This window comes from Crinia signifera, chromosome 2 (assembly GCF_055691185.1).
Source record: "Crinia signifera chromosome 2, ASM5569118v1, whole genome shotgun sequence".
In the NCBI taxonomy this organism is placed as follows: Eukaryota; Metazoa; Chordata; class Amphibia; order Anura; family Myobatrachidae; genus Crinia; species Crinia signifera.
Window position 1 is genome coordinate 323472456 of NC_139218.1, and position 144179 is coordinate 323616634.

At 45.0% G+C, this 144179-nt stretch overlaps 2 protein-coding genes across 2 annotated transcripts; one reads left to right on the top strand and one right to left on the bottom strand.

Moving 5' to 3' along the window:
* The first annotated feature begins 7766 nt into the window (after window positions 1–7766).
* Window positions 7767–14276, top strand: SPRYD4 (SPRY domain containing 4). Its single transcript, XM_083169225.1, has 2 exons — window positions 7767–7924; window positions 13091–14276. Exons 1-2 carry the CDS (start codon window positions 7813–7815, stop codon window positions 13627–13629), a joined length of 651 nt encoding a protein of 216 aa, XP_083025351.1. The 5' UTR covers window positions 7767–7812; the 3' UTR covers window positions 13630–14276.
* A 7081-nt stretch (window positions 14277–21357) lies between these two features.
* Window positions 21358–111547, bottom strand: GLS2 (glutaminase 2). Its single transcript, XM_083169227.1, has 18 exons — window positions 110885–111547; window positions 84974–85061; window positions 79604–79725; window positions 76225–76354; window positions 68895–68974; window positions 65688–65851; window positions 53550–53608; window positions 51515–51547; window positions 43065–43123; window positions 36476–36542; window positions 34616–34666; window positions 34127–34303; window positions 33135–33266; window positions 29160–29252; window positions 26109–26170; window positions 25462–25538; window positions 25299–25362; window positions 21358–22996 (listed from the first exon to the last, which is right to left on the bottom strand). Exons 1-18 carry the CDS (start codon window positions 111058–111060, stop codon window positions 22840–22842), a joined length of 1791 nt encoding a protein of 596 aa, XP_083025353.1. The 5' UTR covers window positions 111061–111547; the 3' UTR covers window positions 21358–22839.
* Between the last annotated feature and the right edge of the window lie 32632 nt (window positions 111548–144179).

A 144179-nucleotide genomic window follows, 5' to 3' on the forward strand; every position in this document is an offset into this window, starting at 1 on the left:
ACAATTCCTAGTCATAGTTATCAACAAGACAACAGGGGCCCACCAAATAGACAGAACAGGGCGCCCCAATACGGTCAAAGGAAACCCTTCAGACCACCACAGGGCCCACCCCAAATACACCATAGGGCCCCTCCTTACAATAGGGATAATAACACTGGCGCAATACACAAACAGACAACCTGTTACAATTGTGGCCAAGATACACACTGGGCTAGGGAATGCCCATTCCCACCCCAAAGACCACAACAACCATACCGACCTCCACAAGGCCCACACAGGTCTCAACAATCACCTTTCACACAAGGGCCACCCAGACCATCCCGTGGCCCCACACCGGTCCAAGACCATGTACGTTTTAGGGTTGACTGGTCCGACCCCACCCTGTGACGGGGCCCGGAGGAGGGTATCCTATCTTTTGTCCAATTTACCACCCACTGGGAAGATGCACCCCTTGTCACATTATATGTGAATGGGAAGAAACTACCTTTTCTGGTAGACAGCGGTGCCACAACCAGTGTCCTGTGTTCCTTACACTATGATGGTGAATTACAAAAGACTACTCCTTCAATGGGAATCAACGGGATACCCACTGACACTTACCTGACTGACGAACTGACCATACAATCTGAAAACGGACGTTATCTAGGTGAACATCAATTCAGGGTCATCGCAGAATGCCCTGTCAATTTATTGGGAAGGGACCTTTTCAATAAATTCCGCATCTCCATCACACCTTCACCCAAGGGAAGTGGACTTCACGTCACTTCACCACACTTTTTAATGTCCCAAGACTCACTAAACACTTCAATTGACAAAATCAACGCAGGAATCTGGGCCAACGGTCCCTATGACACAGGCTTCATACCCTGTACGCCATACAAAGCCAAACTCAAACCAGATTCAAGCCACGTGTACAGTAAACAGTACCCATTATCACCAGAGAAGATTGAAGGTCTTAGACCAATGATACAGGAGTTCTTAGAACAAGGCATACTGAGATATGTGATCTCACCATACTGCACACCCATCAACCCGATCGCTAAGGCTGATGGAAGCATTAGATTCGTACAGGACTTGAGGAAAGTAAATGACCTCATAGTACCAATTGCACCAATAGTGCCAGACATTAACACACTCATTTCATCAATCCCTGCAGACGCAGCATTTTTCTCAGTTGTCGATCTGAAGAATGCGTTTTTCAGTATCCCGATTGACGCAGAGACCCAATTACTCTTTGCTTTTTCTTTTGAAGGTAAACAACTCACCTGGTGTCGTTTACCACAAGGCTATATTGACTCCCCTGTAGTCTATAGCATAGTCCTCCAAGCCACATTGGCTCCATGGCACCCCCCCCATAGTTCTGTCCTGCTACAGTATGCAGACGATCTGCTACTCTGTAGTCCAACTGAGGAGGCCAGCCGGGAGGATGGTATATCACTGTTAAACTGGTTATGTGAATGTGGACACAAGGTGTCCAAAACAAAAATGCAATGGTGTCAAAAGCATGTCAATTACTTGGGTTTTGTGCTCTCTGAGGGAGAAAGGAAAATCAGCCCACAACGCATACAGTCTGTACTGGGCCTGGTCACCCCAGCTACCCAGAAGGATATGCTGTCTTTCTTGGGTATGGTAAATTACTGCAGACAGTGGATTTCTGATTGTTCCTATTACGATAATATCTTGAGACAATGCACACTCAAAGACAAACCCAAAGTCATACAATGGTCAAATGAAATGTTTTCTGCATATGAAAAGCTCAAAGCAATGTTAGTTAAAAGCCCCGCGCTTGGTCTCCCCAACTATGTTTTGCCATTTCACCTGTTTGCAAGGGACACCTGTAAAACTATGGCGGGTGTGCTCACTCAAGTTCATGGAGGCAAAATGCGACCTGTCGCATTCTTTTCAAAGGTAATGCCGGTCACTGTACAAGGAATGCCTGCTTGTCTTCGAGCACTGGCTGCCTGTGCAATGGTTGTTGAAATGGCTGCCGCACTCACTTTAGGACACAGTACCGTTCTTCATACTACACATAACGTACTGTCCATCCTCAAAGGCTTACATACACAACACATGTCAGCCCAAAGACTCAGTGGTTACGAGGTACTCCTACTAGGTAACCCATCACTCATTATCAAGTACGCAACAAATTCAGAGGGACCGGTGCCCATACTCAATGCCCTTTTAGGCTTAAAAGGACCTGACGACGAGGCACCTCCTCCACATGACTGTTCTCTGACAATTGACTAAGAAACTTCACCCAGAAGTGACATGTCGACTGTGCCCATACCTGACGCCGACATAATTTTTGTTGACGGATCTTGCAGTCGACCAAATGACAACACGTACCAGGCAGGCTACGCAGTAGTTAAACTTCCTCAAACTGTCCTTGAAGCAAAAGCAGTTCCTCTACAATCAGCACAAGCTGCTGAACTAATTGCTCTCACAAGAGCATGCCACCTATACACTGCAAAGCCTGTCACTATTTACACAGACTCCAAATATGCCTATGGCGTTGTCCACGACCATGGTATGATTTGGCAGCGCCGAGGCTTCACAGGCGCTGATGGAAAAGGCATATCACATGCCCAATTAATCACTGATCTCCTACATGCAATCACACTGCCTTCACACATTGCCATCCTCCACTGCAAAGCACACACCGGAGGAAAGGACGATATTTCGCGGGGCAATGCCCTTGCTGACACTGCTGCAAAACAGGCTGCTACCACATCCACATACAATCTCACACTGGCCGTAATCTCGCCACCGTCATTAGATGACACATACTTACTTACGGAATTACAGGCGGCTGCCTCTAACTCTGATTTATCAGATTGGACATATCCAATTCTGCAGAAGAATCCACGGACTGGATTAATCTGCAAAGAGGGGAAACCGTGTATCCCCCAAACAAGTGCTTCACTGTTCATAGCACACTACCACGGAGTAGGTCACCACAGTAAAGTCACGACAACACTGCTCCTCACCAATGATTTTTACATCACAAATGCAAAAGAACTTGTAAACCAATATGTTAACAGATGTATTGTGTGTCTTAGAAATAATCCAAACAACCCCAACAAAGCAAGACACCAGCATCTTGAATACCCAACCACCCCGTTTACTCACCTGCAAATAGATTTTACCCATATACCAGGTACAGGAAAACAAGAATACGCTTTGGTCATAGTTGATATGTTCTCGCGATGGCCAGAAGCATTCCCAACAAAGTCCGAAGACGCAAAAACAGTTGCCCGCATTCTCACGCAGGAGATCATTCCGCGATGGGGATGCCCACTACAAATCAATAGTGATAAAGGGTCAGCCTTTACTGCAAAAGTCACCGAAGCTCTAGTTAAAGCCTTGCAAATCCAATGGAAATTTCACATTCCCTATCATCCCCAGAGCTCAGGTATCGTGGAACGAATGAATAGGACTTTAAAGGATAAATTGAGAAAAGCAACAGGCGGCACCTTCAGCAAATGGAAGACAGTCCTTCCTATCATACTGGCTGAAATTAGAATGACGCCACAAAAGACTCTAGGTTACTCCCCCTTCGAAGTGCTAATGGGCAGACCCTTCCCCACGCCCTGGGCGAAGAAACCATTGGTCATAGCAGAGGGGGACTTAGAAGTAATAAGAGAGGAATACATAAGATCCCTAATACAGAAACTAGATGAGATTGAACAAAATGTTATCTTTAAAAATCCTTCTCATCCACAGATACACACTCACCCATTCAGGGTTGGAGACAAGGTCGTTGTGAAGATCCTGCCAAGGAACAAGAACCCCGGAGACTTCGCATACGGACCAGAGACAGAAGTGGTCGCTGTCACAAGAACGGCTGTTCTTACAGACGAGGGACCAACGTGGATCCACGCATCCAGAGTAAAGAAAATCCCAACTTCAGCTGCTATCGACACAGAGGTCGACACCGATCCAGAGATTGACACAGTCCGGACCAGCGAGGTGCTAACGAGGGTAGACAACCCTGACCTCCACCTTGGAGAAGAACTGCCGGTTGGAGACACCGAGGACGAGGATTTACAAACTCCTGAAGCCGAGGGGGACTTTGAAAGAAATGATTCCCCCCACTTTAGCCCTAGTGACTTTGCTAGGTCTTGCAGTATATATAACCCTTATAGCTGAATTAGATATAACTCGAGATGACGAACTGTTAACCCTATGGTATAATTCATCTAATACCCATGTTGCCACATTTGTGCTTGACTATTTTCAATTCCCAAAAATAGCTAAAGAGAGAAAAAAAATCGATATAGCCATGCGATTCGATCAAGTACCACCATCCAACTTAAGGCCCGAAGTTATTTATATCTGTGTAACAAGTGATTACTGGGGACACAACTGCGATTATTGGGGGGCGGCAGCTTGGAATTCAGGGAACAAGTGGAATTACCGCCCCACCGAGGCCCTGAACAGGAAAGACAAACATAACAGGGCCCTCATAGACAGAATGACTATCTCCAAGCATACCACTATCTGCACTACCTCTAACGCAGACCGACCCCACGGGCACTGGAAACCTAAGATCCTCAAGCCCTGCCAGTTTACGATAAATATAGAAAACCCCAGCCCCCAAGACAGCGGCCTGTACGTATTTGGACTTCACTTCCCCCGAGGCCTAGTCCCTAGCCCCCGGCAAACCTTCTACTTAAAGGATATGTATAATGGTAAAAACTATGCCCCCAGTACACAGAGGGGAAGGGATGACACAGGTAAGCCTCTTATGCCACACATAGTTAAGTTCAAAGACATGTTAGCTATCAACAACCCCACTTATGAAGATACTATAGCTATGGAAACTGGATTCTCAGATGTTAATTTTTGGTTAGAATGGATGAAATATAATGCCCATAAAAGTAATAATACTGATTGTTATGTATGTGCTAAATCTAGACCTCATCTAGGTACTGTACCCCTGAATATACCAGAATCAGAGGATAAATGCTTTTTTACCTTGTACACTGATAGTAAGACATTAGATAATGAATGTGAGTCATGGAAAAGGAACTACCCCATTTTGTCTAAACACACCAACCCAGGTAACGCTATCACCATCTACCCAGGTAATTACACTTGTTATTACTCAAATATCACCAATGGAGCTGATTTGAAAGTATTTCCTGAAGGATTCTGTGCCACTCGCAGATTCTTTGCCCTACCCATTATGAAAAAGTCCCTTGGTGATATTTATTTTATCTGTGGTGATATGAAAATTAGAACCAGACTCGAAAACGCATGGAAAGGAGAATGTGCCCTGGCTAAAGTCATTATGCCTATCCACATTCTACCCTCCAGCATTGAAATACCCGCACCTGCACCCACAACAAAACCATTAAACATTATTAGAAGTAAAAGAGAAACACCTAAGGAAAGTTTTGATCCCCATGTATACATAGATACTATTGGTGTCCCAAGAGGGGTCCCAGATGAGTTCAAAGCACGAAACGAAGTTGCTGCCGGCTTTGAATCACTGATACCCATTGTGACAATCAATAAAAATGTAGCATGGATAAATTATATGTATTATAATCAGCAGAGATTTGTTAATGATACCCGAGATGCTTTGAAAGGTATAGCTGAACAATTAGAGGCCACCTCCCAGATGACATTCCAAAATCGAATGGCCTTAGATATGATTCTTGCTGAAAAAGGAGGAACTTGTGTGTATATTAATAAAGTAGCAGGATGCTGTACGTACATACCTGACAACACAGGTCCCAACGGTAAAATCACTTTAGCTATTAAAAAGTTAGAAGATCTATCCATCGAACTCAAGAAGAACTCAGGTGTCACCGACCCCTGGAGTGCTTGGTTTGGATGGATGAACAATTGGAAACATGCCTTAGCTCAGCTAGGCATTTTCCTACTTGTAGTACTGATATTATTTATGATTATTGCTTATTGTGTTTTCCCCCTGTGCAAGAAGATTGGGGCAAAATACCTAGACAATGCTACACCTGTTATGTATACTGATTTGTCTGCCAAAACCCCTTCCCCAGAAGATTACGCTGCTTATGTCACACAGCAACGCCAGAAGAGGGAAGCCGTTTATAAGAATCAGATAGTCTGAGAGACTATGATTCTAAGAGGGGATTGAAGGGTTAATCAGCCATCTTGTCTTAATGTACTTCTTGAGTTTCATTTCTCCTTTACATTCTTAAGTGTGTCCCTGAGTTTCGTTTCTCCTACACACTCTGTAAGTTTCATTTCCTGCATGTCACGTGTTGCTTCTTCCCCATCCTTTCTCAGTTTACTGTGTGTGGTGTATTTTCCAGATAACTGTATGTTTTGTGATTTGTCCAAAATTGCTGTATTGTACACTATGCCCCTATATGGTAACTTGTACTCACCCCTCTCTAGACACTGTACTTCCCCCCCACCTCTATGCCAGCCTATTAGCTTGTCGAGCCTACACTCTATGTAATGTTATAAATATGTTGCACACCCCCATTAAAGATCAGAGTTGTACCTTGCATTACGTGGTCTCCAATTATTGATCAGTTCTATGCAGGGTCCTTCTCTCACGGAATTCTAAGGAGTGATTACATTGAGGTCTATCAGGTAAGGGGGAGATAAGAATATATTCCCCAAGACATTGCACATCGCATGAGATGTGAGATGCGATCTCAGTAGTTCATATGGTAAAACACCTAAAACAGCACCACTCTCCACGCACCCCGAAGCGTGGCGAGCGCAGCGAGCCCTGCGAGGGGCGGCGGAACGCGTCCTCCGACCTATTCATACCCCACTATCCACGTCAACGTGGAGTTGATATTATATAGTGTGGCAAACGAAGCGTGGCGAGCGTAGTGAGCCCCGCGAGGGTACACGGATTACTTTACATGTATTCCACGTCCACTCGCCATGCTTTGGGCTCAGTGGCTCGCTGCGCTCGCCACACTATATAAAGTCAACTCCACGCTGGCGTGGATAGTGGGGGTATGAAAAGGTTGGAGGACGCGTTCCGCTGTGCTCGCCATGCTTCGGGGTGATGTGGAGAATGGTGGTGTTTTAGGTTTTTTACCATATGAACTACTGAGATCGCATCTCACATCTCATCTCACATCTCACGTCACAAAAAAAAGCCATGCGATGCGATTTCACTCAGGGTGGAGTGTATGTAGGAAATCTGGTCACCCTGCTAGGAAACAAGTACCAAAACAATAATCCCTTTAATCATTGTATTAAGATGTAACTTTCCTCTATTTCAGTTTTGAAACTGCCTTGTACAAGAAGTTATGTTTCAAAAGTGTCTCCTCATAAAGGGGCATGCATATGGTCTGCCTATAACCTGTAGCATTGTTTTCACTACCCTTCTAGGTGTATCCCCCACCTCTTCTTACTATAAAGGATGATGTGATCTGTCTTGTGTGTGAACTTGAGCTATATCTTAAAGCTGGAAACGATACTGCATAGGGATTATACTGCCTGGCTATAATATTATAGACATGTATGCATGCACTGTGGCATCATGCTGCCTCTCTGTACACACGTGTGCAGCAATTGGGAGCATTGCAAACAAGCTCCCTGTCTCCCCCTCTACATGCAGCAGATGGCAGAAAAAACTAGGTGATAGCAAATGTTAAACAACAGTTCTCTCAGTATTACATGTATGGGCTGCAGTTGGATAATTAGAGGGCACATTCCCCAGCTATTGGGTAACAAGCCCGTATCATCATCCGATCACACTAGGAAGTAGTTTATTAGGTCACTTAGATAAAGACAAATCCTTTAAATGTAGAACACACACACGTCACATGACACAGAGAGAAACTAGAAGTCCGCCCCATGTCCAAGATGGCGTCGCCCATGAGGGCACTGTATTTGGGGAGCCGTTCTCTGGGGCATCTGCGGGTCACAGGCTTGCTGAGGAACCACGTTCCCGTCACCTCCAGGAGGGGTAAGAACAAGTCCGGCTGTGAGTCCAGGCGCCGGGGATTTCATGCATAAAGAGGCGGGCGCGCTAGAGCCCTCCCCAGCCGCAGCAAGCCGGGCAGTGTGCTGTCACCTATAGCAGCTCCCGGAAAGGTATCCCTCCGCCCTGCCCTGTACAGCAGCGGCGTCCTCAGGCGCCCGACCCAGCAGCAGCAGCAGCTGCTCTAGCTGCTCTGTCTTGTCACACCTGGCCCTGACCTTGCCGTATACAGTATTACTGTCGTGTTCATAAAAGCCCAGCTGTTCAATAATAAGAGAATAATCGTTACATTGTTAAATGGTTGCACTTTACAATTAGAAACAACAGTGGTAACACAAACTGGGTAATAACAGACTGACATAGAGGTAGGAGGATCCTGCTTGCAATCTGGCCACTTTCTGATGGATTTATTCTGTTCCCAGTGTTTAATTGGGACAGGTATTTTCCAGTGTGTGCGGATGTCTGAAAGTTCCGTTAAACAAGCTTGCAATAACAGACTTGTAACTAACTGGATCAACCTTAAATATTTTTCACCTTTAAGTCAGTGGCGTAACTACTGTAAGGCAGCCCCAGCAGCAGTGGGGTCTGTGTTGGCGCCGGCACCTGCTCGACGCACCGACATGCTGCTGCCTGCCACTGCCCACTGACTGAGCACTGGAGGTGAGTCAGCCGCAGCACGGGTGCGGCCATGGCAGAGATGACAAAAAGTTAACTAAATGCCGCATGCCAACCCCACCGCACGCATGCAAATGGATGTTTTGCATAAACATCCATTTGCAGCTTGCATGCGGGGCAAAAGTCATTTGATGATTTCTACAGCACTCAAAAATCTAAGTCACTCTCTGGTAACTCAGATTTGCGGCAGAAACCAGTTAACCTACCAGTATATTTTTGGAGTGTGTAGGAAACTGGAGTACCTGGTGGGAAACCCACACAAACACATGTAGAATATACCAACTGTATGCAGGTAGGACTGGAATTCGGTAATATTATTCATAGAAATATAAAAATAATAATGGAAGCAAGAACCATTGTGGTGGGATGTGGAAGTGGTGTTTTCTATTTAGCTTTGAAACTTGTGTTATACCCAGTAAGTAAATGTACTGAAGGCAAACCAAGCATTATTTCGCTACTGTTCTGTTACTAAACTATGGCCCTTATTCAGATCTGATCGCAGTACAAATTTGTTCTCAAAATGGGAAAAACCATGTGCACTGCAGTGGGGGGAGGCAGATGTAACATGTATAAAGAGAGTATGATTTGTGTGAGTTATTTTGTTTCTGCAGGGTAAATAGTTACTGTGCAGGGTAAATACTGGCTGCATTATTTTTACATGGCAATTTTGATTTCAGTTTCAACACACCGCACCCAATTTTTTTTTTTTTTATCATATATTTTTATTGAATTTTTAAAAAATACAAACAATATATGTAAAATAAACCAAAAACATAAACATTACATGTGTGGTGCATTATTCAGAAAATAATATACTGTACGATCAGGAATGTGTTTACAGCTTCGTAATAGTCATCAGGAATCATAGACAGTTGAATAAAGAGAATATGGGGAAACATATGGGTAAGCTTCGGGTATGGACGACAAGTCTTCCACCCCAAACATATAACTAGTATTGGTGAATTACAGGCAAGGATCTTGTAAATACAATGCAGAGGTCTGCCATAGGACCCAAATTTTACTGAATTTTCCCAGACAATCCTGTTTGGTATACATAAATCGCTCATGTGATCTAGTGGTATTGACAAGCGCAATCCACATATTAGAAGACGGAGGGGAAGGACTTATCCTGGCTCTAGCAATGCATACACGGGCCAGGGAGAGAAGATTATTAACATATATTCTATGATATTTAGGGAGTAGCTCTTCCAAATCCAAGCCAAAGATACAAATGCGAGGGTTAGAAAGCGCACACCTGTAACTCGAACATTTGCTAAGACTGTTTCCCAGAAGGAATGTACCCGCGGGCAACACCACAGCAAGTCAGCCCCGGGCCCCAGACATTTAGGACAGGCGTCAGACCCGGTACCACGCATCTGCATCAATCTGTGTGGGGTCCAATAAACTCGGAGCAGGATGTACAATTGAATCTGCTGGAACCTGGCAAACGCCGTGGCACCTCTAGGGGAACCCAGCATATGAGACCAGTCCTCATCCTCAATGGGCCCCATATCCACTGCCCATCTAGCTCGCAAAGTACCCAGTTGATCCGCGCCAGAGAAGGTGACGAGAGGAGAGTATAGAGCAGAAACCCTCCTCCGGTCTGGCACCTTACGGATCATCGCGCGGACTGAACATTCTACAAGTTCAGGAACACTCCCCCTCCACTGCGCAGCTATCGCGTGTCTAAGTTGGAGATATTTATAGAAATAGTGGCGTGGGATAGCAAACATAGACACCAATTGTTCAAAGGAGTATAGTATCCCATCCTGGAAAAGATGACCAATCTCAGAGACCCCAAAAGGCGTCCAGTCCGGACCAGCCCTTAGTTTGTGAAGTTCAGGAAAGTCCTTATTCTTCCAGATAGGGGAACAGGAGTCTAGCACTGGGTTGCCCAATATGACCCCCACCGCCAACCATACTCTGCGAGCCTGCTGCAGAAGGGGGGGGGAGCGTGACCAAGGGCGTTCGTGCTAATAAAAATTGCAAAGGCGAGAAAAGTAGACCCACCTTACTTAAGAAAGCAATAGGTAAGTTCCCATATTCCGCAGGCGCGACCCATTCCACTAACTGTGCCAATTGGGCCACTAAGTAGTATAATCACAGATCAGGGAGCATCAGACCACTGTCATATCGGGACCTGCATAACGTTTTTGCCGCTATCCGTGAACGGATAGCGTTCGGACCCCAAATAAAGGAGACAATGTATCGGGTGATAAATTTAAATTGGGAGATTGGGATGTACACAGGGGAATTTTGAAGAATATTTAAAAATATTTAAAAAATATTTAAAAAATAAGGTTCACTCTACCAGTTACCGATAGAGGAAGCGTTTGCCAAACACAAGTTTTTTTGCTTAATGAGTCAATCTGTGGGGACAAATTCAGAGTGATAAAGTCAGAAGGGGAATGGGAGACCTGTTTACCCAAATATTTAAATTGTGTACACCAGCGAAGAGGATAATTATATAGTGAGGGTTGCTGTGTAGTAGAGAGCAAAGGAAATACAACTGACTTTTCCCAAATAATTCCTACCCCAGAGAAACTGGCATATTCCGTCATCAGGGTAAGGAGTGCTGGCAGGGAGGAAGTCATGTTAGTCAAATACAGGATCATTTCATCAGCATAAAGCCCGATTTCCCCCCCCCCCCCCCCACTGCTCCCACACCCCACCCAAATGTAACTCTTTGCACATGTTACATCTGACCCACCTGCAGTGCACATGGTTTTGCCCATTTTGAGAACAAACTTGTACTGGGATCAGATCTGAATAAGGGCCTATGGGCCTTATTCTAGTTTACTCTTTGAGGCAAATTCCTTCTCAAATGGACAAAACCATGGCCCTTATTCAGATCTGATTGCAGTACAAATTTGTTCACAAAATGGACAAAACCATGTGCCCTGCAGGTGGAGAAAATGTAACATGTATAGAGAGAGTTAGATTTGTGTGAGTTATTTTGTCTTGTGCAGGATAAATACAGGCTGCATTCTTTTTACACGGCAATTTAGATTTCAGTTTCAACACACCCCACCCAAATGTAACTCTCTCTGCACATGTTAAATCTGCCCCACCTGCAGTGCACATGGTTTTGCCCATTTTGAGAACAAACTTGTACTGGGATCAGATCTGAATAAGGGCCTATGGGCCTTATTCTAGTTTACTCTTTGAGGCAAATTCCTTCTCAAATGGACAAAACCATGGCCCTTATTCAGATCTGATTGCAGTACAAATTTGTTCACAAAATGGACAAAACCATGTGCCCTGCAGGTGGAGAAAATGTAACATGTATAGAGAGAGTTAGATTTGTGTGAGTTATTTTGTCTTGTGCAGGATAAATACAGGCTGCATTCTTTTTACACGGCAATTTAGATTTCAGTTTCAACACACCCCACCCAAATGTAACTCTCTCTGCACATGTTAAATCTGCCCCACCTGCAGTGCACATGGATTTGCCCATTTTGAGAACAAATTTGTACTGCGATCAGATCTGAATAAGGGCCCATGTGCACTGCAGGGGGGCAGATGTAACAGGTGCAGATAGAATTAGATTTGGGTGAGTTATTTTGTTTCGGTGCAGGGATACTAACTGACTGCTTTATTTCTACACTGCAATATAGATCTCACTTTGAAGTAAAACCCCACCCAAATCTAATTCTCTCTGCACAAGTAACATCTGCCCCACCTGCAGTGCACATGGTTTTGTCTATTTGAGAAGGAATTTGCCTCTAAAAGTGAACTAGAATAAGGCCCTATGTTCTAACCTGAAAATCTGTGCACGCAAGCCCATTTAACACTAGTCTCAAGCACCAGAGGCAGAACTATCATTGGTGCGGCAGGTGCAGTGCACAGGGGCACCTGAGGACTAAGGGGCCCACTATTGCCCTCACCCACTGTTTTTCCCTATCACCCTCTGCCTCTCTCGGACACCCACTACTGTGTTACATATTGTGAGCTTGGGGTGGAGGAGGGGGGCCCCAAAATATTTTTGCACCTGGGCTCCCCACCCACATGTTCTGCCACTGTCAAGCAGGGATGGTGGGATCCTGCTACTCTTTATTTTTACATACTTTTGTATACTTTTACATTTTGACATTATTTTTTTTATGCTTTCACCTTACAATACATTTGTCAAAAGCAGCATTATATGTACCATGTAAATGTGACATATCAATGAGCACAGAGTTGCTGATATACATAATATTAGCTTGAATCACAATAAAGAGAAATCAAATAAAAAAAAAAAATCATTATTTCTGAAATACGAATAACATTGACAATTATTTTGACATTTTTTAAATATGTATTTGTAAATGTTAATGGTAATTATTTTAGATAACTAAACTTACATTTCCTAAATAGTAGGGTCTAACATAAATAAAAATATAATACAATTGTATCCCCTTAATTGAAATATATATTTATATTGTTTTCTTTGTGAGATTCTGCTCATTTAGCCTTTTATTTACCCTATTTCAGAAATATCATTCAAGCTAGATGAGAAAACTGCTCATAGCAGCCTGGATCTGTTCAAGAAGGACACCGGGGTAATTTATCGCATGCTGGGTATTGATCCCTCAAAGATCCCCCAAAATCCTGAGCGTTTCAGAGAATGGGCTGTTGTACTTGGAGACAACCCAATGGTGAGTGGCCGCCATTACTGGGAGGTTACCGTGAAGAAATCCAATGAGTTCCGCATTGGTGTGGCAGATTTTGATATGTCTAGAGATGAGTGCATTGGAGTCAGCAACCGCTCTTGGGTCTTTGCCTACAGCCATAAAAAGTGGTATGGCATGGTAGTAAATAAAACAATCCCCATCACCAACATTGGCCATCCAAGCAAAGTGGGTCTCCTGCTGGACTATGAAAGTAGAAAGCTGAGCCTTGTGGACTCTGAGAAAGGATCCCTGATCCACACTCTCGCTGCAGACTTTCGAGGTCCCGTCGTGCCTGCATTTGCCCTGTGGAATGGAGAACTTCTTACACACTCAGGCATCGATGTCCCTGACAATCTTTAAAGCCTTCAAGTATTCTATTAAAAGTGCCTCTCCAGCCAGTATTATATTCTGGCATTAAACCGCTCGACCTTTATGTTAAATATATTCCGTGGGTGATGGTCATACAATATAAAATGAAATTAAGCTACTGCTGTGCACCGCTATATCGTCTTCGCCTTTAGGCAGTCTCCTGTGTATATCTCACACTTGGAAATCGTACATGTTTGCTTATGATTTGGTTCTAAGTTCCCTACCTTACTGGGAAAAGCGTATAGCAATACAGACACATTTCAGTGCACTTTTGAACCTTTTTTTGAGTACACCAACAAAAACACACCTAAAAAATGCAAAGTGCATAGTAGATGGTGACATATCAGAAACACAGACTGCAATTATTCTTTGTGTCATATGCTACAGCCTTATTGGCATGGATTTAATTGTAGAGGTCATTTTTCAAGTGTTTGGGTGAACAATATCATATTGACAATCGATGATCATTAAAGGAATTAAATACATGAACACTGGTTTTCTGGCTCTGCCTTGTAAAACTAAGAATTAAGGAATTGCCATGTAAGGGAACTACTGCAATACTTTTGAATTATAGAATGTTGCCAAAATAAATATTTTCTGTCTTTTAAGTGGGATAATAAATATTATGCTTGCTTATTTTTCATTCTTCTGTGACTTATTTTCTGTGCTCTTTTATTCTGGTTAATCTCTGATTTGGCCATGCACAGACTACCTATTGGCTAGTATAATAGCTTGGAGCCAGACTGCACAGTATTGTGGCCTGCTCCCTGGAGATAGGACAGCTAGCCTGCTCAAATGTCTGCAAGAAAAAGTGAGACTCCGCACAGCAATGTTTTGGATACAAGAAATGCAAACCACCTTGGCTTGGGAAAGGTGCATTGCATTTACCATCAAATGTGGGCTGATTCATTTTCAAATGTTTTTCTTGCTTTTTGTAGTTTTGCAATTACAGAGAGTCAGATTATGCCCCTTTCAGACCGCACTTTGTAAACGGTATATTGCCGTTTTTTTACCGTTTTAAAACGGTAATCTGTGCGGTCTGAAAGGTGCAGGACCACTTAACCGGTTAGAAAATACCGTTTTTTCTAACCGGTTAAAATGCAGGGTCCTACCCGTTTCAAAACCGGTATTTTAGGCTCAAAATTGGGTTCTGAAACGGTATTTAGGACCCAGCCAATGAGCTGGGTCCTAAATTCAGCCAGTGAATATTTAATGAGCGCTCATTAAATATTCACAGCACTGGAGCCGCCCCGCGCCCCCCCACGCGTGTGTCGACACCCCCTGCGCGCGTGTCGACGCCCCCCCCCCCCCCCCGTGTCGACCTACCCCCGTGCAGCCGGCACCTCCGTTGCGGATCCCGGCACTGCAGTTCTGTATGGTCGGAAGCACTTATGAAAAAAAGTCTTTCAGAAAATGGCTGCCCCATAGGAAAACCTGTTTAAAAAAACTGTCTTTCGTATGGGGGCAGCCATTTTCCAAAAGTCACTTTTCTTATAAGAAAAGTGACTTTTGGAAAATGGCTGCCCCCATACGAAAGACAGTTTTTTTAAACAGGTTTTCCTATGGGGCAGCCATTTTCTGAAAGACACTTTTTTTCATAAGTGCTTCCAACCATACAGAACTGCAGTGCCGGGATCCACAACGGAGGTACCGGCTGCACGGGGGTAGGTCGACACGGGGATGGGGGGGGGGGGAAGCTGCACGGAGGGGAGGGCTGAAGGCTGCACTGGCTTTGACCCTGTATTTGGAAAGTTTCCAAAAACGGGTCTGCCAGTGTCAAAAAATCGGCACTTAAACGGTAATATACCGTTTAAGAGCTGCGGTGTGAAAGGGGTTTTATCTGGCAGACCCGTTTTTGGAAACGTTTTCAAATACAGGGTCAAAGCCAGTTATGCGGTCTGAAAGCAGCATTAGGTAATATTGATGGATCTGTTCCTGTATCTGCAGGATATAATCCAGTTTTAAAATTTGGCATTTTATGAGTAATTTATTTTGCCGGTTGAAAATTATAATCCAACCTTAAGGTGGCCATATACTACTTGGACTTGCAGTGATGTATAGCCAGCCAATTCCCCTTGAGCTGCCTGGGAACAGGATGCAAAATATCACAAGTGGTCCTTTTTGCATGTGATATATCGCATGCAACCCCATTCCCTGCTGCCAGAAAGGGTCCCGAGTCAGAGGTTGGATGTGCAAGCAGGGCTGACCTGACTGATTTGATGCGCATGGGACTGCACATCAGATCGGATGTCAAACGCATCCCATTTGGCCACTTTTCACCCAATTTCTCGGCCCGATCCCTCGGAATTAGATGAAAAGTAGCCAAATCGTACTAGTGTATGGCCAGCTTAAGAGAAAGATGTTTATGCACAATCGATGCCCCACCCCTTTGTTAGCTCCACCACATCACTGCCCACTTCTGCCCTGCCCACAGTTCCAGAACCTATTTTCCTACAAAAATAGCACTGTTTTCAGCATACACATTAACAGGGTGCTAGCATTTATAGCAGGCATGGCCAAATTGTGGCCCTCCGGCTGTTGTGAAACTACAAGTCCCATCATGCCTTGCCACAGTTTTGCTATTAGGGAATGCTAAATCTATAGCAAGGCATGCTGGGATGTGTAGTTTCACAACAGCTGGAGGGCCACAGTTTAGCCATGCCTGATCTATAGGTTAGTCATAGGCTTCTCGTCTGATTTTGCATCTGCTATAGTGCTTCTGTACGTACAAATTCATAATGACTGATCGATTATCGGATGACTTTGCATAAGTATAGTGTTCTAAGGCGCATGCGTGAGACCGAACAGTGGCAAAAAAACAGCAATAAATCTATTTGCAATCCTCCTGCAGTTTGACTGACAGGAAGTTGTCGTTTGGAGGTGGTAACCAACCATTTTATGGGAGTGGCAGAAAAAACACAGGCATGGCCAGGAGATTTCAGGGAGGGTCTATGACCGTGGTGGCCAACCCGTGGCTCTTGAGCCTCATGCGGCTCTCTCCCTTGTAAAGTGTGGCTCCTGCTCCCACTGCTGCCCGCCGCCCACCGTCCGTCCCCCCTGCTGCCGGTTCCCTGAATCCCTTCTCTTTCTGAGGGGAGGAGAGTGCGCAGCGCGCATCTCTCCTACCCCTTACTGTGCATCCTTGTGACTGGGCCGTCTGACAATTAGAGCTCGCGGACCAGCAGCCAATCAGGAGCCGGCCAGCGAGCTTTGATTGGTGGACGGCCCAGTCACAGGGAAGTGAGGGGGAAGGAGACGCGCAGTGTGCTGTGCTCTCCTCCCCTCTGTGACATCACAGGACTGCAGGGGGACGCCAGACTGTCCTCTCCCGCCCGGCAGCAGCAGCAACAACGGTGAGTGCTACTGCTGGGAAATTTGCACTGTGGAGGCATAGCAGTTTGTGGCACTGTGGGGGCATAGCAGTTTGTGGCACTGTGGGGGCATAGCAATTTGTGGCACTTTGGGGGCATACCAGCTTTTTGGCACTGTGGGGGCATACCAACTTTCTGGCACCGTAGGGGCATACCTGGCACCGTGTGGGGGGCATATGTGTATCTGGCACTATTGGGGGCATATGTATATATGGTACTGCACTATTGGAGGCATATTTGTATCACACCCACTCAAGGGTGCACGCGCATGATGTTGGCTCTTTAGCTTGACTACCGATATTTTTGGGCTCTTTACCTCTGACCGGTTGGCCACCCCTGGTCTATGACATACGTGCCGGCCTCGATCATCCTTTCTCTGTTGCAGAGTTGTGGAAGGCTCAGAGTTATGTGCACTTGCACAGATTGGAGACAAAAAAATTAGATGGTAAGAGAGACGCAAATCAATTTGCAGATCAGCAATACATTGCAAGTAATTTGTGGACTTGCACAGGGCGGGATTTTAATCTGGGTGGTTGCTAACTGATTGCAGTCTTTTTGCATATTAAATTTGCATATGAGGTCTGTATTAGGTCCTTACTTCTGTGCACACTGGGTTATTCTTATTCACTGGGAAAGGCACAATCAATCTCTAATTGACAAAACCATGTGCACTGCAGGTGGGGCAGATGCAACAAGTGCAGAGAGAGTTAGATTTGGGTGTTTTATTATTTCTGTGCAGGGTAAATACTGGATGCTTTCTTTTTACACTGCAATATAGATATCAGTTTATAGTACACCCCCCACCCAAATCTAACTCTCTCTGCACATGTTACATCAGCCCCACCTGCAGTGCATATGGTTTTGTCCATTAGAGAGGGATTGTGCCTTTCCGAGTGAATCAGAATAACCCCCACAGTGTGTGTGTATTTGTTATCATCTCTGGATTGACTTCTATGGGGCTGATTCTCCGCGTGGGCGTGGCAGGCTACCTTCCTGCCAGTGTTAACCTGTATGCTAAAAATCCGTGTTACTGTATCTGGAAGCCTATGCTGCCTGCTGTTTTATATCATAAGTATCTGAACTTTCACCAACCCCATGCTACACGCAAAAGAACCATTAGAAACAGACATTTCATCTCTGTTCACGTGCTATGATTTGAGGAAGAAAGTCATCCTATCCCCTCCACGACATTCCCATGAGACGGAACAGTCCCGCTGCATTTGCATGGTCACCACCGATTTCAAAGAAAGTGTGCTGCACCGACTGACCGATCAATGCACTTGCAATTTCTTTCTGTGTGTATGTGCTTGATATGACGTATGCACAGTTGCTGGTTTGTTTTTGATTTTTTTTTCATTTCCACTTATGTCTGCATGGAATCAAGCCCTTACTCTATATTTACTCCCTCAATAACTTTGTTTTATAGAGAGAAAAGAAAAAAAAATAACTGCAAAAATCCAAAATTGTACAGTGATTTTTTAATACAATAGATTTATACATTATATATTTTATTAAATCCTACTGTACAAATGATCACTGTTTTGTTGTTAGAAAACACTTCTCTCGCACACTTATTTTACACAACTTCTTGGACCCTGAAGTAGTAAATGATCTGATGTGAAATGAATAGTGCCGGGCTAATCTTCCTCGCTAGACATTTGTCTGTGGATCCACTTGGTCAGTCCATCTATTGGTTACCTGTATTGTACTGTATTCAATATAAAATACTTTTACACACACACACGGCCATAACCAAATTACAGGAACGCACTCTTTGCTTATCTTGTAATATTTCCCATCCCCCTTCTCGCTCTTCACAAAATCTACTCTCATCCATCTCATTATTCCCTCCCTTTCACGACCGCAGGACTTTGTTCAGGTTGGAACTAATCTGTGTAATGTCCTCCCAAACTCTCCTCTAGTCTCCGAACCTTCAAATGTTCCGCTTAAAGCTCACCTCTTCGGACAAGCTTACCACATTCCAGAACTGCCCATAAAACCTAATAAACCTTTTAGTATCCAATTACATCCCTTCTGTACAGTCCACACATATCCTCACATATTTTCTCTGTTCTATTCTCCTGACCCCAGGCCAGAAGTACTATGTGACCAAACAGCCCACCAAGAACCTTTGCAATCTGGTGACCATTATGCATTAGATTTCCCTATAGATAGTAAGCTTGCCGGCAGGGTCTTCTTACCTCTATGTCTGTCTGTCATTGACCGTTTGTCAATGTCGACCTTGACCATGCTGACCTATTGCCTGTCTGCCAATAGTGGTTGACTTATTGACTGTTGGGTACTTGTGTACAATCACGGCTCCCACGATGTCCATCGCATAGTAAAAAATCGAATCGCATCGATCGCATGCGATCTTTAACAGAAATGCATCCAAATGCATTGAAATTAGTATCAAACATGTTCAATGGCCCCCAAATGTCATTTTATTTTTGAGGCTGTACCACCCCCACTATCAACGCGAACCCGAAGCGTGGCGAGCGCAGCGAGCCCGTGAGGGGCGGCGATACGCGTCTGACCTTTTCATACCCCCACTATCCACGTCGGCGTGGAGTTGAGAATAGAAAGTGTGGCGAGCGCACACGGATACCTTCACAGGTATACGCGTCCCCTCGCGGGCTTCACAGGTGTCCGCGTCCCCTCGCGGGCTTCACAGGTGTCCGCGTCCCCTCGCGGGGCTCGCTCGCCACGCTTCGGGCTCGCTGCGCTCGCCACACTTTCTATTCTCAACTCCACGCCGACGTGGATAGTGGGGGTATGAAAAGGTCGTAGGACGCGTACCGCCGCCCCTCGTGGGCTTGCTGCGCTCGCCACGCTTCGGGTTCGCGTTGATAGTGGGGGTGGTACAGCCTCAAAAATGACATTTGGGGGCCATTGAACATGTTTGATACTAATTTCAATGTTTTTGGATGCATTTCTGTTAAAAATTGCATGCGATCGCATGCAATTTAAAAAAAAAATGCTTTAAAAACTGCAAAAATCGCATCCCATCGCATGCCACTACATTTGGCATGCGATAGGAGCCGTGAAAGTACACAAGTACCGACTGTTCACCTAAACATTGCTGCTCCTTCCCAGAAACCTCTTTCACACACATACCCATGCCCTTCCTCAGCCACCTCCTTCACACACCTAATCCTTAGACACCTATCTCTCACACATATATGGTCATGCCCACTGCACCTCCCTCTCGCATCTGTGCTGTCAGGTAGCCAGTGTTTCCCAGTGTGGTAGTTGGTCTGCTGTGATTCTGCAGACGTAGGGGGGCATTCAATCCCGAATCCAACTGTTGGGACATTCCCAACAGTCGGCTTCACAGCCTTTTTGACACATTCCAACTGTAACTCGACAGTTTTTATTCAATGTTCTGACTGCTGAGTGTTGGAAACGCCGCGTCTTGTTGGAAACAGCCACTAAATTGTCGGACTACTAGTTTTGACCCTGTAGCTCATTTGATGATGTACAGTGTACTGTTCCAGTTCCTTCTGTTGACAACTTTCTGGCTGCCCCTAAAAAAACCCACTCTATAATGCCAAGATTACAGTCATAGAGCAGGGGCATGGCTTTGATGAGGTGATTCACCGTGAATCGTGTCATTGGCTTCCCCGGACTGCCCAGCTTTGTGGACGTCTGCAGGTGGCGTGTGGGAAGAGGGAGGTGCTGGGGACCTGCTCACTCTTCCAGGCGGCTGGGAGGGCAACCTGATTTTCCAAAGCCTCCTGAACATTCTTGGGGAATAGGCAAATGTGCTCTATTGTTTGCAGTGTGGTGGAATGTGACGGTATCCGGTTGATATATCTACAGTGTCTAGATGGACAGTCAGTTGGTCTACAACAATAGGTCGACATGGTCAAAATGTCGACAGTCTAAAGTTTGACATTCAAAAGGTCGACATGATTTTTCCACAATTTTTAAAATGTTTAGACTTTTTCATACTTCACCATCCTTATTGGCATAGTGGGAGAATATAATAGTGCGCGAGTGTAGCGAGGCACCGTGCCCGAAGCATGGTGAGCGAAGCGTTACACTAATTGATGGTTCATGTCGAAAGGTGTGGACATTGACACAAAAAATTGTGAAAAACTCATTTCGACATTTGAACGTCGAACTTTTGATTGTCGACCATTTGACCCTGTCAACTTATTGCATGTCTACCTTTTGCTGTCGACCTACTGTCTGTAGATCTATCAACCCACAACCGAATGTGACAAGTACAGTAACTGAGGTGGAGAAAAGTTGCTGCAAATCCAGGACCTTTACTCCACTATAAACTACACGTGTGGGTAAGCACAATACTGCTAGCAAGAAATTGATATCAATACAGCCAACGTAATGGTATGTTTATATATAACTTTAATAAAAATATAATGAAACAATATTGATAGCATCCCATTATGATACATGATACCATACGCCTGTTTGATGAATCGTTGATCCTGTATTTCACACAAATTAGCAAAATGACTAATTAGGTTGTACTCACATATGGCAGAGAAAACATGCCTCAAATACATATTTGCAGAATGCCCTTAATCTGATCTGTTTTCCATGAAATAATAGCACTGTACGGTGTTAATGCTCTGACTCCAAAGTGTGGGTATTGTAATTTGACTTGGTAATTTCCATTTCGGTATGCTATCGGTATAAAGGGTCACCACAAAATGATTATGAGGTCCAACCACAATAACAGGGAAGCGGAGGAAAGACCCCTATTGGTCCGTTCAGTCACACGCCTCCCAGGGTGCATGTCCCTAGATTTCCCTGAAGTTGTGCCAAATCCTTAGGATGGGGGGAATCACACAGTCACACTGCTTGAGGACCACATCCAGTCACACTAGGAGCTGTGATGCCCCCTTGGCATCCCTGCTAGCTTTTTTTATGTAGTATGCACCATATGCATTTGTTTCTGGGTGGAATAAAGAACTGTTACTATATGTCTGCTTATAATACTGTTGGTTTAAAAAGGTCTTCACATTTTCAGGGAGGGGGTATCTAATTACCCGTGATGTTGATTGTGGGTAATTGCTTCATTGGGGCTATAGCGAAATTATAAATTATATCACTCATTTTGTCCCTTCTCAACAATATTGTTTATTATATCGCTTAGTGGTTATGCTGAATATCATTAACTATGTGCGCTACCGCATGATAGGGGAGACGGGCAGGTGACATCACTGAGGGATATTGTTAATGATGTTGTTTAATATGTATGTGCTATATTGTTCACCCGGAAACTCAGACTATATCGTTAACGTGTTTCGCTCCCGATGTTTCATCGCACTTAAGTGGATACCCCTCACAGACTGCAAAGTTTCATTATTCACAAGCCCCACTCATAGGTGATTGTTAACTTAATTGGGTTTTCAAAGCCATCGATTCTCAGCAGCTTTGATTGGTGAATTTAAACAGCAATAATAACAAATGCTAACTGAAGCTAGTTTTGCTTTTATCGCTATTGCCATTTTGAATACAGTAGTCAACTCTTCCGATAATCGGCAGCTTTGAAAACTTGATTCAAAAATAAACCCATAGGGGTGTGTCTCAACGCAGCTCAGCATGCACCAACAGAACACAACTGTAGTTTACTCATTGTATGCCATCTAGTTGTGGCCGTGGAAAGTAACAATTGTACCCCCCCCCCCCCATATCTCTGACTGTATACCCACTGACAAATGCTAAACCAAAAAACACAGATTGTACTGAATGCACTGAATTACTAAATAGAGCGAATATCCCATATAAAGGGGAATGGGAACATTACAATGGTATGTATCGGTTGTAAACTTCGGAAGGGTATCTGTAATAAAGATCTCTACACCATGCTCTTCAAAATGTCCAAAGACATCTGTTCCTCTGAACTCTCTGCCACGCTGTGTCTCCTTGCATATTCTTCCTGGTATTCAGTCAGTAAGCTCACCACGTCATGCCTCTCAAACCGCACTGCCTCTTGCAAAGGGGTGTTACCCCACCTGAGGATAATATAGGATAGTAGTGTGAAATCATGTGGGCATATCATTATAATCATTGATCTATAAGATGCCGCAATGCGGTGCAGCGACAGGCAATTGGAAAATAGCCTACATAAAGCAGGGGCATACGTGGTATAAGAACTTACAACCTGCTGGGGAAAAAGGGTAAGGAAATAGTGGGCATGAGTGTGGATGTACTACTGGGAGTAGTATAGGCGGTAGTAGGGTATGCTTTGGGAACAAGGTGAGTTGTCAATGAGCATTTAAAGATGTGAAGCCATTGGGAGACTGAGCAAGTGTGCTGAGGAAGTCCTTAGCTGGGCAACATTTAGAGGTGATAATCTGGGAGGAGGTATGGCAGAGACGCATCTATGGGGATGTGAGGGATTTCCATGTTGAGATGAGGTCAGATTTAGGATTGGTGGTGTTTAGTGTTGGAATTGGATTGTTAGGGATATAGGGAGACAGAATAGGTAGTTTCATAATGGTACAGCAAGTGCGGAGAGGCAAAAGGGATGATGAGTCTTGCCAAAGTATTTAGAGCCAGATGCATCAAGCTTTGAAAAGTGATAAAGTGGAGAGTGATAAACAACCAGCCAATCAGCTCCTACCTTTCATTTTTCAAACAGCTTGTAACCTGACAGGTAGGAGCTGATTGGCTGGCTGTTTATCACTCTCCATTTTATCATTTTTTGAAGCTTGATACATCTGGCCCTGTGGATGGTTACAGGGTCAAAATTGTGAAAGAGTCAGGATGTGAGGATTACTATAGAGGGCAAAGAGTGGCAGACAGGCAGCAGGTTTGAGAAACTAAGGCAGTTGAAGTTTGGTTAATGGTCAGGGAGATTTGAGACTCTAAAAGAAGGGAAGATTATTATCTCTGTATTAACAGCAAAAATGTTATACCAGGTTGCCTACCCTCCCGGAATGGCCGGGAGTCTCCCGAAAATCGGGTCCCCCTCCCAGCCCCCCGGAAGGGTGGGCAACCCTCCCGGATTCAGGGGGGACCCCCGCTGCGCCCCCGATCGCGGCATTTAAATGACGCAATTCGCAGGGCTCAGAGGAGGGGGCGGAGCTAAAATGGCAAAATTTAGCCCTGCCCCCTCCATGGAGATTTGCGAATTCCCCTGTTTAACATCATGGGGGTGGGGCTTAGCGACGTCACGCTCAAGCCCCGCCCCCCTAGCAGCTGCTGAAACTCTACTTTCCGGGCTTCTCCCGGAGAGGAGAATATTATAGTCGGCAACCCTGTTTTATACATATTTGTATTGATTCTTCTGTCTAAATAAAATAGATTACTTCTGTATAATAGTACTCAGAATCTATATAAAAACAGGTAAACTACCTGTAAGGTTCATCCTGTTGATTGCTGTGAATCATATAGATTATAAATACTGGCTAATGATAAATACATGTAGAAGTACAATCTAATGCTACATGGATGGGAGGGCTGTGCAGTGACACCTGGTGGTCAAAAGATGTACAACAAACAGATTGTAATTTATTGTTTTGCATATCCAGGGAAGTATCTTTTGACCTGTTTTAGCTGCTCACTGTTGGACTGGGGCATGAAGGGCCCACGGGGGGAATTAACTGGAAGGGGCCCATGTTTAGGGGTGTGGCCAGATTGCAGAGGGGATGTAGCCAACCACCACATTGGTTTGCCTAATCAGAGTGCATGGGCTGGGCTCCTTGATAAATATATATTAAATACAAGTTTTTCATGGTTATGTACCAGAATAATAACAGTAATGCAATGTAGAAAATACACCATAGTCCTGTGTAGTATAAGGTAACATACTGTATTGCAAGTATTATTCAAGTGCACAGTCTGAAACCTGATCCCTAGATAAGGAGGTAGGCCCCCAGGCAGTGGGGCCCACCAGAGGGTTTCCCTGTACCCCTGTGGGCCAGTCCAATATTATGAGAGCTTGTGTGTTTGTGACAATTGTAGAGTAGTAATGGCCAGTAATGGTCCCAATTAATGGTGCCATTGGTGTTTACATTGATCGCAACAAACCATCAACTGGAAATAATGATGGCACCATCTTTGAATATCACTGCTTGTACTACACAGCGATGGCAGTGCAGACATGAAGGGAGGGAGGGAAGAAAAATTCATCATACAACATGCCATCCCCTCCATGTGGGAAGGCTGTATCAATCCCCTTTCCCATTCGCTCAAGGAGCAACTCTGGAATGGTTTCTGGAGTACACTCTGGTATGAAACTCTGGTATATTCTCAGGACCCCATGATTTTTATTAGTAATTCCCAGGTCTAAGATGAATTTGATGAGGTTACCTGTCCTTTATTAATGGGCTAACTCTGCAGTCTTCTGTGAGGAACTTGACTACTTCCAAATGTCCTAGAATAAAAAAGATGTTTTAAAAATGAGGAAAACCCCATTGCATTTTCACCATGTCCTAATTGTCTGTCCTGGCCTTTTATACCCATATTTACTTACCTTCCGCAGCAGCCACGTGTAGGGCCGTCCTAGAGTCATAATCTGTTTGCTCCATGCTCATAGAGGACAGTGCAAGCCTAGAAAAATAAGCTGAGATATATAACCTGCATAGTTATAAACCAAATTTTACAATAGAAACCACAGAAATAAGACCATACCCCAAAACCAGCTTTTACAGTACTTTGCATTCTGTAGCTACATATATAATGTCTGAGGAGCATTGTAGTTACATGATAAGCGCTAGTTTTTCCATCAGCTGATTAGGAGAGGGAGCCAATGCCATCCCATGGTTTGCTAGCAGCCCACAACCAATCGGATGTCACCAGCTATAGCGCTGAACATTGATCACCATACAATTTTGTCAACATAACCAGGATTTCCATTATAAGTTAAACTCAAACTTGCATGCTGGCAAAATAGAATACTTAATATATTCATCCCATTTTTTTTATAGCGCCAATCAATTACATGGCAAAATCAACCTGGTTTTTCAGTGTAAATTTATAAAAATAAAAATAAAAAACAGGAAAACTCTCCCAAAATCTCTCATTTTCTAATTCTCACACCTTATTACATTTGGCACAGCGTGTTATCATTAAATCAACTTCATTAAACAAATGATTTAATATGCAGAAATCTCATCTCACCTCCTTATAGCAGAGACATCTCCACTATAAGCCGCAAATAGAAGGTTCACCACACTCTTGTGCTGGAGGGAAAAATGCAGGATTGGTTATAGCGACAAACAGTGCACCTTGTCTCACAGATACAAATGGCATGATGTACGCAGATATCAAAGCATCTAGCTATATACGTTTTTATTATATGCAATATGGTCACTCATTTATATTGCATAAAAACAACAACAAATACTCTTGACTGTATTTCCACAAGTTGCACTACATGTTGTGTTTCACACATTGATATACAATATTCATGGTTTTGGCAGTGAGTATTAATTGGCAAGAAAGAAAAAATGAATTTGCTTGCTAACATTACACACGGCACTGAGATATGGGGATGGCAAGGATACTAGGAGGGTGTGGACACTGAGGGGCGAGGCTACTGGAGCCAGGAGGCTGGCACACAGGATAAACCAGGATTATGTTATATTCAGTTATGCACAGGGTATTTTGGTTTTAATATTATTGACATTTGGAATCAGTTCATGGAAGATTCTCACACGTTGGCCGTGCTCGCTAGGCAACTTCCCGGATTTCGGTAGTATCCTCTAAAAGGTGTTAATGAAAGACTTACAGTATGTGTGTCTCTATGTAATGTCCAGTAGGTCTAGATTAAAACAATATTTGTTTTTAACAATTTCCTGTACTTTCATTACAAATACATGCATGGCAGGAGGAAAACAATTTGTCCATGTAGTTTTCCTGTACTATTTGTGTGGTGAGGATGTGAAATACAAACCACATTGCTGCATAAAGTATACAGATACGTTATAAATATATGACAGGAGAATTGTAAATTGCCAGTGAGCTGCATTGTGTCTTCTAACTATATAAAGGGCATGTGAGCCTTGAGAGAGATATGTTCTGACCGCACGATATAATGATACACTACACGATGTATCTCACAACCATGGCATTCATCATTCACCTACATGGCACCATTCACTGGGCGTGCACCATGCCTGTTGGGATGACCTGCGGAAGCATGTGATCACGGGTGCACACTAGACAATATGGATGATATATTGTTCCTATATGTGTCGCTAGGATATATTGTCAAATTCCCAGCCTAAGCCTTGGAAAGAGTGTGAGAGAGAGAAAGTACCAGCCAATCAGCTTCTACCTGCTATCTATTTTAAAAGCTGTGTTTGAACAATGATGGTTGGTTGCTGATTGAATGGTACTCTCTTTCCACTTTCATTTTCCAAGACCTACAGATGGAGCGCCTCTCAGCCAGCACTGGGAATCGCCAGATTCCCTTAGCTGGGGTGGGTATGGATCACATGGTCGACCTAAAGATGGTCGACAATCATTAAGCCGACACCACTAGGTCGACATGGGTCTAGGTCTACATAGGACAAGGTCGACAGGTCATTAGGTCGACATGGTCTAGGTCAGAAGTTCTCAAACTGTGGGTCCTTACCCCAAAGTGGGTCCCGACCTTCTCAGCATGGGGTCGCGAGTCGATGTTGCGGACCATCATGCTGATGACTTTTCTAATCTGTCTGAAAAATCTGTTGAATTATCTATTATTTTATACTCCTCACATTATTTAGTGCCTCCACAATGCTGCCATGTACAGTATGTGCTTTCTGCTTACTACACATGTGATGCGAGGCCTTCTACAGTAACTTACTGGTGTCCTGTAATTATTTTTATTATCTGATGGGGTTCCAGAGCAGACATGGGGTTTTTCACTGTTTTTTGACCTGAATGTTGACACAGTCGACATGGACACCTGATTGCAATGCTTTGGGCACTATTTTATTCTCCCACCACGTCCTAGTGGATGGTAGGGCATGAAATACCACCTGTCGGCACATGTCGGCTCGAAAAACCCCATGTCGACATATTGACTGTTGACCTAGACCATGTCGACCTAATGCTTGTGTTGACTTAATGACCTGTCGACCTTGTCCCATGTCAACGTAGACCAGTGGTTCCCAAACTGTGCGCCTAGGCTCCCTGGGGTGCCCCGGAGCACTTACAGGGGTGCCTCAGGTTGGTGGTCCAGAACCAATACAAATTATTTATGGCCAATGAAACAAGCAAAATCAGTGCTTGGGGCTTCCAATTATAAAATATGCGGGAAAACAGAAGTGAATCCTGTTCCTCACCACATAACTGGACCTAAGGATGACATTTAAGCACAGCTTATTTCATTTTTTTTTTATTCTTGGTAACAAACTTTGGCCTAGGGGTGCCCTGAAAAATATTCTGATAGTCTAAGGTGCCGTGATTCAAAAAAGTTTGGGAACCTCTGACGTAGACTCATGTCAACCTTGCAGTATGTCAACCTAGTGGTGTCGACCTTATGACTGTTGACCATCTTTAGGTCGACCAACCGATTGTATCCCGCTGGCGCAGGCTGACGGGGATGCGCAAGCGTCTCACGCACGTGTCCCCATCAGCATGGTGCTGCATGGCGGAGGGGACCGCTTTCCCTGCCTGTCTCTGCTGCAGGGAGACCGGGAGTGGAGGGAGCTGGCGCGGGCTGCGGGGAGATTCAGTGGACCGGCGGCGGGCAGCGGAGTGCTCCGATGGAATGGGGCGCGTTATCCCCCCTTCCGTGGACGGATGGCGATTCTATCAACGGGAGCTACTCCATCTGTAGTACATCTGCCCCCACAACGCACTGCTTGAGGCATAGCATTCAATTCTATGGGAGCCAGCCAGCACATGTGCATTGAAGTGTATGGAAGCCGTCTTTAGAATGTAAGCTCTTACGAGCAGAGCTCTCTTCCCCAATGGGCTATTACTTCTTTGATGGCACCAAATCCTACGCTTCTTGTCACACTGATACTTATTCCAGTGTCCCCTGCTGATGCAGCTATATTTATGTCCCCCGTACTTGTCCTCTATTGTATTCAACTGGAAGTCACTGTTTTGCTGAATCATTTATGTACTCTGTACTTGGGCGCTGCGGGTCCCTTGTGGTGCCATATAAATAAAGGATAATAATAATAATGTCTGAGAGTTGGCAATGTAATGTTTATACGAGGACGTTTATAATACCTGTACTTCTTTTATCTCTTTGCGGGGATCCAGTTTTCGAGCACAATGTCGTAGGTTGTCATAATTATGGAAATTGAAGATGGAAACCAATTCCTACAAAATAAACAATGTAACATTTAGTCATCCATAGATATATGAAGATCTGTGACAAGACTCAAAATTTTCATGCTCCCAGTCACCCTACACACCAATTTCGTATTCCACATCACAACCCTTCGGTATTAAACATAAAGCCGCGTCACGGCATCAGACCCCATTTAAATCACCTTTTTGGATCATCCATACCCCACAGGGTCCCCCAATACCAACCAATATATAATCACATTTATGTGCACATAAGAATTTTTTCCCCCCTCTTTTTCTCCCCCGCCCGCCCCTGTCTTCCAGCTAAGTAATTACTAGCTTATCAGCTTCTATTATAACTTTTCTTAGCTACTCAATCCTTGTATTTTAAAACAATGATTATGTGTGAAAACTATTGGCAGCGCTGTAAATCACAGACAGAGAAAATGCTTTGTGACATTTTTCTACCTTGAGTAACAATAGCAATGGACATCACACTGTGACTCCTCACGGAATACCGTGTGATGGTGCCAAGATAGACACACAGCCCCACAGAACTATCAAAACCAGGAGACTAGTGTTAGCACCCCCCGCTTCTCATTTATAAACGACAAAATGACCAATCTCTGCGATCATGTTATTGATTTATTCTTCTTTGCGGAATTTCTGAAATAATTACTAACTTTCTTTGCAGTCAATCCTTCCTGAGTATCCTAATCAAGTACAGCAATTTATTTGATATCACACAGTGATTCTTCATTGAATACCGTGTGACAGTGCCAATATGGACGCACAGCCCTATAGAGCAAGCAAGACCGGGAGGCTAGCATTTGTGCACCCCCCAAATTACAGAAAAAATTCTATTGTATTGCGAACCTTTTTAAACACCCAATAATCCACAATGATTCTGGTTCTTTTCTCTACTAACATAATTTCCCATAGATTATTTGGTCTCAATTGGTGTTCTAATTCTCTGATGCCTACCTCTCCAGCGGGCACAGCAATAGAAACTAAACATTTCGTTTGTTTCTCTTTTCTCTGGACATCCCGTCATTCTTATTTCCTCGGATCACAGGCAGCATAGGCAAAAAACCGCATATATGCTGAATATAACAACAATGATCCTGACAAATTATATGTGTAATTAACTTAATTTTTAAATTCTCTCTTAATGTCACAATTCCATTTCTGGTATTTTTACCGCAATTAGATTGCAGGGGAGGGTGTACACTATCTGTGGTGTTCTTACCTCCTCCTAGGCTGAGGACCATTCAGCACTAATTACACAGACACAGACGCTACTTAAGGGCGTCACATCCACCTACTGCTACACAAATTGAGAAAGCCTCCGTGGCGAAACGATTGTCTGTGAAAAATACGCTGATCTACAGCATTTAGGAGACACCGGCTTACCTACCCACTGCCTCCTGTCACCCATACCCGTGCATCCCGCTGATGTAAGAGACAGGCTGTCTGACAGCATGTAGGAGACACCGGCACATCCGTGCATCCCGCTGAGGGCTTCCCCGGCTGACAGTCTCTGACCTACGGCAGGTCCTGAGCACACACAACAGACGCTGATTGACGGCGGCTCTGGGATATACGCACACGACAAGCGGCAGAGACAGCGGGGATCACGCACCTCCTGACACAGCGGCTAACCCGGCGGAGATCAAGGACTTGATCCCCGGGGTGAAATTAGAGGCATCCACTGTCTCCCTCACTCCTCCCTTCTCCCTCTCTCTTTCTCAGGTCCCCTGCACCTACTTATATTCTACATTTACCCTAAAAACTGCAAACAGCTAAACCATAGGCTGCATGCCGCCCATCCTCCACAGATACAATTATTTGCAAGTGGGGGACAGCAGCGCAATTTAGCCCTGGGCACCACAGCTGCACTTATCCCACTCATCTCTCCAAGGAAACACTCATCCTTGGGGATAAGGGAATGATTCACCCTGCACTGGCTTTATTCTAACCAGGGGAACATACCCCACTCCAGGGACAGCAGCTTTCCACATTCTCTATAATTCTCTTTTCCATTGGTGCTCTCTCCCTGCAACCCCTATAACCAGGACTCGCTCACCCGCAATACCTCAAAAGCCCCGTGGCATTACATGCTAAAGGAAGCTGACCAACTTGAGGTAAACCTGAGTACACAGAGGGGGGAGACCCCACTGAGGAAACCGGTGTACCCCCTTTTGGTCATAGGTATATAGAGCTGGGCAGCAGCAGTCCTGTGGGATAATATCAGGGAGCACAGGCTTGACTTCCCACAATACCTAGAGGGCCCATCTATTACAGATGGCAGCTGGTATGCTGAGTGGTGACGAGTAACAGATGAGGGAGACCTCACTGCGAGAACTCATCATCTCTAGCCTGCTATAGGTATATAAAGTCGGTGAACTGTCACCTTTGAGGTACCAATACTTTCTCTGATCCCCTCCAGCCTTTCTTACCTTTTCTAGCTTTTCCACTCTCTCTTTTTTCCTCCTTTCCCTACTTTTTCTATTTCTATTCCTTTTCTAAACTTACTTCCTAGGGGGAGAGGAGACAGTGCTTCCTTTGCCTATAAAAGCTATATTTTCGCTTTTTTTCTACTAATGTGTGACTGATAATTTTACTGTACTATTTGACGTACTCATTCCATCATTTGTATAAGTACATTATCTCTATACCATACAGATGTATGCTAAATGATAAGTGATAGGGATTTAACACAAGCAGTATTCTATAAAAACAGTTTTCCACATAACTCGTGATATTCATGCAAATGTGTCATAACAGAACCGACACAGGTTATCTGTAATTGAACAGTGTGTCGTCACGGTAGACATTCAGAGGGAGTAATGCCTTCTGTGTCTGGATAGATTAAAAGTATACTGCCACCTTACATCTAAGAAATTATACATTGGTGTATTGCCTTTTTCCAGTGATTATTCTGATCCCTATCTAAACTACCGATACTAGAGCTGTAAATTTGGAAGAGCATCCTATTTGGGGACTGAGACGAACCCCGTAGAAATATACAGTAAGCACTACCTACTTAAGGGACCGTTTTTCCTACGAGGAACGTATTGCCATAGGCCCCACTTACTTGAGTGCTATTTCCAATACGAGCTCATTAATCGTTTTATGTTATATGTATCTGTTTGGTTGTGTTACTGTTTTGTCTATGTCTAGTGCTTAGTTTTAATTAATAACCATTAAAGAAATTCTTTTAAATCATTTCATATACAAACGCAAGTAATGTATCACTAATTTCTCTAACAACTACCATGTTCTTGGGTTCCCTTGTGTCTTCCTTTTGTCAAACCCATAATACCATCTTGAATTGTTAAAAAAACTTTTTCATGAAAAAGAGTGCCCCGACAAAGAGAGAGTCTTTCCCTTCTTCCTCAAAATACTTCTTATACTCTCTAGGGAGCACCTCCACAACCCTTATTTAAGTGAAAGGACGCTAAAATCACTAGCCCAGAAAATTTATATTCGTACTGTGGATATCCGGTACCTTTTGCTATAACTCTAATCTACATCAACCTGTGCACTGGTCCACTCCCACGCATCCCCTTCCCTAAAAAAGTAACTCTTGGGTAATTGCCAATTGAGCCCAATGGAAAAGATCGCCCTGAGTGTTCCCCTATAGCTCTTTCTAAATATTGACAAATGCATCCTGCATTGTGATAAATGCATATAGCACATATAACTTATACAGGGAAGATGTGGGAAAGTCATACAACACTGCCCATTGTTACAGGAAGCTAACGTTATGTAAGAACGTGGGGGTTTTTGTTTACTCTAGTTTGTCTTTCCCCAATATGTTCTGTATTCACTCTCACTATCTGTGGTGATAACATTAGAAAGAAAGCTATTTCCAGATGACCAATGAGTAAAAACACAAGTATTCCTTACTTGGCAGAAATGAATCCCTCGTATGCTGTTCCCAATTCTGTCTAGAAGAGGAGACCAACAGAACACCCCCATAATGTTGGGAACCACCAGTATGATTCCTCCTGATACACCAGACTTGGCTGGCAATCCAACCTGGAAACACATAACCACAGCAAAGCATCAAATATTGAAGTCAAGTCCATATACATGTACGAAAATACATAAACTTTAAAGAGTTTGCACATCAACGTCTCTGCGAAGTACCGTAGCCGTATAGGTTAATAGAGGGAAAAAACAAGAAGCCAGCACATCCAATTTAAAGTCTTTTATATTTGAAAGAAGGTAAAATGATATATAGCTCCATGTTGGAGCTATACAGTATATCATTTTTCCTTATCTTGAATATAAAAGACCTTTCTTCAAATTGGATGCGCACAATGGGCCTGATTTAGACCAGATCACATGGCTGCAAATTAGCACAGTGAGTGATTATCGATACACTGCGCATGCGTACAGTTCACAGTACGCATGTGCGAGGCCGTCCTGTGATGAACTCGTGCAGCTAGTTCTGTTCGCTGGCCATTCACAAGATGATTGACAGGGAAGTGGGCCGGTGGGGGTGGAGCGCTGGGAGTGTCGGGAAAACGCAGGCATGCCAAGCCGGCTAAGGGGAGGGTTTCTGACACCAGCTTCAGCCGGGATGCGCCTGTTTTTGAAGGCAGCTCCGAGCTATGCAGCCACTGCAATGACTTGTGTCCTTTTTCCCTGAGGCCACGCCTTTTTCAGGAGTGCACACGTGGTCAACTGTTCAGCTGAACAGACTGTATCCTAGGGCCCCAGGCTCAGCCGAGTCATCTCCCCCACTCAGTGGTTGCTCTCCACTGGCCCTCCTGTGCTGAACTGTCAGGAATTAAGACAGGTAGAGGTGCTGGCCTCTACATAAGCTCCTACTGTATATTTCTATTAAAAAGTAGTCTATAAAAACATGAGTAAATATCGGAAACAAAACTCACGGTAAAGGCAAATTGTCCCGAGTAGTCGTACATGCCACAGGAATGCATAAGACTCAGGGTATTTCTCACTGCTTCTGCACTCAGAACCCGCTCTCCTGTGATGGGGCAGATGCCACCATTAGCCAGTGTAGCAGCTATCACGCTCCCTGAGTCACAGGTCACCTCAATGGAGCACAGCTGGACAGAAGAGGAAACAGTTATCAAAACAATTCAATTTGGCATCTGTAGCCACAATCTAGTTTAGCTTCTGTGGTCCAGATGTAATAGCCTCCAAGTTTGGTGGCTGTTTGGGATGTCGGACGAACTCAGATGTGTTTTAAAGAGGCAATTATTTACTAAGCATGGTTTTGCTTTGTAAATGATTGCCCCTTTAAAAAAAGTCTGCGTTCGGCTGGCATCCCGGCCGCACGTCCAAGAAACTCGGAGGCTATTTACATCTGGCCCCATATATTATTGTACCTGACTCTTGCTTTGTATAGTAGTACTGACCTGGAAGTAAAGATCTAGAGCAGACACCATGTCAGCATCAGGGGGGAAACACTTGATGGAGATAGGAAAGGGACAAGGTAAAAGCTATATTAATTCATTACAAAGACAAAACCACAACAGCTCGTGTGTTAGCTGAGTATAATATGTTCCTTCACATACACTGTACGGGGTATTTCAGTGACTTCTGCACCGCGGTACAGAGTACGTGGGATGCTTAGTATAAAATGCATTGGTTCTTTATCATGAGCCTAGATGTGACCCTACCTCAACACATAACAAGGTACTGTACTTATCTACTTAAAACCAGGATCATTAGGGCACCTTGAGTACCGGTATGTGGTTTGGAAACCTCTGGCCTAAGCACATTATTAAGACCATGCACCTCTCCCAAATGGCAATCACTCTAGTTTGTTAAATTAACTAAGAACAAAAATGAATAAGCGTCAGGTTTGGTCCTGTGCGAACAAGTCTGAATCAACCCCAACATTTTTCTTTCCTCCTGTTTTTTCCAGGAGGAACGGTGGTGTAAGATTTACCTATGTGTATTCTATGTCAGTGTGTGTTTTCATTTTCTGGTGCTTGTGTATGTAGTGAGTGTGCAGTGCTTGTGTATATAGTGAGTGTATAGTGCTTGTGTAGTGAGTGTGCGGTGCTTGTGTAGGTAGTGAGTGTGTGGTGCTTTTGTAGGTAGTGAGTGTGCGGTGCTTGTGTATGTAGTAAGTGTATAGTGCTTGTGTATATAGTGAGTGTGCGGTGCTTGTGTAGGTAGTGAGTGTGTGGTGGTTTTGTAGGTAGTGAGAGTGTGGTGTTTGTGTATGTAGTGAGTGTGCGGTGCTTGTGTATATAGTGAGTGTATGGTGCTTGTGTATGTATTGAGTGTGTGGTGCTTGTGTAGGTAGTGAGAGTGTGGTGCTTGTGTAGGTAGTGAGAGTGTGGCGCTGCAGACTCGGGAGGGGAAGCTTCCTGGGGATGCCTCGTTATGCCTGTCAAAACACACAGCTTCCGGCCACCACTTACACACACTGACATGAGCGCCGCAGCAGCACGGGCTCATGTCAGTGTGTGTAAGCGCGCGGCGGCTGGGAGCTACGTGTTTAAACAGGCATCCCCAGGAAGCTTCCCCTCCGAGTCTGCAGCACAAATATTCTTGTTGGGGTAGGGTAGGGGGGTGTTATGTATCAGCCGTCCACATCAATCGAGTGCCGGGCGGCTGACTGCAGGGGGTGGGGGCCCCCAGAAATATCAGTTTATGGGGCCCCAAGATTTCTGTTGCCGGCCCTGAGTGAGTGTGTTGTTCTTGTGTATATGGAGAGTGTGATATTGCAGTTTATGACTATTACTTGTATCAGTAGACAATTATTTATCTCTGAATCTTTCCACTAGAACTCTACAGCATTCTGCAGCCTTGCTGAACTCAATGTCAGCAAGTTCAGATAATGTACATTTTGTGTTAGCAAAGCATTAATAAATGAATTCAAAACATAAAAGCATTGGAATCGTGTGAAAAGTTCCCATAAGGGTATGACACCTTAAGAAGGGAACACAGTTGCATGCAATGTGTCATGGTCTTCTCTAAGAAAATATTTTCCTAGGTGAAAATGCGGTATTAGACAACTCAAAATTTATGGGTACAAAGCTGACTAAGAACCATGAATTTTCATGTTATAGTATTAGACAAACATAATAATGTTTGCAATTAGAACTACTGTACATACAAAATGAAAACACTGAAAAAAAATACTTCTTTTGAAATGCATTGTCCATTTATCAACATTATGTGGCCACTGATATACGTTAATGTAAAAATAATAGTAGGCCGTATTTATCACTAACAAGAAGCTGCTGGATGAGATATCTTACCTTTTTCTCCTTGAGGTAATACCCAATGGCATAGTTCCGATCTCCTGTCTCCTTTTCGGACTGAAACCTGCATTACATGAAACACGTATGTAGTAAGTAAATGCAAAAGAACTTTATATTTTTACAAAATAATAATAAACACATGTGAACCATGTTATAAAAGTGATTCTACAGATGACTCCATATCGGAGGAGATGGCAAACTATTACGGAAAGCATTGAAAATGCGGACATCAGAAATTTTAATATAACTGGATTGGGGATAATTTTTGATTCATCCTCCCTATTCGAAGTAACTATCTGTGAAATCTTGTATTGTTCCCAAGCAAAGATGATTGCTTCTTATTTCCCAGCACTTACATTACTATTGATAGTGTGGCAGGGACAGCATCTTTACACATGAAAGTAATGTGGAAGATCCAGTCCAGGTTTTAGAGCAGCAGCAAGAAAACTCATGTGATCAAGGTTGGACTGATTAAGCAGCACCTGTGGCTTCTTAATAAAAGTGTTTCCAGGGCAGAGGGTTATTGCTCTTGATGTTGGAATAGCTGCCCAAGTGAAAGGCCGGGTGTGGGTTAAGGTAGGGACCACTGGAGCCTTCTGAAGAGTTTGTACTTTGCTGTGACACCTGTATGCTGCAATGCTGTAACCATTCTTGCTTATGCTGATTACCTGGTAAGCTGTGTACCTGCTGTGACACCTGTATGCTGCAATGCTGTAACCATTCTTGCTTATGCTGATTACCTGGTAAGCTGTGTACCTGCTACAAAATAAAGACCAAGACTTCATCTTATCCAGTGTATGTGATTCCTGCATTAGGGCTGGGACACAAAGGGGTATTCCAGACATACCTATTCAATGTGGATGTGGATGTTTTTTCCCTCCGATGCAGGTTTGACTTTGTGTCGGTGGAAAATAGTACAAAACGGATGTTTTTCGATTAAAACACGTGGATCGGCGAATCATTTTCTGATCCACGTGTTTTTCGACAGTACCAATTTTTCTGACTAAAATCGGCACTTGGATTGAATAGGTTGAATGTCAATTCGATCTATTGGAATGTAAATTAGACTGAAAATCGGCAAAAAATGCAGATTTTCCAACTGTCGGGAAAATCTGAATGGACTGAATACTCCCCTTAAGCTACATCTAGACTAATATGAGTCCAGAAAAACAGAACATATACAAGCTACACCACCTTCTGTTTGCTTACTCAGAGAGCCAAGAGATACACCTACCAGCTGAAATCACTGGAGATTCCTGTAAGCACAGGCATCCCATCAGGAACCATCTATAATCACCCAGTACTGGAGAATTTGCAGGAACAGCTCACCTGCAGTGGTCTCCTTGAGTTAGGAGATTCTGTGGGGACATCTACAGCATACAAATCACCAAGGGAAGTAAGTTCCACCAGGGTATTCGACTGAATGAGGGATTGAAAACTCTCTTGGGACCTAAAATTATCTTGACAGTTGTCTTTATTATTTCCGTTTAAATAGAAGATACATTAAATGTTCGTGGAGATTGTTTTGTGGTTTCATGAACCTGAGATACTTTGAAACTTCAAATCCTACTTCTCAAAATGTTGATACATGTGTGACCGTCTAATTTTGTGATTGTCAAAAGGGGCAAGTAAAGAGGGCACTGGAGTTGTGGAAATCAGGCGTGACGACAAGAACATAGGTTGGACTGATAATGGACATTTCTTAATTTGTTTTACCAAATTAGAAGTACAAAGAGGTAGCCATTATTTATGACTAAAGGGCTGATCCGGAATTGCCCACAAAGTGTAGCTGTGGACAGCTGCAGAAGCCCTTACCTTATGCTAATGAGATTATCCGTTCAGCTAATGCCTCGTCTGCATGAGGAAACCACTGCTGCCCATTGATCTTATGCTAACTGCTGCATCTGCCATCATTGTCTTGCACCAGCCCATCAATGCACTTGCACCAGCCCATCCTATGTGCATCTGATACAGGCTTCGCTTCCCTGTAAGTGCAACTCAGAATTGCACACAACATTTGGTATTCGCCCACGACACTTCCATAAGTTAGTACGGTTATGTGAATATTTATGATCTCTGTGACCTTTGCAATACAGACAAATCTGTTTTTAGGGGATTTGATAGTTTATATTATACCATCCACCAATTATGCCGGACTCACATAATGATGCTGTGCCATGCAAGGCCTTATATCAGCATTGTATTATAAGATTATCACACATTACTATGAATTACTGAAGGGTTAAAAACAATGTTATACAAATTAGGTAGAGCAGTGCTTATTAAATCCAATCCTCAAAACGCGCTAATGGTGAGTACATGTAAAATCGCTGGGAATAGGGTCGCTGAGCGACCATATTGCCAGTTATAAATCGCCAGCTGCGCGCTCCCGTGTGCACTGCCTAATGGTCGCTGGTTGCAGGAGCATGCTCCTGCGACCAGCGGCTTTCCCCGGCGATCGCTGTGCCGGGAGGTCAGCGCCGGGGAGATCAGCGTTGATCTCCCCAGCCCCGTGCCGCTGCTCCCTCCATCCTCCCATCAAAGTGACAGCAGCAGCGTCTGCTGCTGCTGCGCTCCCCCTCCGCCCCGTAGCAGTGTCTCCTTTTCATCGCTGATGAAAAGGAGACACTGAGCAATATGATTGCTGGGGATATATTGCTAGCAATATATCCCCAGCAATCATATTACCCCGTGTGTACACAGCATAACAGTGCATGTTTTCCATATCTCCCTGCTGCAGCCCAGGTGTACTCATTACTAAATGATACATATTAAAAGATCCAGGGGTGGGTGTAATTACTTCAGCTTGTGATTCTGTGAGGAGACCTGGACATGCACTGTTAAGCTGGGCACATACCTGGATGACAGACCTGCAATCCGGACAATCCACCGTCCAATTTACAGATTTACCAATCTGCCTGCCCAATGGGGCTGGCAGTAACCCATTGGGATATGCGCGCCCACTTGTGACATATTGAATGGCTTCCGCGGTGGACTTATGGCACGGTTGGTCTGTAAGCAACGTTGTTTATGAACATATTGTATGGGTATGTGGCCTAGCCACAATTGTGACCATGCACCCTAGCCATGATGAGGCCATGCCCCCTTGCTGCGAGGTCATGCCTTCAAGCATGCAAACTCGCCCCTCTTCATGTCTGCTCAAACTGGAGCGGTATGTATATCCCATAGTGTGTGCCCAGCATTAGTGTGGGGATATGGTCACTAGGTCGACAAAGGGAAGGTTGACATGCATTGGGTTCAACCACTGAAGGTCAACATGCATCCAGGTCGACATGGGGTTAGATCGACAGGGATATTAGGTCGACACATGCATTAAGTTGACATGGGCTAGGTCGACAGTCAAAAGATCGACATGGGGTTTCACACCTATTTTTTGATCCGACATGTGCCAACAGGCGGTATTTCATGCTCTTCCATACACTAGGGCAGTGTTTTTCAACCACTGTGCCGTGTGCATTGAGCTGTTCTTAAGTGTGCCCCCAGATCTAGAGATGCCCAAACCAGTTTACAGCCACCACCAGTTCAACTGTTATTTACTGGTCTCTTCTTTTCATGTAAAGGGCCTATGTATTTTATTTTTGTTACTTGTGGGGACCAGTGTGATTGTTTTTTATATGGGGGGCCAATAGTTTTTTTTTTCCTGTGGGGGCCAATGTATTTTGCCCTGTGGGGATCTCATGGTGTGCCTTGGCAATTTCTGCAAGGTAAAAAGGTTGAAAATCCATACATTAGGGCACGATGGGAGAATAAAATAGTGTGCCTGAAGCATGGGGAGCGCAGACAGCCATGTGAGGGGACGCTGTGCACCTTTTTAGTGTCCATGTCAACTGTGTCAACATTCAGGATAACAAAAAACCATGTCGATCTTGCCCATGTCAACCTAATGCTTGTGTCGAACTAATGACCCTGTCAACCTAACCCCATGTCAACTTTGATGCATGTCAACCTTCAGTGGTCCACCTAATGCATGTCGACCTTCCTCTTGTCGACCCTATGATCCATATCCTTTGTGTGTCCCAAGGACTAGATTTGATGAGAACTGAGGTAGAATATAGGATCATTAATTCTACTACTTATTATAAGTTAATATATATATATATATATATATATCTTTATTAGAAAACTGGTTGTTTGAAGATTTGTGACAGGTTAATCACAACTCTTACAATGGAGATAATATAACCATGGAGATACACCGGAGATAAACAGGAGAGGAACAGGAAAACAGAACATTCTTCAGTGATTTACCTGATCCAGCAACACCAACAGTCTCAGTGGCGTAGCTACATATGTGGCAGACCCTGCGGTGGCTTGGGGGAGTGGCGCCAGCGGGGTCTGTGGTGGGCGCTGCTGGTTGAATTGACAGGCATCCCAGGCAACAGTGAGCGATGAGCTGGTCCCACCCTGTACATATCTAATGAGATGGAACCCAGTGCAGTGCATATTGAATGAGCGGGTCCCCGTCCCATGCATATGTTATGAGCGGGTCCCACTAATTACATATGCATGGAGCAGGACCAGCTCAGCGCTCACTGCTGCCTGGGTCGCCTGTCAGCTCAGCCAGCGGCACCCATAGTCCATCACCTCACCCCTTCTTGGGTGCCAGAATTTTTATTTGGCAGGGGGGAGAAAAATTTCTAGCTACTCCACTGAACAGTCTGCACACCCTAATATCACTACTCACATTTTCTCTGTAACCATTTCAGTGCGCCAGATTCCCTCTGCATTGTATATGTCCCTCTAGACTCTGCATTGTATATGTCCCTCTAGACTCTGCATTGTATATGTTCCTCTACACTTTGCATTGTATATGTCCCTCTACACTCTGCATCAGTGGCGTAACTATAAATTTTGCTCCCCCCCCCCTGCCAAAATAGTTTCTGGCGCCCCCCCCCCCCCCCCCCCCCAACAGGGGGGAATCCTAACAGGGGTCCGGTAAGTATACTTACCTCCCGCCTGCTCCCCTAACTCTCTCTTGAGGATGGCAATTTGGAGAAGGGTGGCCCTGAACACATGTTCCCAAAGAATCCCTTACTGCTCTGCAAGCAGCTGCCTCCTCTTGACCTGGGAGGCGGAGCTTCTGCCTGCCGTGCTGGGACTCCCAGGAGAGAGCAGCAGACAAGGAGGAGACGGAGCTGGCTGTCAGTGTGCAAGCCAGGACTGAGGAGCTGCTCTGTCAATCAGCGCAGTGGGTAGGGAGCGCAGCGCTGCAGATTGGCTGCATTGTGATTCTCTCCTCTCAGGTTGTAATTGCCGCGAGATCAGCTTGAGAGGAGGAGACGCTCCCCACTGCCTGCCAGCCCAGCGCGGCTCAGCTCAGACAGCCACAGTGACAGCCACAAGTCAGTGCGCTGGCGCCTGCTGGCGCTTGCTCCCCCAAGCAGCCGCGGGGGCTGCTGCATGGTAGCTACGCCACTGCTCTGCATTGTATATGTCCCTCTACACCTACATCTTTTCTTTATTTTTACACTATCTTTCTGAGCTACACTGTTGTACTGGAGCCATGGTTCCTCGGTCCTGTGCTATACCTATTCACTCTGCATGCTTTTTGCCCCCTAGCAGGGTGTGTTGTGGAATGGGCCACAGTGGAGGGCAGTTAGGGGACAAGGGTGCAGGTGGAGGGGGGAGAGGACTACTTTGCACCTTCTCTCTACCTGCTGCCTCATGCCCTGACCATCCCTGCCATGCTCACTTCTTGCCTCAGGTCTCCTTACCTGCACCTCATGGCACCTGTCTGTCACCTCCTCCTTCTAGATTGTAAGCTACTTAGAGCAGGGTCCTCTTCCCTCCTGTTCTCACAGCACTCTTCTTGCATTTCAATTACAGCGCTCTTACTCACCTACAATCTATACCTCATTCAGGGCCTCTTTACCTCACCTGTGCTCCTGTCCTGTTCTTCCCTTCCTCTACTTCATCTTCAGTCTCCTCGACAATTTTGACACCTACTTCAGAACTGATGCTGATTTTAGTTCTACCAGCTATACCCCTATTTATACTTTAATTTTTAACACACCCTGTACGTTACCTTGTAATTTGTTTTTTGTTTGCTATGTACGGCGCTGCGGACACTTTGCGGCGCCTTATAAATAAACGTACTACTACTACTTCTCACAGCACTCTTCTTGCATTTCAATTACAGCGCTCTTACTCACCTACAATCTATACCTCATTCAGGGCCAGATGCGCTGGGCTTCGGAGGTGATGGAACGGAGATTGATGGACAACCAGCCAATAAGCTCCTGCCTGACATTTTTTAAACACAGTCTGTGACATGGGAGGTAGGAGCTGATTGGCAGGTGGTTTGTCACTCTCCATTTTGTCGCTTTTGAAGCTTGGTGAATCTGGCCCTCACTTCCCTATATCTCGGCTGTATTGTGATGTTCATTGTGTTCTGCTTTAGTTCTTCTGTTGCTGTTATGTCTAGTTCTGTGTACCCTGTACTGTTCTAATGTGTTCTATATGTACGGCTCTGCGTACCACTTGTGGCACATTATAAAAATAATAATAATAATAATAACAACATATAAGCCCTCTACATTCAGACTGGTGCAGCAGCATTTCTTACGTTGAGTTGTTGAAGCCAGTGTATGTGTCGCCTGACATCCTTTTCAGAAACTGCATAATCTTGAAAGAAGAAAGAGACAAGTGAGAGAGATACTGGGCAAAACAAATAAAAATCAACTCTGTTAATAAGGGTTTAATACCAGAGAAAGCAGTCATCTGTATGATGATAATAATTGCTATTATTAAAAAAAAAAAAAATTACATAATAAAATATACACTGCCCCACCGCCCCAAAAGTGATCTGGGTACTTATGTATTATCTGGGCTCCCGATTTTTTTCATTGCATGCCACTATTTAAGGCATGCAATGCAATGCAATGCAATGCGATTTTTCATTGTAAAGACCTGATTTTTAATTGTATAATCAACCATGGGTGATTTCATACCCCTACTATCCAACTACGCATGGAGTTGATTTTATATAGTGTGGCGAGCGTAGCGAGCCACCGTGCCCAAAGCGTGGCGAGCGGACGTGGATAACTTTACATGTATTCTGCGTCCCCTCGAAGGGCTTGCTGCGCTCGGTGGCTCGCTGCGCTCGCCACACTATATAAGGTCAACTCCATGCGTAGTTGGATAGTGGGGGTATGAAATCACCCATGGTTGACTATACAATTAAAAATTGGGTCTTTACAATGAAAAATCATATTGCATTGCATTGCATTGTATGCCACTATATTGCATGCGATGCGATGCAATAATCGGACGCCCAGATAATACATAAGTACCGTGATCTGAGTACCAGTGATCATACCCTCGGCTGATTGTGGAAGGATGAACAAGGTGGTTTCCTCCACAACAACCACAATCTATACAAGACTGGTCACTATAACCTGAAATCTGCCGGCTGGGGTCCTCCTGTTACACTGGGACATAGCCCATCCTGTATATCTACTCAGCATATGGATAGTACTTTCACATCGCAAAGCCTGGCAGCCCGCCTGAGACCCGGGTCTGGCTCATTCACATTAAACCCGGGTGTCCAATTATACAGCGGGTGACCCGGGTTCAACTTATACCTGGGTCAAAATGCCAGGTCGGTTGACCTGGGTTTTAAGCTTTGGTGCTTTCACACTGCACCTCGACCTGGGCCGACACATCAGCAACCTGGCATTATCCTGGTTCTGAAATGCGGTGTGAAAGGGGTAGGAATTATTTTGGGGATCTGTGCAGCCTTATAAATCATGGTGGGTTTGTTTTACAGTGGGATAGAGTTTTAGAAATCACCAGTGGATTTATTTTTTCTAGTGAAAATAACCTTTAGTAAATACGGCCTTTTGTGTAAAAAGCCTCCTGTATATGCGCACCTGGTTCCGGTGGGGTTGAAGTGACAGAAAAGCTAACGCATAGTAAATTTACCTGCTTTGTTTTACATTTATGAAATGCATGAAACATGGGGTTACAATGTTCCTTTTTTTTATGCAAATAGCATTAAACTTGTCTATCAGGTTTATAAAAAAAGATATACTATTTAAATAAAGAGCTCTTCCAAAGAAAACAAAATAATTAATCTGGTGGAATTTTTTGTTACTTAAAAAACTAATTGTATCATTACTATTATTGCATTTGTGTACTCTCTCGGTCTCTCTCCTCTCTCTCTCTCTCTCTCTCTCTCTCTCTCTCTCTCTCTCTCTCTCTCTCTCTCTCTCTCTCTCTCCATACAAGTTACCAATTACCATGCCTCCCCCCCCCCATAATGAGGGTGCACCATATCACTAATTATATAGGATACTGTGTATGTATGCATATGTGTGTGTGTATATATATATAAACACACACACACACACACACACACACACACACACACACAGTTGAGATGTCCAGCATTCTTCTGACACGTTGCTTTTACTAAGGTTCCTGACAATGACTTCGCTGCACCACATGATGGGACCGGAGGTCTGTGGATGGAGCACTTTGGGTTCTACACTATAAAGTTATGTTTGTGATTGCTATATGTTGTATTACTTGAAAAGATGTTATAAACATGAAACATTGAAACATAAAAATGCATAGTTGTTTGGATAATTAAATTGGTTTTGAGTGTGGGAGTGCAATTTACCTGTGGATATCTGTATGTGTGTGTGTGTATATATATATATATATATATATATATATAGATATATATATAGATATATATATATATATATCTATATATATATAGATATATAGAGAGAGAGAGATCAATAGATAGACGGCGGCGCTCCCATTAAAAAACGACAAGGCTGGACGCACAGGTAACCTGTGCGTCCAGCCTTGTCGTTTTTTAATGGGAGTGTCGCCGTCTATCTATTGATCTATCTACGGGGAAGCAACTACTTGTCTCCTCTGGGAGGGCACCCAGATTCATGATTGTAAGTGGAGTGCCGACCATCACACACACGGATATATATATATATATATATAATGCACAGAAATCAGGCATCACTCCGGGGCTTACGTGAAGTAAACTTTTAATGTGAGGCGGTCAACGCCGTTTCGGGTGTTACCCCATCGTCAGGACCAAAATCTCAAAACGTTCATATAGCGATATATGAATAATAACTTCAGGCTATACCTTCATTTATACACCTGAGAGTGTTCTACGCATATTTGCCCATCTGAAAACAGTTATAAATTGGTATGTCACCTTTTATACCTTTTGACCCAACACCTGGGTGATACGGTCCATAGGTCTTACTTCTTCATTTACCCTCTCTTTCCACGTCCAAGCACAATAATCCTCTTTTCTTTCTTATGTTCCTTCCTCCCGTTTTCTACATCTTTCATTGTGCCTTTAGATTATTGGTCACATAATATAATTCATTTATGGCATTATTTTACCATATAGATCCTGGTGTGTTACCCCTGAGGAAGTCCCTAAGGGACGAAACGCGTAGGGTCTTTTTCTAGACCTATATACATCTACAGTCGAATCAGGGATCAATACTTCTATATGAAAACCACCTATTGGAGAACCTCTGTATACTGTTTTAATCAAATATATTTTATGTATATTTTTTATTACTGTTTGGAATAAATACATTATATATATTTTTTAACAAGTGTATGTATTCTGGTGAAATACAGTATAGCGCACCTCTACATATCTCTCTCTCTCTCTCATATATATATATATATATATATATATATATATATATATATATCTGTGGTGTAGCCGCGGCACTGGGGACTTCAGAAATAAACGATACAGGAAGCTTGTTCTCTGTTGACGTTTCAGCCTTTAATGACAGGCTTTTCTCAAAACAGCTTTACATAAAATACAAGCAAAGACACTCACCTCTAAATAGCGTGCAGTATCACCCAGAATTCCAAGAGCAGTGTACACTTCCGGACTTCCGACAGGCGCCGGTCTGTGACGTCATTCTCGATCCAGCAGGTTACCTAGGCAACCGTGTGCTCTACAAGCTGGAACAATAAAGTTATGTGTGAATGAAAGAAGAAAAAAATGAACTTGTTTAAATCTGTGTCCTCTAGCGGACCAATGTGAATACGACCCACGCACCTAAGGCATGGGATAGAGTGAAAAAACTATGAATGTAACTAAATAACCTAAAATAGAACTGAATGGAATAAAAAGTCGATAAAGATCCTGCTATATTGGAATCCAAACGTGACACTGCAAACTATATGAAGTGAGAAAACATGAAAAAAAAATTTTTAAACACATGCAGGATATAAATCGACTTATACATCACTCAACGGACTGACTCTGATGTTATAGTGTCAGACCACAAATACATAAACAACATACTAACATACATAAATCATGTGATGCCTAATTACATATAAACAATTATTATGTGATTATAGAGTGCATATTACTCGCTAAACCACCTATTAGGCTAGATCCTGTGTGCACCCCCAATGATGACCTCAACCTATCTGAGTGTCATAACAATATGCACTTGGGTACCACTACCCCTGCTTCTCACGCAATTAAACCACTGCAACTACCTCTGTATAACTGTAGGGTATCATTCAAAGGAAGCAGTGGAGTCCCAACTGTTCATTCAACCCCTTGGGGGCCAAACAATCTAGCTTGAAAATCCACCGCGTCTCGAGTTGAAGTAATTTTCTGCCCCTATCACCTCCCCTTACCAAAGGGGGGACGTGGTCAATAACCATGCATCGAGCTGAAGCCAAGGGGTGCTGGGCTTGGGCAAAATGCCGTGCCAGTGGCTGATCACTGGAGCCCTTCTTGAGGGCAGCCCGGATCGCCGACCGATGTGCCGCCATGCGTTCCCGGAACTGCCTCTCCGTTTTACCCACATATATCCGTGAACATGGGCAGGAGATAATGTACACTACATAACTGGAAGTACATGTTAAGTAGAATTTTATGGGAAATCTTTTTCCACTGTAAGGATGGCACACAGTAGTTCCAGCAAGCATGGAACTACATGTTGTGCAATTTGGGCATTTGAAGCAGCCTTCAAATGCCCAAATTGCACAACATGTAGTTCCATGCTTGCTGGAACTACTGTGTGCCATCCTTACAGTGGAAAAAGATTTCCCATAAAATTCTACTTAACATGTACTTCCAGTTATGTAGTGTACATTATCTCCTGCCCATGTTCACGGATATATGTGGGTAAAACGGAGAGGCAGTTCCGGGAACGCATGGCGGCACATCGGTCGGCGATCCGGGCTGCCCTCAAGAAGGGCTCCAGTGATCAGCCACTGGCACGGCATTTTGCCCAAGCCCAGCACCCCTTGGCTTCAGCTCGATGCATGGTTATTGACCACGTCCCCCCTTTGGTAAGGGGAGGTGATAGGGGCAGAAAATTACTTCAACTCGAGACGCGGTGGATTTTCAAGCTAGATTGTTTGGCCCCCAAGGGGTTGAATGAACAGTTGGGACTCCACTGCTTCCTTTGAATGATACCCTACAGTTATACAGAGGTAGTTGCAGTGGTTTAATTGCGTGAGAAGCAGGGGTAGTGGTACCCAAGTGCATATTGTTATGACACTCAGATAGGTTGAGGTCATCATTGGGGGTGCACACAGGATCTAGCCTAATAGGTGGTTTAGCGAGTAATATGCACTCTATAATCACATAATAATTGTTTATATGTAATTAGGCATCACATGATTTATGTATGTTAGTATGTTGTTTATGTATTTGTGGTCTGACACTATAACATCAGAGTCAGTCCGTTGAGTGATGTATAAGTCGATTTATATCCTGCATGTGTTTAAAAAATTTTTTTTCATGTTTTCTCACTTCATATAGTTTGCAGTGTCACGTTTGGATTCCAATATAGCAGGATCTTTATCGACTTTTTATTCCATTCAGTTCTATTTTAGGTTATTTAGTTACATTCATAGTTTTTTCACTCTATCCCATGCCTTAGGTGCGTGGGTCGTATTCACATTGGTCCGCTAGAGGACACAGATTTAAACAAGTTCATTTTTTTCTTCTTTCATTCACACATAACTTTATTGTTCCAGCTTGTAGAGCACACGGTTGCCTAGGCAACCTGCTGGATCGAGAATGACGTCACAGACCGGCGCCTGTCGGAAGTCCGGAAGTGTACACTGCTCTTGGAATTCTGGGTGATACTGCACGCTATTTAGAGGTGAGTGTCTTTGCTTGTATTTTATGTAAAGCTGTTTTGAGAAAAGCCTGTCATTAAAGGCTGAAACGTCAACAGAGAACAAGCTTCCTGTATCGTTTATTTCTGAAGTCCCCAGTGCCGCGGCTACACCACAGATATTATTGGACTTGCGGGTCCTTACCGAGGGCACGGGGCCCTAAGGAGAAAAAGTTTGGAGCTGAGTGCCGGCATCACGCTAGTTGTATATATATATATATATATCCCCTGCAGTTACCCATTGACCAAGTTTATACTGCCTTTACTCTGAGTTTTGACAGTGTAATAGTCTCCCATGCAGTTTGCGGCCAGTAATGACAAGTGTAAGGGGGCCCCCCTGTCTAAAGTGCCCCGGGCCCCCGAAGGCTTAATCTGGCACTTGCTTCTTTATTTCTTCCTCCACTTTCACTTTCACTTTGCTTTTTCACGTCCTGTATGAAAAACCTGGGTCGTGCCTGTTCACACTGGCAGACACCTGTGAAATTGGCAGGAATAAAACCTGTGTGCAATCCAGGGGCATTATACTTTGGAATTTCACTCACACAACACAGGAAATTTGTCTGTGTACTTAATCCAAACTTAAAATTGACAATCATTTAATGATACTCTTTAGTCATTTAGCTACAAATCCCATCAAATCTGTAGCAAAAAAATATATAATAATTAGCAAAATCTCTTTGAAAAATCGATGACAAAACTAAAATTATTTAAAAAAATTACTTTCTGACACCTTTCAGTTTGAATTTGAAACAATTATGAATTCTGGCATTACCACTTTTGAACACAAGGTGTCAACTTTGAGCTTTACAGGAATCATTGATCATGAAACCACAGTACATGTTGAACAGATTTTTGGTGTTCATTGGTTAATACAAACATATGTAGTGGCATGGTTGCCTACCTGATCTTCATGTATGTCTGCTCCCTTTTATGTATATTATAAAACAAACTAAAGTTCTTAATATATGTGTGTGTGTTAGGGTGACCAACTCATCCCTTTAATCCGGGACACATTTTAATTACACAGGTTCTATGGCTGGCTTTCACCTTGTTTCAGGGTTGAGCAATATATCTCCCTGTGTGTACGGGGCTCAACAGTGCAGGTTTTAGTGATATCCAGGCTTGAGCACAGGTGACTTAATTAGTTCCTGAGTGATTCTGATTAAAACATCTGTGCTGAAGCCTGGATATAACTAAAACCTGCACTGTTGGTGTGCCTTGAGGACCGTGGTTGGGAAAGCCTGCACTAGTGCATTGCAGTGCATGTTTTCCAGGTCTCCACACAGAATCACAAGTGACATAATTAGCTTCACCTGTAGATCTTTTAAAATGTGTCTTAATAATGAGTGCACCTGTTGGGTGACCTGGAAAACTTGCACTGTTGGGGGTACTTGAGGACCAGGGTTGGGAACCACTACACTAGTGCGATTGTTTCACGCTACTCTGCTGGATTGGGCTGAGAAATCGGGTGAAATTTTGGCAAATCACATGTGTTTGACATCTGAATCAATGTTCAGGCATCAGATGCTTTTTAGCTCCCATGATGTATCTCATCCAATTTGCCTTGAACTCCCCCGGTAGCTCCCCAGGAGTCCTTTTACATGCAATAAATCACATGTGATATATTGCATGTAAGAAATGGCACATTGTGGCCAAATCAGATGTGAGGACTCTGAGGGAGCTGCCGGGGAAGTCCAAGGGAAATAGTGTCCGATTTTGCTGAGCCACAAGTCAGACAAATGTATGGGGGCCTTAAATATGTACAGTGGCGTAGCTATACATTTTTCTCCCTACTGCCCCCAAAAATAATAGCGCCGATGGACTACGGGCGCCGCTGGCTGAGCTTACAGGCGACCCGGGCAGCAGTGAGCACTGAGCTGGTACCACTCGGTGCATATCTAATGAGCGGGGACCCAGCGCAGTGCATATTTAATGAACGGGTCCCCGTACCGTGCATATGTATTGAGCGGGACCCGCAGTGACTATTGTGGGTCCCTACTGCTATATCTAGGTTCAGGGTGCTGCACCCCAAAAATCAGTATAAGCAAGAAAGCCCAAAGCAGCACAGCAGCACAGCAGTGAATATACTATAGTGTTAATAAGTGTTATGCTTCTTTTACACCGCAAGGTTAATGCTCAGGCACACTTATCGCCACTGAGCTCCTGCTCTGTGCATACCTAATGAGCAGGAGCCAGTGCAGTGAATATTTAATGAGCGGGTCCCCGCCCCCTGCATATGTAAAGAGCATACCTGCTACTTTCATTTGCAGGGGGTGGGGACCCACTCATTAAATATTCACTGTACTGGCTCCCGCTCATTAGATACAGTATGCACAGAGAGGGACCAGCTCAGTGATCACTACTGCCAGGGTCCTAAATACAGTTTCAGACCCGTTCACACTGCCAAAAAACGGGTCTGAAACGGGTAGGACACTGCTTTTTACCCGTTTAAGAAATACCGGTATTAACGGGTAAAGCACCCGGGAGCTTTCACACTGCAGCTCTAAACATTTTAAAAGGCGAAAAAAACTGCAATTTACCATTTAAGAGCTGCAGTGTGAAAGGGGTATTAGTGTTAAGAAGTGTGATACAAAAGTGATGAATGGAATTAAAAAATTAAAGGAATAGTGTTAGTGAAATTAAGAGTGTTAGTAGAATATAATAGTGCACCAGCCTCACCAATCCAGGGGCACCACACCCCAACCCCATCTTAACCCCATGCAGGACCCTACAAGTGCAGAGTTGTTTGCAGTCAGTCAGGTCCTCAATCTGTGTATTTGTAAAGCACATAACTGCACAAAAACATAGGTACAATGACTTTATACAGAGTGACGGAAATGTGACATACAGTACTTACATAATCAAACTTTTCAGCCTTGGTAGAACCTTGCTAAGTAAAGAGACATAAAAACAAGTATTAGTTTCCCAGACTATATAACATTGTGTCAGTATATATTAACACAGTAACAGAGTTGTGCAGAATGCTCCTTTTGTTTAATTCTTTATGAGTTCAAAACAGGGTTTACAAGCAAAGCAGCATATAGGTTCAGGAATCCTGATGCACAGCCTGACCCTAAACCTCCCCAAACCCCCACACCCCTTGGACAAAACCTAATCTCCCCAGCCAGCAGCCAGACTTCTCCGGTGTCTAAACCTAACGCCAAAGCCCCCCCCCCCCCCCCCCTTTACTAGTGCCAAATCCTAACTTCCTCTTCCTGGGCCTGACCCTAACCTGATTCGCATACTCACCAATCGGGATGCCAGATGTCTGTATTCTGGTATCGGCATCCTGACCTTTTCGAAGATCTGGTGCCGGTGTCCTGAAGGCAGTCAGGATGCAGGTATTTCTATAGTGAATACTGGCATCCTGGCACCCGGGATGCTGACTACACCAAGTAAGGGATTATGTTGGTTTTCTAAAGCTGCCCATAGATGGTCCGTTCCCGGACCGTCCGTTCTGTACTATGAGATGCGTGCTCCTGCGCATCTCATCGTACAGTACAAAAAGTATGTGCTGCACATACTTTTTGTACTAGCTGCAAGGCATGCAATGCGATGTGTACTAAATAAGTACCAAACGGATCCATTAAATGGACCGTGTATGGGCAGCTTCACTTATTAAGTAGTAGCTCAATCCTTCTAGGGGAAAAACTAGGATGAAAGATCTCCTATTGTAAGGGCATTATGTGTAATGGTGAAAGAGGTAGAGTGATAAATAGTGTGGAAAGGACATCTAGCCCCCAGGATAGCCATGAGATGTATCTGTCGAGAGCATTAGACCCAGGTCAGTGAGGTTGCTTAGGGTGGTAATTGTTCACCAGAAGCAGGCCAATTAGCCCCGATATGCCAACGCGAGCTGCAGTTTAACGTTGACTAGTATAAAACACTGCTCTAGCACAAGCTCTTAATGGTATCCTTGGCTTTGTTAGATCTCCAACATTTTTCAAGTCTTCCTGATAGCTTTGGACACAAGTGGAGAAAAGTTTATAATTAGATCATATATGGGCCAATATACATTATTAGCCATTAAACAAACAGTGAGTGTGAAGAAAGATCTTAGACCATGGCTATAGCTTTCTGTTTTTGACACGGAGGAAACACAAGATTGTCAGAAAGTAGGATAATAAGGGAAGGAACAGCTTTCAGTATGGTACAGCTTTCAGTGCTGACATTGTTGGGTAGAATAGGACAATGGTGGATATATTCAGGGTTATATGAAATGGTAACTAAGTAAACTAAGATAAAAAACATCAATCTTAAAAAGTAGACTAAACACATGAATAGAAAGGATTATTTGCAGTTAGATCAGTATAGATTTTATTAGTAACAAATGTCAGTTTAGAATTTGTGAGTATTGTAAAGTATTCCTATTGACAAATAGTAATATATAAATGTGCCACACAGGATAAAGCTTTGCAATAAACTAAAAATTACAAATCAAGTTGGTCATTTTCCTTCAAAAAGAACTGAGGGGCAGATTTATTAAGCTCGGTGAAGTGATAAACTGTCTGGTTTTTATCACCAGCCAATCAGCTCTTACCTGTGAAGTTACAGGCTTGGTTTGAAGAATGACAGGTAGGAGCTGATTGGCCGGTGATAAAAACCAGACAGATTATCACTTCACCAAGCTTAATAAATCTGCCCCAATTATAAAAGCTAAATTCTACATTCATTAGGCTATACCATTTCCCTATATCACAATGCACAATGGGCCTATTTCTGTAGTGATCGCATAGTACTGAGAGGATTCAGCGGTGGGGGGCGGGGGAGCATCTCAGGTGCTCGGTAAGCACCTGAGACCGAGCCAACCTGAATGAGGGCCATCTAATGAACATGTGTATTGCTTTGACATTTAACATATAGAATATAGATGAGGCAGGTACCATACTTACTTTAATCAATGAACAATTGACAATTGCTCCGGCATTCACCAAGGGGTTGTGCGGTTTTCCTAATAGAACGGATACATATTCATGAACCTTGTTATTTATAATATCAGACAAATTTTTTGACTAACATTACAAAAGTTTATAAAACTAATCTTTATTAAGTACAGTCAATATTTCTATTATGTGTGTATATATATATATATATATATATATATATATATATATATATATATATATATATATATAGGCAGAGGTGTAGCCCTGGGCCATGGCACAAGGAACATGTGCATGCTATGGTGTCACCCAACCCCCCCTCCCTCACTATTAGTGGTGTCACATATCACAGCTCTCCTTAGCTAGAGTTCTCTAGGTACTACAGCTTTACTAAGCATTTGAAGTAGCCATGCTTTCAATTTTAAATAACCATTTAACTACAATTTTCTAATGGATATAAACCTCTGAGCGTCTGATGCTCCCGCCATTCTTTTAACCCTAACAGACTAAGAAACCCACCCTTGAAACCGCCCCTCCCTTTTCCCTTCACCTGGAATAATCAAACTGAGTCATTTATTTTGTCGAATTAAAGGTCACATTTATTAATCAGATTACAAATATAATCTTACTCAGGTGGCAAAGATAGCACTGCGGTCCACCAGCCCTCCAACGTAACTGAATCAAGCCGCCCGGGGAGGGGGGCCCCTTCTCACAACTGAAATCTGTACCCGCCCGGGGCCCCCCAATTGCCCCCCTCGACGCCAGGCCTTGGATCTTGCACCCCCTCTTCTGGGGTGCCTCCGTTTCCTGGCGCCAATCTTTGGCTGGCCCGCAGTACTTATGCCTCTGTTAAGACAATCTCTGCTGTATCTAGCACTGCCCAGGGTCCCCCAATTGCCCCCTCCGATGCCAGGCCTTGGATCTTGCACCCCCTCTTCTGGGGTGCCTCCGTTTCCTGGCGCCAAACTTTGGCTGGCTCGCAGTACTTCTGTTTCTGTTAAGACAATCTCTGCTGTAACTAGATGCTGTTTGGATGTTGCTCCTTCTTCGTCCAAGGGTGGGTGGGTGGGACAATCCTTACTGCGTGCCCTCTTGCTCTCTCTGATCCTCCCCCATACCTGTCCTGTCCTTAAGTATGGGTCTACTCCCATGGGGAGGCGCCTACTACCTGCTTATCTCTTTCCTTCCCCCTATACTGTTCCTGTTACCTCCCTGCCCCCATCCTGATAACAGCTACCACTTCATGGCCTTGGTAGCACAGACTTATAGTTTATTGTCTCTCCCGGCTATTCGCCCTTCGCTCCTTTTAAACCTCTGAGCGTCTGATGCTCCCGCCATTCTTTTAACCCTAACAGACTAAGAAACCCACCCTTGAAACCGCCCCTCCCTTTTCCCTTCACCTGGAATAATCAAACTGAGTCATTTATTTTGGCGAATTAAAGGTCACATTTATTAATCAGATTACAAATATAATCTTACTCGCTCAGGTGGCAAAGATAGCACTGCGGTCCACCAGCCCTCCAACGTAACTGAATCAAGCCGCCCGGGGAGGGGGGCCCCTTCTCGCAACTGAAATCTGTACCCGCCCGGGGCCCCCCAATTGCCCCCCTCGACGCCAGGCCTTGGATCTTGCACCCCCTCTTCTGGGGTGCCTCCGTTTCCTGGCGCCAATCTTTGGCTGGCCCGCAGTACTTCCGCCAACGCTAGGTTCCTAGAACCATAGCCCGCCACCTCACCGTGACCTTCCCTCGCCCTATTAATCTAGAACCTATATGTAACCATTTGCACGCTCTTCTCTGCTCCTGAACTGAAATGCTTCCCCACCGTATCTCACCCTTGGACCCTGTTCTGGGAGTCCCCATTTTCCTCCTGTAAAGAAAACAGACCGCTGGAGACCCCTGTTCCTGAAGGGTGTTGCGAATGCCTCTCTGAGCATCGCTGCCTTGACAAGCTCTTTGCATGCGCCCTTTACTGCCGCCATGAGCTGCAGCTTCTCCCTGCCGCAGGCGCTAACTAGTCTTTCACCAGCTTGTTCACGCCATCTTGACAACCTTCCATAAATGAGGTGGACATGTTAAACCTTGCAGCTGCGCATGTGGTGCCGCTTCCCTAAAGGCTCCCAACTTTCCCCTTGAGTAGGCATCCGCTCTGATGTTATCTACCCCTGGGACGTGCTTGGCGCGAAAGTTAATGTTGTGGCGCAGGCAAACCAATACCAAATACCTGATCAGGTTGATCGCTGGTGGGGAGAAGGCACTCTGCCTGTTGACTGCTTGAACCACCCCCATGTTGTCACATCAGAAGGTTATTTTCTTGTTGGCTAACCTGTTACCCCACAACTCCAACACTACTATGATCGGGAACAGCTCTAGCAGCAGCATGTTCCTGGTCAGCCCTGCTCCGACCCAGCTCTGCGGCCACTGGGATGCGCACCATTCTCCCACGAGATATGCCCCAAAACCACAAGACCCTGCTGCATCGGTGTACAGCTGCAGCCTCTTGCTCGCCACGGGCGGTGCCGGAGAGATGCGAATACCATTAAATTCCCTTAGAAATGTTTCCCACATCAACATGCCTTCTCTGATTTCTGTTGTCAGCTTAATCGCAGGCGACAGGGGGGGTCAAGAGGATCACATGTACCGGATCCCAAGCTTGTGAGGGACCCCAAGGTTTTGAGGGACTCGGGGGCTATAAGCATGGCTGTGTCAGTGCAGTGCCTAGCAATGGTTAAAAAGGCACCTGCCTGGATTCCTGGGTACTTGACTGGAACCTCCCTCCGATATTAGTGAATATTAATTCTATTTCCTTTGTAACAATAAAAAACACGTTTAATATGCATAATACTAACAATGTTCTGCTCAAGGGGGCGGGGTATTGGGCCCCCTAGATATATCAGTATACCAGGCCCCAAGATTTCTGTTGCCAGCCCTGGTCGGCAGAAGATTCTGCTCATTGGGATAACCCTGCATGTGAAATTCAGTGACCCCAGCAATGATTGGAGATGTTTTAGTGTCATCTTGTCTGCTCTGGCATGCTCCCCAATCTGCCTCATAATGCCAGCAACCATGTCCTCTGGTAACCTACACCGCCTGTCGGTGGTATCTATTTCTATTCCCAGATACGACAGTTTGTTCATAGGCCCCTCTGTTTTCTCCGTTGCTATGGGAACCCCAAAAGTGTGGAACAGCACCTACGTGGATTTTAACAAACGCTCGCATGTGTCAGTGTTCGCCTGGCCGACCCTTAGAAAGTCATCCAGATGGTGCGCAAATGTCCTGCAGCCTGTCCCCACCTCAACGCACCAGTGCAGGAACATGCTGAATTTTTCAAAAATGGCGCCATCCATGGGTAAGCATAGAGCCACATAATAACTGCCCTTGAACTTTAGTCCCATGAATCCGTGACTATGTGGGTGAAGGGGGAGGAGCCTAAATGCTGATTCGATATCTTCCCCAATTGGGCCCGTACCCCGCAGCTGCGCACTATTCTGAGCGCCTCTTGAAACGACTGGTAAGCGACGCTGCACTGTTGCTTTCTTCACTATGGCAAATGTAAGGCTCTTGCTACTTTATGCACATACAATGTATGGGGCATTGGAACCTGGTTATACCATCATTTTGCCACCACGCTAGAACTCATTCCTGTCAAGAAAGAGTCCGTTCGCATACTACGCTTTCGGCATTGCCGTAGCTCAGCGTCCGTCAGGGTCATCAGCCTGCCCGCCTCCTCCGATCATTAGGCATCTGCATGTGGAAGAAGAAGGGTTGCACTGCGAGGTGACATAAAGCATGTTAGTTTGTTCTGTGTGTAAATACGTTGCATCATGCAGTCTCCCAAACCTGAGCAATAATCCTATAATGCCACCTCCCTGCATTCTCCTTTTTCCCTTTCCTACCCTGCTTCTATCCGTATACAAGTGACAGAATAGCTACCCCCATGGAAATTTTTAACATCCCATGAAGCCCCGTTGGCATTGGACATTTTACTAAGCTGTTTACCACCCAAGTCACACAAAATGACTTTCATTTTACTGTGATTATTCTGCTTTGCTTATTCCTTTTCCGAATTTCCAGCACATTCCGCCTAATTGGCAAGCTAACGTGCACTGAGCGGTTACCTGTACTGTGCAGTTATGTGTGCACCCTTTTTTTTTTTTTTTTTATGTATAATCTGTTAAAGGGGGCCCATCTACTTTGCACCCAGCGTCAGCAGTATTACTTCCCTGCTAAGGCCAAGCATGTACCCCTTAAAAACTTAACTTACAAACTTAGTTGCTGTGAGAACTATGGTTCCACCCCTGTGCCCTAATTATATTCATTACTTCTTATACATGAATTGACTTAACAAAATTCTAACAGCAACATATTTTGTATACGTCAGCCGATTAACCCAGCGCTTTTCATGAAATAACAGTAAGTTTGGATCTGCCAAAGATATAAAAGTCTAATATGAAGTAAAATGCTTATGCACAACCGTAATTAATTCACTTATTGATCTCCTGTACTACTATTCTTATTGTACATACACGCATGTAACAATGAATTTACTCATTTGTATGTGACACCATATTATATTACTGACTGCAGCTTAATGTAACCTGTTACCATTTATCATTCCCCCAATCATCAACATCTTTATCATACTGTCTATTATACCCCTATGATGCCTTGCACGCTGAAAATTGCACCACATAATGAATTTTCTTGCCTTATTTTGCATTATATTAACTTCAAAAACAAAACCATGTGTTCCCATATTTGCATTCTGCCTATCTAAACTTATGCTTTGCCATAACCTAATAACAGTGCTGCACAATGTTATATTATGTTACTTAAAACTATGTAATTCCCCTATACATGTGATCTGAAATAACTCAGCTCTGCAAACGCTCATCTGTAATCATACATTTCATGTTTGTACGGCGCTGCACAACACTTGTGGCGCCTTATAAATAATACTATAATAATAATAACCATATTAATGTGTTATTGCACAAATTATACATTTGTTTATCATTGCTAGGCAGCCTGCTGACTCCATTGTATGTTCTGCTTAGTGGGAGGAGTAGATGAATGGATTGTATTGAAAGGATACCTCTATCATGATCTCTACATGCTATGCCATGTAAACAAGCCCTCAGTAATTTAATTAGGGGGGGGGGGGGGGGAGGTTGGACATTCTTTGCAACTTGCCTGAACATTGGGCCTAATTCTCTGCTGTTTTGCTAAAGGCTGCAGCGAGTATAATAATAAATCCCTAAGTACTCATTTTTTGGCCTTAAACTGCTAGAAGTCTGCATTGAAAAAACTTCAGCACTGAATCCCAACTGTACTGTTAGGTAATAGGTGTAAAACTCTATTAGGTGCTGTTATTCCTTAGGGGAAGTTACCCAGCATAATATAAAACATGTGGTAAAATTCTATCTGCATTAAAGATTGAATTCATAAGATTACAGAGACATTGGGAGTTTGTGACATCAGACGGTAGCAGGGTGCCGAATATGGAATTAAGTAAAAGAATAATAAGGGATACAAATGCCAATAAATATAGATACTTATAATATTTCTGCTGCTTTCTGGATGTTCTTGCTGGTGCCCGCTGCTGCTGGGAGTCGGGTAAGGAGGGGACGGGCTGCGCTCTGGCTGCGAGTGCGGCCCTGGGGATGCTCCTACCCGACTCTGTGTGTATGTCCCGGCTGCTGCTGCTTCTCTTCGGCGCTGCTGCCCGCTGCTAGAGTCCTGTCTTCTCCCTCTTTCTTCCTCTCGGCCGGCCCGTTCCACAGCTGGATGCTGCCCTCCTGGTGCCGCTCTCAGATCTCCTGCTGCTGGAGCCCTCCTTGCTTTCTTCTTCTGCTGCTCCGGTCCCTTAAATCTCGCTGGCACTTCTCTGGATCTCTTAGGACAGTCCATTGCTTCTTTTTAACTTTAAAGCTGCTGGTGAGTCTCCACAATCCTTACTGCGTGCCCTCTTGCTCTCTCTCACAATCCTTACTGCGTGCCCTCTTGCTCTCTCTGATCCTCCCCCATACCTGTCCTGTCCTTAAGTATGGGTCTACTCCCATGGGGAGGCGCCTACTACCTGCTTATCTCTTTCCTTCCACCTATACTGTTCCTGTTACCTCCCTGCCCCCATCCTGATAACAGCTACCACTTCATGGCCTTGGTAGCACAGACTTATAGTTTATTGTCTCTCCCGGCTATTCGCCGTTCGCTCCTTTTAAATTACAAAATGGGCCCATTCTTTACCCAGTGTAATTGGCCACACTCTCCACCATTCTCTAACAGCATTTCTCAACCACAGAAGTACCCCATCGCTCACAATCACTCTCTCCCTCTTTACATCACCCACTATACTTGCCCTCTATCATCAACATGCCCCCTCCACACCAACATACTTCACCTGCACGCACAATATCGCCATGCAAAACCAAGAGGATCTAAATGCTCCCACGTGCTCTATCAGTACATAAAAACCCCTCCATCCGCACACCAACAACAATCCCTCCAGCATACCAACAAGCACACCATGCTGGCATGCAGTTCTACTCTTTAATTACGTGCCCCCTATGGCAATCACTATGCATGAGTCAGTCGAAAAAGTTTATAATTTGGTATATTAAGTCTACAAAATAGTGGCGTAACTAGATATTTCTAGGCCCCATAGCAAAAGTTTGTAAGGGCCCCTATGTACCACCCAATGGTGACAAATGTATATAGCACATGTTTCTTTGACAGGGAAGGTGGGCCCCATAGCAGCGGCACTCCCTGCACCTATGGTAGTTACACCCTTGCAGCTAAATATTTATATGTAGGTGCATATTGTATTCCCCAACAGCTGTCAAAAAGACAATAAATGTGTATAGATTTTGGTATGTGCTCGAAGTTGGAGTAGTGACCTTGTTGGGGTCATTGAAGTGAAACATTACTGTGGATCTGCATTGGGATATTACCTTTTGGTCACACTCCAGTATTAGGAACCAGATTACCAGGCTGTGCTGTGTGCTTTTACATATATCATGTGAGAGTGGCTGATCCCATAAAACTACAACTAGAGTCGGTTCTGGTCAGTTGAAGGATTGAGGTTTTTCATAGCAGTCATATTAGCCTGAGATTTTCCCATGTGTTTTGTGCTATGCCAATAAAGGGGTTTAATTGGTCCATGACTTGGACTATGTGACAGGACTATGTGACAGGACTATGTGACAGGACTATGTGAAAGTTAAAAAACAATAATAAATGCTTTCCTATTGGAAATGCAGAACTTCTGGTTCTTGGTTTGCGGTATATGCAAAGATATGAGAATGAAGACAAGGATAAGGCAGAGACGAAAGATGAGCACAACAACAAAGGCAAGCTTGTGGCGGAGGACAATGTGTGATTAAAGGTTTAGCTGACAGATAAAAAGGAATAAAAAAACTGCACATGGGTATCATATAAAATTGCATTGTATAAAATAGATTAAATATTTATCTAATTATACATCCTCTTGTGCAGTTTTTTATACCTTTTTTATTTTTCATGATTATATGGGGCTAAGCATCCACTAAAAAACAGCAGCAAAGAAAGGTGAATATATTGTGTATTAAAGTTCATTTCAGATTAAGCGACCCAGGTCCTGTTCGCACTAAGGAGGAGGTAGCACTTGGAGGAGATCGCCCCCATCTGGCGTCAGTGACCCAGCCTATTAGACTTGCTCCTGGAATGGACCCCATCCGTCCCTACAGTGAAGTGAAGCACATCCTATCATAAGGTTGGCCAGCCACGACGTTCCCTGGGGGATAAAAGGCAGGTATGCCTGTCCCTCAAGGCTGATGCTTCTCCTGACCTATGGTCAGTGTTCAGCTCTCAGCCTGCTGAAGCACTTGACCATTTGTTTTTGTGTGCTAGCCCAGTACCTGTGGTACCTGTTACCTGCCGAGTGTGCATCCTGAGTTTCGTTATACCCTCAGTACCTGTTACCTGCCGAGTGTGCATCCTGAGTTCCGTTATACCCTCCGTACCTGTTCATTGCCGAGTATGCACCCTGAGTTCCGTTATATCTTCCGTACCTGTTACCTGCCGAGTGTGCACCCTGAGTTCCGTTATATCTTCAGTACCTGTTAACTGCCGAGTGTGCATCCTGAGTTCTGTTATACCCTCAGTACCTGTTACCTGCCAAGTGTGCATCCTGAGTTCCGTTATACCCTCCGTACCTGTTACCTGCCGAGTATGCACCCTGAGTTCCGTTATATCTTCCGTACCTGTTACCTGCCGAGTGTGCACCCTGAGTTCCGTTATATCTTCAGTACCTGTTAACTGCCGAGTGTGCATCCTGAGTTCCGTTATACCCTCACTACCTGTTACCTGCCGAGTGTGCATCCTGAGTTCCATTATACCCTCAGTACCTGTTACCTGCCGAGTGTGCACCCTGAGTTCCGTTATATCTTCAGTACCTGTGAACTGCCGAGTGTGCATCCTGAGTTCTGTTATACCCTCAGTACCTGTTACCTGCCGAGTGTGCATCCTGAGTTCTGTTATAGCCTCAGTACCTGTTACCTGCCGAGTGTGCATCCTGAGTTCCGTTATACCCTCCGTACCTGTTACCTGCCGAGTATGCACCCTGAGTTCCGTTATATCTTCCGTACCTGTTACCTGCCGAGTGTGCACCCTGAGTTCCGTTATATCTTCCGTACCTGTTAACTGCCGAGTGTGCATCCTGAGTTCTGTTATACCCTCAGTACCTGTTACCTGCCGAGTGTGCATCCTGAGTTCCGTTATACCCTCAGTACCTGTTACCTGCCGAGTGTGCATCCTGAGTTCCGTTATACCCTCAGTACCTGTTACCTGCCGAGTGTGCACCCTGAGTTCCGTTATATCTTCCGTACCTGTTAACTGCCGAGTGTGCATCCTGAGTTCCATTATATCTTCCGTACCTGTTACCTGCCGAGTGAGCAATCCTGAGTTCCATTATATTCCTCGTACCCGCTATCTGCCGAGTGATCTGTTCCGAGTTCTGCAACCTGCTATGTTACCAAGTACCTGCCAAGCAGCTCACACTGAGCTACGTTATCTACCGGTTCTAACACTCAGCCATTGTTCCAGTTTCCTATGGAGGCTTCCGTAAAAGGCCACGACCTGCTGGGTGGAAGCAGCAGAGTCCAAATTCCCTTGCGGGAATCCCTGGTGAAAACCGCCCCCCAGTTAGACTCCGTGCCTCTGGCTGGGAGTTCCATCAAACTCCCAGAGGGATCTTCTATGCGAAGACAGTACATTAGACTGGCGATACTTTCCCCACTGGGTCCGTCCGTATCGGAGCAGCCATCTACAGTGGATCCACAAAAACCAGGTGTGACATCCGTTATACCCTCAGTACCTGTTACCTGCCGAGTGTGCACCCTGAGTTCCGTTATATCTTCCGTACCTGTTAACTGCCGAGTGTGCATCCTGAGTTCCATTATATCTTCCGTACCTGTTACCTGCCGAGTGAGCAATCCTGAGTTCCATTATATTCCTCGTACCCGCTATCTGCCGAGTGATCTGTTCCGAGTTCTGCAACCTGCTATGTTACCAAGTACCTGCCAAGCAGCTCACACTGAGCTACGTTATCTACCGGTTCTAACACTCAGCCATTGTTCCAGTTTCCTATGGAGGCTTCCGTAAAAGGCCACGACCTGCTGGGTGGAAGCAGCAGAGTCCAAATTCCCTTGCGGGAATCCCTGGTGAAAACCGCCCCCCAGTTAGACTCCGTGCCTCTGGCTGGGAGTTCCATCAAACTCCCAGAGGGATCTTCTATGCGAAGACAGTACATTAGACTGGCGATACTTTCCCCACTGGGTCCGTCCGTATCGGAGCAGCCATCTACAGTGGATCCACAAAAACCAGGTGTGACATCAAATTTCATATTCTCATTTTTAGGAACAAGAGGAATGGGAAAAACCCGGGGGAGCAGGAGTTTTATGAAATTTTTTTTTGTGTGTATTGATTATTATCAAGGGCAGTGGCGTAACTCCCGGAGGCAATGGAGACTTTTGCCGCCGGGCGTTAGCCATCGGGGGGGGGCACAGAGTGTAGGCACCTGCGGCCACAGCATGAAATCCCGGCCACCGCCGCCGCTCTCAAAGGGTCTGCTGTAGCTGCCACACCATGGATCGAATCTCTATTAATGATCCGATCCGCGCCACTATCCTCCCTAGTCCCTAGTGTGCTGTCAGTGGGCACACTGACAGCTGCTCACATCAGGTGCCTGTGCTCATGTGCTGCACGCAAAGCTAGTCTGGACAGCTGAGCGATGGCTCAGCTGTCTAATGATATTTGAAGCCGCAGCCTGCGGCACCCTGATTGGCTGGTGCGCAGGCTGCAGAAGGAGGCAGGATTTTTGAAGCACGGATCCCCATTCCCAGTGTGACTGTGTGTATCACAGCAGCCACTTACAGTTACATAGCAAGTAAGTGTGGCTTGGCTGAGTTAAACTTAATTTTTAGGTTATGCAGTAACTATATATGTGTGTATTATATATATATATATATATATATATATATATATATATATATATACACACACACACACACACACACACACACACACACATATACTGTGTGTATATATATATATATATATATATATAATATATATATATATTTTTTTTTTGTTATGCTGTGTGGGGTGGGGAGGGGGCACCACTATCTATATCGCCTCCGGGCACCTCGTAGGAACTTACGCCACTGATCAAGGGTAAACAGTGTGTAGAAGGCACCCAGTATCAAGCCCTAGAACACACTTATTGAGTGACAAGGCAAGAAGGAGGTACATATAAGAAATAGGAATAAGAAAGGCTGAGGGCCATGGCATGGCACGAAAGCTAAGATGCTGGAAAAAGTAAAAGATTATTTTCAGATTTGAACTATTTGCTTATCTGGAATGACTACATATATCTCCTAAATTGCTGCTTGCAAAATGCTCCTTTGTGACTTATATCCCTTTTACACCAAAACCTGGATCTGACCCGGTATTTGGAACAGGGTTCCAATCCAGGTAGGATCCGGGATATTTCCCATTTACACTGCGGTGCCAACCCGCAGTGTAAATGGGGGCAGTGCTTGGAGATTACATCATCTCCAAGAACCTGGACTGCAGATCATGCTGCCGGGACTGCCGATCGCCATGCTGGGGGCAAGCCCAACACCAAGATAAGCTGCTGGGCTCACCCCAGCTCTGTGCACCGCTAGCCCCCCAACCTCCGTCCTTGAGGTGTATGGATGCCGCACACAGGCATCCATTCACCTCCTCCCCGGCTACGCTGCTGTCTGCACAGTACAGTAGACAGCTGACTTTGACTGTCGACCAGTTGACCTAATGACCACATACCGTTTGGGATTACGTACATCTCTGTTACATCAGAGCACAAGCACTACTAAAAAGTCACCAGATAAACCAGGATTGCCCCAACCTCCACCACCTGAAGTTCCTTATAATATCTTGTAACACAAAATTCAATTTAGATTATGCATTTGGCCACAAAAACCAGCAGTTAGCCAGCATTCCACAAGGAACACTCACACCTACCCATGCCCAGCAAGTCTACCTGATCAAACATTTGTTTGCCATGGGGCCTGATTCAGATCTGAGCTCAGTACAAATTTGTTCGGAAAATTGGCAAAACCATGTGCACTGCAGGTGGGGCAAATGTATCATGTATAGAGAGAGATTTGTGTGAGTTATTTTGTTTCTGTGCAGGGAAAATACTGGCTGCATTATTTTTACACAGCAATATAGATCTCACTTTGAAGAAAAACCCCAGCCAAATCTAATTCTCTCTGCACATGTTACATCTACCCCACCTGCAGTGCACATGGTTTTGTCCATTTGAGAAGGAATTTGCCTCTAAGAGTGAACTAGAATAAGGCCCTTAGTGACAAGTTCTTATTGCTTGCTGTGTAGTAGACACGTCACTGAGGCCGTGGGAGACAATTCATTTTAACATTTTGTCAACTATAAAAGATAAATTGTGTATTTTTATGAAAAATGTTAATAGCAAGATGCAGTCTTCCAGTTGTTTCAGGGAAGGCCCATGTTAAATGGACTTTTGGTACTATTAGGTTTTTACATTAATTGGCAGAAAAACATAGGTTGATAACAAGTTGCTCCATCATTGACCAACAGAACCTCTTACCTTGGTGGTTTAATGATAGCTTGTTAAACCGAAGACCACTGGGCTCCTTGCCCATGAACTGATGGACATAATCTGTGCCAAGGTCATTCAGAGCGATGGCATATTTTAGTGGCTTCACGCAAGATTGAAGGCAGAATGGAACATCTGTGTCTCCCACTGAGTGTCTTAGATAGAGAAGAGTTGGAATCAGAGGTAGGCAAGTGGCAATATCGTTTCAATAAAATGATGTATATTTGTGGAATAGAAGAACGACTGTATAGCATGTGCTCAGAAAACATTCTATAATAACAAGATGCATTTTATAAATGACATTCTGCTAATACAATGATGTCCTCCCAGTCTGCAGATCACTGACCCCAGTGCAAGTTCATTGCGAGCTATGTATTCATACTGCAGTAATGTTCTGACTCTACTTACTGTACACACAGGTACTGCAGCTATAAACCTGGTGACCTCTGTATGAGATCACCAGGATTCCTCTCAACAATGCCATAAGATCTATAGAACACTCAATCTGTTACTGCGTATTAGAAACCTACTGCATAGACTTCTCTAAACTCTAAAGCATCTCCTAGAACAAAAAAGGAAAATCAATATTTAGCTACGTATGTTGTACACAGAATCTCACATATAAATGCTTTCCATACACTAATGAGGAACAAAACATTACAGTACTGGTTCAAGCTACATGCAAGAGATAATAACAATTACAACCCGACCTTTGGCTATGTCTGAATATGCGATTTGCTAAACTTCCTGTTTTTACACCTCCTTATGCCAACTAACCAGATTCAAATTTAAAAACACTCTTTTTTTTCACATACTTTAAATAAAAATAAAAATTTGGCCTAAACAAAGCTCCAGCAGTGAATTAGACTTTCATTAGGCATCACAGATGGTGTAATGGTTAGCATTACTGCCTCACAGCACTGAGGTCATGGGTTCGATTCCCACCATGGCCCTAACTGTGCGGAGTTTGTATATTCTCCCCGTACCTGCGTGGGTTTCCCCTGGGTACTCCGGTTTCCTCCCACAATCCAAAAATATACTGGTAGGTCAACTGGCTTCCAACATATATTTAACCCTAGAATGTCTGTGTGTGCATGTATATGTGGTAGGGAATATAGACTGTAAGCTCCATTTACAGTCTACATATGCGGAATATGTATGTGCTATATAAGAAACTGTTAATAAATAATAATAATAAATAATTAGAGATCTTTGCAGGGGGTCAGTATGATTTGCCAGCAGCTGGGATCAAAGCGGTCACAATCTTGACGGCCCAGCCGCCGGAATGCTGGAGTGGGGGGGAGCGCAAAGAGGACCCTTGCTGGTACAGTGGCTCCCTTTGTTCCCACAAGTTTCTATTACCCCTCTATGGGCATCTTGGATCCCCACAAGGGAGCATAGACACCAGGATTCTGTCTGGCGGTAATATCAGTAGTCGGGATTTCAGGTTAGGGATTGTGAACGCCGGAATCCCAAAGCAAGGCATATTAACTGCATACCCTTTGGAGACCTATTGTAGAAATTTACACTCATCTACCTTGACAATATTTTAACCTCTCAGTCATTAAAAATCCATCATGATCATATTAGACACGTTTACATGTAGACAAGATAACTATTTTTACTGTAAATATGAAAGATTTATTATCAGGTAGGCTTCTATTTCCTTTTTTACGTTATACTCTGATACTAGACTACAGATGGTCCCAGAGTGAAAGCCATCGAAGAATGGTCAAAACCGGTAAAGCTGAAATCTAGATATGGTTCTGGCTTCTTTAACTATTACAGATTATAAAAGAATGAGAATGAAATAAAGTGATAAGATATAGCTGATCTAAAAGTGCCGCACTCGTACAATCTCAGTCACCTATATCGGCTGGCAGAATACCACTTCTATCATCTCACTGTTGTTACTATAGCTGCAGCAATTAAAGAAAGATAGGGAGGCAGTATCTGTATAATGTAATGTATAATGTCATTCCCATCCTCTTGCTACAAGCACAGCTACTTATATAAATAAAGATAAATGAAGAATCATTCAGCAGGTAGGAATGGATTGATCAAATAACTTAGAGGACGTAACAATAGCCCCGCAGACCCTGTGGTGGCGGGGAGGTGATGAGTAATTGTGGGATCTGCGGGGGCTATTGCTGAGCTGCACCGCTGCCGGGACCTGCAGCGCCGGGAGGGGGGGGGGCGTTGTACCAGTAAACATGGTAGTTATGGTTACTATAGGTGATATTTTTTCTGGGGAAATATAGATATATGGGACTACAAAGGTGTCCTCTTGCATTGTTAATGGCAGTGTGGCAGATGTGTGCTGGCATTGCGGCAGGTGAATTACTGTGCATGTACTGGACACAGGGCCTGATTCTGGTTCACTCGCAAAAGCAAATTCTCTCTCTAATGGACAAAAACATGTGCACTGCAGGGTGGGGCAGAAGTATCATAGGCATAGAGTTAGATTTGGGTGGGGTTTGTACTTCAAACTGATATCTATATTGCAGTGTAAAAATAAAGCAGCCAGTATTTACTATGTACAGAAACAAAATAACACCCAAATCTAACTCTCTCTGCACATGTTACATCTGTCCAGGGGCGGATTGGCCCTAGAGGGAAACCAGGCCACTTTCCAGTTGACCGGCCCATAAAACCTTATAATCACGTGGGCCACTCTCCCCCCTGTCTGGGCCGCGATCACCCTGCCCCCTGCTAGAATAGCCTGCCCGTCTGTCCCTCAGTCCCCACTCGGCTGTGAATAAATGCTGTGCCAATATGCATGGTATCTATTCACATTAACCAGTGCGCTCGGGCAAAGTAGTGTAGCGGTGGTAGCGTAGTGTATGTAAGGTAGAGTAGCAGCTGTAGTGCAGTGTAGTGGTGCTATCGGCTTGCCTATAAAAGATATGGTAGGGGGTGTAGTTTAGCTGCGGGGGTGTAGTGTGTGCAAGGATTGGGGTGCAGTGTAGCTGTGGTAGAGTAGTGTGTGTAAGGTAGGGTAGGAGGTAGTATTTGCTTTTGCGAGTGAACCAGAATCAGGCACACAATGCACCACACTGCAATGCCATTCACACAATGCGATCGTATGGATCACAGGTGGAAACACAGCTCAAATGTCTGACAGGGCACTATTTAATGGCAGTGGATGCCGCAGAACCGGCAACAAGGGAAGACCACATCTCCGTGTCCTTTTCTCACCTCTGTCCATCCACTGTGCAGAGAGATACGCCCCACCGCTCGGGACTGACTTTCGCAAGCTGAGGAATGTAATTAGCCACCTAAAGTGAGAAGAATGAGAAGCAAAAAGTGAATTGTATTGGGAACAAAAAGTCTTCAAACAGTCCAAACAAAATGAAGCAATACATATAAAATCAGCAATAACAACGCATACAAAATGGTCCAAAACATAACTTGTCACAAAAACAATCTTTAAAAATATTGTCATAAGAACATAATAATGAAAAACCTTTTTTTTTATGAATGAGGCATGGTTGTTGAGCAATGTTTGTTTTATTGATTTTATAGCCCTGTGTGGAAGCTCAGTTCTGCCCAATCAGAGATACAGCAGAACAGCCACTGCCCATTTTGGGCAAAGTTTGATCTGTTATTGTAGTAGAAAGGTGACTTCATGGCCAGGCTGTCAGTGATTATCTCTAATGTGTCAGACACTTATCTCTTGGATTACAAACTGATTATAATCAGGCATCGTTCTTATTTTGAAGCTACAGTTTACACTATTGGGCCAATTGCCCTAATTTACTGTGTTGCAATATGTGTGGCTATTTCACAACATCTAGGCATCAGTTTATATCACCTGCGCCAATCACACATGTAGCTGATTACCTAGTCTATAGACACACACTATTAGTATATAAATGATGTTTAAATATAAAATATAAATGAATGTATTAAATGGCATGGTGGTCTTATGATATATGGGGAGCACATGACATAGATGTTCATTTTAATTTAAGGCGAACTTGATTTAGAGTTGCATGGAAATGCGCTTTGAGATGTAAAAAATTACATACTACATATACAACCTTATTTCTGATTACCTTGAACTTGCTCCACTTGTGGTAATTTAGATGTAAAGATAAGTGATCAGTAAAGATGTACATACTGTATAATGGCTTATTTTCAGTTACAAGGATAATAAATGTATGTTTGATATAAGGACTAAAGTTTGCATCTATGTGAACTACTGTAGGTACTGGACTGGGATCACCTATATGCTAGATTTAAGGGTGCAAGCAACCCCAAGTGCATTCAATTCAAAGTATTGATGTAAAAGACAAGTGCACTGTAGACCATACTTGCCTACCTGACCCTCTCCTTCAGGGAGAAAAGGCTCTGTTCCTGGACTTCCCTGGTAATGTATGATTGCCATCACCTGTGGTGAGCTAGGTAATTGATAAGAAAGGTGTTTCACCACAGGTGATGGCAATCATACATAACCAGGAAAGTCCAGGAACAGAGCATTTTCTCTCTCATGGAGAAGGTCCCTCTGGGCCAAAATACATTTTGAGAAAAATATAAACACAAATTAAATTAATTTTATGTCATCTTTAGGTTCAATTATGTGGTGACCCATAGGATATGCTTGTACAGATTGAGTATCCCTTATCCAAAATGCTCGGGACCAGGAGTATTTTGGATAACGGATTATTACATATTTTGGAATATTTTAATATTTCAATGATGTATGTTGAAGTATCTTGCATACTTGTTGTGCAAACACATCAAACACATGAAATAAACAAATATATTTTATTTGTTCAAAAAACAAGGTTTCAAAACATGAAACAAAATTTGTGTACTATCTCAGATCACTGAATTTGAATGCCAAGCAATCATTGTCTTGCACATATATAGTGCCAGTTACATATCATGTCCTCAGTAATGCTGTTATAAATGTCCCCAGTAAGTTTTTAGCAAAAAAAATAAATATTTTTATTATGTTTGGTTTTCGGAATAATTCGGATAACAGATATTTGGATAAGGGATACTCAACCTGTACTTATATTTTATGATTGGCATTGCATTCTTCATAGAACTGTATAGATGTTGGTGCTGGCAGAATGGAGGGATATCAAAGATATCTCATGCGGTTCCTCCTGCTTACATTCTGGTGATACTCAATATTTGCGGCTAACCCCCGAAAACAGAAATAGCAGCAAATATTGGTTGATAATTGGAGGACCAAAGTATTTGATTCGATCACATGTAATTTTTAAACTGTGTGCTTTAATTAATCTATTACTTATTATTAATAAATAATTTCTCTGGTTTACCTTTTAGTTGTCAGACATTATAAAAACTGATAAGGTTTTATAACTTCTAAACACATAGGGAAATGGGATTGGGGAGTACACAGACATGTTGATACTCACTGTTCCCTGCACAAATCTATGTTTGTGTCATTTAAAGTAAATAACATTGTGATAAAAAAAAAATCTAACGATATTTTGTAATATATTAAAGCAATCTTTAGAGTTTATGAAAGGTTTTTGTACTAAATGATGACCTGGACTTATACACTTGCAAAAGTATTCTGGGAAGTAGAAAAGACAAAGGCCAGTATTCAATGCCTCTGATTCGCCATATTTTTCATCGAATCTGGCAATTTGCCTGGTTTCTGGCGAATTTACTCACAGAAAAAACTATTTCGCCCTATTCAATGGACACAATTTGCTGCAAATGAAGAGCGAATGGCTGGCGATTCGCCGTTTGTGATCCCCGCGATTCACCGGTGGTTTTCAATGGGGTTTTTAGTGGAATTCTCCGAGAGTGTATTCAATGCTGAAGTGGAGAACTGCTTTCTCCATTGATTTTCGCCAGGATTCTCCATTTTACATTCGTCATCTTTTTCTGGTGAACTGTTATGTGTACTTAATAAATGTTTTTTTTTTTTTTTTTTATGTGCAAAAAAATCAGTTTTAATTTTATTTTAAGGTTCTTGCTTTTTTTACGGCTTTACAAGCACCTTTTTTTTTAATTTTAATCCCCCCTCCCCCTCAGCGAACTGACAGCCATCTGAGCAGGGGGGGGGGGGAGAGATGCGGGGGACGTGAGCTGCTATTGGAAGGGACAGCCGGGACAGAACACTACCACTGATCAGTAAAGGAGATGGGTCCATCAGTAGCAGCAGACCTAAGGCTACAGCAGCCCCAGCATGGTGATAGTAGATGTCAGCGCTAGGACTGCTGGAGCCGGAGGTCTGCTACTGCTGTGCGTGGGACGTCTGCTGATGCGCAGCCAGTGGTAGTTCTCTGCCGGAGGGGTTATTAGTATGCTCCCTGCCAAGGGAGTAGGAGCCGGAGGACTGCGGGAAGGGAAGAGAGACAGGACAGGACGCCACTGACCAGTATGAAGATGGGTCCAGCAGTAGCAGTAGACCTCCGGCTCCAGCAGCCCCAGCGTGCTGATAGTAGATGTCAGCGCTGGGACTGCTGGAGCCGGTGGTCTGCTACTGCTGATGGACCCGTCCCCATCCTCAGGCTGTGCGGGGGCTCCTGGCGGCATCAGCGGGCTCCCCCGCCGTGACTCCGCTCCATCCCCTGCAGTGGCAGTATAGCCGCAGAAGCAGGGGAGAGAGCAGGGAGCGGTATTAGCTGAAGAGGTAATTTTCACTGTCAGGGGTGGAGAGCCCCTGACGCGTTGAATAGGGCGGGCGGGCGGCTGCCGGGCGAATCTCCCTGAACGGAGAATTGTGGCGAAAGTGCAGCGAATCCTACACAGAATTCGCTGCCGGCCACGATCCCGGGCATTGAATACTTGCCAAAGCACTACACCAAACTCAGCCCTCAAATCTCCCTAAAGCCCTGTACACACACATTGATTTGCTTTTGATTTGATGTTAGATTTGATTTTCTATTAGATCTGGCATTAGATCTTTCAATTTGATTTGGCATTAGATCTGTACTTTTGCATTAGATATCGAATTCGATATCGAATTCAATATACATTCATGGTACATTGTACACATTCGATTTACTAGATCAAATTCTCTGGGCCAAATGTAATAGGGTGAGAGTTTCAGGAAGTGAGAGATTTTGGGAGAGTTTTCCCATGTTTTTTAAAGCAGCAATCAATTACACTGCAAAACCAGGTTGATTTTGCCATGTATTTGATTGCTGCTTTAAAAAACTGGAAAACTGTCAAAATCTCTCACTTTCTGAAACTCTCACCCTATTACATTTGGCCCTCTATTTTCTTGGCTGTACAGTAGATTTTTCTGTTCGATTTTGTGAAAATGGGAGCGCGCAGCGAATCAAATGTAGATCTAAAGTGACACAAAAACTATTTGATTTCGTTTAGGATTCCATTCGATTTTGCTTCTATAAGCAAAATCGAATTGAAAATCAGGAAAAATCGATGCATGTGTACAGGGCTTAACAGTTCAGGTTTTCAGGATATCTATGGCTGAACTCAAATGGTTAAATCAAATTAACTAAGTTACTGATAGTGTGCCCCCAGCTTAAGTCACCTGTGCCCAAGCATGGTGATCCCCAGATCCTGGGCAGATAGGCTGCCTTGTGTCTCTTAAGCGCAGGGACAGATATGGCCTCTGAATCGGGCATGGAATTTGTGCATGAGCTTGCGGTAGTCGCGAGCATGCACATGCCGTGCATGCGCATGTACACTCTGGTTATGTGTGCGCTGTAGATCCTGGCATGCAGGAGTGAGGGGCACAGCCACTTGTGATACACCCATCTCTCCTGGACCCGGGAGTCCAGCAGCTCTCTGTGCCAATAGGGAGTCAGTGCTTCCATCCTAGATGGACAAATCGGCCCATCTGGCCATTGGCCCCTCTGGCATTTGACAGAACTGCCAGATGGCCAGTCCAGGCCCTGCTTAAGGGGCATACCCATGGGGCAATTACAGCCCCATTTCTAAGCCATCTGACTAGAACGGTTAGAAATGGAGCACTGATCGCTCCGAGTGTTTGCCCTGCAGCAAGTCCCGTGCGTCGCTATCACTCCGCAGGGAAAACAGTGCTTATAAACAATAGGCAAAACCCTGCTAAGCCCAATTGCTCAGCACACACCATCGCCCCCCTGTGGTCCCCCCTGACAGTGCTGCTCTGCCTAGCAGGGAATAGACAGCATTTATGCACAGAGCCAGGGGGTGTGGCCAGCAGCACACAAAGCTTTAGCCATGCCGCCCAACAGTGACAAAACGGGGTGGAAGTGGCAGGGAGGTATGGGAGCTATGCATTCATTAAACTACAGAATGAAAGGAAAGAACGGTACTTGTGTAGTTTCACGGCGCCAGTATGGCGCCGTGCGTCTGAGTCCCCTTGCGGGGCTCACTTGGCTCGCCCACGCTGCGGGCTCGGTGGCTCGCTATGCTCGCTACGCTATTTAAAATCAACTCCATGCCAACATGGATAGTGGGGGTATGAACTATCCATGTTGGCATGGAGTTAAGTTACTTTTTTTAACATAGTTTGTGGTGAGCGTAGAACCCGGAAGTAGCACGGCGCCATGCTGGCGCCGTGAAACTACACAAGTACCGAAAGAATATGTAATTCTGCCGTGCAACACACACACACACACACACACAGTAGTGATGGAATAATTCCTGTTCCAAATTGAATACATCAAATCGTGAATTTCAGTCACCGCTGTAGGGTTTCATAAATCTGTGTACCAGAATGCCCCTTACCCCAGATAATCATTATTCTGAATCAGTTCCTTCTGTTCAGTGAAATCCCTGAATCTCATTTTTTGATCCTGGAGAGCATAATTCTGTAATGTCAAATGTGACGAAAAGCACCCAGCAAAGCGCAGAGCGCCATATGCGGACACCGATTACGGCTATACATGGACATGAGGGTACGTTGAGTTCACCTTTTATATGGATACTGCCTCATTTATATGCACATATGCACATTAAATGATTTAATAGTATTGCACTATGTTTATTATCTTATTTCTACAAATAACAGCATACGTGTTTGGAAACACGTTGTTACAGCACTATGTATATACTATTTATTTATTTATTTACAGTTTCTTATATAGCGCAGCAGATTCCGTTGCGCTTTACAATTGTAGACAGTGATAAGACAAACTGGATAACAACAGACAGACTTGGAGGTAGGAGAGCCCTGCTGCAAGCTTACCATCTATAGGGATATAGGGGGAAACATAAGGACAGGCACCAGTAATAGCATAGCAGTTACAAGTCCAGAAGGGAAGCTATATAATACATAAGTGCCTCGGAGGGTTATGCATGTAGAACTTAAATATGATAGGCTTGCCTGAAGAGGTGAGTTTTCAGGGAACGCTGCTTTTCCAAAGCTGTTAATATGTTTAAATAAATACTGAATTCTCAAGCTGGCCACACACATTCCAATACTGACACATATTTAGTTTATTTGTTAATAGTTAGTTATATAGCACACGTATTACACAGTGCATTTCACAGAATATTTAATAATTCATATAAAAACACTGGCCCAACACGAGGCAACAATATGAGATTCCAATCTGGATAGAATATGGCCAACTGCTGATGTAGCCATCTAGTGCCTCTTCCCATCCACATCTCAGATTCAGATGGGATACAATAAATTGCAAGAATGTATCAGTTATAGCATTCAGGGACATGCTATACATGAGTATGGGCTCCAGTTTAGCGACATCTGAACACTCCCATAAAACACTGATATATCCAACTCACAATCAGCATTCAGGAACAGCACAATTCAAATACATTTGTGATACTGTTCCTCTCACCTGCAGCAGCGCCTCTGTGCATACACATAGGGGCTGATTCTGGATCAAGCACATTTCTACACATGTGCAAACCCCAACTGCGAACAGCCGCAGTGAGTTGCTCACTCATAGGCTGTTCCCGGGAGGGAGGGACAGGGGCGGTAGCGGCACTGGGCCATGGAAACACACAGCAATTGGGTAGGAGAAACAAGTTTTGGATAGCATATAAGGTATGTAATGTTCTGTTTCATTCTAATATCCCACCAGGCAGAGCAGGTAGACCACAGCTTCCCCTCATAGCCATTAGGGCCAGGCCACACATAGCAGCCAAGCGGGTCCCATTCAGCGGGACCAGCTTGGCTGCAAGGAGGCTGTATGTGGTCATACCCAGCAGTGTGGCCGGATTCTGCAGAACAGGATCTGGCCACTGCCAACCATATTTCAAGTGAAATGTGAACACATACGTTGAAATGTATGTTTCCACCTTGAAATGCAGTTGTGCAGCCATCCTGTCCTACCGCAGCATGCTGTCTGAGGACCCGGCTGCTGCAGCGTTTTCCATTGTCCTCTCGACAGATGACTGATATAAGGAGCAGTCTAATGGCCCTGAGGGAAAGCAGTGGTCTACCTGCTCTGGGTTGGTGGGAAAATAAAATGAAATAAAGAACATTACCTATGTGAGAGATCTTTGTACCTTACTAATTGAGCCACCATTGTATACACAGTTTTGGATTATAAAGTTCCAGCAATAAACCTCGCACATGACTTACATGTGTTTTACAGTGAGCAGAGTGAGTACTTACCTCCCCTTTATTTATGCTGCAGGCATTCTCATAGAGCTGGTTTATGTGCAATGAGAACTGCTCAAAGTCTGGAATCACAAACCTCTTACAAACCACCTGAGTCAGTAACACAATGTTACTCTGAACACACCTGTGAAGAGGAGAGGTGTTCAGTGTTGATATAACTGTTAAAACAAACATTATTCCAACAGTCTGCTAAAAACAGAAACAAACTGCAAGGTGTTGTCCTTGCTTCAATGCCTAATATCTATGTGCTCTAATGGGTAGATTCATTAGCCAGCAGTTTTGGTTCTAAACCAAACCCAATTATCAAAGGTCATCGCATAGAAGTATAAGATCTGACCATTTACCATCTGTCAGGTTTCTGCTTCACTTGAAACCGGATGGTCGTCGGTCAGTCAGATAGTGCAGAACTCTGTCATCTGCTGGTTTCGATCTTTTAATTAAAACCCAACACAAATATATGTTAGAATATCATGGTATGTCCAAAAAGAATCACTGCACATGTAGATCACTAAGATCTCTATCCCATGGCTATTGGCTGCACCCCTGGTGGTGGTACAGATAGAGCCCTCCTCGTTTAGCCCTTTAATAGGAATAAGTGAGTAATAGGATTACTCTGCTATTTCCCTACTGTATTGTTCTATGTATTGTATTGCAGCTGAGAACAATAGGCCTTGGCTCACCATGGCTATCCAGAGACGGCTGGCTGGGCAGGGCTTCATCTGTAGGTGTAGGGGTATTGTGCAAAAAAATAGAAATTCATATTGTTCATTAGTGTTCTTTCCAGGAAGAATACTAGGCATGCTGGCACTTCTGGAACAATTCTATGGAAATGTATGTGGAAGTTCTGACTGGCTGAGAGCACTGGTTGCCATCCTCGCTGACAATGCGGGTTACTTCACCCCAAAAATGAAAAATGCAGCAACGAAAAGGTAGCTAAAATTGTGATATAGGGTGTTTTCCCCAATTCACAACTATTTGTTTGTTCAGCCTCGAAACCACTAGATAAGATATGCAGAGTGTGGAGGTTTGATGGGGATCTGCGTCAGATTTCTATTTGCCATTATGCCTGCGCTTTATTCAATTCTCCCATAAGGGTCTTAAAGTGGACGTTTCAGCAAAGCACAGAAAATAACATTATACAATTTAGGGTTAGAAATAATCCTCGTCTACTGCAGTCCAATTATCTGGAACATTTCTTCATTTAGCTATACATCCTACACAGCTAATTTATTGTATTGGTCTCTAAAGCCAGAGAGGGCAAATTAATTCCTATAACATTACTAGTGTCCTTGACCATGGGAACCAACTTTTGTAAATGCTATTGGGTCACTTGGTTACATTAGATCCACTAAATAACTGCGAAATGGTAGGGCTTCAATTCAGTTACCCACCATGTGTGAGGCCTGGACTCGCACGGGACTTGCACATTTTTGAACCAACCATAAATTCATGAGTGTGGAGATACTCTAAGTGTGTGTCATATAGCCACACTTACTAGAGGATGTGATAGGATTTTGCATAAGTGAACCATCTCCTATGAATAGACATAACTGGGGGCAGCACAAACTGTGGGGTTATTGACCGCACACAGAGCTGGCTACTATGGAAGTATACCCTGAGTATACCCTGTTATCTACACGTGGCGGAAGGCAGACATTTTGTGTGATGGACATGAGGTTTTGCTCGGAAGGTAGACAGAAGGGAAAACAATTACAAAGTCAAGGTTTTACTGACCTTTTAAAACTGGGGCCATCTCCGAGAGTATATCATCAGGTCTAAGAAGTTCCTCACACATTTGCATATGCATTTACAGAGATTATTCTTGCATTTTAAATAAACTTTGTAAATGTAGTAGGCCATAGTGAAAGCATATAGTATAGGTTGGAACCTGTTCATCTATTCTATGACTGAGCAGAAAACCTGCCACACCTACAACACTATATTGCATACTTGCCTACTTTTGAAAACTAGTTTTAGGGAGAATATAGTTGGTAGCAGAATTTTGCACAGTGCCCCATTGAGGGGGCATGTCATGCTCCATCCAAAGGGCGTGTCTAGCTCCATATATGGAGCTATTGTGAAAAAAGGCTGTGAACGTGGCACCAAGAAGCATGGGTGTGTACTGCTACATATGAGAGGAATCTTTTAACATGACATATCCAAATGTAGATGAGCCATAAAGCCCTTAGTAAGAGCTACTATACTTGCTAAAGTGCTGGGAAAATGTATCTATCTCTCATTTCTTTTTCCCCCCAAAATGTAACAGTGTAATGTGGGCTAGGTGAAATGAGGGAGATTTCTAGACTAATGAGGGAGCTAGGGAGATTGCTGTTATTTCAGGGAGTCTCTTGCAGAATGCAGGAGGGTAGGCAACTATGCTGTATTGATTAGTTCTGCCTGGCTAACTGGGACAGAGGTTGGCTGTGTCCTGACAGGTACAGACCATATAATAAATAACATCATCTGCACTACTGTATATTGCTAATGATCTGAGATAAGACAACGCCTCTACAATAGTTTCCAGCTGTCTCTGCCTGGGACACTTCCTGGTCTTTAAATATTTTTTTTTATACCTGAATATTGACTCAGGTGAAAAGTTTTTTTTTTATACAAAATCAGTATTTGTTACAACTTTGTAGTTGTGTTGTACCTGAGCTGTGCCAACAGTAGTCATGGTACAGCCCTGCCCAGAGTGTTCTTAGGGAGGTTGTACAGTGCGTAAGGTGCATGCCTGGGCATCCTTTAGCTCTGCAGCTGCACTACAAGCTGCTGTATACAGTTCGGACATTATTCCTTGTAGAGTTGAGAGTAGGCAGACACAATTTACTGCATTAGTGTAAACTTAAAGGTCTATTCACATCTAGGCCTTGTCCTGAGCTGGACATACTCCCAAAAGCTCCTATTTTCTTAACTTACAAAACATACGTTTGTACAGTGCAGATGTGATAAGAGATAATAATACATAGAAAGAATGTGAAATTTAATAGGGTGAGAGAATCAGAAGTGAGAGATTTGGTAAGAAATCTCCAGTTTTTTTAAGCAGCAATCATTTACACTGCAAAACCAGTTTGATTTTGCAGTGAAATGATTGCCGTTAAAAAAAATAATTAAAATTTCTTATCAAATCTCTCACTTTCTGATTCTCTCACCATATTGCATTTCTCCCAGAATATCACTTCTGTACACATACTTGGAAGCCATGTATAAAACTGGTACACAAGAAAAAGGTGCTGCAAAATATAGTAAAATTTAAAATTCTGTCATTTTTCCAGCAGAGTTTAGAAAATTAGTTACAGTACCTTTTAATGTGCACCAGTATTCACAAATCCCTCCATTAGAGTTATGACATTAGTGCCATTTATTGAAAAATTACTTTTCAAAGTTTTCTAGATCCAATGTTGCTCCCATAATTGACTCTTGTACAGTTTGATGGAGAATGTTCATACAGTCCTTCAGCCTGGGGTCAGAAGTAAGCAATCCATTTGCTCTCAGCGTCTGAAACATTAAGCCAGATATTTAGTTGAAAGATTAGCAAATTCAAGAAAACGGAAAATTCTTTCTGAGTTCCAGTTTTTTAAATAACTCTGTATAGATGTGAGCCACTAAGCTTTATTTACTGTCTCTGGTTCCTCTGAAGTTACAGAAGATCCAGTAATATGATTGATTTAATTGATCAGCATTTTCTCATAACAAGTACTATCGGTGACAACTAAAGCTGGGTACATGCCATGCCAAGACGGGTGATTCAGGTAAGCGTAATATGTACCGAACTGCCGCTCAATATGTTGGTCTTCACGCGACAGCTGAGTTAGCATTTGAATTTGCCCTTCCAGCTGTGTTGTTAGTCCCTACAGCAAGTGTATGAGTGGCCAGCAGACTGCCCATACACACAGTGTACACACCCGCAGATACACTCATAATATATCAACAGGGCCGTCTTAGCGTATGGGCTTGATGGGCAGTTGCCCAGGGGCCCCATAACCCTAGGGGCCCAATGCCCAGGGTCGGTGCTCTGTCTGGCGGACACTATAAATAAATAAATAAAAATGAAAGCTACCTGACTCCGATTTCTGGCTGGCTGCCAGTTTCGGAGAGCACAGTCTGCTCCTTGGATGCGGCTCCTCCCTCATGCATATTTAATGAGCGGCTGCCCGGACGTAAAGACGTCATGGTCACGCCACTCATTACATTTTGCAGTTGCACCGCATCAGCAAAGTGCGGAGGCAGGACGACGGACACCACCGCGGCCCGCTAACAACGTGCGGAGCTGGCTAGCATGCTGCGCAGAAGCAGATATCTTCTTTGGAGCAGGTGGGTGGCTGGAGTCACGGGCGGCTACCCCTGCCGCTGCCTGCTTGTAATGAGGTCGGGAGTGGGACTCAGAGAGTGGCGTAACTGCAGGGAGTGCAGCTGCTATGGGGCCCAAGCTGATCCGGGGGCCCGTTGCTCCCCCATCACTGTCACTGACCTAGTCACTACCCATCCTTCTGCTTTACCCCTGCCTGCCCTATATCATTCCCAGTGGCTGCGCCGCCGTCCCATGCCCTAGTTCAGCAGTGGTGGGAGAATAAGACACTGCTGCTTGCAACTCTGAAGCCAGAGACGCTGCGTGGGAGACCATGCAGCTCGAGCCTGGCACCAAAGTGCAGAGACTCTGCAAACTGCCTGGTGTCAATGGGCAGAAGACCCGGTGGCCGGCAGCGCTGTGCAGAAGAATACCAGTGGTGCTGTGCAGGTATCTCAGAGTGAGTGACCCCTGAGACCTGACCGTTAATAAATATAATGGACATCATGGGAGGAGGGCAGGTTATCAATTTGCAGCTTAATGATTTCTAAATGCGCTTGGTCATGTACATGACATATGGGGACACTGGAGATTATTTTATTTTATGCTTGCAGCTTTCTTTCCGTGCTTGGGCATGCACATGCCATGTGGGGACATCATCTTTGTTGAGGGGATGGGCATCATTTTCTCTCTGGAAAGAAAATGGTGTCCATCCTCTTAACAAACATGAAACATGTCCCCACATGGCATGTGCATGCCCAAGCACATAAAGAAAGCTGCAAGCATAAAATAAAATAATCTCCAGTCCTCCAATGTCCCCATATGTCATGTGCATGCCCAAGCACGGGTGAGTTGTCCACCACTTTGCCCCGACTGTTGCCGTTAATACCATGCATGGTGAAGAGAGGGAGCGAAGAGGCGGAGGTTTAATCCCCAGTGACAACGGGCATGTAAACCCTGGCAAAGAGCATGCAACACCTGGCATTGAGCACAAAACCCTTTTGTTTGCATCAAGCTAGAAACCCTTGGCATCAAGCAAGAGACCCCTGGTATCTAGCAAGAAACCTATAGCAACAAGCATGTAAGCACCACTTATGTGGCATAATACGTAATAGACATTACAGCATATGTTATTATATGTAATGGGCATTACAGTGTGTGGCATGTGTAATGGCCATTCCGGTGTTTGGCATAACACATAATGGGCATTACCGCGTGTGGTATACTATGTAATAGTTATTACAGTGTGACGCATAACGTGTAATGGCCTTATGGCATATGGTATAATATGTAACAGGTGTGTGACATGTTATAGGCATTAGGGTGTAATTTTTTCAGCGCACTGTTTTTTGTTTGTCTGGCTCCTATACTTAAAAAAAATTATGTCAAGCACCTGGCCTGTACAGAGATTATAATTTTTTTTTCTAAGACCTGTTTTATGCTATTTTTATGTGCTCTAGCAGATTGCCATGTGGGGACATGTTGTTTAAGTGGGTGCAATTTTGCTTCTAGAGATATAAATATATATTTATCTCTATATATCTATTACAGGTTTTTGTCTTTCTTTTTGTTATACACCTGGTTAGTTTGTGCAGCAGACATGGAAGAACAGGAGGTTGTTTATGTGCATGGACAGAGTGCATTGTGGGGTCTGGGCGGGTACAAGTTTGTTGAGTGGGTGCCATTTTCTCTCAGTCTCTCTCTCTCCCTCCTATTATATATATATTTTTTGAATGTACATATTTGATTGGGGCCCCGCTGCACTGTTTTGCCCGGGGGCCCATAATGCTCTTAAGATGGCCCTGTATATCAACCGTTCAAGCGAATAGCCAATATATCACTTACAGTGTACCAAGCTTAAGGATCGATTTTGACAATGGTGGACAAGAGGTTAGCTTCTTGGTACATATACATTCAGATCTAAATTAACCAGTTGCTCAGTTCTAGCAGTTAATGGCTGAACACAATGCTTATTGGGATTAGCTCTGTCTAGATTAGCTCTGTCTTTGAGGTTTATATACTGAATGATGCTCAAATGTGAGATCATGGATATCTATGGAGAAATGTTAGAACAGTGCAGCCATCTTTGAAAAGCAAATATTGGAACAGGAACAGATAGGATGTTGCAATTTCCCCATCATGTCCCATCATCCACTTCGGTACTTGTTTCCTAGGAGGGCCACAATCGCATCCATTGTGTACCTTAAAGTTAAGGCACACGATGGACGCGATGGACCCGATTTCCTTTGAAATCAGGTCCATTTTGCCGGCAAAGGCAAAATCGGGGGCATCGCGTCGGTCGCGTGCATTAACATGGCCCCCGACGCGACCGACGCGATGGACGCGATTTTGCCTTAGGCTTCAATGTTAAAATCTTTTTAACATTGAAATCGGGAGCATCACGTCGGTCTTGTGCCATTATAATGGCACAAGATGAGATGGACTTGATTAAGTCCATTTTACACAGGAAACAATGTGAAATGGGCCAATATGACCCATTTCACATTGTATATGGCCCCGTCATGGTGTAAAAGTTAGGCAACCCCATTGTGAGCGTCACCCCATAATTGACGCCAACCCGAAGCGTGGCGAGTGCAGCGAGCCCGCGTCCTCCGACCTTTTCATACCCCTACTATCCACATCCGCGTGGAGTTGAGAATATAAAGTGTGGCAAGCGCAGCGAGCCACCGAGCCCGAAGCGTGGCGAGGGGACGCGTATACCTGTGAAGTTATACGCGTCCCCTCGCGGGACTCGCTGCGCTCGCCACGCTTCGGGCTCGTTGGCTCGTTGCACTCGCCACACTTTATATTCTCAACTGCACGCCGACGTGGATAGTAGGGGTATGAAAAGGTCGGAGGACGCGCACCGCCGCCCCTCGCGGGCTCGCTGCGCTCGCCAAGCTTTGGGTTGGCGTCAATCGTGGGGTGACGTTGAGGGGGTAAAATTGGGGGTCTGGGGAATACTGTACATTGAATCCAATGTAAAATAGGGTCCCAGGGGCCCTATTCACATTTGATTCAATGTAAAAATCGGGTCGATCGCATCGCATGCGATGCGACCGATGCGATTTTTCCGACACAATCACCCCAATACAAATCGGTGTGGCCGTGCAAGGAAACAAGTACCTCCACTTCTGATGCACTGCACCAGCATCTCTGCATGATCCCTATATGAACTTTTGTCTCAACCCCATCACCTGAAGAAATCAACAGAGGAGAAATGGAAATTATTAACTTTCTATTGCACAATTCTATAGACATTCAAAACAAATGTTTTATAGCTGTTAAAAATGTTAGTAAACCCTCAGTAAATGTTTAGTACATCTCTAATGTAAAAAATATATGGCTTAACAACTACCAATAAACATATGTAAATAATTAATGACTGAGAATACTTCTAAAGCAAATACCATGGTATGGATATCCACCAGTGAATGTAGGGTCTTATTCAGGGTAGCCCTATGTTGCGACAGCGGGTGGTCTGTGAATATGCAGAATAGGGGGTGAATTTATGACGCTTGGAGAAGTGTTATCTATCCCCATAAAGAACGTTATGAGCAAGGTGATAATGGTTAATCCAATCAGCTCTTACCTGTCAATTTACATATTGTAGCTGATTGGCTGAACCATTATCACCTTGCTCATAACGTTCTTTATGGGGATAGATAACACTTCTCCAAGCTTCATAAATTCACCCCTAGGTCCTTTGTTTTGTTTGCAGTGTCCCCAAGCCGTAGTGTGATTGGAATATTGTGCCCATTTGGAGAGTGGCAGGGACTGTTCTACAAAACATCCCTGTAGCCTCATTTTTTAGGTGTGCCTTGGCCAGGGTCTATATCTTCTGGCACCGGCAGAGAAAACTCCAACCATGCTGATTAACCGGAGGGTTAATTAAATAGTCAATGTTTTCGCAAAGTGATCTGATGCTGCATTCTTGAATACAGCAGCGGATCAAAGAAGTTGCCAGGAGATATGATGCTCATTTTATAAACTTTATGTCATGTTTACTGTACATGCTCTTCATGGTCAGTAGCTGAGTACCAGACAGTGACCATTTGTAATGGGCAGATGGCATGTGAAACGCAGGCTTATTGTGACTGTTTCATGGGCATGTCTTAGCCTGTACGTGTGATGGACATTCTGAGCATCCATAGGTTTGCTCAGATGTCCGATGGTGTGAATGACGTTGTGTGTGATAGTGTGAATCACCGATGTGTAAATGACGTTGGGTCTTTGTATGCAAGTGGCAGGTCAGAGATGCCATCAGTAGGTGTCTCTGTACAAATCCTCATGGTTGCGGTATTAGCATATTTCCATAGATCTGCTACTTATGGTAATGCAGTTGCGATGGGATTTGCTCCCACCTCTGAATTATATCCCCAATCCTCCTGCCACTCCATCAGCAGCTACTCTGAGAATTGTGCTCTCATCCATTCATGCTAAATATCTGTGACTTACATTAATAAACTTATTGACTGGCAGATGTTCCTTTCCTTCAGAAATAGTGTAGAAGAGAAGCTTAATGAGGCGCTTGCTGCTGGCAATCCTGAAATGAAAATCAGACAGAAGAAATGAAAAGTTCTACAGGATTCATGGTAACGCATTGTTTGTTCTCACCACCAGCCAAGTTCCATCCGAGCTCACTAATGCAAACGCACTTCAAAGAAGTCTGAGTTTTCCATCTTTCTCTGGCCAAGATTTGTCAGGTGTGATTAGAGGGTGATGTCCATATTAAACAAATAATTCTATTTCACACGGCATTTGGCAGTATAGTACTTTAAAGTAATTGAATTGACTGCCATAAACTGCGTTATAAATATTACACTAAATAATGGCACAAATTAGACAATTAAAGATGTTGTTAAAAGCGTATAAAACACACACAAAAAAATACACACAGACCCCAAATCTCTCAAAATAGGTCATGTACTGTAAATCTCATGGACCCCAGAGTGATGAAAGGAGGTCCGGCCACGAGGACATACCCAGGGCCAGATTTTCCACTAGGCAACCTAGGCACTCGCATAGGGCCCATCGGGCACCATGGGGCCTGTGGGTGGACCCCAGAAAATCTGGCCCTGGCCCCCAAAGAGGCCTTTCCAGAAGTGCAATGCAGGCCAGGGGCGCGTTGCATCATGACGTCTCCACACCAAGAGACAGAGGGACTGCCGGGCTGGAGCTGCGAAAGCCAGCCTTATCAGCCCCCTGCTCTATCCATCACACAATAAAAAATATATATTCACATGACCGGCACTCCATATAGTTTAAATGTGTCTAAATGCAGTCATTTCAAAATACAATTTTCTTCAATTACAAAAAATAAATAAAAAAAATGGTTGCATTAGTATTCAATGTATTTACTAGGATACACTCAAATAAATCCGGATGCAATCAATTGTCCTTAGAGATCACAAACTAATTTCACTGGAGTCTAATAAATTCAGTAAACCTCTTTGCAGGACGTATCCAATTAGATACCATCATTGACCACAGTGGTTTTTCATACGTTACTATTCGAGTGGGCATAGATTGATGTAATAGCATGCTGACCGTAGCAAAGCACCGTGCCCGAATCATGGCGAGCAAACGCGGTACACTTATACGGTGACCATGTTGACATAAAAACAACAACAACAACAAAAACTCATGTCAACCTTTTTAATATCAACATATTGCTTGTGTCGACCCTTTGACCATTTTGTCCTAATGCATGTCGACCTTTTTCATGTGTCAACCCTATGACCCATATCTGTTATTTCTCGATGATGCTTTTAAATCCCTTGAGCGTTTTATTCAGGTTACAGAGGGTTTTAATTCTTTTCCTTAGGATTAATTATTAATTGGTCAAAACCGAATATCTCCCTCTTAGTGATTCTCTACCTCCCTCCCTGTCTTTCCCTGTTCTTTACAATGAATAAAAGGCATCAGATGGCACTTTATATTCTCTGTAGGACTAAATGTTCAGGTGGCCTTTCTGTACCCGAGTTCTGATACTACCTACAGTGAGCAAACCAGGGGGGAAATGTAATAGGATGAGAGATTCAGAAAGTGAGAGATTTGGTAAGAAATCTCCAGGTTTTTTTTAAAGCGGCAATCATTTACACTGCAAAACCAGTTTGATTTTGCAGTGTAAATGATTGCAGCTTTAAAAAAGCTGGAGATTTCTTACCGACAGAGCTACAACATTGTCCCTAACCTCACCAACCTCCTCCTCACCTGTCTCTCTGTGCCCCAATCTCACCTACATCCTCCTGACCTCTCTCTGCACCCAAACCTCACCATGTCCTTCTCCTGCCTGACCTGCCTGAGCCATAAGCTTGCCCACCTCCTGCTCTCTGCGCCCCAACTTCACCCACATCCCTTTCTCTTGCCCTAACCTCACCCACCTCCTCTTGAACTGTATTTCTCTATGCTCTAACCTCACCTATCTCCAGTGTACCTCCAAACTGTGTGCTGGGGACATGCAGGGGTGCCCTGGATTTGTTGTCAATGTCCGATTACATTTTATATGGCAATGAAAAATTTATGATAACGTTAATAGTCAAATTGTGGACAAACGGAAGTGAATCCTGTCCATTGCTACATAACTGACTCTAATGGTGAGATATAAATATGATTTTCTTAATTTAACATATTTTTCTGACTTTTTCTATGAGAAACCTTTGGCCTAGGGGTGCCGTGATAAATATTCTGATACTCCGGGGTGACATGATGCAAAGAAGTTTGGGAACCACTGCTCTAACCTCACCCACCACCTCCTGACTTCTATCTCTATGCCCCGCCCTCACCCATCACCTCCTGACTTCTATCTCTATGCCCTGCCCTCACCCACCACCTCCTGACTTCTATCCCTATACCCTCCCCTCACCCACCTCCTCCTGACTTCTAGTTCTAGTTCTATGACGTGTTTATTTAGAGGTGTACACTGCAGCATTGTAGTATCGCTATTTTGGAAATACATTATAGTAAACATTAATGTATATAAATGTATACGATATGGTTTACACTTACATGGCTGTCTGTATTTGGTGCTATGCAAGTATAGTGCTGTAGATGTTAGTCCTATCATTTGGTATCACAATGCAAACACAATAATTGCTAAATGGGCCCCATAATGATATTAGTAATGAAGAACAGTCTTTAGGGCGCATTTATCAATATACTGTGATGCCGGCGTGATGACCTCGCCGGACATCGCATTGCGGTGTTGAGTTCTACCGCCTGGATGTATTATTATCAGGGCGCAGGGACAGGGCTCCGAAAGGAGCCTGTCCCTGCGAAGCCCTGACCCGGAAGTCGGGGGTCTGCGCATGCGTGGTAATGCGCTGACCTCCGCCGACCCCTCTGACCGCACTGCCCCGCTCGGCAGTGCGATCCCGCAGCCATAGGCTACAATGGGCTATCGCCATCCCAGAATGGCGATAGCCCAGGGATGCGAAGACGGGCTGCCCGATGTTGATACATCGGGCAGCTTCGCATCCCCCATAGAAACCTATGGGGGATGCGGCCGGCGGCGGTGCAGGGGGATCGCAGCAGGGATCGGAGATTCCTGCTGCGGTCCTCCTTTAATACATTTAGGTGATACTTAATATTTGCGGCTAAACCCCAAAAACTGGTGTTTTCGGGGATTTAGCCGCAAATATGGTTTGATAAATGGACCCCTTAGTCTCTGGGGCCAGAGCTTATATGAATAACATGAATACACAGTATTGCAAATGTTCTTATTAACCTGTGAATCAGCTGAGACCATAGATCTTTATTGCTGCGAATTAAAGACTCTGGAGCCCATTTACTATAAAATATTTGTGGTTAACTCCCCAAAAACACCAGTTTTCGTGTATTAGCCAGGCTTGCCTACCTTCCCGGAATGGCCGGGAGCCTTCCGGAAATCGGGTCCGCCTCCCGCCCCCCCGGGAAGGTAGGCAAGTCTCCCGCTTTGTGGAAATAGCCCCCGCTCCCCCCATGCCCGCTGGTTTAATTACCGGAAATCGCGGGTCCGCAGAGAGGGGGCGGGGCTACAATTATGCTATTGCAGCATTTTGCATCATTTAAACCCCGCCCCCTCTCCACGGGCCGCTAATCACAGAGTTTTCAAGCATGTCGGGCGGGGCCAAGTAATTTCAGCCTTGCTCCTGCCCTCCTTCTCCCGGAGAGGTGAATTTGAAAGTAGGCAAGTATGTTATTAGGTGCAAATATTAAGTGTCCCTACATGTATCACGGAAGGACCGCAGCAGGAATCTCTGATCCCTGCTGCGATCCCTCCTGTCCCACCCCCAGCCACATCCCCCATAGGTTTCTATAAGGAATGCAATGCTGCCCAGTGTATCACCTTCTATTGCCACGCAGGGCATTATTTGTGTAGATGGCTCTCCACAATCTATATAAATATGTGCCTATGAATTGTTCTTTTTTATTTTAGTATATATATTGTATTAGCCGGGTGACCAATCAGCATACGTAAGCAGGCTACGCTGTCTGCGTAGTCCAACTGCTGCCTAGTGTAGTTAGCATAGTGACTCTGCGGCAGCCCATCGGCTGCCTAGCGTAGTTAGCGTAGTGACTTCGGTAACCACCAGATCCCCTGTGCTGGCGGACTTTGATTTTAGAGAGAGAGGTTGGGAGACCCGCACCATAAACCAAATAAGGATAGTTTTTTCGTTTGTGGATGGATAAAATTCTACCAGACAGGAATCTTATACAAATATCTTTCCTTGCTGGCTAGGGTGCTGTCCCCTGATTTAAGTAAATACAATGTGGGTAAAGGAGAAGAAAGAAATCAGTTTATTTGGAACGCACTCCTCATCCACATGGTCTCCTAGAGACTATTCATAAAAACATACCTATAAATAGGTGTATACTTTAATAAATTGTTTAGATTTTTATTTTTACAGTTTTTAACTAGCAGGTCATCATTATATATCAATAATGTATAATTGTATTAATTGTGTATGACCTTATTGATTTTTTTCCCTGTGCCAGGTTATCAAGTAGCGAAAATATTAAAACAAGATATAGATGTAGAAAGAATAAGGAAATATTAAAGATTAAAATACCACTCTGTGGTCTTGTAGCTTGGTGTTTCTCGTTTTCAGCACAATACTGATCTAATGCTGTGGAATATACAGTGTGAAACACAAACAAACATAAAAGTCTGTGGGTTAAATACCATATATACCGCAGAAATATACAGAAATATACGGAGTATCGATTAAAAAGATCCAATTTGTGGATTGCATAGTGTGTACACGATTGAATTAATACAATCGTTTGGCACAATATTCAGTAAATGCCATGGAGGTAGAAGTGAGATATAAACAACAGAAAAGTGAGCATCCCAGATCCCACATACCAGCATTAAAGGAGACCCCAAATAAGAATAGCGCAAGTAACACACACCAGCCAATGAGAATAAATTTCGGACATTAGGAGTGAAGTGTAAGGAGTACGCGGGCAGTCACCGGCACATGTAATGCCGCATCATCATGAGATACAGGGGGACATTTACCAAAATGGATTCGTAGAAAAAAGGTGTATTCGTAGGGAGAAATACACCTTTTTTTTACGAATTTGTATTTTCGGGATTTACAATCCCAAAAATACAAAAATTCGTAGTCCTAAAGATGGAACATTCGTATTTGTATTTACAAATACGAATGTCTACACCATCGATAGAATACGACAGAAATCACCATTCAAAAGAATGGTGGTTTCTGATTTACTAAGCAGCCGTACTGATAATACGGCTGCTTAGTGGTGTAAAACACCCACGCAAATACGACAGGAAAATAGAACACCATTTTCATGTCGTATTTGCGTTTTAGCCTGCACGGATCAGTCAGATCCGTGCAGGCTTCAGTGTAAAAAAATAGAAAAAATAAATAAATAAAAAAAAAACCGGCGTGGGGTCCCCCCCACAGCCGAAACCAGCACCAGGCTGACAGAGCCTGGAGCCGGTAATTAAAAATCAGGGAACCCGACAAATAGGGGTTCCCCGATTTTTAACAACCAGCCCCAGGCTCCTGCTCTGGGGCTGGTTCCCAAAATACGGGGGACAAAATGACTAGGGGTCCCCCGTATTTTAAGAACCAGCCCCAGGCAAAACCAGCCAGCAGGCTAATGCCACAGCCGGGGGGAGACTTTTTATGCAAGTCCCCCCGGCCAAAGCATTAACACTACCGACCAGTCAGCCTGGCCAGGGGCCCTGGGGGAGTGGGGACCCCCCCAATAAAGGGGTCCCCCCCCTCCAGGACTTACCTGACCAGGCTGAAGCCTGGTGCTGTCCTCGATGCCCCTGGGCGGTGGGCATCGAGCTGATAGTTGTGTAAAAAATAGAAGAAACCATTGTTTTTTACTGTGGCACTACAAGTGCCAGCAAGCCTCCCCAGCAAGCTGGGACTTGGAGAACCACAAGTCCCAGCCTGCTGGGCATTAAAGGGCCCGCTGGGTCTTGTAGTGCCACAGTAAAAAAAATAGTTAAATAAAACACACTGACACACATTTTAAATAAAAGTTTAATACATACAAAACACACATACTGATACTAACCTAGCTTGATCCCGTTGGTAGGTCGCTGGCTCCGGTGTCGGCGGCTCCGTGTCGGCGGCTCCGTTGTCGGCGGCTCCGTGTCGGCGGCTCCGGGGTCGTCGGCGTCCTGTCCGAAGATAATCCATGTTGGACCTGTGGAAGGAAATCCTACTCACCCAGGTCCTGCATGGATGGTCTTCGTTCTTCATCCGTCGACATCCCGGTCTTCTGACAGCTGCTGGCGACTTCCAGCAGCTGTCGGCATCTTCCGCGACGCTCCCCGGCTTTCAGAGCCGGAGAGAGAACCTTCCTGGTCGGCGTCTGGGCTCAGAATGAATTCTGGCCAATCAGGAGCCGCCTAGCCGCCTAGCGGCCAATCAGGAAAGACCTTTCCTGATTGGCCGCTAGGCGGCTAGGCGGCTCCTGATTGGCCAGAATTCATTCTGAGCCCAGACGCCGACCAGGAAGGTTCTCTCTCCGGCTCTGAAAGCCGGGGAGCGTCGCCAGCAGCTGTCAGAAGACCGGGATGTCGACGGATGAAGAACGAAGACCATCCATGCAGGACCTGGGTGAGTAGGATTTCCTTCCACAGGTCCAACATGGATTATCTTCGGACAGGACGCCGACGACCCCGGAGCCGCCGACACGGAGCCGCCGACAACGGAGCCGCCGACACGGAGCCGCCGACACCGGAGCCAGCGACCTACCAACGGGATCAAGCTAGGTAAGTATCAGTATGTGTGTTTTGTATGTATTAAACTTTTATTTAAAATGTGTGTCAGTGTGTTTTATTTAACTATTTTTTTTACTGTGGCACTACAAGACCCAGCGGGCCCTTTAATGCCCAGCAGGCTGGGACTTGTGGTTCTCCAAGTCCCAGCTTGCTGGGGAGGCTTGCTGGCACTTGTAGTGCCACAGTAAAAAACAATGGTTTCTTCTATTTTTTACACAACTATCAGCTCGATGCCCACCGCCCAGGGGCATCGAGGACAGCACCAGGCTTCAGCCTGGTCAGGTAAGTCCTGGAGGGGGGGGACCCCTTTATTGGGGGGGTCCCCACTCCCCCAGGGCCCCTGGCCATGCTGACTGGTCGGTAGTGTTAATGCTTTGGCCGGGGGGACTTGCATAAAAAGTCTCCCCCCGGCTGTGGCATTAGCCTGCTGGCTGGTTTTGCCTGGGGCTGGTTCTTAAAATACGGGGGACCCCTAGTCATTTTGTCCCCCGTATTTTGGGAACCAGCCCCAGAGCAGGAGCCTGGGGCTGGTTGTTAAAAATCGGGGAACCCCTATTTGTCGGGTTCCCTGATTTTTAATTACCGGCTCCAGGCTCTGTCAGCCTGGTGCTGGTTTCGGCTGTGGGGGGGACCCCACGCCGGTTTTTTTTTTATTTATTTATTTTTCTATTTTTTTTTACACATTGCAGCCTGCACGGATCTGACTGATCCGTGCAGACTGCTAGAAATAATTCGTATTAGCGGCCGTATATACGGCCGCTAATACGAATTCCTACGACATCGGTGGGTTACAAAGCAGTCGTATATGACTGCTTTGTAAATCCCCCTCCGGAACACGACTTTGCATACGACTTAAACAGTCGTATGCAGTCGTAGGGAAAATACCAATACGAAAAACTAGGTTTTTCATATTGGTAAATTTCCCCCTGTGGACAGTGTCTACAAGCAGAATATGCATCAGTACTCCCTAGAGGCACGCATTAAAGTGCTAAATATAGCAATTCAATAAACACTCACCCTATAAGGCTGTGCACAGCAGAATCGGTGCACAACGTGCACACAACCCAAGGGGAAATTGTACAGTCTCCAGTATACTGGTATTAAGTGTGGAACTTGCACGCATATAACGATCACAATCTGCACATTCTGCCCGATCATCGGGAACGTGCAGGGAATGTGACCTATTACATGTGTAAAAGTAACACTTAAATCACATATAGTGCATCCTTGGGAGGATCCAATTATCGGATTGCCCTGTGTGTATGCCACCAAAGAAAGACCACTAAATAACTCTCCACGTTAGCACATACCATGTATCTATCACATTAAAGATACAAGTTTTTAGGTAATAACTAGCGATACCAATAAGACAAATCACGACAGACAGTAACACAAACCAACAACTTATACAGCAGACTTTGATAATATCACCAGTTATCACTATAACAATCACACAGGCGCTGAATCTAACAAATAAAGTGTCTCTGCATCATTAAAGCAGTGATAAAACGAGAAACACCAAGCTACAAGACCACAGAGTGGTATTTTAATCTCTAATATTTCCTTTTTCTTTCTACATCTATATCTTGTTTTAATAAGACCAAACGCGCTGCCTCTGTGTCATCATTGACTCCTCCCTCTCTTTCACCCCCCACATTCGTGCTCAGTCACAGTCTTGCCGCTTTCACCTACGCAACATCTCACGCATCAGACCATTCGTCTCCACTGACGCGACCAAAATTCTCATTCACTCTCTTGTCATCTCCCGCCTTGACTACTGCAACATCCTTCTCTCTGGGCTACCTCTCACCCGCCTCGCACCTCTCCAATCCATTCTTAACGCTGCTGCTAGGCTCATCTTCCTCTCCCGCCGCTCTACCTCCGCCTCCCCCCTCTGTTTATCTCTTCACTGGCTCCCCATTCCTTTCCGAGTTCTCTTTAAACTCCTCACCACCACCTACAAGGCTCTCTCCTCCTCCACAGCTCCCTACCTCTCTTCACTGATCTCTATCCACACTCCCTCCCGTCCTCTTCGCTCCATCGCTGACCGCCGACTGACCTCTCACCTAATCACCTCCTCCCACTCCCGTGTCCAAGATTTCTCTCGCGCTGCCCCCCTGCACTGGAACAACCTCCCGCCACCCATCAGGCTATCTGATTCCCTTACCTCCTTCAAGCGCTCCCTCAAAACCCACTTTTTTCGACTAGCCTATCCCTCCTCCTAACCTCTTTTGATCCTCCTATCCTGCCTCCGTTCCTACTTATCCTATTGTATTTCGTTCGTCCACCCACCTATTTTTAGTATGTTAACTCTTATGAGCAGGGCCCTCCTTCCTCACGTACTCACCCTACCTCATTACCTCACCTGTGCTCCTGTCCTGTTCTTCCCTTCCTCTACTTCATCTTCAGTCTCCTTGACAATTTTGACACCTACTTCTGAACTGATGCTGATTTTAGTTCGACCAGCTATACCCCTATTTATACTGTATCTTTCAACACACCCTGTACGTTACCTTGTAATTTGTTTTTTTTGTTTGCTATGTACGGCGCTGCGGACACTTTGCGGCGCCTTATAAATAAACGTACTACTACTACTACTACTTAATATTTTCGCTACTTGATAACCCTGGCACAGGGACATAATCAATAAGGGGATCCGATACGTAATCCCGGCGGTCGGGATCCCGGCGGTCGGAATCCCGACACTGGAATCCCGACCGCCGAAATCCCACATGGGGGGGACCTGGATCGCCCCCCCTTGCGAGCTCGCTGCGCTCGCCACGCAGCGGGCCCGGTGCCTCGCTACGCTCGGCACGCTATTTTATTCTCCCTCTATGGGTGTCGTGGACACCCACGGAGGGAGAAAGTTTCGGGATTTCGGCGGTCGGGATTCCAGTGTCGGGATTCTGAACGCCGGGATCCCGACCACCGGCAAATTGACCGCATCCCCAATAAGGTCATACACAATTAATACAATTATACATTATTGATATATAATGATGACCTGCTAGTTAAAAACTGTAAAAATAAAAATCTAAACAATTTATTAAAGTATACACCTATTTATAGGTATGTTTTTATGAAAAGTCTCTAGGAGACCATGTGGATGAGGAGTGCGTTCCAAATAAACTGATTTCTTTCTTCTCCTTTACCCACATTGGACTTTGATTTTACAAAGTGAGCCCGTAGCGTGGCGAGCGCAGCGAGCCCCGCTAGGGGATGCAGAGCACATGTGAAGTAATCCGCGTCCCCTCGCTTCGGGCTCGGTGGCTCGCTGCGCTCACCACACTATATAAAGTCAACTACACACCGACGTGGATATTGGGGGTATAAACAGGTCAGGAGGAGGCATAACGCATCCGCTCGCCACGATTCGGGCTGGCGTGGATAGTGGGGGTGTTTTAGGAACACATTCACACCTGCCTCCTCCTCTGTCTTTGGCAAGCTGAACATTGTCACAGGTTCTGCAGCCATTACACTGTCACTTCACCTTCAGCTATGACAGGGACACTGACTGTCTGACTACGCTGAGTCTGACAGGGACGCTCGCGGGAACACTACGCTACTTCTGACTGACTACACTAACTACGCTGGCTCTGACTGACTACACTAACTACGCTGGCCGCGGGAACACTATGCTGATTCTGACAGCTACGCTCTCTACGTACCGGGCGCCCGGCTAATACACAAGTACCGTATTTATTGTTTTAATGTGTCATATATGTTTTTTTAGTTGTCTGATAAAGAATTATATATATTACACCAATTGCACTTATCCCACTTATCCCCTTTATCCTGGTTAATGCAGTTAATACGATCCGGCTTTATACCGCGTTTTTTTAAACGAATGCAAGGTCTTGTTACCCTTGATATGCTTAGGTACACTATACACAACAGAGGTAACTCCTTGGCACCATCAACTACCGTGCTTTAAACCTTAATTAACCCTTAATTACGCACAGCTCCGGCTAAACCCGGAAACTGTGCGTTCCAGCGGCCGCTTCCGGCCGCCGCACTTCCGGTTTTACCGGAAGTACCATAGCGCTACACAGACTCGTGTCTGTGGCACTCCCCAGCTCACAGCCCCTATCAGATGGTATAAATAGCCGGACCGGAGGGCAGTCAGATCAGCTGGCTGACTCTGTCCGTACCCAGGCTGTTCCTGCGCCGCTGACTATGTGATGCTTATTTTAAAAATGTAACTATACTTTGTTTCATGTACTACTGCATGTCCTTTAACTCAGCATGACATGCACTCAATGTATGTATATTATGTATCTTTTGTATATTGTAGGCTCCTTGATAAAGGTCCATGTTGGGACCGAAACATTGGGGCTTATATACTTCAGATTTTCTTAAACTGTGTTGACCCAGTTGGAATAAAAATCTTACTTTCTTTTTATCACAAGGCTGATTTGTGATTACGGAGAGTGCTCCGCATCCACACCGCTGTGTGTGAATTTTCTGGCATATATATATATATATATATATATATATATATATATATATATATATATATATATATATATATATATATATATCTCCACTATTTATTTTCAGTTAATTTAGTGTGTGCAGAGCCCCTACAATGTCTATATATATATATATATATATATATATATATATATATATATACACATATATATTTTAACCAATGTGTCTTGTGTTTTCATGAGAGGCTTGTAAGGTACAAATTGAATATATTAACAAACTCATCAGCGCAGTGTATTCCTATGTTCCCCTTTTATCACTATCGGGCAGCATTGCATCAGGACCCGGGTTAATCGCCATTCTGCGGAGGCGGCCGCCTAGTCAATCCGGATGGGGGTGGAGTTGCGCCCGCCACCGGTGCCACTCCCCTTCATGTGGGGGGGGGGGGGGAACCTGCTGCAAACTGGTGTCCTCCAGTTGCAAATGCCTAGAGCTGCCTAATGGTGGCGCCGGCCCTGTTTATCCCCCATGCTTGATCTTAATCGTTGCAACATGCAGAGGGGCATTATTGAATCGTTCTAGTCAAAACTTAGAAAATGCCCTGAAATTGTGCCGTGTATATGCCCTATAACTGTACTATCTGTGTATGGATTATGTATTCACCTATTCATAAACTGTTTTCAGTAGTCCCGGATTGTCGTCCCTTTTGATTCTAGGAAGATTTACAAAATTATTCATTCATCAACCCATATGGTCCTACATGTAATAATTAAACAGAAATTGTTCATGTCGCCAAAGATCTATTTACAACAAAGTGTTACTCAATTATTGTGTTAGCAGCCAAAAGGACAGATTGTAGCAATACTGATGCAAAGCTAAAGTACACTTTAGTACATTCAATACTGCTGCGAAAGTTTACATAATTATTATTTAGAAAAGGAATCAGTACATGTATCAGTCAGCAATAATTTGAATTGTATAAGATGTAAAACTATATGGGGGAATTTACTAAGATCGAATGGGTATGAATAAACATATTTATACCCATTCAAAGTCAACCACAGACGGTCAATTAGATTTTGCTAATTGACTATCATCCAAATTCGGCTAATTTGCCGTACTTATTTACGGCAAGGTCAGCCAAATTCGGGTTTAGGAATGAATACACCATCGATAGAATATGGCCGTATATGGCCATGATTTCTATGGACATGATCACACTGGCCAGTCAGTCTGGGCCTCGTCCCTGGGGGAATGGGCATCCCTCCCAATAAATGGTGCCCCCTCCAGAGAAACCCTGGTCCAGACTGAAGCCTGGGGCTGTACCCACCACCCCTGGGCTGTGGGTGGCAGGTGGATGGAAGTTAACAGTGTAAACATAATAGAAGTATTGTACTTGGTTGTGTTGTGGAATTACAAGAACCAGCAAGCCTACTCCGCATGTAGGGATGTGGAGAACCACAAGTCCCAGCATGCGGGGCATTAATGGGTCCACTGGTTCTTGTAATTCCACAACACAACCAATACTAAATAAAAAACGCACACTGAATAAATTAAAACTTTAATACATACTACATACACACATACAGTACATACTCTTTTATAGGCTTCTCCGTAGACCTAGCCTCTTCTCCAGTAGAAATACACAATGGATACCTGTGGGAAAAAAATTACACTCACCACCCATCTGGGGGGTTATTCTGGCTGATTCGCTCCGGTGCACATTTGCATTCTTGCGAGTCAACCAGATCCACATTCACAGCGTGTACGTTTGCACACAATGCAAATGCTCAGTCTGCGGGGGAACACCTAATGAGGGAGAGAGGGAGATTGCTGCTATCTCAGGGAGTCTCCTGCAGAATGCAGGAGGGTAGGCAACTATGGTGCAGCCACACCCTTTTAGACAACACTTTTTGGGTTCAGGTGTGGCTTTGCCACAGAGGTGTCCATACTGACCTGGCCACGATGTTGGGAGGTATGCAAATAGTAGGCAAGTATTGCTAATCACCCAAATCCCAAATGTGTGCTGTGCTCCAGTATTCTAATAGCACCATCGTGTAATGGGCCTGATTCAGACCTGGTGGCTGCTGTATGAATATGCATCAGATAGTCGCCACCCAGGCAGAGTGAAAACCATGTGCACTGCAGGTGGGGCAGATGTAACATGTGCAGAGAGAGTTAGATTTGGGGTGTGTTCAAACTGAAATCTAAATTGCAGTGTAAAAAGAAAGCAGCCAATATTTACCCGGCACAAAAACAAACTAACTCACCCAAATCTAACTCTCTCTGCGCATGTTACATCTGCCCCACCTGCAGTGCACATGGTTTCGTCCAAGGAGATTGCTTTTGCAAACCAACCTGAATCACCCCCTGTGAGATATCTTGGTGTATGCCTGTGCTATCTGCATGGAAAGATCATGCCTGTCAGCCTGATCTCTCTATGTATGTCTAGCATTAGCTATGCACCTTCCCTACAAATGAGTGCAATAGCTTAGACTCATGATTTCATAGAATTTGTATTACTGCATTTTTTGACACTTCATAAATTTATTTTACAGTCAAGATAGCAATGAGGACATTTTTTACTGGTGTATTTACCTTGACTTCCACTTAGTAAATTGTATGTATACTATAAAGGACACTTTTCTAGTTACTGGTTTTTATACTATATTAAACATAAAATATTCCTCCTTCTCTGACTCTGATGTGCTATTTTATGGATGAAGTTGGGTTGGGACAATGGGCCCAATTCAGACCTGATCTCTGGGCTGTGAATTAGCCCCAATGTGCTTTCCACAATAACAGCAGCGCATATGCTTAGGATAGCTGAATTGCTGGGGTGGCAAACTGACAATTATTTCATCATTATACTACATCAAGCTAATATATCAATACACACTTCAGTGTTCTGTGAGTCTGATCCCTCAAAGTAACCTCGTCATTCTGGGGGTTATTCAGACCTACAGAGCCCTGTGATCAGATATACGTCACCCAGTCAGAGTGAAATCCAGCCCCATGCAAGCCAGCAAATTGCTGGATCGGTGATTAGCAGCAAATCTATTCACAAGCCTCTCAGCATCAAGTCATTTTTAGATTGTTTGCAGGCTGTTTGGGGCCAGAGCTGGCGTCACATGACCTCACTTCAAACACCTGGGCACACCTGTGTTTTCCCTGACACTCCCAGAAAACGTCCGGTTACCACCCCCAAACGTCAGCTTCCTGTCAATAAACTTGCGTACGGCCGGCAATGTTGTCACTATGACCATCCTGACTCTAAAGCATTATTTACTTGGTATGCTGGGCATATGGATTGATCATAGGGTCCCCTGTGTCCAGGTCTACAGTCAATATGTCAACACCATGGCACTGGCAAGTGTGTCCTATCACCACCTAGGTCACTGACATAGAGAAAGCATTGCCCTTCTAGTCCCCTACCACCACCATCGCTCGTCGCACCCGGCATCGGCAAGTGTGTCCTATCACCACCTAGTTCACTGGCATAGAGAGAGCATTGCCCTTCTAGTCCCCTACCACCACCATCGCTCGTCGCACCCAGCATCAGCAAGTGTGTCCTATCACGTCCGAGGTCACTGGGATATGGAGAGCCCTTCTTTCCCCCTACCGCCGCCACCATCGATCGTAGCACCCGGCATCGGCAAGTGTGTCCTACCACCCCCTAGGTCACTGGGATAGGGAGAGCCCTTCTTGCCCCCTACCGCCACCACCATCGCTCGTAGCACCTGGCATCAGCAAGTGTGTCCTATCACGTCCTAGGTCACTGGGATAGGGAGAGCCCTTCTTGCCCCCTACCGCCACCACCATCGCTCATAGCACCCGGCATCAGCAAGTGTGTCCTATCACGTCCTAGGTCACTGGGATAGGGAGAGCCCTTCTTGCCCCCTACCGCCACCACCATCGCTCGTAGCACCCGGCATCAGCAAGTGTGTCCTATCACGTCCTAGGTCACTGGGATAGGGAGAGCATTGCCTTTCTAGTCTTCGACCACCACCACTATCGCTGGTCGCACCCATCATCAGAAATCATATCACCACCTAGGTCGCTGGGTACACATTATCAGGTACCCAGATTTAATTAGTAAGCCAATCACAGTCTGTGGATGTTAGGGAGCTCTCTTGGGCTGTTCATTGGGTATGCGGTCATTAGGTCGACAGTCAATAGTTCGACCAATATTGGTCAACAAGCAGAAGGTTGACACATGAAAAAGGTTGACATGCATTAGGTCAGCATGGTCTAAAAGGTCAATAAGGAAAAAGGTTAACAGAAGTTTTTCATGGTTTTTTTTTTATGGACACATCCTAGTGGGCATAGAGGGGGAAATTTACTAAAGGAAATTTGTAAAAAATAGGTGTATTTGTATCCAGAAAACACTTATTTTTGCCATTTACTATCCCGAAAATACGGCAATTCGTATTTGTATTGATAGCACATCAATACGAATACGAATTGACGTATTTTCGGGATAGTAAATGTCAAAAATAAGTGTATTTCTGGATACAAATACACCTATTTTTTACAAATTTCCTTTAGTAAATTTCCCCCAGAGGGAGAATATAATAGTGTGCCCGCAAGGGAAGCGGTACACTAATACGGTGTCCATGTTGACCTATGTAGAAACTTGAAAAACCCATGTTGACCTTTTGCTTGTGTCGACCTAATGCGTGTCGACCTTTTTTCATGTGTCTACTGCCTGTCAAACAATAGAGGTCAGCCTACTGAATGTCAACCTTATGCTTGTTGACCTAATGATCCACCCCCATTCATTATAGGGTTGATGGCTCCTTGAGGCAAGGGACACCAGAAACACAAATACAGTGAGACTGGTTCTTACTATCACATGGTGACCACATTATTGTGCTGTGTGACTTACCTTTATAGTGACATTCAGCTTACAGTAGGTTATACACAGTGGGATCTGGATGCAATCTGGGGGGGGGGGGGCGGTACATGCCCACATGAAGGAAATGGATGCACCAGCTGGGGGGATGCACCATAGTCATTGGTGGTGATCACTCTTTATATCAGTGGTACTGGGACTGGTATCACACTCAGTGGCGAGGCTAGAAGTTTGTCTCCCCCCCCTGCCAAAAAGATTCTGCCCCCCCCCCCTCCCGCAAGAAGGGGCGAGGCGATGGACTACGGGCACCGCTGGCTGAGCTGGACCCACTCATTACATATGCACTCGGTCCCCGCTCATTAGATATGTACAGGGTGGGACCAGCTCAGTGCTTACTGCTGCCTGGGTCGCCTGTCAGTTCAGCCAGCAGCGCCCACCACAGACCCCACTGGTGCCGCCCCCCCAAGCTGCCGCAGGGTCTGCCACATATGTAGCTACGCCACTGATCACGCTGGACGCATACAGCAGGCTATGTTATTTGCAGCAGACCAGAACACAGCACTGTCTCAGAGAGAGGTTGGCTATTGTCCCTGGTGTCTAAAATTCTGCCTGCAGTCCTGCATGCACAGTTAGCAACCTACTTATAGTTAGTGACCTTCCGACTTGTTAACATTCAAGGCTATATGTTCTTGAGGCTAGCAGACAGACTATGAACCTCAAATGGAAAGTATATTAAATAATACATTCCCTGTTATTGTAACAATTTATGATGTTTGTTTCCCCTGCACATGTGCCATTGTTTGAGCAGTACAAAATGGGCTGTGTGTTATGGCAGTTACTGAGGCTGCCTGTATTATATGGTAATATTGATGTCCTTATTATATGGCAGACATTAATGGTTACTGTATTGTATGATGGTCATTAAGGTTTTCTGTATTGTTTGGTTGTCACTGATGCTCGCTTTATTGTCTGGCGGTCTTTGAAACTCTCTGTATTGTGTGGCTGATATTTTCTGTATTACTGTATATGGCGGTCACTGATGCTCTCCTGTTGATAATGCAGTAACCAATACTCTTTGTATTGTATGGTGGTCATAGCTGCTCTCTTTTGTATAGTGATCATCACTGATGCTCTCTATCGTATGACTTTTTGTCACGATATCTATATTTTTGGGTGGTCACTTAATTATATGGTAGTCACTGTGATGTTCTCTGCTTTTAATGGTGGTTGCTTGGATGTTATCTGTATTGTATGTCAGTCACCCTGATGTTCTGAGCATTTAATGACTATTGTATGACTTCTGATTTATCTAACACTTGTATTATGATTCTGCCAAGGTGAACTTTGGTGGTGGGAAAATAACATGTGACATAATTACTTAGATGCAGCATGTGGAAAATAAACACAATCTTCCTGTGTTTAGAGAGATTTTGATACACTTGCTATATCTTTCTATAAGTAGAACATACACATACTGTTCGCTCGCAGGGTCTGCACATGCGCAAATACACGCATATGCAGATCCCCCACCATCAGAACAAGGCAGATATTGGCCCCGTCCAATCAAATGTGAATCACCCCCTTTGTCCCAATAAGTACACAGGAGAATGTGTTGTAACCATAGCAACCAAAAATAAACCACACAAGTGAAATGATAGATTAATATCTATAGTTACAGTAGCTTATATTTTGCTGTGCACCAGGTTTATGAATTTATGCCAGTAAGTTTGTCATCCAAGCCTGTGTGTGTTGCAGTGGCGGGTTTTACCTATGGGCTGCAGCCCCCCCCAGGTAAAATCCGCCACTGTAGTAAAGCCAGATCCAGTCAGTGAGACTGCCCTGGCTTCATTGCAACTAGCAGTGACTTCCTGTTGGAAGTCCGACCTGCCAATCACCAATGCAGTCCCATTTGGAGGTGTTTCCTCACTCTCGGACGACTCTCTACGGGCTGCTGAGTGAAATCCGAAGATTGCACATGCGCAGTACCTATATCGGTACTGCTCACGCACCGGTCCCGGTGCCTGTCATCTGTATTATACAGGCGCCGGGACCATGATTCCGTTCTATGGGCTCAGGGCCGGCGCTACCCGCTCAGCAAAGCCTGCAAAGCAGGTAGGCGCCGGACCTGAGAGGCGCTCCCTACTCCCCACCGAGTGACAGCTGTAGGGGGGCACCTGTTTCATTAATTGTCCCTCCTCCCTCCTCCACAAGCAGTGACAGCGACACTGCGTCAACCTCCTGTGCAGTGCACAGTGCACCCTTGCTGCCCGGGCAGTGCCGGGGGCAGCCCACTGCTGGCAGAAGTGGCACGCGGCGGTCTTTTTCACCATGGCAACCAGCACAAGCTGCGCGCTGATTGGAGGAGGTTGGAGAAGCGGGCGCATGTGATCGGTTACGGGAAGTGTAAGTCAGCCGTGTCTAGTACGGAGGCCGAAGTTGGACATAAGCAGTTTACCTTCGCCTGGCGGGGCCTAGATTTTTCCACCTTTCCCCGAAGTGCAGGAAGAGCCGGCGGCGACACAGCGGAGATGAGCGGCCAGAGAAAAGGGGAACCGAATGACCCCCTGCTCACATGGGTATACCTACAAGCTTAGTAACGGGGGGAGGCACCGGGCTAACTGCACCGGGGGTTGCAGAGCGTGGTCCCGAACCGCCACGCAGTCACAGTAACAGCTGGTCTGACTAGTACTCGCCCACTATAGCATACCAGTACCAATACTACCTGTTGCTCCCCACAGACCCTCTTACTAATTATTATTCCCAGAATTTGACAACCAATTACGGTTACTCCCCTATGCTACCACTTCTTAGATCCTCTTACCCATTATTACTACTGCTGTTACTCCTGTATGTTACCAGTGCACATACCCTCTTACTCATTATTACTACTGCTGTTACTCCTGTATGTTATCAGTGCACATACCCTCTTACCCATTATTACTACTGCTGTTACTCCTGTATGTTACCAGTGCACATACCATCCTACCCATTATTACTACTGCTGTTACTCCTGAATGCTACCAGTGCACATACCCTCTTACCTATTATTATTATTATTATTACTGCTGTTAAGGTGCGTACCCACGGTACGATTTATGTTCCGTATGATATTGTATACGATTTCCCAGGAAAATCCCAGTGGTCAAAAGCATAAGATTTGTGCTTAAAATAACGTACAATGTGCATAAGATATCATATACGATATGACGTCACAGCTGTACTACACTATACTATCTTATGCTTTCTAGCCAGATTGAGTTGCATGCTCACCCGAGCAGCTCCCTCCCAGACGACCGGCGGGAGCGCGCATCGTACGTCGGATAGTGCGTACACACGGTAAGATATAGTGCACTATCTAGCATGCTATTCGAAACTAGCTAGATAAGTGTGCTAGATTTTGCACTATATCTTACCGTGGGTACGCACCTTTACTCCTGTGTGTTACAAGTGCACATACCCTCTTACCTATTATTATTATTATTATTATTATTACTGCTGTTACTCCTGTATGCTACAGTGCACATACCCTCTTACCCATTGTTACTACTGCTGTAACTCCTGAATGCTACCAGTGCACATACCCTCTTACCCATTATTACTACTGCTGTTACTCCTGAATGCTACCAGTGCACATACCCTCTTACCTATTATTATTATTATTATTATTATTATTATTATTATTATTATTATTACTGCTGTTACTCCTGTATGCTACCAGTGCACATACCCTCTTACCCATTGTTACTACTGCTGTAACTCCTGAATGCTACCAGTGCACATACCCTCTTACCCATTATTACTACTGCTGTTACTCCTGAATGCTACCAGTGCACATACCCTCTTACCTATTATTATTATTATTATTATTATTATTATTAATAATACTACTTCTGTTACTCCTGAATGCTACCAGTGCACATACCCTCTTACCCATTGTTACTACTGCTGTAACTCCTGAATGCTACCAGTGCACATACCCTCTTACCCATTATTACTACTGCTGTTACTCCTGAATGCTACCGGTGCACATACCCTCTTACCTATTATTATTATTATTATTATTACTACTGCTGTTACTCCTGAATGCTACCAGTGCACATACCCTCTTACCCATTATTACTACTGCTGTTACTCCTGAATGTTACCAGTGCACATACCCTCTTACCCATTATTATTACTACTGCTGTTACTCCTGAATGTTACCAGTGCACATACCCTCTTACCCATTATTACTACTGCTGTTACTCCTGTATGCTATGTAACAGATGTCATTGTGTATCGCATAATGTTTAAGGGGCAAGTATTATGCGGTCTACTATTGTGTTGCATAATGTGTTTAAGAGGTATATGGTGTGGCACACTACACTCAAGAACATGCCCCTTTAAAGTGTGCATACCTCAAGCATGTCTCTATTATAAGATATGGGAGGGCGCAAATTTATAGTTTGCAGGAGGGCGCCCAATACCCTAGCACCGGCCCTGTATGGGCTTTTGCTGAAGCAGCCCATAGAAGCTGGCCGCATGCACAGTACAGAGGTTTGTACTGCGCATGCGCCAGTACCGGCACCTGACATCATTGCACAGGCACCGGAAATGCTGCGGGGACCAGGAGGAGTGGTGGCGGTGCTGGCGGGGGTGTCTGCATCGTGATACCTGTGCGGCGGCTGTGGCCAGCGGCAGACCCCCAAAAGGTATGAGCCGCCACTGATGTGTTGCCATCAAAATAGATGCACAAGGAGCTGAAACATGCAAAAACAATATAAAAAAATTATCCGAATATTCACTATAAATTCCTCTGGCTTAACTCCCTTCACCCCCATTTCCCATTTAGTTTAGTGCAAGTACACTGCCAAACAGTTTGATTGCAGCAATAATGAAAATTATGTAAGATCACAGTACATTGTAAAATTCAGAAGGGCACGGGATGCATGGATCCACATCCTCATTACAGCAGCTGGTGATATAAGGTAACAACTGCTGGTTGTATCACAGATATCTTATTTCGGTTCCCAGGAGTTACATCTAGGCTTTAGTCTGGTTCACTCGCAAAGGCAAATTCCTTCTCAAATGGACAAAACCATATGCACTACAGGGGGGCAGATGTAACATGCAGAGAGATATAGATTTGTGAATTCTTTTGTTTCTATGCAGGGAAAATACTGACTGCTTTATTTTTACACTGCCATATAGATCTCATTTTAAAGTAAAACCCCACCCAAATCTAATTCTCTCTGCACAAGTAACATCTGCCCCACCTGCAGTGCACATGGTTTTGTCCATTTGAGAAGGAATGCAACAAGTGGGAAACTGAAATGATCCACTGCTGGTGTGTTGTGTCGCATTAGTTTTATTTCATTTCTGTCAGAGCTATCAGGACCATATTTATTCTGTGCTGATATGTTGCTATGCCTCACAGCGCTGAGGTCATGGGTTCAATTCCCACCATGGCTCTAACTGTGCAGAGTTTGTATATTCTCCCCGTACTTGCATGGGTTTCCTCCGGGTACTCCGGTTTCCTCCCACAATCCAAAAATATACTGGTAGGTTAATTGACTCCCAACGAATTAACCTTAGAATGTCTGTGTATGCGTGCACATGTGGTAGGGAATATAGATTGCAAGCTCCACTGGGGCAGGGACTGATGTGAATGTTCATATATTCTCTGTAAAGCGCTGCGGAATATGTATGCGCTATATAAGAAACTGTTAATAAATAAATAAATAAATAAATTGGTGTATCACATCTCTTCACAACACTTTATTTTTGTTTGTTATTTATTACAACATCCATCCTGCCAGTTACCAGGACGGAATACAGTTGCTAGGTCGCCACAAACATACATTAGGTCGACCGCTAAAGGTCAACAGGGTTTAGGTGGACTCATAAAATAGGTCGACAGGGCTGGAAGGTTGACAGAAGCATTAGGTCGACAATGGGAAGGTCAACATGATTTTTTTAATAAATCAATTTAGCCGACTTGTGCCGACAGGTGGTAGTTCATTCCCTACCATCCACTAGGGCAGGAAGGGGGAATATAATAGTGTGCCAAGCACAGCTAGGCACCGTGCCCAAAGCACGGCGAGGGCAGCGGTACACTGCTACAGCGTCCATGACGACATACAGCGAAATTCGGGACCAAAAAACCTGAAAAACTTGTGTCAACCTTTTGACTATCAGCCTTCCCTTGGTCGACCTAATGCTTGAATCAACCTTTATTGTTCGACCTAATGTATGTCAACCTTCATAGTGTCGACCCAATGACCCAAACCCACCAGGACACGGCACCTAAACAGCAACAGGTCTCAAGAGGGAAAAATAAAAGACAATGACTAAAATTGCTGGTGAATCCTTTGCGTGGCCAAATGGGTGCCCCTATGGGGCATTCAGGCAGCTGGGTGAAGAGTGTAAGATGGGGGGAGCCATTGCTGGTGTATAAATGTTTAAGGGCCAGATGTATCAAACTTTGAAATGTGATAAAACGGAGTGATAAACAGTCAGCCAATCAGCTCCTACCTGCCATGTTATAGGCTGGGTTTTAAAAATGTCAGGTTTGAGCTGATTGGCTGTTTTTTTTATCACTCTCCACTTTATTAGTTTTTAAAGCTTGATACATGTGGCCCTAAATTCGTCGCTGCCAATTGAATCCCCCCAAGTTTGTCCATGTTTTATCACATTAAGAAACACTCATGTAACACATGCTTAATGTATGTTAGATCACAGATGAGATAGAGGACACACCACAGACTAGTACATAACACCACGTAATATAATAATAGATAATAAAAGATCATAAAAGCCAGCAGTTATGTACAAGACAGCGGATATAAGAAGCTGTAAATATATTTCCATAAGCAATAGATAGATTATTGTAGGGTGACTGTCAGATGTAACACTTGTATCACAACAAGATGCGGTTGGAGTCGCTATCCCTGCTGTTTCCTTGGGAGCAGCAGTGATAGCGCTGTATGGTAATACAGCAGGAGGTAAAACAAGTAGACGCATCCTGCTGCAGGTAGTGTCCAAGGATGCAGCATCAAATCAGTCACTAGCGGGCGGCTTATGTCACCTATGGATCCAAGAAAGCCACCTGTCGCAGTGACCATGAAACCTCCAGGACGGAGATCCCTGATCTCTTCCAAGCTCCTAAATGGCAGTGACACCCCTCCATTTCCACAAATGAAGGCTGTTGCACCCCCCCCTGCTTAATGGAATCAGACTGTCAATCAATGGCAGTCCGATGCTCTGATCTGTGTCCTATGTCACAGGACAGGACCCATTTGAACGTCCTGACCCGAACGAGGTATTCTATGTTACTGGAAAGTCTTAAAAGCCGCACTGGGCCTCCTAGCTTATGATAGTTTTTGGGGTGCCACACCCTGCACCTAGATATAGCGCTAGGGACCCCCAATATACAGAGAAGCCTTGACGCGGCTTGGGGGCATATCATACACCTGCGCAGGTATATGTAACCAATATCTCTGAATTCTATTATCATGTAGTGTTCAAGATTGGTTGCTAAAATTATTCAGTGTGCCGGGGGAACCAATGTCTTGTTACTTACTAAGTATTAACCCCTCCCTTGCATGCACCTGAAAAGTTTTACTGAACTAATTTGAGCATCTACCACTATCTGTATGTATGTTGTGAGAGGCAGAGAGGAGCTTGTATTAGGCGGAGATGCAGGTCCTGATATGCCACATGGAGTAGTCTGGGGTTGCTCCAAGGTAGGTAGCTCTTAGTTCAGATATACCAAGTGAGGAGCCATTATCATGTGGCTCCTTGCTGACTAATTGTAGACCCAATTTAGGGTAACAGTGGTGTGGGGTGTGGTGCCCCTGGACTGGTTGGGCTGGGTGGCTTTAGTGCGGCATGCCCTTACATTCTATTAACACTTTTCCCTCACTAACACTCTCTCTCTCTCTTTATTTTAATTACATTTTATTTATCTCTCTCTTTATGTATAGCTTCGGCTTCCTATCACTAATTATTAACACTTAGTATCTCAGTGGCATGCCGCGCTGGGCCTCCTAACTTATGATAGTTTTTGGGGTGCCACACCCTGCACCTAGATATAGCGCTAGGGACCCCTAATATACAGAGAAGCCTTGACGCAGCTTGGGGGCATATTATACACCTGCGCAGGTATATGTAATCAATATCTCTGAATTCTATTATCATGTAGTGTTCAAGATTGGTTGCTAAAACCGGGGGAACCAATGTCTTGTTACTTACTAAGTATTAACCCCTCCCTTGCATGCACCTGAAAAGTTTTACTGAACTAATTTGAGCATCTACCACTATCTGTATGTCTTAAAAGAAGACATTAAATATATTAGATGAGGAACATATATAATATATATATATAACATATATAAAATCTATTTTAAGTAATAAAATGAAGGGAATGTCTAAGCTTTTACATTTATCATGATTTTACTTTTATTTAACACAATAATTCAAAGTGTGTGGCCAATAAAGTGTGCTGCAACATGAGAAAAGTTTGAAAACTATTGTTATACCTACAACAGCATTCTTATTGATCAGCACATTGAGCCTCTGGTTACCTGGATCCCAATGGGCACCTGGTTATACGAGGAACAACTAAAAACAACTAAAAACAATACTCCTATTAATAAACTCTAATGTACACATACAGGGCAAAACTTACTAAGATTACGACTATTTCTCATATTCGTATTTTGTATACGACTGAATACGGCTGTGTGGGTTGGGATCATTGGGTCGACCTTATGATGGTCGACAGTAATTGGACACTGTTGGATCAACAGGTGTCTAGTTCGACATAGCACAAAGTCGATTGGTGTCTAGGTCGACCTGGCTAAAGGTCGACAGGTGTCAAGGTCGACATGGGACAAGGTTGACAGGTGTCTAGGTCGACATGGGACAAGGTCAACAGGTGTATAGGTCGACACAAGCGTTAGGTTGACATGGGTTAGGTCGACAGTCAAAAGGTCGACATGGGGTTTTTCACAGGTATTTTGTCCTAAATGTCGACACAGTCGACATGGACACAGTTTTAAGTGCACTGCCTCCCCTCGCATGGCTTGCTGCACTGACCATGCTTTGAGCATGGTGCCTCGCTGTGTTCGGCACACTATTTTATTCTCCCACCACTCCCTAGTGGATGGTAGGGCATGAAATACCACCTGTTGGCACATGTCGGCTCAAAAAACAGTGAAAAACCCCATGTCGACCTTTTGACTGTCAACCTAATGCTTGTGTTGACTTAGACACCTGTTGACCTTGTCCCATGTCGACCTAGACACCTGTCGACTTTATGCCATGTCAACCTAGAAAAACCTGTCGACCTTCTATATGTCGACCCAGCGATGTCAACCTAATGACTGTCGACCATCCTCTAGGTCGACCAACCGACCGTATCCCATTGGTACAGTATTTAATTTACACATTGGTATTCTGGAGCATAATTTAAAAAGGTGTTGTATTTTTGAGATGTGGTAAGGAGTATTTTTTTACAACGTGTAATAGAATACCCCTAGTACACACATGTTTTTTTTTTTTACAACTTTTGAAATACGACTTGAAAATTTCAAAATGACATTGGAGTAATGTAAAATTCAAGGCGTATTCTTTCGATGGCATATTAATTCTTATTTTTGTAAATAAATGAATACAACAGGTTGTTACAGTGGTAAAATACAAAATACTAACGTTATTTCACATTAGTAAATTACAAAAATACAAATACAAGCCCGAATACATCTGAATACTAAAACGCCAATTCCTACCGTATTTTGCTTAGTAAATTCCCCCCACAGTATTTACACAGATATTTACAACTCACGTCTCTTTGTTGCTTTCAGGTGATCTTTCGGGTAATATTTCATGTGATCTTTCAGGTGTCCCCAGCGCCCATTTTCCAAAGTGACGGCGCTGGATGTGCGGTTTTCCAGAAGAGGAACCAAAGAACAATGGGAGCATTCTTAAGTTGCTCCCTATTCTCCAGCGCAGAAAGAACATCACTTTAAGTGCAGCTAGAAAATATATGTAAGGTCCAGTGAAGATTACTTAACAAGAAGCAGATCAAAAGCAACGCATGGCAACGTTATAGTGGGCTGCCAAAAGGACTGATATCTGCAGTTTCAGTTACCCAGCAAGTAATTCACAGATCACTGTTAGGTACGATCCAATTAATGACAAAGTGTCTGTGGAGATGTTGTGCAATCGTTCGCCAAGGTGTCTCGAGGTCCAGTATTTAAAGCAAATAGTACCTCCAAGTGCACCTGAATGAACAGCTTAGCTAGTGATGAGAACTATGGGTTACCTGCTTTACAGGTTTGTGAGGAAGTCATTTCATTTAACATTCACAGGAACTTTGCTCTACAAGACTATGATCACAAGCCAGAAATCGTTTTCAGTTGCTGCTGCCCCTGTTGACATATGTCATCACTTGCATAAGGTCTGTGACAGCACCCAAGAGATACAGTGCCTTTAAAGAGGCTCAGGGCTGTCACATAGTAGCTATTTCCAGTTTAAGTGGCACCTCCCACAAAGGCCTCCTTAGCACCAATCAGGCAGGAATGGAGGTGGGGCCAGGCTAACAGAAGCTCAGCGTGGGGCAGGTGGGAGGACACTGAAACTACCTCTCATTTTATTAACTCCACACGTCCCCTAGATCTATTTCATCATGTGCTTACACAGCCTCTAACACCTGTTTGGTCTGCAGAGAGCGTTCATCCTCAGCAGGCTCAGCACACTGTATACATAAAGCATACTTGCTGCTATGACTCTGTACAGAACCTTGTAGCCATAGACTACAAAACTAGTACAAAGCTAATTAACAATCAGGAAATCCCTTCAAATGTTAATATTGTATTAGTGAAATGTTTGTAAAGTATAAATGATAACAAATAAATGGGGTACTATAAATAGCCTCTCTATGACAGCAGGTTCTAATTTCCATCCGTCACATCATGTTACAATGGAATTCTATTGTGCTTATTGTCTGTCCACAGGACATAGGACAACTAACTGCGATGCCTTTCATCACCAACAAACAGATATTTAAATAAAACATAACCTGGAATGGAAAGAGGTCACAGAGGGCACCCGGCAGCCATAGTAGATGAAGTGGAGTATCCAGATCCAGCTCCAAGGTGGTAGACAGTTTGACAGAAATTCTACAACAACATTCTCAGAAAAGAGTAATAAGCATTTTTTATTATTATTAATTATTATTATTATTATTATTATTATTATTATTATTATTATTATTATTATTATTATTATTAACCAACACTTAAATAAGTTACAATCAGTTTAAATAGTGCTGTACAATTACTACCATGTATACAAACACTACATGTTAAAACTGAGGTTAGTAAAGCCATGCTCATAAGAACTTGCTATCAAAAGAATAAAACTTTATTGAGCACAACGGCAGAATAAAATACAAAGCAATACAAAAGCAAAATAAAACACAAAATAAAGCATACACACCCCATTTGGCTGACGTGATCAGCAAAACAAATAACCTGCTGGCTAACTGGCCCGTAATCACAGCCATTGTACGTCAGCTTCCCAACTCCTGTCATAGACAAATGTCTTTTGTAACAATAACTAGAAATACTGTTAATTATTTACTACAACAGCATATTGCGAGCCTAATAGTCTATGTCTATATATCACTTTTGTGACACCAACTGACCTTTGATCTATAACACTTCCACTCACTTGCCTGCTATTCTGCAATCCACTTATGCGTTTTAGGGGTGTTGGAGCAGGCTTGCTGAATGCTGTTGAAGGTATATATAACTACGGCAGTACCGTTGTGTGCTGTGCTTCCTCATTATTTATCAATGCTGTTATGGTACCACCATGTGACCACCCCATCCCTTTTTGTACTCCTTTCAAACTCTATTAGTAAAGTTTCTGCAGCAAAATTGCATTCTATCATTTAGTTCACGTTGCTGTGCCAGATTTGTACTAGTTAATACCCATTTAGGGTTTTGTGTCTTCTGCCACGAGATGCCCAGTGGCCTTGTATTTGTCAGCTTACTGATACACCTGGCACCTGCGGAACTGACTGTTGACTTTAACCTTCTGGCCCCTTTGTTTCTGTTTAAATCCATCCAGTGGCGTAAGTTCGTCCCAGTTGCCCGGAGGCGAAGTTATATATTGGTGCCGCCCCAAATAGCTCAATCAGTAAGGTATACAAACAAAACAATTTTGGATAGATCCTTGTGCTTGCCGCTGCCTATAGAATTTGTTCAGTGGTATGAATCACTAATTATACAGTAGCAGAATATAATATACAAAAGGTACCGACAATTCCTGGGCGCTGACTGTTTTTTTCTCTTATACTCCCATTAATTTCTCCAAAAAGAAGAGAAAAAAGTGTATTACAATTTAGATGTTAACAAAGCTGTTTCCTAGAGGCTAAGTTAAAAGTGGTAGGACTCATACCCCTTAAGGGGTGCCGGACGGGTTCCCGATAGTCTGGATCCCGACAGTCGTTTACACAACGTCGGGATCCTGACTGTCAAAACGCAGACAGCCGGGTGCCCGACGGCCACCCGCTATTTTCCCTCGTGGGGGTCCACGACCCCCATAGAGGGAGAATAGAATAGGTGGCTCGCGTAGCGAGCCACTGTGCCCGCTTATTTGCGCTCGCCATGCTGTCTGACTCTGGGCAGTCGGGATAATGACTGTCAGGATCCCGACTGTCGGAGTCCCGTACCACACCCCCGCTTAAGGTGGTCTACTTTTTTAAGGTAGATATTATTCGCTTGTTTGGGGGAGTGGTAACGTCACCACAGGATCACAAGTCCCTCCAGTTGATATGAAAAGAAAAGGCTGGTATAGTAAAATACTGCTTTTTATTTAAAATACACAATCACAAGTAAAAGCAAGGGTCTATCACAGCTGTCACCGAGTGTAGTTGTCCACAAAGAGGATTGTAGACAAAATAAGCAGTTAGTGTAATAGTTACAGGCCTCCCTGATAGCTTCTCTTCGATGTAGTCAGATGTTGTCCACCCTTTTCCTCCTCACCACCAATGCGTTTCGAAACCAGCAGGTTTCTTTTTCAAGGCATGTGGCGGTAAGGCTCAGAGTCCCATATTTATACCCCTATTGGGGATAATCCTATTTCCAGACATGGACTCACCTAATTGGCTAATCCTAAACATACACAAATTCAAAGTCCAGTAGCTCCGGTCCGCGTTCTCAAAAAAACTCATCAACACTATCAGGTGTCAACCCATCAAAGGTGTCCGTTTTGTCGCTCTTTTACTTCTGTCTTTTGGCTTACACCGGAACTGGAAGTGGCGTTTGTGTTCCAAAGTCCCGGACTTCCGGTAGGCGGCTCAATGCCTCTTGCGTTCCACTTCTGATCTGCGTTCTACACAATCCTGTTTCCAGATGGGGCAGTCCTTTCATTCTCCATTATAAAAATAGCAATCTCCATCCACCATTGTGTGTATTGATTTCCACCATAAAAACTAAATAGGATATTAAAGTTTGTTGAAACTATAGAAGGAATAGAAGACATCTTTTTAGTCACAGCAGATGTGACGTCATTCTACACCATTATAAACCATACACAAGGTGTAGATGTGATTAAAGAGTTCTCAGCCTTAGAAGTAACTCAAAAACTGCAAAATTTCCTGATCAAAGGAATTAATCAAAGGAATTAATCTTGTACAATAATTGTATTTTAAGAACAATTCTCTATACAGAAAAGGGGGGTCCCCATGGGCACCAGGTTTGCCCCCAGCTATGCCAACTTGTTTATGGGTGTGTGGGAGACCAATGTCATCTGGTCCCACCACCCATATGGGGAAAACCTGGAGTCCTGGCGGAGGTATATAGATGATATCCTCTTTGTCTGGTAAGGGGATAGAGAAGGACTTAATGTTTTCTATAATCATTTGAACCAAAATGATAGGGGAATCAAATTGACATTTAACATCAGTCAATAGCAAGTAAATTTCCTTGATGTCAATATTTATGTTGAAAACAATATGTTAAAAACAAAAAAATACATAAAACCAACTGATTCTCCAGCATATATCAATAGGAACAGTTGCCATCAAGATAGATGGCTTGATTCAATCCCTCTGGGACAATTTAAACGGAGGACGAACTGTACTGACCACTCAACCTTTCAAGAACAAGCAAGGGAAATGAAAACCCGATTTATAAAAAGTGGGTATGATGTGAATAAAGTTGATCAATCTCTGATTCAAACACAAGATCTAGAAAGAGAATCCCTATTTGTGCCAAAAGATAAGAAAGAGAATCAGACAGAAAAGTTCAAATGGTCATTTACAACCAATTACTCATCTCAACATCAAGAAATTAGAAACATCATCGGAAAGCATTGCGAACTTCTAAAAAAAAATCCTATTATAGGAACAGAAATACCCTCGAAACCTCTAAGTATTTTCAGAAGAGCACCCAATTTAAAATCTAAATTGGTTAAAAGCCTATGTCCAGTGTCCCCTAAAAAATCCACAGTAACCTCAATAGGATATTACCGATGTGGCACTTGTATGGGGTGTGTCACAACCCGGCGTGGCGCCAGGCCCAGCACTGGCTACTCACCCCTCCGCGTTCACCGGTCCTGGCGCCGTGATGGTGCAGGGCTGGCTGGAAGCAGGCGGCGGGTGGTCCGGAGGCTCCCCAGTCTGTCGGCGGGTCCGGCAGCGACACAGACGCCGGCTCCCGGGACTGGGCGCCGCCATGTTGGCCAGGTCACGTGACCGGCATTCAGGGCTTCTATTTGATACCTTCCTCCCCACTAGGGGGCCGGACCTTGCTGGGCTGAGGTATAAGTTCCAGGAGGCTCTTAGCCTCATTGCTGGAACAACTCGTCAGCTGTCAGCATCTCCCTGCAGCTCCACTGGTTGTGTGTGGTACTGCTGATCCTGCTCTCCTGTCAGATCCAGCTCTCCTGTCCCAGCTCTGATCCTGTTCCTGCTCCTGTGTGTTAGTCCGACCCTCCCTGCTATCCTGATATTCCAGTTCCGTCATCATCTCCAGTAGCCGTGTCGGCAGTCTTCTGTTTCAAGCCTCGCCTTTTGGACAAAGTTGTCAGTTTACGTTTACAGTAGGAGCAAGTTTCATCTTTGCTCCTTTGGCCATGGCTAGCCATGGCTAGCCATGGCTATTCTATTGTTCTCAGCTGCAATACGTATTGTATTGCAGCTGAGAACAATAGAATAGCCATGGCTAGCCATGGCTAGCCATGACCAAAGGAGCAAAGATGAAACTTGCTCCTACTGTAAACCAAGTTTGGTTCTTTTCAGTTCTCGTTTATTCTTCAAAAGCCAAGTGTGCCGTCTTCAGTTACAGTCTCACACCGGTCAAGTCGTCAGTTCCTCCGTCAGCATTCTCTGGTTTACGTCATCCACATCTCAGTTATTGCCTCAAACATCCCGGTACTCCCTACGACCTTCCTATTCCTGTCCCGACCCCTAACCTGTGCGGCTCATCCTGCCCGCTCCATCTAGGGCACCCGTGGGTGCGCCGAGTAAGGGGCCGCGACCTGCTGTCCAGACGCAGCGAAAACCAAACTTCCTTGCGGGGGTCCCTGGAGAAGACCGCTGGGCAGTTAGACTCTGCGCCCTCGCTTTGGAGTATTCGCCAAAACCCACTGCCCAAAATATATGCAGAGGTCGTACATCCAACCTGCCAAGTTCCAAGGGCGTCCCGCCCCAGTCTCGCCTGAATCTGAACCTGAGGTGGGTCCTCAAGATCCTCCGGCCATGATAGTTTGTTCCAGCCACATGGATTCCGCCTCAGGACCCGGTATTGGGGCCGATTTACTTCAGCAGATTGCGGCCCGTTTGGAGGGGCTAGAGAATTCACAGAGGCAGTTGGCTCAGGGCCTTCAGGACATTGCGCACCGACAAGATCTTCTACAGACATCCTTACCTAAGGCTCCATCTCGGCCTCCAGCTGATTCTGCCCGTTCTCAGTCCGGCGCATCCTCCGCCTCCAATCAGCTCCATTTGCCTTCTCCAAGCAAGTTTGATGGAACACCCAAGCAGTGCCGCGGTTTTTTAAACCAATGCGACGTCCATTTTACTTTGCAGCCTGGTCTCTTCCCGTCAGACAAGACGCGTGTGGCATACATAGTTTCTCTGTTATCTGGAACCGCTCTGGATTGGGTCTCTCCACTGTGGGAGAGGGACGATCCTCTTCTATCAAATTACCGTGACTTCATTGCTCAATTTCGCCGTATCTTTGACGAGCCTGGTCGCAATACTTCCTCGGCTATGGAGATCCTCCGCATACGGCAGGGGAACCGCTCAGTAGCTCAATACCTGGTACAGTTCCAAACTCTAGCATCAGAAGTCAGTTGGAACGAAGAGGCTCTATTCTCAGCCTTCTGGAGCGGTTTATCAGAGCGAATTAAAGACGATCTGGCGACACAAGATTTTCCAGAGACTCTAGACGAGTTGATCTCCCTCTGTAACAAGGTTGATCTACGATACCGTGAGACAGACGGAGAGAAACAAAGGAGAGCGTGCCCGTACCTATCCTGTACCTCGTCCTCCTCCCGTGCCTACTGCACCTCCTGAAGAACCGATGCAGGTGAACCGGGCTCATCTGTCAGTTGAGGAGAGGCAGCAACGTCAACGAGAGAATCTTTGCCTATATTGTGGCGAGGCCGGCCATCTAATTGCCCAATGTGTGAAGCGTCCGGGAAACTCTCGGTCCTAATAGGGTCCGGAGAGGTCCGATTAGGACAGGTCCAAACCTCTCCGACTTGTCTAGACTCTCTACTTGCGGTTCAGCTTTCCTTCAAGGGGAACATCAACGTCTCCGCATTATTGGATTCTGGAGCAGCTGCTAATTTCTTATCTCAAGACTTTGTTCAACAACATAAGATCCCACTATTTGAATTAGAGACCCCGATCCGTCTAACCGCAGTGGATGGTAGCCCCATTCCACAAGGCCTGATATCTTGCCGTATTACCCCTGTAACTCTTCAGGTAGGCGTACTCCACCAGGAACAAATTGAATTTCTGGTCATTCCCAGAGCCTCCTTTTCCATGGTCCTAGGTCTTCCCTGGCTAAGAAGACACAACCCGCAGATCGACTGGTCTTCCATGCAGATCCTCTCCTGGAGCTCTTCCTGCACTAAATCCTGTCTAAGTAGAGTAGTTCCCCTGTGTAGTGCCGAGACCAAACCACAATTTGAGGTTCCCGTTCCCTATAGATCCTTCCTGGACGTATTTAACAAGAGGGCGGCTGACATCTTACCACCACATCGGAGGTGGGATTCCCCTATTGATCTGATACCTGGATCTAGTCCTCCCCGCGGACGCATCTACCCTCTATCCTTGGCTGAGACTCGGGCCATGTCAGATTATATTACCGAGAACTTACAGAAGGGGTTCATTCGTCCCTCCTCCTCTCCCGCGGGAGCTGGATTTTTTTTTTGTAAAAAAAAAGGACGGCTCTCTTCGCCCCTGTATCGATTATCGGGGGCTTAACGAGATCACTATTAAGAATCGATACCCTTTGCCTCTCATTCCCGAGCTCTTCGATAGGATCAAAGGTGCTAAAGTCTTCTCTAAGTTGGATCTCCGTGGAGCATACAATTTAATTCGCATCCGAGAGGGGGACGAATGGAAGACGGCCTTCAACACCAGGGATGGGCATTACGAATATCTCGTAATGCCCTTCGGACTTTGTAATGCCCCGGCCGTCTTCCAGGACTTCGTGAACGAAATCTTTCGGGACCTCCTATACACTTCAGTTGTAGTTTACCTCGACGACATTTTGGTCTTCTCCCGAGATCTGGACACCCACCGGGATCAAGTCAAGGAGGTTCTGAGTCGTCTCCGTCAGAACAAATTATACTGTAAGCTGGAGAAGTGCCTCTTTGAACCAACTGCAGTGCCCTTCCTGGGGTATATTGTGTCCGGGCAGGGGTTACAGATGGATCCCGAGAAAGTAGCAGCTATCCTAGATTGGACTCAGCCCACAACCTTACGTGCCGTTCAACGCTTTTTGGGGTTTGCGAACTATTATCGCACATTTATCCAAGGGTTTTCTTCCATTGTCGCCCCCATCACGGTCCTCACGAGGAAAGGGGCTAATCCCGCCAACTGGTCCCAAACAGCCATAGAGGCTTTTAAAAAATTAAAACAAGCCTTTGTCACAGCACCTGTCCTCCGACAACCCGATTTGAGGCACCCCTTCATTCTCGAAGGTCGATGCCTCATCCGAGGCGGTAGGAGCTGTTCTCTCCCAGTATGGGGAAGATGGGAAACTTCATCCCTGCAGTTTCTTTTCCCGAAGATTCTCTCCAGCCGAGCGTAACTACCCCATAGGAGAACAAGAGCTACTCGCTATCAAACTCGCTTTGGAGGAATGGCGATACCTTCTAGAGGGGGCGCAGCATCCATTTACGGTCTACACCGACCACAAGAATTTGCTGTATCTCCAGTCGGCCCAGTGCCTTAATCCTCGTCTGGCCCGGTGGGCCCTCTTTTTCACCCGGTTCCAGTTTAAATTATCTTTCCGTCCAGGCTCAAAAAATACCAAGGCCGACGCCTTATCTCGGTCCTTTTCTCCCTCAGAGGAAGAGAGGTTAACACCACCTGTGCTGGACTCCATGGTCTTTGCGGCTACTCAGTTGCCTACCCCACCGACCGGCAAAACATTCGTGCCCACTGAATTGAGACCAAAGCTTCTAAAGTGGGCTCATCAGTCCAAATTCACGGGTCATCCGGGGGTCCAGAAAACATTGGACTTCCTGCAACGTTCTTATTGGTGGCCTTCCCTTCGAAAAGATGTCCAGTCCTATATTTCGTCATGCCCAGTATGCGCTCAACATAAGTCACCTCGCCAGGCTCCTGCCGGGAAACTTCGCCCACTGTCCATTCCATCCCGTCCCTGGTCCCATCTCGCGATGGATTTCATTACAGACTTAATGAGGGTTTCAACACCATTTGGGTTATCATCGACCGTTTCTCGAAGATGGCCCATTTCGTGCCCCTCAAGGGCTTACCCAGCGCCCCATCACTAGCCCAGTTGTTCATCTCTCATGTCTTTCGTCTCCATGGCCTCCCAGAGGAGATCATTTCGGACCGCGGAGTACAGTTTGTGGCGAGGTTCTGGCGTGCCCTCTGCTCTACTCTTCATATTCAACTAAAATTCTCGACCGCATACCACCCCCAAACAAATGGGCAAACCGAGAGGGTAAACCAGGACCTCGAGACCTTCCTTCGGTTATACCTTTCGTCATCCCAGGATAATTGGGTGGAATTGCTTCACTGGGCCGAATTCTCGCATAACAATATGTACCATAGTTCGTCCCAAACGACTCCCTTCTTTGTGGTTTACGGTAGACACCCCCGAGTACCTGAATTTCCTCAATTACCGGCCACCGAAGTACCAGCTGTAAACACTTCCTTACGTTTCTTTTCAGACATTTGGAAGAATGTCCATTCTGCCCTTCAAAAAGCTTCTGTTAGATACAAAAAGTTCGCAGATAGACAACGTTCCGCTGCTACCTTGTATCATGTGGGCGACCGAGTCTGGTTGTCTACCAAGAATTTGTGACTCAAGGTGCCCACCATGAAACTGGCTCCGAGATTTATAGCCCATATACCATCACGCAAATAATTAACCCAGTGGCTGTCCGACTGAGGCTTCCCTCATCATTGAAGGTCTCCTCCACCTTTCATGTGTCCTTGCTCAAACCCCTGATTCTGAACCGTTTTCGGAGGACTCCTCCCAGATCCCTTGCTCTGAAGACTCAGAAAGGGGTGGAGTTTGAGATCAAAAAGATTCTGGACGCTTGCCAACTCCGGGGTAGACTTCAGTTCTTGGTAGACTGGAAAGGGTATGGTCCGGAGGAGAGATCGTGGGTTTCAGCAGAAGATGTCCATGCACCAAACCTGGTAAAGAGTTTCTTCCTCAGGAACCCAGCTAAGTGTCCAGTGGCCACTCCTAAAAGGGGGGGTACTGTCACAACCCGGCGTGGCGCCAGGCCCAGCACCGGCTACTCACCCCTCCGCGTTCACCGGTCCCGGCGCCGTGATGGTGCAGGGCTGGCTGGAAGCAGGCGGCGGGTGGTCCGGAGGCTCCCCAGTCTGTTGGCGGGTCCGGCAGCGACACAGACGCCGGCTCCCGGGACTGGGCGCCGCCATGTTGGCCAGGTCACGTGACCGGCATTCAGGGCTTCTATTTGATACCTTCCTCCCCACTAGGGGGCCGGACCTTGCTGGGCTGAGGTATAAGTTCCAGGAGGCTCTTAGCCTCATTGCTGGAACAACTCGTCAGCTGTCAGCATCTCCCTGCAGCTCCACTGGTTGTGTGTGGTACTGCTGATCCTGCTCTCCTGTCAGATCCAGCTCTCCTGTCCCAGCTCTGATCCTGTTCCTGCTCCTGTGTGTTAGTCCGACCCTCCCTGCTATCCTGATATTCCAGTTCCGTCATCATCTCCAGTAGCCGTGTCGGCAGTCTTCTGTTTCAAGCCTCGCCTTTTGGACAAAGTTGTCAGTTTACGTTTAAACCAAGTTTGGTTCTTTTCAGTTCTCGTTTATTCTTCAAAAGCCAAGTGTGCCGTCTTCAGTTACAGTCTCACACCGGTCAAGTCGTCAGTTCCTCCGTCAGCATTCTCTGGTTTACGTCATCCACATCTCAGTTATTGCCTCAAACATCCCGGTACTACCTACGACCTTCCTATTCCTGTCCCGACCCCTAACCTGTGCGGCTCATCCTGCCCGCTCCATCTAGGGCACCCGTAGGTGCGCCGAGTAAGGGGCCGCAACCTGCTGTCCAGACGCAGCGAAAACCAAACTTCCTTGCGGGGGTCCCTGGAGAAGACCGCTGGGCAGTTAGACTCCGCGCCCTCGCTTTGGAGTATTCGCCCAAAATATATGCAGAGGTCGTACATCCAACCTGCCAAGTTCCAAGGGCGTTCCGCCCCAGTCTCGTCTGAATCTGAACCTGAGGTGGGTCCTCAAGATCCTCCGGCCGTGATAGGGTGTAAGACAGCAAAAAATTATTTTGGAGACAAAATAACTGAGTTATTAATTAATGGAAAGAAACGCACAATCAAAGAATTTTTAACTTGCTATTCTTTTATGCCATTGAGTGCAATTGCAATAAATTTTATATAGGGAGGACGAGCAGACCCTTTAAGGTACGGATGAGTGAACATATAAGAAACATCCATAAGGGACTTGAAACGCATGCTCTGTCCATGCATTTTAAATTACAACATCAATGTAACCCTGATTTTATAAAAAAATATTTATGTACTAAGAAAAATGATGATAAATAGCAGAGGAGGTTATACAGCCATAAATTTGGCTAAAAGTGAAATGACTGTGATTTTTTTTTTTTTTATAAATTCTTTATTTATTGAGTTTTCAAAAATACATTACAAACATCAGAATTTTTCATTATGCGACATGTTGGTATGTCAAATATTTCGTCAAACAGTATAATACAATACAGTATGCATGGATAAACACATTTCGATTAGACAGTACGTGGCAGTTAGATGTGTGAATTATCCGTCTGCTAAATTTACATTCTGTTAAACTCAAATGATCATAGTAAAAACTGAAGGAGAAAACACGAGGGGAAGAGAAAACTATGGGAAGGAAATCACGGAGGGGGGGGGGGGGGGGTCCACCAGAAGTTTAGTGTTTCCGTATGTCTAAGGGAACAGAATCCGGGAAGTTCTTGAATCTCATCAGGGTTATGGGTTGATGGTAAGGTCTCTGTATGTGGGGGTAAGTTTAAATTCCAACCAGCTAAACCACCGTGCAGTGAAATCTGGTTGTTTTTCTGGAGAGGATAGAAAGATATCGTCCATATTCATATAGAAGTCAAGTCTCTGGCACCAGTCTCGTATCGACGGTGGAGTAGTGGAGCGCCACCTGTCCGGGATTACTGCTCTAGCTGCATTATTCATGTGACGAAGGAGAGATTTCTTATATTTGGACAATGGAATGTTTGAGTGTGAGAGGAGCCAAAAACTAGGGTCCTCTGGGACCTTAAAGCCTAAGATCCCAGAAGATCTCTCTATTACACCATCCCAGAAGGGTCTAAGTAATGGGCAGTCCCACCAGATATAGAGCAGTGTCCCCCTCTCCCCATTACATCTCCAGCATGTGGAGGGAACACTAGGAAAATATTTGTGTACAATGTCTGGGCAGCGGTACCACCTTGTCATTAGTTTATACTGTGTTTCTATGACCTCTAAGCTAGATGAACAAGCGTTTGTATATAAAAAAACTTGTTTCCAATTCAGCTGGATTCCCTTACCCGCCATGTCTCTGTCCCAATCGTCTTGGAACTTTGACCTGGCTGGCAGGTGGCTAGACAAAAGGACCTGGTATAAATTGGATATGGGCCCTTATTCTGATCTGTGCGGCCGGAGCCGCATACGTTGCTCCGGCCGCACAAACCAATCCCCGCCTACAATACGGATCGCCACGGCCGTCCGTACGCGGACGGCTGGCGATCCGCATGAAAATGGTGGGGCGTACGCCTCCACCATGGTGGGAGCTGCCCCCTGCATTCGATGGTCGGCGACCATCGAAGGCAGGGCCGCACGCTCCACCAGCTCCCGCAAGCTTAGACCACACGGACAATCGTCCGTGTGAAAGCTTGTATGGGGGCGGAGAGCTGACATCCGGCGATGTCAGCTTTCCGCCCCCATCACTGGCGTCATAGCCTCATTACCATGCATACGCCCCGCGTTTGCATGGGAACGCCCATGAAACGCTGGGCGTATGCATAGGGTAATGAGGCTATTAAGCCCCTCACGCCCCTATACGCCCCCTTTGCGGCGTATACATTTTTTGTGCGGCGATTTGGCCTGCACATGCGCAGAGTGACCTCTGCGCATGTGCAGAGTGAAAACATCGGCGGTACGGCCGCACGCGGGCCGTACCGCCGAGATCAGAATAAGGGCCATGGTGTGCTGGGGTGGGTAGTCAGTTGTACACATTGATTCCATAAGCGTTAGTGGTCTGTTTTATGTTTTTCGAGTCATTAAGGGAAGAGGTAAAGTGGCGAGTCTGCAAGTAAAACCAATGTTCTTTTTTGTCTAACCCGAAGTCATTCATCAGTGTGTTGAATGGTTTAATAATCCCATCCGAGTGCCATTTGCCCAGTCTATCAAGTCCCAGGGCTGTCCATTTGGATGACATTTTTTCGTTGTTACCGTTCAAAAAGTGGGTTCCTTATGGTTGGTGTTAGTGGTGAAATTTTCGAGGATATATTAGGTTTGGACCTCAGTTTGTTCCACATCATGAGAGTGGGGCCAACTGTTGGGTGTGTGGAGGGTGGAATTTTTTGGCACCACAGAGTTGTGGTTAAATGTATTTTAGAGGAAATGGATTCAATTTGGACCCATTGTTTCTCTGGGGAGTTCCTGTACCAGTCAACAATTCTTTTGAGAATCGCGGCTTGGTAGTAGGTCGAGACCATCGGAAGCTGCCTTCCTCCCTGTGCTTTCCATCCAAATAGTATCTGGTGTTTAAATCTGGGTCTTTTACCATTCCAGACAAAATCTCGGATCACCTTATGGGCTGTCAGAAGATATTTGGACGGTAATCGTATTGGGAGCGTTTGGAATAGGTAGAGTAATCTGGGCATTATATTCATTTTTATAACGTTTACCCTTCCCATCCAAGATTTTTTAGTGACCATAGGTTAAGGTCTGATTTAATTGTTCCCAGAAGAGGGAGGTAATTTAATGCATTTAGTTATGACTGTGATTTTTAACCATCAGACGCTTGCAAAGACTTCGAGCTCAAATGGTTCTTGTAAAACATCCCTCGGAATCAGATTAACTTTATGACATAATTTTTAATCATATATTTTAATTGTTCTTAAATAATTCAAAAAAGCCCCAGAAAATCTCCAATTTCCAAAAACCATTAAATACTATCATAGTAATATGTTTAATGGGAATTATTTGTGTTTTAATTGATATATTTATTTTATATACGTCACATCTGCTGTGACTAAAAAGATGTCTTCTATTCCTTCTATAGTTTCAACAAACTTTAATACCCTATTTAGTTTTTATGGTGGAAATCAATACACACAATGGTGGATGGAGATTGCTATTTTCATAATGGAGAATGAAAGGACTGCCCCATTTGGAAACAGGATTGTGTAGAACGCAGATCGGAAGTGGAACGCAAGTGGCATTGAGCCGCCTACCGGAAGTCCAGGACTTTGGAACGCAAACGCCACTTCCGCTTCCGGTGTAAGCTGGAAGACGGAAGTAAAAGAGCGACAAAACGGACACCTGTGATGAGGTACAGCTGATAATGACTTTTTGGGAACGCGGACCGGAGCTACTGGACTTTGAATATGTGTATGTTTAGGATTAGCCGGATAGGTGATTCCATGTCTGGAAATAGGATTATCACCAATAGGGGTATAAATATGGGACTCTGAGCCTTACCTCCACATGCCTTGAAAAAGAAACCTGCTGGTTTCGAAACGCATTGACGGTGAGGAGGAAAAGGGTGGACAACATCTGACTACATCGAGGAGAAGCTATCAGGGATGCCTGTAACTAGAACACCAACTGCTTATTTTGTCTACAATCCTCTTTGTTGACAACTACACTCGGTGAGAGTCAGCTGTTATAGACCCTTGTTTTTACTTGTGATTGTTTATTTTAAATAAAAAGCGGTATTATACTATACCAGCCTTTTCTTTTCATATCAACTGGAGGGACTTGTGATCCTGTGGTGACGCTACCGCTCCCCAAACAAGCGCATAATGTGTACCTTAAAAAAGAAGACCACCTTAAGGGGTATGAGTCCTACCATTTTTAACTTAGCCTATAAGAAACAGCTTTGTTAACATCTAAATTGTATTACACTATTGTGCTCTTTTCTCTCTTCTTTTTGGGGTAAATTGAGTATAAGAAAAAAAAACAGTCAGCGCCCAGGAATTGTCAATCAGTAAGGTGTCTGTCTCCAGTAAGACATGTCTTGGGTTCTAATACAGGTTGCATCGGGATGTCAGCCATAGAAGCGATACCGGTACTTATTTCCTAGCACGGCGCCCAATATTTTCATCTTATGGCATCTTACGCAATCGCATTGCATCACATGCCATATAGCCGCATACGATGCATGCGATGGTATACAATTTTTTTATTGTACAACCACCCTGATGGGTCCTTACAATGTTAAATGGCCCCCCATAGTCAACGCCACCCCCACGATCAACGCCAACCCGAAGGGTGGTGAGCGCAGCGAGCCCGCGAGGGGCAGCGGTACGCGTCCTCCGACCTTCTATCCACGTCGGCTTGGAGTTGATCTTTGATAGTGTGGTGAGCGCAGCGAGCCACCGAGCCCAAAGCGTGGCGAGCTCAGCGAGCCCCGCGAGGGGACACGGATTACTTAACATGTATTGCGCGTACCCTCACGGGGCTCGCTTAGTTTGCCACGCTTCAGGCTCGTATTCCGCAGCCCCTCGCCACACTTCGGGCCCACACTATCTAGAATCAACTCCACGCTGACATGGATAGTGGGGGTATGGGTTCGCTGCGCTCGCCACGCTTCGGGTTGGCGTTGATCGTGGGGGTGGCGTTGACTATGGGGGGCCATTTAACATTGTAAGGACCCATCAGGGTGGTTGTACAATAAAAAATCGTATACGATCACATCGTATGCCATACAATGGCATAAGATGCGATATTTTATTGTACAACATTGCGTAGCATGGCATCGCATACCATTGTATACCTTATTTAGTCTTATGGTATACAATGCGATGGGGCCGTGCTAGGAAACAAGTACCGCGATACCATGCCTCCCAACATGACCCTCTCCAGGAGGGACACAATGCTCTATTCCTGGACTTTCCTCTTATAGTATGATTACTATCACCTGTGGTAAAACACCTTTCTGAGCAATAAACTAGCTCACCACAGGTGATGGCAAGTATGCATTAATTGGGAAGTCCAGGAGCAGAGAATTGTGTCCCTCCTGGAGACGGTCATGTTGGTGGTATGAGATATGAACGGTTACAGTGGCGGAACTTGTGAGTGGTTGGCCCAGGTGCAAAAATATAATTTAGGCCTCCCACCTACAGTCCAACCTAAGTTCACAATATGCCACACAGCAGTGGTTGGCAGCAGTGGGCCCCTTAGTCCTTATGGGCCCCGGTGCAATGCACCTGCTGCACCAATGGTAGTTCCGCCTCTGAACGGCTTTCAGTTAACTGATTCAAACCAGAGTGCGGTGCCCCCTTGGGAGCAGGAGCCGTCGGCAGATGACTCCATTGCCTCCCAGAGTTACGCCTCTGAATTCACCAGTGTCAGCCTTTCTGTATTTGATGAGCCCTACAATATTATGTTGGGACCCAAAACTAATGCACTATTGCAAGTGCAGATTTTCTAGGCTAAAATGCTGATTTTAGCAAGTGAAGCTGCTGCCAAGAAATGAAATGAGACGTACACTGGCGCTATAGCAACTAGGAGCTAATTCAGCATAGATCGCTAATGTGAGAAGCTGCAGTGGACTGTAATGAGAAAGCTGCCGCCCAGACAGAAAGAGAAGAATCCCCTTTCTGAATTATGAGAGAATTGTAAATAAATGGATCATATCCATACATTCCCAAATCTATACGCAATTCCCAAACCATGGAAGAGACACCAAATGCCAGCTTCCTCTCAGTCACTTTGTTGTATTTACTATCCGGGATGCAGTGTAAATCCCGGCTGTCAGGATCCCGGCGTTCAAAATCCCGACGCCGGAATCCCGACCGCCAAAATCCCGACACTTTTTCCCTCCGTGGGTGTCCACGACACTCTCGGAGGGAGAATAAATTAGTGTGCCGAGCGTAGCGAGGCACCATGCCCGCTGCGTGTCGAGCGCAGCGAGCCCGCAAGGGGGGGCGATCCACGTCCCCCCCTTGTCGGGATTTCGGCGGTCGGGATTCGGGCGTCGGCATTTTGAACGCCGGGATCCCGACTGCCGGGATTTAATACTGAATCCTACTATCCATACACATTTATGTTGTTATTTCTCCTCACGCATGCACTTGATAATGACTCGATTTGCGAATTCTCACGTTAGCATCTATGCTGAATTAGGCCCCTTATTTGCTTACACATTGCAGCCTAAATGCAAAACATCAAACGTAAGACAGTATATTGTGAATGGATGCCGCTGGTAATCCCTCTTAGAAGGAACACCTAGAACACCTACTTGAAGAATAAACAGGCCTAGATCATACAGGAGATACTTGTGCAGAGGGTTGTTGCTATCCAGCAGGTTGCGCTGATTTGCTTCATCACATCCCCATCCCCCTCTCTACAATGTCGTTAATCTAGGTATTGTATAGCGGGAATGAGGCTGCAATAAAACAATCGTGCCTCCACGCCCATTTATGAAGATGCTGCACCCCCTTTTCCAGAGGAAGCAAGTTGGCAAGTGTGCTTCGTCCCCTGCCAATCTGTGCCTGAAACAGAGGACTCCATGCATGGCTAAGCTTGATCGTGCTCTGTCTTCCTGGACCTCTAAGCTGAGCATCAGTGACAGTGAAATATATTTATGGGTCTGTCTTACACTAAATCATTGCTTAGCTTATTGGGGTGGTGAGCATGGCTTGGGCATACATCCTGTAACTCCGGGGAAGGGCTTCCACCTTAGTGCCTGGCTCGCTACTCACCTATCAGCAGGAGTGATCCTTCCTGTGGCAAGGGACTGCCCCTCAATGTGATCACCTCTCTCTGCCAGGGGCCAACAGACTGTTATTCACCAGCTCCAGTCTGTACGCATGTCCTCCCCTGCCAATTTTGGGAAATATACAACACTTCCTTAGTACTGCAGCTTTCAAAATCAGGATATATCGATGCCACTGTCTGCATTTTCCTGCAGCCACAACTCCTGCATTTTCTGATACTATATTTTCTGCCCCCTTCCTGTAAGGACTGTGAAGCCCTTTCTAAATTGTGAAGCCTTGTACAGCTTCCCATACCTTAAGGTGGCCCTGTGTGACAAAGCTACACATTAAATAACTATTAGAATTTAAACCTGTCATTTCCAGCTCACTAGGGCCCTTATTCTGATCGGTGCGGATTTTTCCGCATGCGGTCGTACCGCCGATGGTTATCGACTGCGCATGTGCAGAGGTCACTCTGCGCATGTGCAAGCGGTTTCGCCGTACGTATTCTTTAGACGCCGCACAGGGGGCGGAAAGGGGCGTGAAGGGCTACTTAGCCTCATTACCCTATGCATACGCCCCGCGTTTCATGGGCGTTCCCATGCAAACGCAGGGCGTATGCATGGTAATGAAGCCGTGACGCATGTGTAGGGGGCGGGCATCTGACATCGCCGGATGTCAGCTGCCCGCCCCCATACATGATTTCATACGGACAAGTGTCCGTGTGGTCTAGGGTGGCGGGCGCTGGTGGAGCGTGCGGCCCTGCATTCGATGTTCGGCGACCATCGAATGCAGGGGCTGCTCCCAAGATGGAGGAGGCGTATCCCCGTCCACTTTCATGCGGACCACCACATATCCGCGTACGGACGGAGGCGGGGATTCGCCTGCACGGTCCTGGCCGCATATTTATGATCTGGCCGCACCGATCAGAATAAGGGCCTAGATATTGTGCGTGATGCTGTAGTCTTTCTCTGTCATCTGTGTCCCCCTCCCCCAAATCCGGTGAATCTGCTCTCTTCATCCAATCTTTCTTCCTCCTCCCTTACTCACCTTTGCTGCTCCCCATCTCTCTATGCCTAGAGACCACTGATTTTCCTCCTCCCTAGGGATGGACATCAGAAGCCCACCATCAAATGATGGTCACTGACTATCGCATCAAAAGTATTCAATAGAAAAAAACATTCATATGATTGGTGCATGCTCAAAAAATGAGAGCGTGAGAGCTCATACTGAGCCTGCTGTCAGCACAGCACATGCTGTAGGTGTGCTGCTGAGGGGGTGGGGAGGGCAATAACACTCCCTCCTCGACTCTAGAATGTTTTTTCACCCCCCTAAATATTTTCAAGGCATGGCCTAATCGTGGAAGGTGGTCACGCCTCCCGCAATTAGACCACGCCCCCTAATTTTACCTGGGCCAGGCATACCTCTCGGCACAGTGGCGTAAGTTCGTCCAGGTCGCCCGGAGGCAGGATAAAAGTTGGTGCCCCCCATAGATAGATAGAAAGAGAATGATAAAAAGGGGGGGGGGGAGAAAGAAAGAGAAAGAAAAAGAGAAAGAAAGATGGAGAAAGAAAGAAACAAGAGTGTCAGAGATAAAGAAAGAATGTCAGGGGGAGAGGGTGCATCAGGGAAAGTGAGGAAATTAGAGGGGAGAGCGAGAGAGTGTCAGGACAAGAGATGGTGTCAGCGATAGAGAGAAGAGGGTTAGAGGATTTAAGGGTAAGAGAGAGAGGGGTCAGGCAGAGAAAGGGGGGTTACGCAAGAGAGAGGGTGAGAGTGGGGTCAGGCAGAGCAAGCAATGGGGTGAGAGGGGGTTCGGCGGAGAGAGTGGGGTCAGGCAAAGAGAGATGGGTGACAGTGGGGCCTGGCAGAGAGAGATTGGGTGGGATGGGGGTTAGGCAGAGAGAGAGAGAGAGAGAGAGGGTAGCAGGCAAAGAAAGATGGGTGAGAGTGCAGTCAGGCAGAGCAAGCAATGGGGTGAAAGGGGGTTAGGCACAGAGAGAGAGGGGGTCAGACAAAGAGATGGGGGACAGTGCGGTCAGGCAGAGAGGAATTGGGTGGGAGGGGGTAAGGCAGAGAGAGAGGGTAGTCAGGCAAAAAGAGAGGGGTGAGAGAGGGGTCAGGCAGAGAGCGGGATGGGCTGAGAGGGGGCTCAGGCAAAGGTACCTTCCATGTACTTGGGCTCCCCGGGATTCTCCTGATGGTGGTGCATGCTTCTGTATTCGGCCCTCCAGGTCCCCAGGCCTCGGTCAGTCCTGCAGATTGCTTGCAGGGTTAGATTTGGGCTGCGGTAGCAGCCTCGGTAGGGCCTGTACAGCAGGTGGTGACAGATGAGCTGCTGGGACGTTGGAGAACGGAGGATACTGTATGTGCGCACTTTGGATTCCTGTCAGGGGAATGCGCGGTGTGGATGCTTTTCCCCGGGGCCCTCAGCTGCTGATGACGGGAGGCGGGGCTGACACGCGGGGCTCTCCTGCCCGACTCCGCTCCTCATCACTGTGTTGCTGCCGCTGGCTCTCCACTTGATCAGGCTGCTGTTACTCGTACTCGTACGTTGTGCGTACAGCAGCAGCAAATCAAGTGGCAGGGAGAAGTAGCAGGGAGGGGGGGAACCGCTGCATACAAAAGGCTACTGCCGGGCAGCACCTCTAAAATGATCGGAACATCGGGGGCAATGGAGCCAGTGCCCCCCTTTAAGGCTGGCGCCCGGCGGCAGATGACTCCATTGCCTCCGGGAGTTCCGCCACTGTCTCGGCAGGCAGGCAGCGGCGCCGGCAGCAAGAAGCCTCTAGACCCAGAGGGGCAGGGAACACACACGCACACACACTCTCACTACATCCGCAGAGGCTGGAGCTGCATCCTCCCTCTCCCTGCTTTCTGTTAATGCTTGTGTCTCTTCCCCTGGCTACTGAGCCCTTCCCTTCTACAGGCTGCAGCACAGGAGCTGACAACATTAAGGTCAGTGTCTGTGTGTCAGCATCTGGGTGTCTGTGTCATCATGTGTCAGCATATGTGTGTCAGTGTCCAGGAGTCTGCGTTATGTCTCCGGATGTCAGCGTCTTTCAGCATTAGTGTGACTATTTGTGCAGAACGTGTGTCAGTGTATCCCTGTGTGTAGACGTCCATCAGTGTCCATGTGTCATTGGCTATCTGTGTATCAGCATATGTATCCATGTGTCAACTTGTCCGCGCCCATGTTTTAGGATCTGTCCATTTGTCAGCATCTGTCTGTGTGCCAGCATGTCAGTGTCTGTGTGTCCGTGTGTTCGCATCTGTCAGCATACAGTACCTCCCAACAGTCCCGATTTTTGTGAGGCAGTGATTTTTTTGTTGTGACTGTCCAACCCAAGAGCAGCAATGTCCCATGATGGGGGATGGTGCAGTTAGGAAACGTCCTGTCACTCGGTGCTCTACTTGGCAGAGCAAAGGTGAACATACATTTTGCACCAAGCATCTATTTAAAGGAGACACAGGGGCAGGGGGCATGCCAGAAGCTCACAGAGCACTTAGCATGCCTCCATAATGACGAAAACGGGAGGCATGGCTTGCGGGAGCTTTATGCCCAATAAGCCATGCCCCCTCTCAGTGATGTCACACCCTTTTTCTGGCGGCGGGATGGCTTTGCTTCACACAAGTCTTGATTCCTGCAGTGTAAGGTGCATTATTTATTATTATTTATTAACAGTTTTGGTACTATGTATTTCCCGGGCGCCCAGTACGCTCTTAGCGTTCTGGGCTCTTTTCCGTAGTGATATTGCATTGCATCAGATCGCACACCGTGTATGGAGCCGTGAGATCCAATGCGATGCGATGAGATGTCCCTTTAGTTAATATTAAGTGCTTATACAATGAAATATGGTATGGGATCCCACGGCACCTTACATGGCGTGCGATCCGGTGCGATATTTTACTGTATGCTCACCCATGTAGTTAATATTACCTTATACAATGAAATATCACATGTGATCGCACTGCACCATACACACCGTGCAATCTGATGCAATGTGATATTTCATTGTATGGCCACCCATGCAATGAAATACTGTATGATGGGTGTTTCATTGTAAAAGCACCCATGCAATTTATTTTGATTTGTTTTTGCACACACCCAGTATCCACGCCACCCCGCCTCCCGAACTTTTCATACCCCCACTATTAACGTCAGTGTGGAGTTGATTTTATATAGTGTGGCGAGCGCAGCGAGCCACCGAGCCCAAAGTGTGAAGAGCCCAGCGAGGGGACGCGGATTACTTAACATGTATTCCACGTCCCCTCACGGTGCTCGCTGCGCTCGCCATGCTTCGGGCTCGGTGGCTCACGTTCCGCCACCGCTCGCCACGCTTCGGGGTGGCGTAGATAGTAGGGGGGTTTTAAGAACACATTCACACCAGCCATACAATACATCTGACACAGTAATGTAGACACATGTTAACGTTAAACTGTGAATTTACTTTGTAATGATTAATAAATGAAAGATAATAAGTAATGACATATATGTACAAAATAATAATGATCCCTTTGCTAAATCTGTGAGATAAGCTTTTTGCCCTGACCAAGTAACCAAAAGCCGCAAGATGGCCGCCACCCACCCTTGGTCTTGGCCTTGGTCCCCTAGCCCTTCGCCTATACCGCACATTGTGTTGTGCACTTGAATAAAATAAAATATAAATGTTCCTAACTGACAGGAGTGGGCCTCCCTATATCCGAGGAAAGTAATAGGACACGAAATATGGGTTACCACAAGGTATTTACAGACTAAAAGAATTGGAAGACAATAAGAAAATAAAAAGGTACTTATGTAATATCTGGGCTCCCGTTTTTCTTATAAGATCGCGTCCCCTCGCCACGCTTCGGGCACGGTGGCTCACTGCGCTCGCCACACTATATAAAATCAACTCCATGCGTAGTTGGATAGTAGGGGTATGAAAAAATGGGGTGCATTTAACATGGGAGCCCAGATAATACAAGTATAAGTACCAATAAAAATAATGTTTAACTGCAGAAGATACTAAAAAAAATGGCAAAGAAAAATGTATTATTTAAAAAAATGAATAATCACTCAGCCTCATCGAATAACAATGGGTAGCAATGCAAGTCTACAGCAGTGAAGTCTGACATGTATGGTAAAGACATTTCACGTTCCCTGTGATATTCTTGCTATGTGCACTAGGGGGCATCAGTTACCAACACATTGCAGAAAAGACCACGCATTTCTCAAACTACAAGATGAGGCAAAAAAAACAAAAAAAAAATTCCCAGATACTATAGGTTAACAAAAAAGGCATGGTTAATGCAATTCAAAATGTTAGCACATGATCTAAAAGTGTATGGAATACAGTTTATATACATACAAATGGAATCATCAGTGTCATTTCCTGGATTGGTTATCTTATAATGGGCCTGATTCCGAGGCCCATTGTAAGCAGTGTTCTTTCGCTGCCCCACTGACTGCACTCCTCTCCCACCGCCACACGATGGCATCCCCTTGGCAACATGCGAGGGGATGTGTCTGAGAACACATCCTCTCGCATGCGGCCGAAGGTAAGAGAAAACATTCGATGGTCACCGACCATGGAATGATCTCTCTCCCCTTTGGAAATATACTGTAAGTCAGTAAAACGGCCTTTTATTTCAGCCACTATCCGCCAAAGATGGGGAGGATGCTGACGTCACCTGCCCCAAGCAGGTTCTCAAGGGAACGTCCAGCATTTCATGGGAAGTATGACATTGGGGGGAATTGAATTTGCCGCGGTAATTTACTGGCAGCTGGACAAGTCAATTAGACCTCAAGGCAGCCCAAAGGCTGCTGTTAATGAACATTTATTTTCAGGTCTGAGAAGGTTCAAAAAGAAATGCAGGTTGGATGGCCTGTCTGCGGGTGCTGTGAACTTATCTCAGATTCTGTGGGATAGTACACATTGGGCGGGATGCTCTAACATATATTGCCCCCCTTACCGCAGTCTTAATAATCGAATATGCTCTAACATATGCGATTATTAACACATGGGACAGCTCTTGCGATAAGAGCTGTCCCTTGCGATGCGACCACGTCGCTGAAGTTCCGGGTCTGAGACATGTCTGTCTGCCAGGGTTGCATTTAGCGGGAGTATCCCGTTTTTTGCTCCTTCCTCCCGGTCTCCCGGTAATGTGTGGGATCCTCCTGTTTTTTTAGCCTGTCTGGCAAAAAAAAAAAAAAAGTGACTGCGTATGCGCAAGTCACAAAGTGCCGAGGCAGATGCCGCGGCTGTCCGGCCGGGGATCTGTCAGCAGTGGCTACACTGCCTACAGCGGCAGCGCAGCAGGGGGCAGCCATCGGAGCAGGAGCAGCAGAGGAGGCGGCACAAGCAGCAGAAGGCAGCGCCGCAGATGAGATGGTAATATAGCGGCTAGCTGCTTCGTGCTTCCCTCCTGCTTCTCTCCCTCTGCTCCCCACTATTTTTTCTTTAATAGGGTTCCTTCCTTTAAAAAGTGCTACGGTACCATCTCAAAATGTAATTTAGAAAGCTCTGCCCATTACCACGCCCCATTTTTGTGACGTAAATGGGGCAGGGCCATGGGCGGAGCTATCCAAATTGCATTTGAGAGCTCCCACGCCCCCTAATTAGCTGCCCTCTCCCTGGTCTACCGCAAAGGGGAGATGAAAAGTCGGCAAGTATGCTGTCTGCGCATGCACAGAGCCGCAGGGCATGCTGGGAGGGATCTGTGACAGCACTGTGGTAAGAAGCCCATAGGCCTCTGCGGTAAGAAGCCCATAGGCCTCTGCGGTAAGAAGCCCATAGGTAATTGCCAGCATTTTGCTTTCGCTGACACTGTGGAGTGGCAATAGAGAATACAGAAATGCGGTAAAAACCTCCACAATAGGTTTTTTACCGCATTTCTGCTTTAGAACATCCCGCCCATTAACAAGTATTTACTGGGTGAACAAAGGGGCTTGTAACTGAATAGCCCATGGATTTAAAGTTTGATGCTACCACCCTTTTCCCTGTGTGGTAAATGGCAGCCATTTATTGAATCCCCTCATAGTACATGTTGTCCGGATTTTTTGACTAGCCTAAAAAATCTGGACATACCAATTCAATGGGGTTATGTTCCACTGATGCAGGCTCGATGTAATTCGCAAATCCACTTGTTTTCTGACCACGCTGATTTTTCCTACAGTCGAATATCAGCACTTGGATTAAATAGGTCGTATGTAAATTTGATGGAAAAAAATGCAGGCATGTAGTCTGCTCTATGTTAGAAATATAATCATTATCATTGCTTATTCATGTGCTGACACAGATTCCGTAGCTCCTGACATATAGTGAACATGCTTTATCCAAACAATAATCTAATTTTGGTCCAGATTAGAGGTGGAAGCTAAACACACAGTGAGATATTAGCTAATGGACAATTTTGACTAGATGCGCAAGAGATTTTGACTAGATGCACTGGAGATTTTGTTAATGCTAGTCCATGATCCAGTCAAAATTGCCTTGCCTGCACAGTCAATCTATGCTAAGCAATCTATTCTAGACAATATTGACTAAGCAGGAGAAACATTGGAAAATTTGGCTAACCTTCTAGGAGATTTTGACTATCTAGTAAAAATCTCCGGACAAAATTTATCTGTGTGTACACCCCTTAGAGGAGATTTTTGTTTCGTCAAAATCTCCCTGACGCTGTTGGAGATAAGCCAGCGGCTATCTCCACCAGGAGGCCGTATGTACATGATTTCTCCATACAGGTGGTACCGAATGGAAAAAATTCATAAAGGCAGAGGAAATCATTTGATGGTCACAGACCAATTTCTCCTGCTGCGGGCACATGCGAGGGGATGTGTTTTCCGCATGGTTGTGAGGGGATACGGTGAGCTTCATACAGTAGCTTACCGAATCAATTAGAATGACCCCCATAGTGTAGTACAGTATGTCCAGATTTGGATGGTCATTTAAGCCACCCCAGTGATGTATTTTCTGTAGAGAGTATCTATCAGAAGCGTGCCAAAGGTATCCTTCCACCCATCAAATAAATGAATATCGTATCATACTCACATAGGTGAGGGATATAAAACACTTAAAAATGTATCTTTTAGGGGATCGTACCCCAACTCAACTGTGCCACAGAAGATCTCTCATCTAAAGTTATCTTTAAAATCCCACGCAAAAGCAAGGAGCTTACCCCAAATAACTGTTGGTTAAGATGCTTGACTCGCATAAAGATATCTTTGATATCACACAGGAATTTTCATTAAAAAGATGTTTATTGGAAACATTAATGGACTTAAAATGGAAGTACACATAAAAATTCAAGTAAAAAAGGGGGGGATCACCTCCACAACCAAGATAGACATTAACTTAGGTAGATTAAAAAAACAACTACAACCTGAGTAGATGAGGTCCAGATGCTCTCACACAAACTCAGTATCCAAACGTCCAAAGTCTATGATGGTGTGGAAGGGGATCCTCTTTGCTGACCAATGCGTTTCAATGCACCTGGGATCTTCCACAAGGTGTGGCTACAGAGGTGGAAGCTGTTGCCATCACCATACTTGTTGGCTCTGAAGTACACACTAGACGGCCTGCGGCATCTCCAATATTGCAGATGATATCAACGGTTCCGGGGCTGCCTCATGTAGTGCATACACGCTGAACAATATCGTTAGCCATATCGTTTAGTGGTGTCACTGGGACCCCACTAAGCATGCAGGAGGTGACCTGCATGTTTAGACGACCAGGGGGAGGGCATACACATTGAGCATACACACTGCCCTTCTGAGCGATATCTTTTAAAAAAATCAGGTAGAGTGTATGGGGCTTTACACATCCCCTTAAACACCAATCCCATCCCACTCAGTGCAAGGGGTTATAAGTGAAACATTTTCTCTTGAACTACAGTACTTGGGGACAGAGGAATAACAATTTGTGCTAGTTGAAAAAAAAACTCAGTTTTCAGCAAAAAATGCTTCTGCGCCTAATTATACTTGAGTGTCGCAGTGACATAAGGTTATTTATTGAAATAAAATGTCAGAGTACGTACTAACAATATAAATGAGATAAAGTGTTATAGAAAAAACACATAGAAATGACTGTGCTATTCCTGTCCAAACGCAGGAAATTAATTGATGAATTATGCCAACTAGTTCTGAAAGTACCCCGGATAGTCAATCTAGTCTAACACGTCAATGGTTGTCACCAGGAACATCACTGCACCTAATATGCATGTCACAGTGGTTCTTATATAGGAGGATTTCGATTTGTCAGCAAGTTCCATGTCAGTGGCCACATGACCATACATCTAATTGCGAAAGGGATCCACACTCCTGCTCTTATAGCAAGAGTGAGGCACTAGCAGAAATAACAGACCTGATCTCCTGCGTGTGCTGATCACATGTTCTGTGTATGGTATTGTGTCAATCACTAGGCTACTCTCTATTATATAATAACTAGAATGCTCTCAGTATTTTATAGAGGTTACAGGAACAGGATCTACGTTGACTACTATTCAGATTAGGCCATGTATGTTATATTTGGATATCTTTTTTTTTTTTTTTAAATGTTCATATGTTTAAAACTCCCTAGCCAGTGTTCACCATCACCTCACTGTTCATGGAACCTCAATCCATGATGTAAAGAGGGGACAGTTTTCTGGCTGGAAGCTCTACTAGGTTTCATCAGATGCTGGAAACACCCAAGTAAGCTAAGGCGCTATATAATGCTTAAAGGGTTAATTTACCCACCAGAGTTAAGGATTGTACACAAGGTGCGTTTCTTTTTCAAAGCAATGATTATGGGTCATGTCTGCATGGATGCAAATGTTTGCATTGTCTAGTGCATGGAGTGCCGTGGAAATGCGGTGTTCCTAACCGAGTGTAAATATGATTAAAGACAGAGAGTGGAAGTCTTCTTGAGGAAGAAAATGTAATAGCAGATCATATTGATAATTATTTCGGATCAGTATACACTGCTGAAAGAGAGGGAAAGGGGCTACAGTTAAGTTGCAAATATATTCGGAAAAATTAGGAGAAACAAGTACATTTACAGAGGAGAAAGTCCTAACAGAACTTTCTGGGGCCAGATCTGATACATCAATGGGGCCAGATCGGAAACACCCAAGGATACTAAAAAAGCTTAAAGGGGAGCTGGTAAAACCATTAACAGGATTATTCAATCATTCACTAGCTACTAGAGTAATGACTGGAAGATAGCAAATGTAGTCCCACTACACAAAAGTGGAAGCAAAGAAGAGGTAAGCATATACCGACCAGTGAGCCTTACATCAGTAGTAAGGTAATTGATGGAAACACTCTTAAAGCAAAGAGTTGTAGAATGTCTCAAACCAGCAACTTACAAGATCCTAAACAGCATTGGTTTACTGGGGGAGATCATGTCAAACAAATCTTATTTACTTTTTTGACTGAGTGACTAAAGTAATAGATCAAGGGGGGCTGTAGATGTAGCTTATCTAGACTTATCTAGTAAGGCTTTTGACACTGTCCCACATCGCAGACTGTTAAATGGGCTGATATGTTTCTATGTTAAGTGAATGAATAAACAGGTGTAGAAGACACATTAGGAAAGGGCTTCCTCCATCCTTTTTTTTCTTTGTAAGGTGATAGTTTTTCTGCCATTGAGGAGGCCAAGATTGGGTCTAGTCCCAAGCATTCAGTAGAATGTATATTCTACCCAGAGGCGTAGGCAGAGCACCGCCCCCCCTCCGCGAATAAGTTGGGAGTCCAGGGACCGGGACTTGCTTAAAGTCTCAGGTAGGTGCCTGTCTGCTCACCTGAACCTGCCACCGCGGCCCGCATACCGATGACGTCACGCACATAACTGTCTATTCCCCCCATGTCCAGACTCCAGTGACTCCTCCCTGGCTGATGGTGCTACTGCTGTTGCTGCTCGGGCCGGCTCAGTTTGATGATGAGCCGGCCGGGCAGCCCTCAGGAGGAACACAAGAAAGAAATTGAGCAGCGCTTGTGCAGAATAATAAAAAATATTTATTAAAAAACAATATTTATAACGTTGTGGCCAGCTACAAAGATAAGACTCACATACACAAATAACACACAATTCCCCTGTAGTAGTTAATTGAGAGGGTTAGATGAATGCATGCTGTCCTTATAATATTAGTGTCACAAGCTTTTGTTTCCAACTTTTTGTTAATACAGTTCTCAGTCCCAACTTATGTGCACATGTTAGTGGTTAGTATTAGTTAGTATATACTTGCAAGTGGGGGGTTCGGCTGCCAGTCCCCAATGATTTTCCCAGATCGCTGGTGCAGTCCAAAACTTTGCGGTCCTATCAAGGAATAGAACAATGGTACCAGTCTTGATGCTGCCAGAACAATCCCCGTGTTCCTCTACGCGTTTCTCCGCCTATTTTCACGTTCAGCGGCTTCCTCAGGAGGACACTGACTCCTCCCCTGCCTCTGCTACAGTGCTACACAGCCTCCTCCCTGGCTGCAGCAGCGTCATCATCACGTCCCAAGCGCTGGCTGTAGCCTGAAGGAGGAGGCTGACTGCTGCTGGCTGTCTGTCATTATCAAGGTGGATTTTAGTTTTTTATGTAAAAAACATGTGAACTCTTTGATTGTGCGAAATAGTGACTCTGTGACTGCACTGTGGGGGCATATATGGCACTGTGGGGGTATATGTCTGGCACTGTAGGGGCATATCTGTGTCTGGCACTGTGGGGGCATATCTGTGTCTGGCACTAGTATGGGGGCATATTTGTAATGGACATCATGGTGTGGGGTGTAATGTGTAATGGGCATTACGGTGTGGGGGGTATTGTGTATTTGCCATTACAGTAAGTGGTTTATTGGGCATCACTGTGTGCAGCGTATTGTGTAATTGGCATCATGGTGTGCGGCATAATGACATTACAGTGTGGGGGAGTATTGTGTAATTGGCATCACGGTGTGGGGTGTAATGGGCATCACGGTGTGCGGTGTATTGTGTAATTGGCATCACGGTGTGTGTAGTAATGGGCATCACGGTGTGCGGTTGCGGTGTAATGGGCATCATGGTGTGTGGCTTATTGTGTAATGGGCATTACGGTTTGAAATATAGTATGTAATGGGCATTATGGTTTGTTATATAGTATGTAATAGGCATTACGGTTTGTTATATAGTATGTAATGGGCATTATGGTTTGTTATATAGTATGTAATAGGCATTACGGTTTGTTATATAGTATGCAATGGGCATCATGTGTGGCCTTATGTGTAATTGGCATTATGGCATGTGGCTTTATGTGTAATTGGTATTACAAAGTTTGCTAAAATGTGCAATGGGCATTACGGTCTGTGGTATAATGTTGGGCCGCACCCAATTTTCACTGTGCAGGAGCCTCACCTACTACAAATTGGGGGGGGCAAAACATGTCCTTGCTCCGGGCGCCGTGGCACCTAGCTACACCACTGATTCTATCCTTGGTCTTACTGTTACAGAAAAGTGTATTTTGTAGCTGCATTCTGACAAACACACTAAAACATAACATAATATTGACAGGAAGCTTTTGAACATGATTTGGCATTTAGCAACCATGATATCCATACCCACCTATCTCCACAACCCGTCCCATAACTCTGTTGAAGTATAGTATCATTGGATAATTCATAAATACTCCTGAGATCCTTCCCAAGGCTTTTTAGATGTTTTCCTATATAACATATTCATTGTAGTAATACCATATTCTTCTTGTCTTTCCCTTGATTGATATTGCTGTCCAGATCTCGTCCTAGTCCCAATAACTTCATCATTTAAAAGGGTAATAACTTTGGGGCGTGGCCTGGCACGCTGGCTGAGCAGACGCGTCTCACTGGAGCTCCTGTCTAACCCAGCGCCTTTTTCCCTTTTAAGCCTTTCCTACCCGTCCCAGACGACCTCCCTACCCTTCATTAGCTCTCCCTATACCCCCCGCCTGACCCGGTACGAGGTCGCGGAGCCGGGCAGCACTTTTAAGTGCTGCTGCAGGTTGCGGCCTGGTCCGGCGATAGAAGCCGGGGACTCGAGTTCGGGAGGAGGAAGGAGCGGTGACGCGGCGGACGACGCATCACCACGTCTGACGGGGGACATCTCTACATCCTCCGATTAGCCGCTCAGCAAGCCCTCTCACCCGCCGCCCAGCTGATCGGAAGCCCGGAGCGCACCTGCCACCCGCAGCGTGCAGGAACATAGAAAGCAGGCGCCCATCCCCACCGTCAGGTGCCACAGCGCTCTCACATCTCCGGTAAGCGGAACCCCGCCACTACTTGGAACCAGCCCCATCTGGGGAGCTCCCCGCGCCGCCCCCACTCCTTCTACCTTGCCGCGGCTGGACCCCTCCACCATCATATCCTCACGTGGCTCCGCCATTTTCTCCCCATCTACACCTGAGCCCGCAGCCTCCCCGCAGCAACCCTACAAGACCCCAAAACATCCCTTGGGCCTATCGCCACCTATCGACCACAGGGCTGAACTACACCCTGCATCACCTGCAGAACCCCCTTTAACTACAGCCTGTGTCGCACTGCTGGGACCTGCAATTAGCCCATCCTGTCCCAATCTCTGCGGGGACACTAAACATCAATATATCATCCTGCTGAAGCCCAGAATACCACTTAGTCTACATCCCAGATATAGGGATAAGTACTTTCTTTAAACATCCCGAGCGCTACCAGGATCTCCCTGGCGACACTGTGATATAGCGCACTCCAGACAGTTCATAGCTACAGCAGCCCCAATTCAGGCCCCAATGTGAAAACCCACATCTCATGGCTGCCGCCCCGTGACGACTACACTCCACACCATATATGAAGTGATAACCTACTGTTGGAACCCCCACGGTGCCTAATACTACTTTTCCATCATCTGCGCAATCAGTGCCTGCCTCAAACATGGCCCCCAAGAGACCCAAGGAGGTCGCCCCAACCAAAATAAGCATGTCGGCCAGGAAAACTTCCCAAACCCCACAATCGCAAACAAGTCCCCTGCAGCATCCATACAAGCCCCTGGGAGTCCGTGAGGAGCAAAACCCCCCTACTGGGCTGGCAGGTATTGATGCTGACTCTGACGAACCGGTTACCGTAAAGTCTCTCTGTCAGGTCTTCTCTGCATTCCAAGCAGAGATAGCAAAAGACCTTAAGCTGGCCATCAGAGAGGTTAAAACTGAGCTGGTGGCGATCGGAGACAGAACGGACCACTTAGAGAAGAAAATGGAGGAGTTGGTCGCTTCTCACAATGGTCTTATATCTTCTTATGACCGTCAACAAATCGAAATCACCCAATTCAAAACCAAACTCGCGGACCTCGAGGACAGGTCCAGACGGAACAACATCAAGATCAGGGGCATCCCAGAGTCAGTGACCAACGCCGAACTAGAAGGCTACGCTACCGCATTGTTCTCTAGACTTCTCCCCTCTGCCGATCCCAAAGATCTAATCATCGACCGCATCCATCGCTTGCCGAGACCCAAAACAATCCCTGCCGACCTACCCAAAGACACTCTCCTCCGGGTCCATTTTTTCACAATTAAAGAACAACTCCTGAAAGCAGCACGTGAAGCAAAGAAATCCGATGCTCTAGGAGGCCTCCAACTGTATCAAGATTTCTCCCCTGCGACCCTGTCCAACAGGAGAGCCTTCGCCCCAATTACTACGGCACTGCGCGCTCACGAGATCCGATACCGCTGGGGGTTCCCTGTGAAGCTGATTATTACACACGAAGACACCACCTACAATGTGTCCACTCTAGATGCTAAAATGAAACTCCTGTTAGAATGGGACATCTCAACAACAGGAACCCAAGGGCAGAAGCGCCCCCAACCTTTCCGCCAGGAGTGGACTGACACTTGATGCCCTATATGAAGCCACGGACATTCCCTCTTCATATCTGAACTCCCTTGCCATCCTACCTTCCTACCTCCCCACAGTGGGTGGAGGTTTATGCGATAAGTATCAGTTTTATTACTTACAAGTAGCGGTAGGATGCTAGGCATTGGGAATCTGTTTACAGATGTTTGTTGCATTTTGATGTTAGCACGTTAAAAATTTCTGTTTCTGTTTTTGTTTATGCGCATTGTGCCCCATACAATAGTTGGGGCCCACTCGCGCCCGCTCTAGTGAGTTATATACAACAGTTGTTTACCTAATTACTTCCAAGTTTTATAGGTGGAATGTTTGTTAACTTGTAATATGTTGCACAGTTCCTAAGGAAAAACAAATGAAAGGAAAGTCGTTTCTGGAGCGGTGGCCTTCCTCTTCTTCCCTGCTCCCCAGTGAGGCCGGGCCGCCACCCCAAAAACTCCTTGATACTACTGCATGAAAAACCTTTTTCTTTCCCCTGCAGTAGTCATGCGGGTCCTAGTAGTTGGACCCTTTTGCTTTTCCTTTCCCTTTCCTCTACTCTCCTTATGTTACCTGTCTTTCCTCCCCCCTTCCCCTCCCCTGGACTGCATTCCTAACCACCAATATACGCCCCCTTCCACCCCTCAC

Excerpts from the sequence above, each read along its gene's own strand:
- SPRYD4 (XM_083169225.1), top strand. The coding sequence starts at position 7,813 with ATGTCCAAGATGGCGTCGCCCATGAGGGCACTGTATTTGGGGAGCCGT. Across the intron at positions 7,925-13,090 it reads TCCCGTCACCTCCAGGAGGG|AAATATCATTCAAGCTAGAT; the intron begins GTAAGAACAAGT and ends ACCCTATTTCAG.
- GLS2 (XM_083169227.1), bottom strand. The coding sequence starts at position 111,060 with ATGTTCTTTCTGCGCTGGAGAATAGGGAGCAACTTAAGAATGCTCCCA. Across the intron at positions 65,852-68,894 it reads TGCACAGTGGATGGACAGAG|ACACTCAGTGGGAGACACAG; the intron begins GTGAGAAAAGGA and ends TCTCTATCTAAG. Across the intron at positions 25,539-26,108 it reads GATGTCTCTGCTATAAGGAG|GCTTGCACTGTCCTCTATGA; the intron begins GTGAGATGAGAT and ends TTATTTTTCTAG.